General features: G+C 40.2%; 1 protein-coding gene across 9 annotated transcripts; it reads right to left on the bottom strand.

Moving 5' to 3' along the window:
- Nucleotides 1-53,491: 53,491 nt before the first annotated feature.
- Nucleotides 53,492-93,346, bottom strand: spata17 (spermatogenesis associated 17). Of its 9 annotated transcripts, none has more exons than XR_004332744.1 (12): nucleotides 93,198-93,314; nucleotides 92,753-92,836; nucleotides 92,533-92,622; nucleotides 91,270-91,351; nucleotides 89,751-89,801; nucleotides 86,858-86,961; nucleotides 79,702-79,825; nucleotides 73,845-74,087; nucleotides 70,459-70,577; nucleotides 69,614-69,721; nucleotides 61,611-61,738; nucleotides 53,492-53,621 (listed from the first exon to the last, which is right to left on the bottom strand). XR_004332744.1 is itself a non-coding variant. In XM_032521117.1 (11 exons), exons 1-10 carry the CDS (start codon nucleotides 93,263-93,265, stop codon nucleotides 69,640-69,642), a joined length of 1,047 nt encoding a protein of 348 aa, XP_032377008.1. In that variant the 5' UTR covers nucleotides 93,266-93,314; the 3' UTR covers nucleotides 53,492-53,621; nucleotides 69,614-69,639. The 9 variants fall into 9 exon arrangements, 7 of the variants coding, with proteins under 7 accessions (XP_032377008.1, XP_032376985.1, XP_032377040.1 ...); XR_004332743.1 differs by having other exon boundaries at nucleotides 70,431-70,577; nucleotides 93,198-93,313; XM_032521117.1 differs by lacking the exon at nucleotides 61,611-61,738.
- Between the last annotated feature and the right edge of the window lie 50,833 nt (nucleotides 93,347-144,179).

Genomic DNA, 144,179 nt, shown 5'->3' on the forward strand with positions numbered 1-144,179 from the left:
CCTGGACACACACACACACGCACACACGCACGCACTCACGACACACACACACACACACACGCACGCATGCATTCAAACACAGAGTGCACCTACACACAGACACACAAACACGCACACATATCCATCTCCAAAGTCATTAAAGCCCTTTGAAAAGAGGCCTCATTTGAGAGAAGCACTAAAATTTTTAATCATTTTATTACCAAAAGAGTATTTAACAAGTGGGTAATGAAACGCCAAAGGCAGGTTAGCTGAGTTTAACCTTCATAGAGGAAGCCATGTATCACATGCTGCCCCGAGGCATGGTGGGACAGAAATGTCATCCTCCATTATCCACCATACCTGAAGTGTGGTGTTGCGCGGCTGGCAGGCAGGCGTCTCGCTCTGTAAGGCGAGGCTGATGGGAAATTACGAGGAATTCAATTAATGGACGTTTTTTACGCACCAGGGAGAGGGCACAGCTGCACACACACACCTTAATGTGTGATGCACAGACATTGTAACAATTGTAACACACTGTACCTCAAAGCATATCTAACACATGTCACACTGTCAGGGGCTACTGATGGGACAGGAGGGCAAGAAGAACACAAGTTTTTTCTCCGGTTTGCAGTCAACGGTCCTACTCTTTTATTAGCTTTCTTTTGATACCTCTAATACTTAATTTTCTGACTTCCACACTCTGCTAGATGGTTGGTTCTGTTGAATCTCCTGCTCTCTGTCTCTCTCCTTGAGGTGATAGTATAGCGGGGTCACTCCACTGCTTTCCCACAGCAGGTCAATTAAGGAGAAAATGAGGCAGAGGGGGACACTTTCAGTATGTCACCATAAAAGAACCATACTGTACCAACCTACCTGACTGCCAATTGCTCATATAATATACCATTAAACTGCCCTGCAGTGTAAGGACAAGTCTGACTGTGTGTGCATGTGAGAGGAGACAGAGGGAGCACGAGTCAGGTAGAAAAGCAAAAAGGGAGGGGTTGAATCAAATACCTGTTAGGGAGTGAAAAAAGCAATTGCCATGTCCTTAAGGGAGGGAAATACGCCAGCCACCTCTGATGGCACCAAATACAGGCCCATACATTACATCCTGCAATTTCTTTGACACACAGGAATAATTTATGGCTGATAACAAAAATACTCTATTTTCAATAACAAGCTTCTGCGGTACTTAGAGGGACTGGCCCCCAAAGTTAATTGAAAAGTGTCCTGGCTCTCATTTGCATAAGAAACACATTTAAAGGTGAAAAATTATAAATAAATATGCGGCCACCTGTGAAATATGGCTTTTGGCCTACTGGTCATTTATAACTTAGCCTTTAATTATGTGACAGGCTGGGGTTCTGCAGCTGTAATGAGAATCTGGAGTGATGGAGAGGAGTGTGTGAGAGACAGAGGTCTATAGGTCATTATGAACAGACAAACATTCATGCAGACGCACACAGGTGGACAGATGCACATGGTCATACACACAAAGATGGACCAGCCAAAAACTGAATCTCTTTACCTGGATGTCCATGAGTTTATACAGAATGTTAAGGTTCTGGTTGAATTATTGATGAGCTCATTCAATCAAATAATAGAATTCGTAATTCCAATAGAGACCTCTGTAATGTGAGTGAGTGGTTAGTTGGATAACTTGGCCTTTGTATCATTTCAATCTAAGTTAGTGGACAATCGAGTAAAACCATAGTTTGGCTCAACAATTGTACATTGCTGACGATGTCCCACTCTTCTCGCTATCTCTGCTATCGAGGCTTAGTGCTGCCCAGGACGGTTGTGATTGGTTTAAAGAAATAGAAGCAAGCCACAGCAATTTTTACAGAATAGATGTGGCCAAACCATACTCCAGCACTGACATCAGACATTTGTTTCTTTTTTTTCTTGGTCAAAATTACAAATAAACACAGTAAAGCAACTGGTACTATATCTCATAATTATTCAGTAATTTACTGCATTTTGAATTTACTTTGTCCCAACAGCTAAAGGAAATATGAAACTGCTCTGGATATGTTGTGTTGCAAATTTCAAACAGACAACCAGTCATGTTACGGTAAATGACAGACATATTGGCAGTTAAAGTGTCATACAGGCAGGTTAGAACAAACGTCAGGCAGAAAGATAGACAGGTAAGCATTACACATCGGATAAATAGTTAGACAAAAGACTGTGTGGTGGATATGCAGTGTGTGGTAGGCTACTTCTATGGTACTATTGTAGTGTCTCCTCCCTCCCTCCCTCCCTCCCTCCCTTCCTCCCTCGTTCTCTTTTATGCATAAAGAAAACAGCTTGCATTGCCCTGCAGGTACTACCAGAGCACAATGCCGCCACACACCGCTTTCACTTTCACCTTCACACCTTCTCTGCGGTCACTTCCCGGTAGAGCTTGCGTCGCAGCAGCGGCACTTCCTGGGGTGTTCTCTCTCTCCTCGTCTCCTTTTTTTAACCCTCTTTCTTCATCTCTGAATAGGGAAGGAGGGAGGGAGGCAGAAGCATGCCCCGGCCCAGCTCACTAAGTCCTATTATAAGTAGAAGAAGGCGATATTTCACCATTTCACCCCCCAGAAATATGACAAGATAGACAAGCAAGCGGGTGCTAATCCCTGGGATGAAATTAGCAGCGGAGGGGTTAGCAGCAGGATGGAGGGATGATAGAAAGGGGGGTTGGGGTGGGTATCTGAGCCCAGCTAGAGGCAACTCGTCCACAGGGATAATTACAAGATGCTCCCGGGATCTGTCTGTCTGTCTGTTGGCTATGCTAGGCTGGCCTTCATTTTTGATGGCTCTATTTTCAACAAGAGGGACCTAGTTCTCTCCTATGCTGTGTGTGTGTGTGTGTGTGTGTGTGTGTATGTGTGTGTGTGTGTGTGCGTGTGCGTGTGCGTGTGCGTGTGTGTTGCCCTTTCTTTCTGTGTCTCCAGTGCTTCAGATACATAGTAAAAGCTATTAAAATTGAAATTGTTCTAGGCCTGTGAGCGGGGGAGAAGCAACGCACTCAACCCCCATGACTGTTTAATAATGGGTAGACTCTGTGTGTGTGTGTGTGTGTGTGTGTGTGTGTGTGTGTGTGTGTGTGTGTGTATGTGTGTGTGAGTGTGGGTGTGTGTGTGTGTGTGTGTGTGGGTGTCTGTGCGCACGTGTGTGTGTGTGTGTGTGTGTGTGCGTGTGCGTGTGTGGGAAGAAAGCATATGACCCAACTGGCAGGCCCTGTGTGAAGGTTTCATCTTATTTCAAACTGTACTTTTCTTTTATAAAAGTAATACAATTTGGATCTTGTCTCTGAACTTCATGATTAGTTTCACCATATTTAACATGATCTCTTTACTTTAATCCCTTAACATTAGTAATGTTGCCAAACTTCCGGGACCAGATTGTCGAAAGGGGCCCCACTGTTGAGTGTCTAGCGCAAGAGTACCTGTACTTTTTCACCCCACCATGAATATTACATATTATATACAAATCAAATTAATTAAGTGTAACAGTGAAAACAGTGAAATATCATTTTATTTCAATCTACCTACATTACAGGTACAAGTGAGTGAGTCCCCCCCCCCCCTCTCTGGTCAGTTGGGGAGGTGAGCTTGGCAGCAGAAAGCTTTGACCAGCACACTGCCCTCTAGGGAAACAATGACTTTGAGAGGGTTGGAACTCTCTCACACACACACACACACACACACACACACACACACACACACACACACACACACACACACACACAAAATGAAGAATGGAATGGGCAAACTCATTCATCACTTTAACAAATATAACAGGCTATTGTAGGAGTTCGCAAAATAGGAGACAAAAGCTAAAGCAGTTGCACTTAGGCCAATGGCTGCATTCACTCAGCCATATATGAGTAGCCTCTGTGTGCAACACACACAGACACAGCAACACACAAGCACAAAATGAAAGCAAACATGGTAAATGCATCATTTTAAAAAAAACCTGACTTGCCCTCATTGCAATTATACTTGCCAACAGTCTGTAATATAAAAATAACCCATTTAAGTCATGTAACCCAGGGAGAGTTTCCCAGCTGATGTATTCCTGTAAAGACACTTGAATGTAACATCCTCATATCAAAGTCAGTGACTTCATATTATAATTGTCTTGGTAAACATATTTCAGTTTTATTCTCCCAGGAGTCAAACTTTCTCACCACTTATTGCAAACCAGTTTTAAACTGAGTATACTTCTCTTGCATTTACTTTTTTGATAAGATCTATTTATTGCATGCATGTGTGTTGAAACTAATCAAACATCACAGTCATTACTTATTGTGTACCTCCCCATAAGCGCATTGCTGAGTCTAAAAACTATTGTCTTTTTCGAGTTAGAGATTTAAATTGCAGCCGAGGTGGTCCTCGTAGGACCTGTAGATGGTGCTCTATACCAGGAAATGACACTGGACTTTGATGGAATGTGGGCCGTAGCGCAGAATTAAAGTGTGTCTGTGTGTGTGAGAACGAGAGGGAGAAATAGAAAAATAGAGCAAGAAGGAAAGTGTGTGTGTGTGTGTTAGAGAGATACAGAAAGAGAGAAAGAGGGGGAGAGAGACAGGGGGGTGTACAGTACCTGATGTTACAGAATAGTCTAATGACCGTCCTTCTTTGTCTTTGAGCTGGCAGACAGAGTCATCCAGCACATTCAGCACCAGAATAGCTACAGAACAACCACGCATGAAGTTAAGTTATAAACAAAAAAGAGCATACTAGATCATTGCGACAGACAGAGCTAGTATGACATTTTCCTTCTGATAACTGCAACCTCTCACATAACTCACAAAATTCATCCAAATTCTTGGAAGCTCTTGTGGTTTCAATTAGTTTCAAAAGGTATTGTTTTACTCCCAGACTTCTATTAAGTATGTGCAGGTAAACAGAATGATATATATATATGCTTTACACCTTAAATTACGCAAAACAGGCCTACACAAAAATGTACATGGAGAATTTAGTGTTAAAGTTAAAGTTCAGTGTTAAACAGCGACATGGTCTGATAGTGTTTAATATTTTTTCTACAATCAGAATGACTTCTTTTTACTGAAGCCATATCAGCATGTCATTCCCATTATGTTGATCACTATTTTATCCTCTCAGTAATTATGGAGTAATTAAACATTAATTAAATATAAAATGGTGGATTGTGAATTGTTCTGTAACTACTAATATGGAGAAAACACAGGACAGGTGGTGTATTTGTCTTATAGTGTCACCACGTCCAACAGTGTGATTAGTAAATTCAGTCAAGGTCAGGTGAGTAATTGGCCTGGTGGTTGCAGGCAGCTGTGTCATGTTTTGTTACATGTAGTTACATTGTAATTACACTGTAATTATAGAAAAAAAGAAAGCAGTACGATAATTACTGTGTTACTCATTGAAAGTAAATGTGATGACTACAGTGATTTAATTCTTTGTCATGTTGAGTCACATGCATTTGATTTCATGAAAATCATTAATACATTTGTCAAGAGCAATTACACATCAAAATGGCATATCACAAGCTATTTCCTCTATATTAATGCAAACGCTGTGGATTGACATTTAAAAAAAAAAAGTCATGACCGCAAGCGTCTATTTACGTGATCCACTGAGTCACACAAATGTCATCTTGTTTTTATCCAGCTTTTGAATGAAGATGTTTTAGGGTAAAATCTGTATTGTGTAAGTGGCAATGACATTCATATGACTGGGATTCCAGTCTAAAAATAGAGTTACAGATGTGACCAATCAACATGCACAGGGCTACGATCTTGACAACAACCTGCATTTTGCAGAAGTGTTCATGCATAGCCAACATGCTGCAAAAAAAGATACAATGAAAAATCAAATAGAGATAGATAGAACAAATGTTGACTTACAGATGTTCTGCCACATTCACATTTTTATTACCAAAGTGAATATGCATAGCTAATAAAGTAAATAAAGTGAATCACTGGAAATATTATCAAGTGCAGTGTAAACAAGTATTTATTTATGTATATTTTTAGTTTTTAGCTGACACTGTCTTTAGTAAATGATGATTAAAAACATCTTACCTATAATCCAGATTGGGAGAAAACACATTCAAATGCTAGAAATTTCAATCAAACTGGCTTTTTTGAGTTTTTGAGTTTTGAATTTGAATAAAATATACATATGCAGAAATTAAAGATATTACAAACTTTGCCTTTTAAGAATTTAGTCACTGATTAAAATTGCAGGACGGTTTTGGACCATATGCTGTCTTATTGCCGACAGTACAGGGATATTTTAATAGTATAGCTGCAGATGCAAGATCGCGTATGTCCTACCCTGCACTGAATATAAAAAAGGTGCCCTTGACAATGACTCAGCCTCTGATATTGATGCTTTCTGTACTTATTTAATTAAATCTTTCTACGATGTATTTGTTGTTTTGTACCAGTTTGGTAGAAGAAACAGGTGAGGTTTTAGACATAGAGTGCAGGATGCTACAAGACAAACACACGTTTTCTCTTCCATCTTCTCATAAATTCTGTCTAAAAGTATTATAAATATTGTGCCAACAAGGGCAATATCCCCATTCTTCTTTAAATAATTGTAAAAAAAACAATTCAAACTTTGTTAATTTTTTTCATTATACTTTATTTGATATTGATAACATTACACACTGCAGCTATTATTCCTGTGATGTTGTGTGTGTCCTCTAAACCAACAACATCCATATTTAGCATTTTAATCTTTCATTCTTGTGGAGTAACTTATTTCATTTGCCGCCTCCAGGGAGGTCGAAGGGAAAGGTCAACTTTGTAATGGCCAACATGGAAACCTGCGAGGGTCCAGTCTCTTGCTCAAAGACACTACAGCAGAGTAACTGCTTGCAAAAAACATGAACCTCTGCGTAAGTGAGCAGAATCCCAACTGCCGTGACATATTTGTAGATCATACATAACAAATTCTTTTAAAAGCAATGTTGCATACACAACATTTCAAATATTTTTTTTGTGCTAAATTTAATAACAGACTTTTTGGCTGTGTATTAAAAGGGTCAAAACGCTTTTTATGTCATTAATTTTAAGTATTACATTTCATATTTATTTCCTATTAAATAACTTGTGCACTATATGTTATAATTTTAATTTTTATAGTTCAAACAAGCTTTGACTTGACCGTCATCACCTTCATACCCCCTCAAGGTGTCTCTCACTTATAAGGACGCGTATATACAAACACACACACACACACACACACACACACACACAACACACACACACACACTAACACACACACACACACACACACACAGTATCGGATCTTTAACACTCTCCATTTTACTGTTCTGCATGTCCCATTTAGCAGTATATGAAAATAAAGACAGCGCCCTTGACAAAGACAATGTTGCGAATACACTTTCTTTTTACTTTTAAGTTTCTGATAAGATTCTTTTGCTCAACGCTGCTTTAGCAAAAATATGAGGCAGTCATAGACAGCTATCCTTATGTGTGGACTTCACTCTGTCCTGAAATAAATTTAATATATTTTCAATATTACAATAACTGTATGCAATAAATTAGTATTAACTCAATCAATATACTGTCAAATTCCATTATCATTGTTATCACTATTAGTTTTTTATTATTAATATTAGTATTATTATTAGTAGGAGTAGCATTACAATTAGTATTATTTGGGGTGTGTCATGTTAAAAATGTGTTTGTTTGATGGATCATCAACAACTGATTGCAGTGTTAAACACATAGGATTTCAATATTAAGACTGAAATTAAGCAATAGAAAATTGGACATAATAGTACATAAGATATTAAACTACTTCACTGCTAATTCATTAAATAGTATTTTTAAGATGATTTGAGAGAAGAGCTCATAATATATTCATATCTATCAACTGTGCTGTTTTGAGTAGCTTTTCATTTTCTTAAAGTTGTATTTAGAACACTTTGGCAGTTATTATAATTTTAAAAATGCACAAGATTTTATTTCATGTTTATTTTACTATTATTTAAAATAATCTCTTGATATTTATGACACGTCTCAAGAACACTTAAATACAGGTGTGCCGCCACACACACTCTCTCTCTCTTCCTCTCTCAACGCTGTGACTTTGTTGTGTGCATAATAGTTCCTAACGGTTACAACTAATGAATTGACCAGCCTCAGGGAGGTATATATAAACCTATTAGCTTTAATAAAGTCTGAAGGTATAAAATTACTCTCTGAGGTATTTCACTATACACTTACTCTCGCCATCCAAATAATACCAGCTTCTTTTCCAAGTACATTGTTACACGCTTTGATTGCATTCTGGGGTCTGTCTGCACAATTATTTTCAATTTAACCACTTAGAGGACAGAGGAGAGAGAGCGCGCACGAGAGAGAGAGAGAGAGAGAGAGAGAGAAAGAGAGAGAGAGAGTGGGTAAGATTTGGTGTGTCCCAGCTTTAAGATGCACGTAACCTAAGAGTCAACTAGAAATTGGAGGCAGAATGTGGGGGAACAAGAAGAATAAACAAATAGTTAGAAATATAGAATAACGGAGAATGTAGCGGGACTGATGAAGAGAAAGCATGACAAAAAAGAGAGACAGACAGAAAAAAAAGAAACACAAGGAGATATAAATTCCCTCCAGTTAGCTGAGTATGTGTATGTGGTCTCATTTGGCTGCCTCCTAATCCCTGATTCAATTTCCAGCCTTTAAACATGACGAATTACATTTCTGTCCTCACCTAATGCTTTTAACACATCCCTATAAGAGGCCTTAATCAGGTGAGATGGGCCCAATGTACACACACACGCACACACGCACACACGCATGCACACGCACACACACACATACACATACACACACAGACATTGGCTGATTAGCCTAGCCACAATGCTAGCAACCCTGGATAAGCCACCAGGTGGATAATGTGCTGCTTTAGCGACTTAATTACGCCATAATCTCTTCAGCGCCTCAACCCCCTGCACAGAAGGACAGAGAGAGAGGGGGGTGGTAGAGGTGTGGGTTGGTGGGAGGTAAGGGGGACTGAAAGACGGGACAAGAGAAGAGTGGGGGCAGGGAGAAAGGGAGTTGGGAGAAGGAGTGGAAAAAAAGCCTGGAGGCACTCTGCTTCTCAAACCTCTTTCCCCCCTCATCTCCTCGCTAAACTATCACTGCTGTGTATAACCTGCTTGCATTGTGTCTCTCATTCCTTTCTGATTTCTCTTCATACATGCTTCCTTTGTTCCTAAATTACTTCAGACACACTTTTGAATCCATTTTGTTTCTGAACACAAGTCAACTCTCAGTCTCTGGTCAGTTTCAGCTTCTGTTTCCTGTGCGTCTTGAAGCCCTACTGTATTTCATGTCGCCCTCCCTCTCTCTTTCTTTTTATCTCTCCAATCCCCCACCTCCCCTGGCCGTTGTCCCTCTGTCCACCTCTCTCCTTTAGTTGCTGTGTGTCTCAGTATCTCGGGTCCTCCTGTACCCTGTACCTGTCACTGTGCGCAGCACTTTGACAAATCATGTGAAGGGCAGACTGAGTTTTGTAGGACGAGACAAAGCTTAAACATATGGCTGCCGTGTCCCTAGGTGCTCTGCTGTGTGCTGTAGCAAGTCCCTGGGAGTCCTTATATAAAACATTAGCTACCTGTCTGTATACCAGGCAAGCTGCCTTTCTGTTTGTCTGTTTCGGTTTGTTGGTCTGTCCAGATATTTCTGACTGTCTGTCTGTTGGAGACACACGTTCTAACAAGATCCTGACAATGCCTGTTTGGCTAGTTATCTGCCTTATGAACATTTTCATTGACCTTCAACCCTTAACTGTGGTAAATGTAGGTCTAGGTTTACATTTGTAATAAATTTGACTCCACTGACTGCATGTCAGTCAAAATGTCTGTATGCTCATTGGACAGCCCTAAATGGCAGATTAGTATATCCACAAACATAGAAATTCATTTAGGAATATTATTTATTCACACATTCGACAATGGACCTCATACACATACAAGTGACCGCAGCTTTGACATTTATAGATGATTGCAAAAGCCTCTTTCTTTGAGCTGCTTAAAGTGCTCATGTTATGCTTTTTGGCTTTTTCCCTTTCCGTTTATTGTGTTATCTTTTTTGTGCATGTTATAGGTTTACAAAGTAAAAAAGTCCAAAGTCCACCAAACAGAAAACACTGTTCACAAACTGCTCCAAACAGCTCAATTGTAGTCCAGCCTTTACTTTCGTGACAAACGTGCGTCACAATGGTAACACGTTATAATGCTCGCCTAGCTACTAGCATGGCACGTCTTCATACTCTGTTTCTGATTGGGTAGTAGTTTTTACCTAGCTACTGTGCAAGTGTGACTTACAGAAGTGAGATGCCTGCCTAGGTAGCTTTAACCAACCCGGTCTCATGCCAGTAACCGTCACACGTGGGACACGCCAACACTGTGACGGTTGTGGATAGGAAGAGAATAACGCAGAAAGGAACTGCAACACGCGGGACATGATCCCTGGTTTCCGGGGTGAAAGTCCTGTGTTGTTTAAGCCATCCACCACTCCTACCAACCTCCCTACGCAGATTTTTGGCTTTTCAATACTACTCGCTACCGCAATTGTGCTGTTATCACGTAATAGGCTTCCCATTGAAATACATTTTTTTAAATTCGTAATCAACACGCTAAAATAATGACATTAATGTGATCTGTACACAAAATCAATAGATTAAATAATGTTACAATTTTATGAACTGCCATGAGACTGTGGTGCTATAACAGACAGCATTCACCAAAGGTGTTCTGTTGAATTTATTTCTTTTCATTTGATACCTCCAAATTTGCAAGAAACACACATGTGACCCAGTAGTATTGTTTGTATCAGTGTCTGCTGGTTACTGTTCCTTTTGAGGTACACACACAAGCAAATCGCATCACTTTTCCCACTAATGAAGATGAAGTGAGATATGATTGTTTTCTCACTGCGCTCAATGCCAATAAAGTGCCCCATTTAATGCTAATTAGCCACTGCACCTCAATTTGTGTCATGTGTGTTATTTATTCTTTCTTTCTTCCCATAATCAACACAGGAGAAGAACTATATTTCCTTTGCTTAACACTTGAAATACAAAGTAGCTTTTGGCAAAAAACACAAACACACACACGTAACACATGTAGTGCAGGTTCTGGTAAATCTAAACACACTCCAATCACTTTGAAAGGTTTACCTCAACACATGCAGACTCCAGCATATGCTTTGAAGCTCCACTAATCAATTTGTTAATATTTCAGTAACAATGGATCAAATTATTTTGTGTATATGAAAAAGGAGCTACTATGTGCAATTGTGCTCTTCCCTTTAGCTCTCTGGGGGGTTTTACAGCGAAGAAGCATATTCTGCTGTAGGAGTGGTTTAAGTAGTTTCCAAGGATGCTTTCCGACTTTTGTATGCTGTTAAAAAATTGTCACTGCTTGAATTTAAAGTGAAAATACTGAGTAAACAACCAACTTTTACTGTAAAAGACATTTTTCAAGTCTACTTGGGTTGAGTAAAATAAAAATAAAAGGTTGAAGCATTGCTTTAAGACAACTAAGTACAAATGCCTCAACAAAGAGGTGATCTTTGCATTTTAGAGTTGGGAGTTTAAACTGATTTTGTTTTCATTATTAGGAATCAACAATTTGCAATGTCTAATGTTAGCTGTCATTGAGGAAAAGCCAGCAGTAGCCGAACGATTGTTCCTAAAACTTTAGACACGCGTTACGCAGCTCATAGAGTAAACATGATTGAAATAAACAGTGCAGATGCTGTGTCAGTACAAAATATTTAACACATTACGGTAACACTACTACTACATTCAGGACGTTCCACTTCTGGGATTGTTCAGGTGCCGCTGGAAATTCCCCAGATGTCTTTCAAATTGGCCGGATTGGAATTTTAAACTCCAGTCTATTTATGAGGACTATGGTTACCTGCTCCTCAGATCTCTCCAGGGGCATTATGGATCCTTCTTACGGACTCCAGACATAACACCCACTTTTGACTTGGCACGACCTTTGAATGTTCTACCTCTGGTGTATTGTGCTAAGAATAATTCTTTGATTGAATTGCTTGTTTTGTGTTAGATAATACTGAATGATTCCAGTGAGACAGGCTATCAGCACATCACAATTAAATGAAAGTAAAATAGTAACAAAATAATTAATGAACACTGGTTGTCAAACACCAATTTTCTTTACTTTACCGTCCTGTTAATGCTGACAGCTGGTACCAAATGCTGGTAAAGGTAACACTTTCAGATGTTTTAACAAGGGGAAAACATATTTAACCAAATAAAAGCCATTAATCACCTAATGTAATAGGTGATAAATGCCAAGTTTGGCTTGTATTTGGTAAAAATAATCAGTACATTTTTAGACATTGGTGGCAGGCAATGTAAACAAAAATGGAGAAGCGTCTCAACCAATTTAAGCTAAAAAGTAAAAAATATACAAAAATAAAAAAGGATAGTTACTCAGCTTAATGCAAGACTGCGTAAATTAAGTTAAAACCTTAACAATCTAAGCTCCCTTTGACCTGACCCTTTATTTAACAATTGCACATTTCTCAATCAGTGTTACAGAAATAACTGGACTGCTTCTGGAGTTTTCTTTATCTCCATCAGCTTTACCTTAAAAGCCATTTTCCATATTTCCCTGCTGGTAGGTAATGATTTTGTTTTTTATACTTCAGACAGAATCTCATGTGAAAGAATGTGTCAATGCAGAGACGAAAATAACATAAACATAATTTTCTAATGTTATTATACATGCAGGAATCCTTACTCTTCATGAGCCCCTGAGGTGAAATATCAGACAGACAGACAGATAGATAGATAGATAGATAGATAGATAGATAGATAGATAGATAGATAGATAGATAGATAGATAGATTTAAGAGTGCACGATTTAAGAGTTCAAAAATGAAAAGGTAGGCAGCAGGAGAAAGAGAGAGAAAGACCATGTTTGTCCTACAAAGTTTTGAAGTTCTTTCCTTTTTAAAACTTTACGTGTATTTGCTGTCATGCAGAATAATTTTGGGCTTTGCTCGTCTCCAGGGCAATGGCCTCAGGGGCAGGCAGATCCCCATGGGGGACAGGTGTCAGGCAGGTGTGTACGTGTGTGTGTGTGAGAGAATGTGTGTGTGTGTATGTATGTGTGTGTCAGTGAGTAATGGCGCTATCAACTGGCCTCCACGATCCATCATGCGCGTCCCTGGCCCTGCACCTCTAGGGCCGCAGCACACATGCACACACACGCACATGTAAATGCGCAAACGCACACACACACACTCCTATATACACGTAAATACATGCCTGCACAAGCAGATGTACTTAAGCATGAAAACACTGAACAAACCAATTAGATGTTGCAGCAATCATTTGCAGACACACACACTCACACACACACCACACGCACACACACACACACACGCACACACATGCATACACACACACACACACGTACACTCACACACACACACACACACACATACACTCACACACACACACACACACACACACACACACACACACTCACACACACACATACACACAGTAAACGTTACACACACTGCATAGAAAAGGTCTTTACATTACCTTAGCTCACCTCATTAAGAGAGAACATTGAGCGAAAGTTTCAAGATGGATTGTGAAAGGAAATGGTGATTTTATGCTTCTCAGTGCCACACACATAGCTCCTGCAAAATCTCCATCAGTAGAGGGAAAACATTTCAAGGGTTGGTCTAGATTTCAATCAGCCAATCCCAGACCCGTGCTGCTTTAAAGGCCATGCTACTGAAAACTTAATTATACACTAATCTTGAATGCTGTTGTATTGTTTAGTTAGTTTGAGTATGAAAAAGGGCATGCCACTTTAAATTCTCACTATACAATACATCACCCTCCACCCCATGCTGTTTTCTCTCAGTCCATTTATTTTTTGTCTCTTTTGTTTCTTGTCTTCTCTTCTCTTTTTCTCTCTTTGTCCATAGTCTTCCTTCATGTAGCAGAAAATCTTTCTGAACAAATCGCTCTGTTCAGTTATTATCTCAACGGGGGAGGGTGATATTATAATTAACAAAACAATAAAAGTTTATTAATGAACATTAAAATGCAAAATAGCAGGAAGAGAAGACGGTGGGTGCTATCAATCAAAAAGAAGTGACTCCCCTGCTTTTTGGAGTCTTAATTAGCCGTCCGTTCATTAATAGCATGAGTGTGTTTGTGTGTGTGGGTGCAGGGGAGGTTACAAAAGGACTTTAATTGATCAGTGGCCCCTAAATGGGCTATCAGCAAGTTGGAGACAAAAAAAAAATAATTTATAGAATGGTGTCAGTTTTATTTCCACACCAACTAATTATAAATTGCCGAGGAGTGCAGCTTTTACTTAGTAGAAGGCTTTGTCCAATCAGCCAAAGGCAGTGGGAACATTAACCTATATGTTAGACTCATAGACTGTAAATATTAATTAATATTTACAGTCTATGTTTAGAATGCAAGTAACCATAGCAACAATACTAATGTTACACTACAGAAATTTAGCAAACTTTCCCTTAAGTTACTAGCTCACAATAGCGGTAGCTAGCTAGCTTGGTTGGCATAGCGCTAAACAAAACATTTTAGGGCAACCAATTGTTCCTTTTAACTTAGATTAAGTGAAAACGCATAGTGTGAGGGTCAAAGTTTAAATGAGAACATGAATAAACAAAAAACATGCCATGGTTATGCACGTGCTAAACCTCTGTCCTGATTTAAAGGTTGAAGCGAAGCCACGGCCCTAAACCCCCCTCCCCGCTTTATCATCAATTTTAAAATAAATGGAACCATAATTAACAAAAGGAACTTCATGTTGTATTGAGGAAGAATTGAAAATAGAAAAAAATAGTGACTGAAGCCATTGGGAAAATGTCTACTCAGGTAATAAATCAAGTGAGAAGTAGAATATTTTTTCCACAGACTTCTATAGAAACTGACTTCTTTTTGCAGCCAGTGGAGTTGCTCCAATTTTTTGGGAAATTAGGCACTTACACATAGGCTTCACTTTTCAGGAACGGAAGATTTGTCCATTATTTTTACAGTCTATGAGTGTGACATGACACAACATTTATGAGTTGAGTGTATAATATCAAAAGCATGCAATGCACCTTAGACCAGTAAGACACCAAGCTTCTGCAAAGAAGCTATATTTAACAGTGTACTTTGAACCAATCAGAAGCCGACTTCCTTTTACCTCTGATACTTTTCATTCTTTCTCACTCTCTCTCTCCACACACACACACACACACACACACCACACACACACACACACACACACACACACACACACACACACACCACACACACACAAACACGCACAGACTCATAGAACACATATACAACCCAGCTCGATTTATAATAGTTGGCATGACCCTGTGCCTCCTCTCAGGGAGGAACTAAGAGAGTTCAAATCGTGGCCTAATTACGCTCTGCTTTGCTTCGCTCCTCCGCCCTGTGTTCTCAGAAAGTAGAGCGCATGACTACAGCACACACATAAGCACGAACACGCACACATGCTCTGCCATCAGAACAGACGGCCTGTTTCGGAATGAACTCCCCTGCTTCTATCACACACCGCACACACACACAATCACATACACTTATGCAACTGTTCCTTTGCTTCACTCCCACAAATCTCGCCTTGTGTAGCACTCTGTATCAATCGCACACGCACACCGCACAACACACACACACACACACACACACACACACACACACACACCACACACACACACACACACACACACACACACACACACATATATATTTATAGAACTGGCCTCTTTAGTACTCACCATTTTACTGTTCAGCATGTCCCACTCAGCAGTGTATGAAAATAAAGACAGCGCCCTTGACAAAGACATTCCAATGTTGCAAATCTGCTTTCTTTTTTCTTTTAAATTTTCGGATTAGGTTTCGCACAGAGAATCGAGCGAAGATAATTACCACTTCTGAAGAGTCAATCACGTTTTGTTACAGTAATCCTCCGTGTTTTCCTTGGCTACTAGCAACTGCGTAAAGGATAGGGGGGGGGCACGATCACGGCAGGCTTGCATCATATGGATGTGCCGACAGTTTGGTTGTCTTTACTTAGAATTCCTCATGGGGAGACAGAAACTACGCACTATAACTTTAAAGTTATGTAGCAGAAATACGTTATTGCATGATTGGCTAAAACAGCGCCATGCTGGATGATGAAAAAGCAAACTGAATTGCCTTCCCACTGTTGTACTTTTAAAGGTTTTAGGTTCCATTAAATGTTCTAAAAGTATTTTATTTTTGTGATTAACAATTTGTTTCTAAAGTATTTAGAATTTTTTGCTGCTGAAAGCACTAAGGCCCCAGACGTCTCCAGTGCTTCCTGACAGCTTTCTGACAAGCTTTAGTTTCTGGGAAACAAAAACAAAATCCGGGTTCTGACTAATGTTCTTAACCATCAAAATGTAGTTGAAGGAAGGAAAAAAATGCAATCACTGGAGGCGTAAAATGTTCCAGACCTCTAATGTCACAACTTTTCAGACACAAAGCTTTGGTTTTGAGCCTGACTGCGTTTGAGGATTGGCAAGCTTAAAGTTGCAAAAATCTGCCTGCAGTTTAACTTTCATTCCCTTTCAAACACACACACAGACACACACAGACACACACAGACACACACACACACGCATACACACACACACACACACACACCACACACACACACACACACACACACACACACACACACACACACACACACAGGTAATCTCTGTCGGTGTGTAAGAGGAGAGCAGACCTGATGAAAGAGAACAAGAGTAAATTGGACGCTGGGTGTTTGATAACTCCATCTCTTCTTCTCCTAGCATTCCTGCCATATGCTCACTCTTCCTTCCCTCAGGTTGTTCAGTGACATTCTGCACTTTTTCCACGTCCATGTCCCTTGGTTCTAACAAAGATTACTGTAAAATCAAATCCAAATAAAGATATAGAGTGAAACAGAGGGAGAATGAGGGAAACAGAAAGCTAAAGCAGAGACTGAGATATGCAGTAAGTAGGGTCTCGCAAGAGTTAGGGAGAGAGATTTGAATTGGCCCAGTGGAGTCACAGCAACTCGACGACTCTATTCTATTTTTGCTTTTTTCTGGGAGAGCCACGGGCCTTTCACACAGAGCTGCCACAATACATAAAGTGCTACCTCCTCTATATATATGTGTGTGTGTGTGTGTGTGTGTGTGTGTGTGTGTGTGTGTGTGGTGTGTGTGTGTGGTGTGTGTGTGTGTGTGTGTGTGTGGTGTGTGTGTGTGCGTGTGTGTCTGTGTGTGCGTGTGCGTGTGTGTGTGTGACTTTGACCTGGCCTTGAGAAGATGTGGCTTCCACTGAAACTGCCAGGAGAGAATGAAATAAAGGAAAAAGCAGAAAAGAGAAAGAAGGCGAGATAGAAACTTGATTAGCACACTTAATTTTTCCCGTATTCATTTTTTCTTACAAGTAAAGATGTGATCTCAAACATCTTAGACTTTGTGAAAACCAAAAAAGATCTATAAATAAATGAGTGAAAAAGAGAAACACAACTCTGTTCACAGCATGTACTGCAGAGTGGGAGGTGCTGGCAATGGCAAGATGAACATGTAGTCATGAGTACCAAAAGTGTTTGTGTACTCACATATATGCTTGCACACTAACACAGTCACAGCAGACTGTTTGATGAGAATATGACAGGACAGACAAATGTGATTTGATTCTGTCTACAGGCCTGTCTGTGACAACAAACACCAACACTAACTGCAAGTGAAAAAGATTGAGATTAATGAATGGAAAAGCAACAGAAGAAGGGAAGAGAGGTGACGAGGTAAGAAGAGAAAGAGCAGGGGGAATGGAGGAAAAGAGAGGAGAGAAAAACAAGAGTGGAGAAGAGAGAGATCTAAAAGAGCTGGCAAAAGTTGATACGCAATCTTAGTACAGAATGCATTTGCTTGACTGTGTGCTTATGTATGTGCGCATGCGTACTTTTGTAACTGAAAACTTACTAACTGGTCAGTTCTCCATGACAGAGCATGACAATAAATTACTGCAATACTTTCTTAGCGTACAATATTCAACTTTCTGTCACTTGGGGTAAAAAAATTGATGGTAAACACTGACTATTGATGACGTTGGGAAGTTAGGGTTGGGGACTTTTGGGAGTTGTAGTTTTTATTGTTAAACAACTTTGCTGATTAGAATGCATCTGGTCACTGACGAGTTTACCCATTCAAGGTTGTTCACATTACGTTTAGTACGATTTATTCATGTCATTCGAATAAAATAACTGCATTTTCCAGAACATAATTACATTTTTCTTGATTCAATTTTTATTGGTAGCTGACCAGTTAGCTAGTAGGCCAGCAAGCTAACATTAGCCAGCAGCTAAAACACTAACTATTTCACATGTCAATGTCATCATTTGGATGGTTTCAACACCCGGTGGACGGGGTTTGTTGTACTGCTAGCTAGCTACTCAAGGCTGAGAGACGGGATTGCTTTAAGGAAAGTTGCTGGCTGCTAGCTGACTGGGGGCTAAGGGTAACTAGCTAGCTATATGTCCCGGGGCTGATGTCAGCTGTCATCCCGACTGAGTCTCTTTGCACTGGGACAGGGCTTGAAGTATTCCGGCACCGTGCCGGTTCTCCGGCATGGGGCCAAGAGAAAAAAATTTAAAAATAAAAAAATGTTTGGGAACTTGCATGCTGTTTACATTTTTTTTCATGTGCTGGGTTTAACCAATAATCGAACTTACCAATGAAACAAGATCTAGACAATTAGATGTAAAGTAGGGCGGGTCTTTGCCAAAAAGCGAGAGTGCAGTTTGGTCTCCTGGAGACCGTCTCCAAGGCAAAGTTTATCAAACTTGGAGCATGTAGATACAGCTTTAGTTGAGAAAGGAGTTAAAAACAAATGCCGCAGGGTATGAATAAGAGGACAAGAGGAAAAGGATGGAGACGGGAAGCCGTTAGACATACAGCACTTGGTGCCTCAAATGAGGGAAGATACTCACTATACAGAAGCAACGGTTAAAAAGTGCTTGCTAGTATCAGTCCGTGCACTCTGTCATATGAGTTTGTTACCTGCAGTGATGGCTGCCTTTACTCACCGACCGTGTTTGTGATACAAACAATGCATGTGTGCACGTTAAGAGCAGAACTGTGCCACTGTGTAAAAGCTATCTGTAGCCCAAACTGCCTTGACCTTCACACCAACGCAAGCAAGACAAAGGAGATGGTGGTTGACTTTTGCAGGAGGCCGCCTATTACTACACCGGTGAACATCCAAGGTGTTGACATTGAAATGGTGGAGACAAATATCTGGGTTTTCACCTCAACAATAAACTGAACTCAAACTCAAAAAGACAGATATCCTGTACAAAAAGGGCCAAAGCTGTCTCCACCTGCTGAGGAGGCTGAGGTCCTTTGGTGTGTGCAGGACTCGGTTAAAAACATTCTGTAACTCTGTGGTTGCGTCTGCAATCTTTAATGTAGTAGCCTGCTGGGCAGCTGGGAGCACAGAGAGGGACAAGGCTAAACAGACTGGTGAAGAGGGCTTGCTCTGTTCTGGTCTGCTCTCTGGACACTATAGAGGAGGTGGGGCAGAGGAGGATGTTAGCCAGACCCAACTCTCACCACCTACATGAGATTGTGAGTTCCCAGTTCCTTCAGTTGCAGACTGCTGTACGCTCTGTGCAAAGAGGAGCGCTACCACTGGTCCTTAATTCCAGCAGCAGTCAGACTCTTTAATACAACATCATAATGTAGCACTGCAAGCTATCTCTGCAATATGAGCCATCACTTGACAATATTCTGCACTACACTTTATTATTTATTACTCTCTGTCACCTCCAATTGTGCAATATTTCATTTCTATTCATCCACACCGTACTCATCTGTACATCTGTGTTTATATACTGTCTGTTTATAGAAGGATGTCTATCCATCCATCCATCCATCTTTGATCGTTTACCCGGTATCGGGTTGCGGGGTAGCGGCTCCAGCAGGGGGACCCCAAACTTCCCTTTCCTGAGCCACATAACCAGCTCTAACTGGGGGATCCCGAGGTGTTCCCAGGCCAGGTTGGAGATATAATCTCTCCGCCTAGTCCTGGGTCTTCCTCGAGACCTTCTCCCAGCTGGACGTGCCTGGAACACCTCCCTAGGGAAGCGCCCAGGAGGCATCCTTACCAGATGCCCGAACCATCTCAACTGGCTCCTTTTGACGCGAAGGAGCAGTGGCTCTACTCCGAGCTCCCCACCGATGACTGTGCTTTGCAACCTATCTCTAAGGGGGACGCCGGCCACCCTCCTAACTGAACTCATTTTGGCCGCTTGTACCCTGGATCTCGTTCTTTCGTTCATGACCATGTGTATTGTGTAAATATGTTTGATTTATTACTATTATTATTATAACTAATTCAAATTTTTCTATTTCTATATGTAATGTATATTTCTTTCCACTTAATGTGTATTTGTGTATTCGGACGTGATTACATTTTTTCTTTTGAGCTGCTGTAGCATAGGGATTTCCCCAGTGTGGGATAAATAAAGTCTTATTTTATCTCTGCACTTTACTGGACAGACATTTGTAAATGTGGATTTATACAGTATGTAAGCACGCACACACACACACACACACACACACACACACACACACACACACACACACACACCACGCACATATTTATGTGTGTAAATGGATTCTTTTGGTAATTTGGCATCCATTATAAATGCATTGCAAATGTCTTTTTAAGCTGTTGGGGGTAATTACTGTTTGTATGAGTATGTATCAGCCCCCAATGGTAGCATGTGTGGTAAGCTTCCGTATGTGTGTGTGTTTTCCCTAAGGGAATTTTTTTTCTCCTGTTGCAAATCAACCGTCTATCTCCACAGCAGGCTGCCAATATTTCAGTCTGCAGTTTAATTAAATTATTATTATCTGGTGTGTGTGTGTGTTGTGTGTGTGTGTGTGTGTGAGTGTGTGTGTGTGTGCTTCTAGAGAAGGAAGGCCTCATCTCATTCAGGTATTGATGTGCTTCAACCTTGACGCCTTCCTTTCTCACTACACACACACACAACACACACACACACACACACACACACACACACACACACACACACACACACACACACACACACAAAACATATCTACAGTTTACCTGACTGGAGCAAAGCAAGGTGTAATGGAACTCAATTCATTGGGAAACAGTGCTGAGAATAGATCACTCATTACTTGTCCCGAGGTCACCACACAAACACATTCTCACACGTACACCAAGCTGCAGGTGACTGCTGGCATACGTCACGTCTTCCTTCATTCTGAATCATAGCAGCAGATGCTTTTCCGTTGGTGGTGTATGGCACAATAAGAACAACATGACGATAACACTGCTGGGCTGAGAGCCTAATTTCCAGTAGTGCCACCTGTGGTAAACCTGTATTATATCTTACTGACACTTTGTTTTTTGTATTTGCATTACATTATTACTGATTAGATTTGAAATGGCTCTATGCACAAAATTACCACAATAAAGTCTATCAGTGAGGTTTGAAAAATGCTGCTCATACAGTAAATAGGCCTCTTTCACAAAAGACTTGTTCACATCATGTCACAGTAAGAAAAGCACAGGTGTAACAAAATTAATAATATTATTATTATAGTAATAAAATTGATGATGGCTAAAATAAGTATTTAAAATTGAAAGAATTGCACTGATATGTTTAGGTGACTCAAGAAATGTACTTCTCGTTTTCACCAGAATCTTATCTGAAAATGAAAAAAAAAAATGTGGAGAGCCGGGCAGTTATCATAAGAAAAATGTTAAAACTAACTTGATTGCCAACCCTTCCATTTGTTTTGCCCCATATATTAAGGTGGGGACAATTGACCCCTTTATCATTCTTATTGGTCCCTGATGTTTTCATGTAATTCCAGCAGATCTCCGCCCAATGTTAACCTCAGCAGTCTAATTAGCCACAAGTGAACACACCTGTGTTGAAGATAACACACAAAGAAACAAAAACATTAATAAACCTGTTGCAGATTTAACATGTTTTCACCAACAATACTAGCCTGACGTCGTCATGCTCTAATTCTTGTCAGAATATGAGTTTGATACTGTTCCGTTGGGCTGTGATCATGTGTTTCAACCGAACCAGGAAAGAAAATGCCTCTGCACCCAATTGGGCAAACCTACAACCAATCAGAGTAACGGAGTATGTGACGTACAGTATGTTGAACTGTTACCAAATCCCGTAGGAAGTACGCCAAAAACAATCGACAAATGCCTCTGTTCCTCTTTTAAAATGAATGCGCTGTTGATATCTTCTATAACAGATGCGATGGCATAATATACACATCTCAATTCTTCTATTCTATTCTATTCTATTCTTTGTTGTACACAAATTCAACCCAAGTGTTCTTTGGTGACTTGGTAGATTAAGTTACTGTTGATAATCTGTCCATCATCATATAATTCGAGCATAGTTGCTCCACAACAGATCCAGACCGAATTTACCAACCTCAAATGTTGTGGGCGGGGCATCCAGTTTGGCTGGCATCCAGGCTACAACTCTACAATTCAATTTGACAGTTTGCTTTAGCTTATTTTCAAATTAGATAAAAGAAAAATGGATTCCTTATTTTTTTTTTTAATCATATGTCGAATGTATCATTCCTTGCAGATTATGTTTATGATTGGTCATTTGCCATGTATAATGTGAGCATGTGTGCTAAACCACCTACTGAAGTGTACCAAATAAATATTAATACATAGGGCAAACTTAGAAGAGCGTAGCAGTTTTTATGTGTGTGTGTGTGTGTGTGTGTGGTGTGTGTGTGTGTGTGTGTGTGTGTGTGTGGTGTGTGTGTGTGTGTGTATTGGGAGTCAGACGTAGCTCCATATGTGACGTCTACTAAAAAGAACATCTCTGATCTCATCTGCCACAAAAGTGACATGTGTTGATCTGTGTGTGTGTGCGCGCCCAGTACCAGTCAGGGTAAGGGGCTGCATCACATTGCTGATGACCTGTCTACTCCACTTAGATTCCAGTGTGTGTGTGTGTGTGTTGTGTGTGTGTGTGTGTGTGCGTATGTCAAAGGGGGTGGGAGGGAGTCTTAAAATGTCACTTGGCACTTCTCCCTGCAGCAGCATCTTTGACCTGACAATAACCTCAACACACACACACACACACAGACACACACGCACACACACACACACACACACACACACACGCACACGCACGCGCACACGCACACACACACACACACAAAACACATGCATACTAAAGTTTTCTTGCTCTCCCTTTTCAGAAATAAAACCTGTCAGCAGATAGAAAGTAAATATTTAGCAGCACATAGAGATTTAAAATAGATTGTTTCTGTCATGTTAATCTAATTTCACTGACAGATGAACAAGGGGAAGTGTGGGTTCGTTACCTCTGCAATCCCATAGTGAGGAGTTTGCAGCTAGTGTTGTCAGTGTTATGTGATTACTAGTGTTTTGGCAGGTAATGTTACATTATTGACAGGTTTAATGTCACAGTATTGACATTGTAAGGGTAGTAGTGGGCCAATTGATCAACCACTTGCTTAATGCTGACAACATTAAGAACATGTTGGAACTCTATTAGCAAGAGGCCCTGTACAGCGCCACACACACACACACACAAACACACGCACACAAGTATGGGCCTACCTAAGACATAAAAAAACGGCAGCATGTCTACATACAAAAAAGAAAACTGAAACATTATTAGGGATTGGTTTAGATTTACGAAACTGGTGCTAATGTGATACTTCTCATAATATGTTTTCCACAAAATAAGTATAAGAAAATATGGAAAACTTCCCAATGCATCTGTGACTACAGTAATGTAGCCTGACCACAATTAGTGGTGCAAGGGCGTGACTTTGGGTTCAACACTGGGGTGGTTGAGATCTCCATCTTTTGAGCAAAATTGAAATTTTGAGCATTTCACACACTTAATTTTCTTTATTGTGGGGAATTTATCTGCATCAATTTATGGTGCAAAAGTCTTGAATAATGTAAAGGAAAATATTAGTAGGTATTTTGGGGGAAAATACGCTGGCCAGTTTTCATTATTGGGGGGGTTGTAACCTCCACCCCCCCCCCCCCCCCCCCCCCCCCCGCAAATAACGCCTAAATGAAATAGAGTATATTTAGGAAAGGTGTGCTTTCAATCAGAAATTTTGTATCATAAAGTATTGAGGTTCTATACACACCATAAACAATACTGATGAAAGGAAAAGCAAACTTAACTTCCCTCTCTTTTTTTCTTTGCATCTCTCTGAGACGTTACATGTAATACTACTATAAAGCAACAATGTGTCTTTGTCTACAATCAATTTTCTCTCAGTTTTTCTCTCTTTTTTCTCTCTCTGTCTATCTTTCTCTCTCTCTCTCTCTCTCACTCTCTCTGTCTCTGTGTCTCTCTCTCAGATGTCAGCCATAATGGCAGTGCCAGGCAGGTGATGGTGATGCCAAGCTGGAATGACACACACTCACACACACACAAGCATACACAAACTTATCCCTACGGATGCTCTTAATTAGACTGCAACCGTCCCCCATGGTCCCTGTGGCAGGCGAGACAAAGGGAGGCTCACTCGTTTGGACGTGTGAGTGTGCCTGTGTGTGTACGTGTGTGTGCATTGTGTGTTTGTGTCTGCGGGCCTATCTTTAGCAGATGCTCATACCTCTCCCGTCTCTCTGTGTGCGGAGCAGTGGTGCTATCATTAAAGTGTCATTGAGAAGTGGCACCACTTAATTTTAGCTGCTCTCACTGGGGGCACTGAGGGAGACGCTGGAGTAGGGGGGGAGAAGAAATAGAGACAGAAAGGGACGCTAGTAGAAAGATACAAAGGTTAGATGGAAGGGATTAGGAGGGGAAAAGCATGTACGTTTTAGAGAACCTTGATAAGAAAACTTACTGCAGCCACAGGCTCAACTGTGTGTCCACAGGAGCAACAAAGGGAAAGTGGTTGATCAAATGTGATAAGGTTTGTTCAAACTGCAACATCTTGTAACACCTTGTACTCTTGCTTGTGTGTTTTGCTCCCAAACAACTCTAACAAAACTCTGTTTTCTGATCCATTCTCCCTTCATTTGTCAGGGTAGACTGTTCCCTGCATTAGCATAAAGAGCTCCATGTCCTGCATCTCGAAGAAACACAAGAAAGTGGACAAACTAATAGCCCATCAAATTGACGATACAAAGTATTATTTAGAAATATAGCTAATAATTTCCAGTCTGCAATCAAAAACAGAAATGTTTAAATCTGCAGATAAAATGTCCACTGTGTTTAATGAAGTAACACATCGGCTACCTTCATGTTTTCTACAATTTGTGTAAAAGAAGAAAAGAATGAAACATTATATGACAGAAAGAAAGTGAGAAAGTAGGAATGAAAGAGGAAAAGAGTGGAAATTACAGTGAGCATTGGAGTATATTACACCTCTCTCAGCAATTTCCCAAACAACTGATTGCCCTGAGATGAGTTACATGAGACACACACACACACATAGACACACACAGACACACGCATGCTCACACACACACACCACACACACACACACAACACAACAACACAGACAGACACATGCACACACACACACACACACACACACACACACACACACACACACACACACACACACACAACACACACACACACACACACACACAGCATCCTAGTGGCGTCGGGCTCAGTAATGAATCCATGTCTCAGGGACGTCAGGTGAGAAGCAGCACTTCCTATGGAGAACCCAAAATAACCAAGTGGTTGAGTGTTTGGAAGAGAGAAGAAAGACAGACAGACAGTTAGAGATACTGTGTACCTGTCGAGTGATAGATAGGTACAATATATAATAATATAATCAATACAAATACAATAAAAATATTGTTACTGCAGGCACAATTGATTCATAACCTTGACCTTGGCATCTACCGCTCCCTCCTTCCCATTTCTCGGTCCACTCGATGTGTCAGTAACATTTTCGCACATTGTCGTTGTCTTCAAGAGCAGGTATAGACTTGTTAATCCTGCCCCCATCCACTGTTATCTGCTATTTAGGTTTTGTCTGGAAGGCTAATGTGCTTTCATAAGGCAGTTGCCAACACATGCAGAACATTCTTCCACAGTCTCCACAAACTGTTACTTTCACTGGGGGGACTTTTAAAAGTTCTTTTTTTTGGCTCCCTATTGCCACACAATCTTCTCTTTCTCACCTCTCCAGACTGCCATCACGTTCCCCCTTCCATCTCCATTCAAGGTCTTTTCCGTTTTTAATGCTCAATTGTTTTGTGTAGTGTTACAACTTTACTCAGAAATGGCCCTGAATGAATGTGAAATTGCATTAAGTTACAGAAGACAGCGGAACAAAGGCTCCTCTGGATGTGACATCATGACTTCAGCTCTCTATACAATAAATATTGTATCTATACAATAAAGTGTGTACTATTAATTTAGAAACGTTTTCCTGCAGGAGTAATGCATTTAGAAGACACTTATTAGTTTGGGTGAAATACTGAAAGGAAGTTGACAAAACATAAAAAATGACTGTAATGAGATGGCACCTAAGAAGAAATTAGGTAGACCAAAAGCAATATCAGTACAAAAAACAACATCAGTGGTTGTGATGATCCTTTAAGATCAGAATCATCTGCACTATTATGAATACCAAGCATGCATCTTCGTCCTTTTCCCAACCAGTGTCCTTTCTCATTTTACTCTGGTACGCACTTCCCGGTCTCCTCTCTTTCACCTTTCCATGCAGCCACCCACTGCTCCCTCCACCCTTGTTCTCTCCTTGTTTGACACTTACTGTCATACAGTTTTGGCATCTGCTCCCTTTACCTCCTACCACATGTCTCCCTATCTTATCCCACCCATTACAATTTCATATAGTCTTGTACTCACTTTACATCTCTGTCCTTTTTAAAAATCTCTGTCTGCATGCTGTGTCTGCCTCATCTCATACCATGTGGTGTACTCGATAGGGCAGCTGACTCCAAAGTCCTTATATTAATTTCTGTGTGTTGTTGGCTGGAGTTTGATTGTAGCACTTGTGGTGTTGGGAAACCTAGTGTCTTTTATCCCTTTCTTCTCTCAGAAGGGGATCCTTCTTTAATTCTCTCTGTTTTCTTGCCTGTGACTGCAGGCACTATAAAGTACTATAAAATACCATGAAAGTGGATTAAACCCCAGATACAAAAAAGTAGATATTATAAATAAGTCATCAATAGCAGGAAACATTTCTTTTAGGACATAGTAATGGTGTGACCCATCAGCTTCCGATCTGAAGTTTTTCACTAGACAGTATATATAATATAATTTCAAGAGGCTTATTGTAGGAGCTGCTTTAGACCATAAAGTACAGAATGCATAAACCTATTTGCAACATAACATGTTAGCAGTTTCTGACACATCTAAATAGGTTTCTTCTTTTTTTTAGCTTTACTCGCCATTTCTACATGCTTCTTCAAATTTGGTGAGTGAGAAAGAACCTAGAACTGGGAGCCAAATCAAATTGTTAGCAAAACAACCACCAAAAATAGAGCAACATGAGTATCCCACTGGAGTCATCTATAACCACCTAACAAATGTGTCCAATAATAATTCTCAAGAGCTGGTTGACTCTTTTCTACAATCACTTGTTAACTTCGGCTTTCTGACATTTGAGCTTGTTTAAAGGTCTAATTTTCTACGATAAGGCCTCAAAGTCACAGGGCTGGTTCCAGTAGTGACCGTGCCATACCACAACAGTGATGACATAAAGGAAGTGTAATGTAATGAGTCTTCAGTTGGTGTTTGACTGCTGTGTTTGTGCATTTGGGCCATTAATTAATGGTCCAACATGTTCCCATTGAACCAGCATTTAATCACAGAGGGTGATTTGTCATGGCTGCAACATTGGTCCCTTACTGCACTCTAATGTGTGTGTGTGTGTGTGTGTCTCTCTGTGTGTGTTGTGGTGTGGTGTGTGTGTGTGTGTGTGTGTCTTGTGGTGATGAGGTTTGTTTTATGGGTGGATTACGATAGTCTGCCATTAGAACATATGCCTGAAAAGAGAAAGACATTGAGGAGAAAGAAAGAAAGAAAGAAGAAGAAAGAAAGAAAAAAGAAAGAAAGAAAGAAAGAAAGAAAGAAAAACTAAACACCAGAAAAAAGAGGAGAGACACAACTAGGTGAATAGGACTAAACAATAGGAAAAGAGAAGGAATGAGAAAGCTATTGGAAATGGGAAAGGAGGAGAGAAGTGAGGAAACGAGAACTGAGAAGTAGGCGACGAGAGGTGAAAAAGGAGTTGAGCGGGGACCTGAAGAAGGGATAAGAAAGGAGAGGATGAGGAGGAAAAAGGAGTGAGGCCCTCTTCATTTATTGCTCCAGTGGAGAAGAACGTAGAGCTCTCTAATGGCACTGCCGTGGTAATAACAATAAAAACCAGGAGAACAAGAGAAAAAGAGAACGGAGAAAGAGAGACAAAAAGAGAGAGGTTAGGACAGAGGGGGAAACATAAAGCATGATTGTTTTCTTTCCACATTTCCATATTTCCCCATCAAGTTCCCCTTCTCTCTTTCTTTCTCTGCACCGTTGGCTCAATCCACACACACACACACACACACACACACACACACACTTTCCATCTCTTCCTCCTTTCTGTCTTTCCGCTGTTGGCGCTGTGTGTCCTTGCTCTATGCTTTGTTAGGCAGGGCAGTGGCACTGCTGTAGTTGCTGTGTCAGGGCTTTCTATTGGTGGTGATTAATGTATGGAGATGGACTGATCGTCACCAGCCACCAACAATATTCTCACCGCCGGCACAGTGGAGGTGAACACGGGGGGTAGCAGACATGGAGACAGGCTGCACACGGGTGTCAGCAGAATTGAATCATAAAAGCTTGTTGTATTTAGACACATTTTGGACAAACATGTACAAGAGTAAATTTGATTCATTAAAGAAAAAAAGGAGAAACCTTTTCTGGTAAACCAGCCTTCTTTCTTACCTTCTTATTATGAGAAATTGTAGTGAAATTAAGAGAAAAATAATAATTTAGATCCATATCTAAAGATAACATGGCAAAGATCTTGTTTAATTTTCTTGTAAGTGCAAAATTATTTGAATTACAAACATGGTTCTCTCATAATTATTAAAGTGTTATTTCGTCATCAAGCAATGCCCTTGGCTTACCGATCACTCTGGTTCAGTGAGCCCTCAGTTTCGAATTGCATGGAGTACTTTAAACCTGTTATAACTTAGTTTCATTTTTGGTCATTTTTGTGTGTAGTAATCCTTTTCAAGATGCAGCGAGACACCGACTTGGATATATTTTCCAACATATCCCATCATAACAAATCTCGCCTTTGGGGATCAATAGGCAGAACATCACACCTTTTGTGTTATAAATATCAGTCCCAACTAAAGATGCGTTAAGAACAACACAATTTGACACAAAAGACATTATCAGGCCAGGGGTGGCCTCACTACATCAGTTCTTCATGAATGAATACAAAAAACTGTGTGGTGGTGCTGAAAAACAGAACTATAAAATAAGATGGAGCGCCGGAAACAGTTGGTATTTAATGATTGTAATTAACAAATAAAATTTGACCGATATTTGAGCAGCAAATGGCATGCCAGCTTGGCATTTCGGCCCACGTGTGTGTTTGTGAGAGTGTGTGTGTGTTGTGATTAGGCCACAGAGACAGTACATAAATTAGCTTAGCAAAGAAAATGAAAGTGCAAGATATACTGGATTGCCGTGTGAGAGTTCATGTAGTCCCCCCCCCCCCAAACACACTCACACACATACACACACACCACTCACACACACACACACACACACACACACACACACACACACACACCACACACACACACACACACACACACACACACACACACACACACAAACACACACACACACACACACACACACACACAAACAGACTAAACCTTCCCTCCCTTCCTTTCTATCCACCTTCCCATCCATCAGGCCATCTCCGGGAGCTGCCTGCGGTTCCACTGGCTGGTTTAATTGTTAATGCTAATTGCTATTTATTGGCTCAGATGCAAATGATAGGTTGGCCAAAGTGAAATTTTATGAGGAGTGAACTCCCCCTCTCACACAAATTGAAAAAGTGAAACAAGAGGAAGAGGGAAATGAGGCGAGAAGACAGGAGCTTAATGGCGTCTCTTTAATGGCAGAGAGCAAAAATTAAGACTGATTTAAGACACAGAGCTAAATCCCCCCCAAAATCCTTTGTGATCCCCTCTTAGGGAGACACAAGAGGAAGAAGATAAGAGGAGAGAATAAATTTGAAAGGGATTTAGTCTTAAAAGCTTGTTGTCAATATGGTATGTTAAAACGTTTCAAATTATTTGGCATTTTTTATTTGGTACCAGAGTACAATTAGCATTCAGTCCTTAACGGTAAGCCCTGAAACACCTTTAAAAAGTAAATCAATTCTAAAACTAAAAATTAGATAGAGACCCCTTCCCACCTAATAATGGCAAAGACACAGTGGAATAATTGTATTGGAGGAGAGCATATGCAGAATAACACTGGGCTGAGGTCAAACTTAGCCAGTGGCAGCCTCTCACTGGCTCCACATACACCAACCGAGTTTGCACCTCAACATCATCCACTTTGTAATACACTCTCAACGGCAAAGCAGTATTTGCACAGCACATTATCTTAATGTAAGCCTGAGAATGTGTGTATGTGTATGTGTGTGTGTGTGTGTGTGTGTCCTCTGTGACACAACAGTGTCCTCTTTTTAGGCTCGCTCATTTGTTTTCCATCCATCTATTACTCCCGTCCTCCCTCCTCTCCATCCCTCGCTCCATCACTCCGTCTGATTGAAGGATCTTCTCTCCATCGTAAAGGTGTGATCGCCCCGCCAATTAAAGACCAATCCAATCGCATCTCAGCTTCTGCGTGTTTATGTGTGGGGGACCAGTGTATGTGTGCATGTGTGTCTGCATGTATACACTTATATGTATGAGAATGCACGCTTGCACGTGTGTGTGTGTGTGTGTGTGTGTGTGTGTGAGATCTGGGAAGTTAATGCAGTTAGGGTTATTTCACAGTCCATTAAGAAGCTTATGTTGACCTCCTGACCCTAAAGCCAACAACACAGAACCCATTATCATGACTATAGGACTGCGAACACATTGTATGTGTGTGTGTGTGTGTGTGTGTGTGTGTGTGTGTGTGTGTGTGTGTGTGTGTGTGTGTGTGTGTGTGTGTGTGTGTGTGTGTGGTGTATTTGTGTGTGTGTGTGTGTGGACTATATTTGACATGGTTAACCTATATGGAAAACCCAAGTTAGCATGTATGAGAGAGATGATCAGAGCGGAAGAAAGGTAATAAGAGAGAGAAATATAGCAAGTACACTTCCTGTTGTCTCTGTCAGAATGGAAGGTTTGGCCAGTTCATTGTGGCCTGTAGAATTATTTGTGCCATTATAGTAGGGAAGGACAATCAGTGGCCATGCCATGCAAAAAGGAACGGAAGATGCTGACGCTAGACTTTTTTTTGGTAGTGGAGAATTTGATTCAATTACGTAGAGAGCAAAATCTAGTAGTCGCCGTGTGTGCTGAGTGTGGTGCGGTGTGTCTGTGTGAGTGTGTGCGTGTGTATGTGTGTGGTGTGTGTGTGTGTGTGTTGGGGGGGGGGGGGGGGGGGCAGCAGATGAAGCCATCACAGGAAAAATACGTTTGTCAGCTGTGAAGGCAACTTGAGTAACTTCAACAAAAAGGCATGACATTACAAAGAATGGTATTTCCCACCTTGCCTCAACACTATGTCTCCATGTAACACTTTGGATTGCCATACTGTTTATATTGTTTCCAAAGGTGATATGCTCATTAAAATACTTAAATAGTTTATTATTATTATTTTATATTCACAAAAGTTTTCTGCATTTTTGAGTGGGGAAGAAAAATAAAACAGAACCAGTAAGACACTGTATGTCTATAGCACTATGTTTTGCTCAGTATTTAGTGTGGGAAAACAGATACATGCAGAATTTCACCATTACCTAACTCTTCTTCATCCATAACAAAATATCACAAACATGCAACAAACATGTGATAGATGTACACAAACATTTTCAAAGTGCAAATGTTGCCACCGCTTTCACAAAAATAAAAAGAGTAATCACTTGTAAAATATGTTTCTGTATAGAGTACTAACTAGAAAAGAAAAAATGAAACAATCCATTAATTCATGTGATGCTACGTAATTCCACTTTTAGTCAATATCTTCTTGTTTCTCTTTCTCTTCTCTTTTTCTTATTTCCCTAACACTGTGCGGCTAACCCTGACCCTCACCTTGCCCCTCACTATCCACACCTCTAGGATAGTTATTGATCCCCATGTTCACACACAATCACACACACACACACACACACACCACACACACACACACACACACACACACACACACATACAGAGGCCTGGCTGCTGTGTCCATGGCTAATGTGACAAACAGGGCCAGTCTGGGTCTGGGTTGCAGTTTGGAGGCCTATAAATAAAGTTACCCAAGGGATGGCAAGATTAAATTTGTTACATTTTTGGTCACAACTTGAAAGTTTTTATTTGTAAAGAACAAGATTCTGACTACAGAATTGAGGGCTAGACAAACGTCCTTACGCTATATGGAAACGAAAGTGAGGATCATTGTAAAAAGAAATAATACCTGAAAATGAACAATGATTGAACAACACACAGATAATTGATACGGTTTCTACTTAATCAATCTTTTCTTTTGTGTTAACATTAGCTGTCTTTTTGCGGAAAGCAACTCAACAACATGTGCCACAAGAGAAACTTACATGGTGCACGTATGGAAAATAAAAACAACAAAAACCCTTTAACAACCTACTCTGCTCACCCCACTGCCTTCCCGCACGCGTGTGCACACACAACACACACACACACACACACACACACACACACACACACACACACACCACACATAAAAAAATTAGTCTCTTACCGTATGTGTTACACCCTGTGTGGTTGACTACTATGTGTATCTGACAGTATGTAGTTATGTTAGTGACACACTAACATACCTGACAGCACATACAGACAGTTGAAATTGATATCCCTGGCTGTGTCTTTGCGTCCCAGGCAATATGTTGCCCGTCCAGGGACTTATCAAACTGATGGATGGGAGGGATGCAAAGCCCTGGAGAACCCTGTCTTAATCAACCACACACAATGTATCCACGCACTGCAACTATTTGAGCACTAACAACTTAAGACAGTATGGCGTGCCTGTGTCTAGAATCAAAAACATTGAATAATTGTCATAAAAACATGGGTTCACTCTAAAAAAGAACCCTTGACTACTGCGCAATCACATCGTTTGGCAGCCAGATATGCACAAGAATATCTTACAAACTATATATAGTATAGTATTTTTTTTGTAAATGCTAAACATTTTGTATTTGAAAATGAAAATAAAATTCAGAAATGAGTTTTAATTAAATGTTTATTATTTTGGTTAAGACAGACACTATTCCTCATCTTTAAGTTTTGCAAATGTATGTATTTATGTATTCATGTTTAAATCATCCATCAGCATTGCCATTTAAATATTTGTTTGTTTATATAGTACAAAAACATTGTGTGTGTACCTAATGCATTATGTAAGGTGCAAGGAGTAGATAACTAGTTCTCAACTAGTTTTTATGAGCATATTTGTCTAGTGTGTAGTGCTTTAGATATCCATCTTCTTGTCTAAATACAATAATATCCATTTATTCCTTCATCATTCCGCAATCTGAATAAGTTCATTCCTTATTTTAACTTGATGTATTAAATTAATTTGCAGCTGTGGATGAGCTGTGATTAAATTAATTTCTATTTGATACATTTGTCTTTGTCTCATGTAGTTTCACCTCTCTGCACCTGAGTGTGTGTGTGTGTGTGTGTGTGTGTGTGTGTGTGTGTGTGTGTGGTGTGTGTGTGTGTGTGTGTGTGAACACTAACTCTATTTTAATGACTCTGGAAGCTGTTTATCAGTGAAGGGTATACAATGCTCTGTTGTCAGTCCTGTCCAAAAAACACTGAGACAAAGAACACACACACACACGCGCACGCACACACACACACACACACACACACACATAGATGATATAAATGGCGACGCTCACTAAATTGTCCTTCAGATGGCTCTCCCTGTATATTGACTGTGTCTTTTTTTCCCAAGCTGACGTTATTGTCAAATTGTTTCTCAAACGGGACACAATTGAAAAGGCAGACAGTTGTTCAATGGCTCGAGTTTGACCATTGATTACCAATAGGGCCGTCTATTTGTCGGGCAGGACAAACAGAGAGAAACTCTGCTTAACACTCATCCCATGGTTGCTCTTTTTTTATTTCAACATATTCACACGCACACACACACACACACACACACACACACACACACAGGTAGATATTTGTGTCCATGCATGTCCACACTTATCACCTTCATTTAAATATTGCCCCTGTCCCAAAGTATTCTATTGCTTGATACAGAATGATATCCACAGATCAATTGAAGCCAAGGAGAAACCACACACACACACACATACACAGACAGACACACACACACACACCAGACTGTGTGTAGCCCGCAGGCAGATGGTATCTGCAGTAGACGCTTGTTATTCTCAACAACTCTGATATGGAGATCATTAGCACAAGGAAAACACTAAAATACATGGAAACACCTGAAGCGTATACACAAGATAAAACTTTTTACTTTAGAAATCACCATATTAAAGCAGCAATGTGTGTGGTTTTTCTCTGAAATATGTTGCTGTTAAATCATTGAACACACATGCCTCAACCAAAAAACAACAGATATGGAGATATTTAGTATGTGAGGAACATTTTAAAATTGTTGGAAAAACAGACATACAGTACCTGTAAAATGTTATTCAAAATGTAAATTCTTAACATAAATATAAAGAGAAAATGTCCAAGAATATCTCCCATAATGTTCCCCTTGAGACACATACTGTCAAACATCAAACATATTGCTCTGTCCACAAACGTGTAGATCATGTTGCTGTATTATATTTTAGTGACACTTTTCAGAATGTGCTAGAAAATGTGTGGTACAAAAAAATACCAAATACTTAATAAATGTGTTAGGATTTCCTTGGAGTATGTTGGTAAATTAATAGAAAAATATATCGGTAACTCATATTCAACAGTGTGCAATATACCTTTCAAAGAGCAGGTCAGTAAGGATTAGGTACCATACCAGAAGAAGGCAAGGGTTCAGTGACTTTGCAACAGTAGAGGATGTTTTATATCAAAGATGTGTATCAATTTTAAAAGAAGTCTACAAAAATATTTTGTGCTTAACTTTCATGACAGCAACGATGTGTAATAAGTAAACAGTAAAGTTAGCATCATTTTGTTCAAACAGGGCAGAAAGTGGCAGATTTAGACGTATTGTAGAAAAAAACATCTTTCACCACAAAGCCGCCCTAATCCGCTATTCTTTTCACTAATTTAAAATAATTTACAAAGATTATTTATTGTGCAATGTGTTATATGCACATGAACATTTACTGTATGATTGCACTTACTCTACATGAACTAATCAATCAGTGACACTCAGAAGTTGTATCAAAGCAAATAAAGAAAAGAGAAAATGACAAGTGCAGAAAAGAAGATGAACACTATTGTTCTCCTTCTCTGTCCCTTTCTCCTTGGTGGCACTTTCCAACAGTAAATAAATTAGACAAAGGAAGTGTGTGTGTGTGTGTGTGTGTGTGTGTGTGTGTGTGTGTTGTGAGTGTGTGTGTTTGTATGTGTTTGAAAGAAAGACAGAGCGAGGGAGATAGCGCCAGATACATTACAAGGCCCAAGGAGTGTGTGTGTGCATGTGTATACAGCATATGTTTGTACAAAACCCTCACTCACTCTCCTGTGTTGCTTTTCCTCTCTCTGTGTTTGTGAGTGTGTGTGTGAAAGGGACAGTATCTGAGGGAGCGTGCAGTGCTAGATTGATGTGTACCGCCGGCGTGGCCGTTTCTGCTGAGAATGGCCACACTCCTCTGCCTAATGATGCCACATCCATCCTGGAGCGCCAAGCGCTACGCAGGTAGGTCTGTGTGTGTGTGTGTTTGTGTGTGTGTGTGTGTGTGTGTGTTGCGTGTGTGTTCACAAGGCGTCTATCCTGGGGGCTACAACGCAGCACCTTACACAGCCTCTGATCACTCTTTATTTGGCACCAAGCATGTGTGTTTCCATATGTGTGTGTGAGTGTGAAAGTGAAGGTTCCTATGCGCCCATTAATATTAAATATAGATACCCTTGTCAGTGAATTACATCCTCTGATCCCATATCCTCCTCTCAGGGAGGAGAGGTGAGGAGGGAGGAGACACAGGAGGTAAAGGAAGGGAGAGATAAAGTGTAGAGTGGAGAAGAGGAGGACAGGAGGTGAACCGGGGGGAGAGAGAGAGAGAGAGGACAGTATAAAGGGATGAGGAATGCTTAGCATGGGACGAGAGAGGGAGCAAGGAGAAGAAAAGAGATTGAGGAGGTAGATGGAAGAAAGGGCATGGTGAGGAGTTTAAATGGGAGGAGAGGATATGGAAAGCAGGGAAAGGAAAGGAAGAGGAGGAAGAGAGGTCATGGAGAGGATTAAGCAAGACTTGTCTTGTTAAAAGTGGTTCATAAATGTTTAACTTGACCAGAGAAATGGAGAGAAAGACCAAGAAAGGGAGGGAGAAATCAGTGTAGAAGAAGAGAAAAGGGAGGAAAAGAAGTGATTACAAGGAGTTGAATGATACAGAGGGAGTGTAGCAAGCTACAGATAAGAAGAGAATGAAGGGAATGCAAAAGTAGAGAGGAATAAGGGAGGGGGAAGACTGGATGAAAATCTGGGGAAAGAGGGACTACAGAGGGGACTAAGGGGTTTAGGGATGGATGGAGGGAGGGAGGAAGGGCTAACTGATTGATTGTGCAGAGTGTTGGAGACTTGAGGAAAGAGGGATGAGGATAGGGGGAAAGGGAAAAGAAAACAGAGGACTGAATCCATCACTTCGAGGGAGGAAGAGAAAGGAAGGCATTGACATGCAAAGACAGAAGAGAGGTAGAGAATATCAGTAAAAGAGGAAAAAGAGAAAAAGAGGAAACAGAAGCAGCTGGAGGTACAGAGTGAAAATTGAGATTAGACAGATAGAGATGAAGACACAAAGATTTGTTGGATGAAGATGTAAGAGAGCAAGAAGTGATTGAGTGATGACGGATGGAGGAAAAACAACAAAGTGAACGGCAGCAGCTTTGACCTGTCATCTGTCTGTAATGAAGGAGAGAAGGGAGGAAGAGAGGAAGGGAGGAGTGACAGTTTGATTTTCCTAGCCAGTTGTTCATTCCCATATTCCCTGGCAAGCTCTCACCTGATGGAAAGATGGCAGAAAATCAATAGTCCATGTGCGTAATGGAGTAATGACTCTGAGTATATGTGTATGTGTGTGTGTGGATAATGATAAGTGTGTGTGTATCTGCCCGATCCCTAAGCAATCACACACAGCTTAAGCCAGTCCCAAGGGGTGGGGGCCACTTTAACTAACAACTTCATTACTGCAGCGACACACACACACACACACACACACACACACACACACACACACACACCAAAACATGCCCTAACACAAACCCTGTTGATCATTGACTATAGACTTTTTTTAAAATTACCATTCAGTCAAAAGTTTTATGTGTGACTTTACTAATTCCAGTTATGTTTTGAAATATATCCGCAAGCAATTTTACATTTAAATATGTCATTTCAATGCCCATATACAGAGTTAACTCCCCCCTAGTGTCATCATTGATTCACATTTTGATGTTGTGATGTAGAAATACCCAAATACTTGGTGATAAGAAAACAATTTAATTTTCTTTAAAGGGCTACACATACAGTCCAGGTGTATCAGCGTGGCGCCCTTCATGTGTGTGTGTGTGTGTGTGTGTGTGGTGTGTGTGTGTGTGTGTGGTGTGTGTGTGTGTGTGTGTGTGTGTGTGTGTGTGTGTGTGCGTGTTTGTGTGTGTGTGGGTGTGTGTGTGTGTGTGGTGTGTGGTGTGTGGTGTGTGGTGTGTGGTGTGTATGTGTGTGTGTGTGTTATTATCCAAACAGCTCTCAATGTGTTTCCAGTCTCTGCCAAGTTGTTCTGAGGCTGTGAAAACATTCCCAGTTCGGGAATGTGAGGCCCTGGCACACACGCACACACACACACACACACACACGCAGAGATGCACCTCAATCAACCAATTAGGTCATCAAGGGGATCTCTCATCACAAAAACAGGCTCACTGCCATGACCAAATGATGGGGTGCTGACGTACAAACACACACACACACACACACACACACACACACACACACACACACACACACACACACACACACACACTTACGCACACAAACACAGCCCTGATCCTCGTCTGGCTCCAAACCCAAGAGACGCTGATCCACAGCACAGTATGCTCATACATGTGCACGCAGTTACATACACACTGCAACGATGGAAACACACACACACACACATACACACACACACACACACACACACACACACACACAAACACACACACACACACACACACACACAAACACACACACAATTCAAACAGACATGTGGCCCCCAACTCATTATGGGCCCACTGATCAAAAAGAATGATGCTCCCTGTAACTATCTACCAGAGGAGGATGGAGAGAAAAGAGGAATTTGGACAAAAGGCGGCCCGTTGCGGCTCGGCGGCAGCACAGACCGGCAGCTCATGGCGGCAGCCCCCTCTGTTTACTAGAGGCTAATTAATTCGCCACATATGCTGAGAACATCTGTCGCTAGTGACCTGCCGGGAGAGCAGAGGACGCACTGCTGCGACGGCCCGCTCCCCCCCCATTCTCATTAGCGCACACACACATACAGTTTTACATACGCACAAAGAGGGACACACACATACACATAGACATGGATGAATGTATGCACTTGTGTGTTCAGACACATAGCTTCACACACCAAGATGTAGCTATGTTGAGACACATACACAAACTTTGATCTGTTAGAACTTGTCTTAGTTGTTGTACCTGCAAGATTAGTGGAGGTTCAAAGCATTGAACAATTCAAAACCAATTACACTCACACACACAGGAATCTGTGATCATTTGCAACACTGTGGTGCAATTATCTACCATATCAATGTTGATTTATTTTACAGGGAATGACTTAATTATTTATATACTTTATCAAAGATTTGGGGGAAGAGCTCAACAAGCTGGTCATTGTTTTCTGGATATTTACCTTGAAGGCATAATGGTGCTGGTCAAAAAATATGAAGCATAAACATCTTCCAAAAATGTTATTCACTGTTGACCAAACAATGTAATATTGGTATTCTGCATAGGTGCTCGTCAAGGTGTAGTCAGTTGAAGGGCGGCCAACTTTCAAAGTTGACACAAAATCTATCCGATGCGGGCAGATAATAATGTAACGACAGCATGAGGTACTTTCATGATGCCTATAATTTTCACTGGTTTTATCTAAAAAATAGAAATACATTTTTAGTTTTTTTTAATTGTATTACTGCATGTGAGTTTATGTCCATTAGTATCCACATAACTGTATGTTTTTGCATCTGTAATTCAACACCTCTGCAGTGTTGATTCAAATTGCTGGCCTATTCCACACCTTTAGTAACATTTACCACACTTTTTGTCTGCCACTCTGTCCTTCATGCTGCGCTGTGTTGAAGCCAAACTTAGCAAAATAAAAAAGTGAAGACCTGAGAGTGTGCAAACCGCAGCACCAGCAGAAAAACTCCCACCAGCCAATCAGATTCATTAACCTCTACTATCCCACAATCCCCCCAGGGGGACCTACAGAGACAAAGACAAACTCTCTTCCCCTTGTGTCCTGCGTGTCCCCCCTCTTTCTACCTCCCACACTCCATAACACACACCCAGTTTCCCCACCCTCCCTCACATGCCCCACGACCGGGTTTCAACAGAGGACTAACTAACAGGAACATAATTAACAAAAGTGCAGATCTAACTTATTTCTACAAAATAGACTAAGAAGTAAAAATTATGATTATGGTCCTCTTTTTGAGGAGTTTCCCTACTATGAAAGTACGGTCAGTGTTCTCATAATTAGATGTCAGGGTGCATCATTAGTTATAGCATGCTTCAGCTGAGCTAAATGGAACTGGTTTAGCATTTAGATTGAAGCTACCGATAGACTATATTAACAATGTTTAATTTCCAGGTGCTGCCGGAAATTCCGCTAGATGTACCTAATTTTGGACCGGATGTCCGTCACCTTCCGCTTTCTTTGTGTTGGCAAAGAGAACTATGGTTAACTGCTCCTCAGATTTCTTCAGGGTGAATCCAGACATCTAGCTAGACTACCTGTCCAATCTGAGTTTCTGCTGCACACAGGGCCAAAGTGGGTCTCATTTTCAGCCCTGGAGATTCATGCCCTACATCGGCCCCCTTCTCTTCATGACTGACTATATTAAACAAATTGAATTAAAACCTTAGTACTTAAGTCTGCAATAGTGCCCCTTTCTCTACAGCCTTGTAATTCAGTGATTTTTTGTAAAATATGTAGATGTAGATTTAAAATAAAAGGTAACATCTTTACAACAACCCAATGATGTTCAACAATATCAGAATCTATATTCTGTGCACATAAGTAATAACAGATATCCAAAACTTGAAATTAAATAAAGAATTTGATAAAGTGTTTTGCACTTTTACTTTTACACCATAATCTATTTTTTCCTGTGTATCATATTTCACATCCTTTTCTATTCTCTTTCAGTCGTGGGCTTTGTTTATTTACTATCCTGGTTTCGAGGAGAAAGGCATAATGGGTCACACGTAATATTAGGGATTAAAAAGGGATAATATTATAACTAATCTGATCATGTCTGCTTGTTCACTTGAACTACAAGAGTTTGCAGTAGATGTGCCTTCCACACTGTCAGCTGCTATTCCTCGCACACTACCGGCTCTGCTTCTGACAACAAATCACCTTTTAGAAATTGTCATAATCATCAACACAAATCTCCCCTTTTTTACAAAGCTTTCATGAACGTCAAGTCAGTTTCTTTAAGGTGCTGAATCATCTGGCATCATTCATTATCCCAGGGCATTTTTCTACACCACACTCTTATTAATTCTTGTTAACTCTCAATGAGCAACCTTACCTGCCTACTAGTTCTGGGTTTAATGGCTGGTGCTTGGTAATATTATTGGATCTTCATTGTCCCTGTTAGCTGCAAACTGTACTAGTGGCTGCTGCTGCGGATCTACAAGAAACACTTTGATTCATAAACATAAACGCTGGTTTGCAGGCAACGTTGTATTGTTTTGCAAGAAGCATTTGCAAAACAATTGTGATTGTTTAAAAAAAAAAATGCCAATAAACCAGCGCACATTTGTTTTTCGTCCCGGAATGCTGCGTGGACTCGCCAAACCCTCCTCTGCAGCGTTGTGGAGGAAGGACTGGCAATACAAGACTGAGCTACTGATTGCTGACACTTGCTGCCAGTACTAGTTCCATTTAAAGATATTTGAACGTAATGATATTTATGTAAAATTAATTATATAAAATATATATAAATATATAAAAACCCATCCGAAAATCCCCCTGTCAGTCAGTCAGACAGTCAGCAGGTCATTAAAGTTGTCACCTCACCTGTCCCTGCTAATCTGCTGAGGAATCAATTAAAGCATTAATGTGTTTTTAGAGTTCTCCTCACCTTCAGCTCCACTGAAGACGTCTAATGCAGCTGGCCAGTCAGTCAGTAAACCAATCAGTCAATCAACTACTCTTGCCGTAACTCAGTCAACCAACCACTGAACAAGTCAACAAGTCAGTCACTCGGCGAAGCGGACGACCAAGCATCCAGTCATTCAAGCAGCCACCCAGCCAGTGAGCCCCCCACCTGTCCCTGCTAATTTGGTGAGGAATCAATTAAGGCTGTGTTTGCTGAGTTCTCCTTGCCTTCAGCTCATCTGCTCCTCTCTAATGCAATTGTCCTGTGTGCTGCGTGCAGAGCGGCATAATAAAGTGATAAGGCTAATCAGGTTGGCTGCTCCTCTCCTCTCCCCATACGCACACTACACTTATTCTATTAGATGTGTAATGAGATTCTGCACTCCATCAACACGATGCCGCTATGCGTGTGTGTGCATGAGAAAAGGTGTGTCTTCATCTGTGTGTGTAAGTCTAAACGTGTGTGTGTTTGTGTGTGTGTGTGTGTGTGTGGTGTGTGTTTATGTGTGTGTGTGTGTGTGTGTGTGTGTGTGTGTCTGTGTGTGTCTGTGTGTGTGTTTGAGCGAGAGAGCTTCTGTTCTTGCAGAGGAAATTTGCTCCATTTACATTCTATCATTAGCTTGAAACAAATGTGCCCTTGAGCTTAGCGCCCCTGTCTCTCTCGGCTGCAAACACTTTACTTTGGCAGGCGATCATAGTAACATGCACGTGCACGCACAGATGCCCACAGACACACACTGAAGTAAGACACATCAGCATATATTTGAATAGAGAAATGCACAAATACACACTTAAATGAAACTAACTGCACAAAGTATTACTTAGATGAACGCGCACTGGTACATGTGCGGGTGCGAGATTATTAGTTTAGAATCATCTTACTTTTTTAATCAAGTAAACATGCACGTAATCAACACACACACATTTTCACTTCTATCCATCCACTCATCCCTTCATTTATCCATCCATGTAACAACCGCATCTTACCTATCACATACTCAAAAACAGGTGCATTCAACCAACCACCAACTGACTCACACACACACACACACACACACACACACACACACACACACACACACACACACGTGCTGCCCCCCCATCCAGACAAGTAGAGAGAGTGATGGTCGAATAGATGTAGAGGACACAGGGCTCCATGATGTGTAGAACAGTTCTGGTCAATGGGCCAGATAATGAGTTGCCATAAACAGCAGCAGTCTTCCACTGTCCAGCTCAGCTCATTACTATCGCTAGCATATGTAATCAGTGTGTTGCTGGGGCGTGTCTTAATGTACTCTACTCTGCTGTTTCTCAAAGACAGGGTTGGGCCCACAGGGTGGGTCACGAGAAGGTAAGAATGGATCAGTGGTTCATCCTCGGGAAACATTGGTGATTGGTATTCAAAGCTGTGAATACTGGCCAAGTGATGAGGCCCAAGTCTTTCTGATGAATGTAATTTAGGCTAAATAAGGTAGTAAAGAGCACATTTTGTGGTGCCAAATACTCCATTATTTGTAGCCCAAAATGTGTTATTTATATTAAATAAAAAATTGCAAACCGTGTTGAAGCATGAAGTCAAAATGGCTGCAAGCAATATATAAAGCACAAGCTTATATATTCCTTCTTTTGTGACTTACTTAATATCATAAATCAGTGGGAAGACAAAACAACAGAGGGTATACAGTATATGGCCACTTTGGAGGCCAGAAAACTGTCACAGAGACATAATTAGAAAACACGCACACACCCTCACACACATACAAACACAATATCAAGCTGTGCACATCCTCATTAACTCCTTGAGTATGATAAAACACGATTCTCTCTCATCCCACCCAAGATTTCATGAAGAGGAGATAGTATTTCAAGCTGCCGACACTAAATCTCTAATTATAACTTTATTTGAAGAAAACAAGGGAGCACTTAATAAGCAAATGAGAGTGATAATAACTTGGAATATGGATTGGACCTAACAGACTAGATTATAGGGGTGAACCCCTGCTGAGAGAGAGCGAGAGAGCGAGAGAGCGAGAGAGAGAGAGAGGAGAGAGAGAGAGAGCTGTAAATAATGTGACAGAACGAGTAAATCATGAGGCTAAATACTCAAAGCTGTAATTATGGCTTTCTTTGAATAGACAGAGATGAGTGGGTATGAGGATGATCGGATAAAAAAAAGTTAACTGGCTTCCTCATTTGCTCTCATTCACACACAACGGACACTCAGTCTGCATCTCTATTTTGCCTCTTACTTTTTCTGTCTTGGTGGGAGTTTTCCATTGTGTTTTTGTTCTCCCAGATTTCAAAAAGAGACAGTAGAGTTAATTTAAATGAGTAAATGAAGATGCTTGCCTTGCCTCCAGTTCATACAGATTTCCAGCCGACCCGGCCCTGGCCATGCCACACACCACCGTGAGAATAAACCTATCTTAGTAACATGGGGGGCTTTTCAGGCAGTTTCTGGGGAAAAAAAAACATTTTGGATAAGTACAACACTTCACACCATCACAGCTCTGTACGTTATAGTGTTTACATTTCTCCGTCACTCAGTGCTACATCGCATGTTTTGTTGCTCTCATTGACGTACGTAGGTCTATGTGATTGCATCCAGAGGCATTTTGGTTTTTAATTATGTCCCTTGGAGAGAAAAAGATTAACTGAGAGGGTCCAAACTAACTCACATTTGCATTTGGTCTGGCGATGTCAGGCTATGAAAGCGCAGAAGTTTATCCTGGTTTATTTAAACTTTTTTAAGGGGCCCTTTAATGATTTTACAAATAAAGATCTGCTTATTTATCATGAGGAGCCTGTAATACTTGGAAGCCCTTTGTCAAGTCTTAGAAAATCCCATGACTGTCATTAGAGATGTATTGACTTGGGCTTATACCAGAAAGCCTGCAGTAAAGTCTGTGGCTGTGGAGTTAAAAAAAAAAAAATCTCTGGAGACTGGAAATACATTCATTCATACATGCATCCTTTACTAAACTGGGGTTAGATCTGCACATTTTTTGCAGGGTCTTTTTACCCATCGCTAAAAGACACAATGGCCATTTAAAAGAAAATTGTTATTCATTTTGACAGCCTGACAAAAAGATCTCAAATCCACAACATCAATAAATGATGTAATGTGTCTTAACCCACTGAGCTGTCTGAAAGAATAGCAATCCTGTCTAATCTTGGGGTACAAGTCAGTGTAGTTGTAGTTACGAATTGTTGGCACTGTGATGACTTTTCAACCCCAATTTAACACACGATCCCAGCTCCCACCAATGTCTCACTCTTTTTTTGTGTATCACACCCTCTTTCATTTTTTCTCTGTAACCCCTTTTAGTCGTCCGTCTGTTCCCAAATCTCTTTAGATTTGTCTTGAGCTACAGGATATGAAATTGACTTGTAAAGAGGAGACAAGTAGTCACAGAGGGTTTTGCCATTCAAGGTTGATTTCATTTTATTCGCTATCAGGGCTGTCTGTCCGTTTGCATGTTAAATATATGAGCAGGGAGTGGATGTGTGTGTGTGTGTGCGTGTGTGTGCATGCGTGCGTGTGTTACTCTGCGCTTTGTGTCTCTGCCATTCAGCCAGCTGTACATATGTCACACAATCTCACTTTCTACACATGGTTATATTTGACATATGCTTAACGGGGCCTTGGGGGATCGCTCGCAGCATTGTGTCTGCGTATGTAGGTGTGTGTACGTGTGTGTGTGTATGTCCCTTTCTTTCCCTATGTGTTCCCGTACCAATCCAATGAAGTTGTCTAAGAATGACAGCTTCATTATTTTGTATAAAAGTGGGACAAATAGAAGCTTGTCTTTCTATCACTCTGAGTGTAAATATGGATATCTGAGAAAACAAAAAACCTTAAAACAAACACACACACACACAGCTATAATTCCTTTTACTTTATTTTCTTTGTTCCCCAACTTGTCTCAGGCTTGTGGTTCAATCTCTCCAATCAACCATCTCCCTCACACTTTCTACTGATGAGTGTGTGGTGTGTGCGAGTTGGCAGCTGGGACCAGTAAATGATGACTGTGTCTAAATGTTGATCACTGGGAGATGCTCTGTTGTTCTGAAATTAGGTGGTAGGGGAGATGTGTGTATGTGTTTGTGTGTGTGTGTTTTGGAGAGTAGCTGGCAGATGTCAAACAGTTGAAGCCTCACACAGACGTGCTGACAACTCTCTTAGTAACTGGGCACCTTAGGGGGGCAAGACAGGTGTGTGTGTGTGTGACGGAGGGAAACAGACGTGACCTACCCCCCTCCATCCCATCCCATCTGCATCGTGACATCTGACAGGGGCATCACACCAGGCCAAGCCACCAATCCATGTGACTGTGTGTGTACGTGTGTGGGGGTGTGTGCGTGGTGCCTCATATCCAATATAAAGGTAATAGTATGTAAATGACCCCACATATGTCATCCATGAGAAGATGGGGATGGACACACACACACACGTTACCCCCCTCTCTATTACACACACCCACACTTTATGCCCTCAGGGTTGTGGGGTCTCGGCCCCTGTCTGATTTCTTAGGGTCAGTTTCTCACACTTCTGACAGGGTCACAAACCTCTCCTCTGATTATTAACCTGCGGTAAAACCCCACACATCCAAATATTGAGCGCATTGGTGTGTGTGAGTGATTAAGAGAGAGGGAAAGATTGTATGAAGAAAGGAAAATGACAAACTGTTCATGTGTACATGGAAAAGAGATTGAGACAGAGAGAGACAGAGAAACTGAGGTGTGTATAGACAGATAGATAGATAGAGTCACTCCGTTGTGTGTGTGTGTGTGTGTGTGTGTCCTTGGGGCATTACCTATCACATTAACAATATGACAGACTGCCCAGCCTCCTCTCTCATTTCCTGTCAATCAAGCACAGTACATAACATTCAGCCAACAATACCTCACATTAAAGAGAGAAGCCACCCCATTACAGTTTTAACATGGTGCACCTGTACTTTAGGACAGTTTATGTATGAACATTCAGCACCATTTAGCTGTTACCCTCACGGCTCCCATCTGCAGCCATATCCCCACAGACATTTCCAGTCCCACAGCTTTTACTATAATTTGGTTATATTATGCAAAATTGGCATGAGGGAGATAAGAATCATAAATTATTTGTGAAAAATAATGGATGCAGTGAATATATAAGCCGTCACCTGTTATTTAGGTTTTTCTACAGACTGCAACATAGGAAGAACTGAGGCAAGGGGATCATATTCACATGAAAAAAATATAGCAGAAAGAATAAAAAATAGAAGTGTGTGTATACATGAGAGTCCAGAACCTTACTGTTTGCTCACATGAATCACAGTAGGCCTATGCTGTTTGATTTATAAAAAAATGAAATCCCCTGTAAATTCCATCACAGTTACTGACAGGATTATAGTGTGTGTGTGTGTGTGTGTGTGTGTGTGTGTGTGTGTGTGTGGTGACAGGTGATGAGAGAGTCTTATGGTACTGTGGTCACTGCTGATACACAATAGGATTATGACCAACACCTAGTACCTGTGTGTGCATGTGTGTGTCTGTGAGACTCCTGAATGATAAGAATGATAAAACAATGACCACATTTGTCTTTGTTCCCTCTTTCTTTGACTTTATCCATCACTCCATCTATCTCTCCAACCATCTGGACCCTCTGTCCAATCCCCCCATTCATCAGCCCCTCATCGCTCACACACACACAAAACACACACACACACACACACACACACACACACATACACACAGAGTACTTAACATGTGTGATTTTGGCACAAATCTTTGGAAAATGTGGCAGTAGAGGCTAAGTCCAAGCTTTAGCCCTGAGGTGCCTTTCCACAGGTAGAGTAACTGATGCACTTTTGACCTTTTTTGATCAACAAAAGTCCAAGTCATATGGTCAATTAACACCATTGGTTCAATTTATTTCCATGAGATATAAATTAATAGTCCTGACAAATTACTGCTTTTATGAATGCTTATGTGGTGTTGCTGTGCGTGTCCGGGTGTGTGTGTGTCTTCGTGTGGTCAAAAACTGTATCTGCTTCCGGGTTGCACCTGAGGAACCAAAGATTGGTTCCTATTTCTACTAAGGGCCCTAATTGGCTCTTAGAGTGGCTTATACACATTGTTTGTGTATCTGGAGAATATAAATAATCTAAATATACTACTAATTTGTTACATTTTGAAAGAAATGTATTGCTCTATGAAATATGTTCAGTGTTAATGTGGTAATTTTTTTCCAGAGCAGGACTTTGACACTGCAGACTGGGGTTCACACCCTCAGTCTTGTGATTATGGCAAAAAAAGTATCATGTATCATGTTTCAAGTTCCTTTTGACCCAATATAACCATACAAAGTTCTATCAAACTTTAGTTCTTATGAGTGGATGTTAATTAATAGTGTATCCTCATTTTGTTGATAAAACATTTCAAACAATTCCAGCAGCATTACCAAATGTTTTTGTTTCAACCAAACTATTTGCTAATTGGTACTTGCAGAGCTAACTGCTGTTGCAAACTAATCATATACCTAGTTTTATAATCTAACCTAAGTAATTCCCCGTCTCTCTCTTTCCCCTCAGTTACTGACTGCTCTATGCTACAAACTATCTACCCAACAAAAGCCTTGGGTTATTTGTATGTTAAGTGTGCATAGTCATTAAAACCTGAAATCTCCTGTGTGTCTATGCGCACACATACAATAAAGTTCAGTTTGAGTTACTGAAGTATTGTTATGAAGACGATGCCTTCACACGTGTGAAAGTGTAGTAATGAGTGTGTGTGTGTGTGTGGTGTGGTGTGTGTGTGTGTTGTGTGTTTGTGTGTGTCAGTGGCCCCCCAGGCTCACTCCATCAACCTCCCCTCACCACCAGCTGTCTCCCCTCATTTACATACTCTCTCCTCCCACTAATGGAATTAGCCACAAGTTTCCTGAGGTGAGGCAAAAACACACACACACACACACACACACACAAAAACGTGTGTGTACTGTACGTGAGAGTATATAAGATATTGTGGTGTGTGTGCATTGGTGATGGGCTAAGAAGGTCAATCAGGAGACACAAAGATCACAGTTAAGTCCAAGAATACCTTTCAACAACAACAGGAAACCAGAAAACATAATTATCCTTTTACCTTTCCTCCTTTACCGAGCCATGACACCTTTCAGTTTAGAGGCTTTTGAGATTAAAGCCTAAAAAACCAAGCAAGCCAAAAACAAACTTTAATAAGACTAAGATTAGTTTCTGTACCTTTTATGTTAAATGCCTGATTTTGTACTTGTAAAAAAAATGTTAAAGGTGTACAGTACATTAATTAGAAGATTATATATATTATATATTATATGTATATATGTAATTATATATATATATATATAATATATATTATATATATAATATATATATGTGAATGTCAAACACTAATACTGAAACACCTCTCCCTTCTCATTAGGTTGTAACCCAAAATACTGCCAAACTGCAGCAACTGTCACGTGATGACAACCACACATAAGCATTTTTAGGCATTAAATAAATGGTATATTTAATATTTAATCCTTGTCTCCTATATAAGTGCATTGCATTTTTTTAATGATGTATTGAGACTGATACGTTGCTATTATTAATATATATATATATATATATATATATATATATATATATATATATATATATATATATATATAGTGTCACATCACTCTCTTGCAGTCTCTGATGCTACTGCCCATCTTCTGCAGCAGGCTAAAATGGACCCTTTCAGACTACACCTTAACATGCTATCCTAGCCCTTGCTAGCATATCATTACCTAAAAACAACAAAAACTGAAAAAAACACTTTTACCACTTTAGCAAGTCAAAATATCTGCTGTGAAAAAGACCTGTAAATCTCTTTGGACAAAAGTGCCAAATGAATGTAATGTAATATAGTGGGACAATAAATAAATATGTGTCATGAGTTTTACTGCAATCATATTGGTATAGTTTCTGTGTTTGGTGTCAAAGTCTCTGATACAGTGAAAAAACAAACATTCAATAAAAGAATCAAGTGCTTCTTAGAAAATAAACTATTTTCATAGCTAGACTTTCAAAGAAAATGGACTTGTGATACATAAGAGATCTAAGTTTGGACTGATCCAGACACAGGTTAGAAACTTTCCCTCCCACTCAACTTCCCCTTTCCCCTTACCCATGACATTGAGAAAGTTTAGTGGTCCCAGTCAGCGCACTCCCCCGGCCTTATTCCTTCTTCTCTTTGCCGCCTCCTCTGCCCCCCTCCGCCAATGGTGCTCTGTTTCCTTTTGTTTTGTCCTCCATCTCTCTGTCAGCAGGTCCCGTCCATCAATACAGAAGTGTCAGTCATCAGAGTGACAATTGGCAGCTGCCGATAGTGTAGAGGGCCGCCAGTCAGTATATAGGATTCAACTACGAAAATGCCATCAGCTGCCAATACATGAACACACACACGCACAACCCATAATGCACGGAAGCACAAAAACACACACTTACTTTATTCTCTTTGGATCCTCATCACACTTGATCATCGCTGACGCAGGAAAAGGTGGTTTGATAGGAACAAGATCAGATCAGATGAGGAAACAAAGAATCACCTTCTGACTATTCAATCTTTGGCAGCAGCATGCGCAACACACACACACACACACACACACACACACACACGGTACTGATGAAGGGCTTTGACACAGACTGGAGTCCCTGACACATGGCTCCCCCTACTGGAGACCTATGAGACCTTTGACAATGACATTCCAGACCCTGGTCACACTGTAGCACATTAACATTCATTAATTGATTTGATCATCCATCTATTCATTTAATCACTACACCCTATCTCTCACACCCTTTCCCCCTCACTTTATCAGACTATTACTTTTCTCCTTCCTGCAGCGTTCTCTTATATACTTAGTTGCTAAACGCGTATCATGTTCTTTTCCTTTTGATTTTGTTTCCTCCCTTTTCCTCCTCTCCATTATTTTTTTCTTTTCTTGTTTTACCCCTTCTTTTTTCATTACCTTAAGTCCATTTGTGATTCTCTGGAACAGATCTGACCAGGCTAGAATAGAGCACTGTGAGCCTGTGATACACACAACTTAATGAACATGAGCACAGGTAAAACATTCAAAATTTGCATACAACTAAATGCTCATGCAGGAGAAGACTGGGGAGGTAGAAGGAATTACAGCTCTGAAAGCAGGCAGAGGTGTAGCAGTCAGTATATAGCAGCGAGTATGTAGAGCTCAGCAATGTTGTATGTTGACTGAATGAGCGCTAAATGTTTGAATGAACCATCTATTGTGGGAAGTACACTACCGGTCAAAAGTTTGGGTTCACATACAAATTTTTATTCCTCTCCATTATAGACAGGATACCGCTGATCTGAGTGGGGGGCTGATCTTTAATGCAATATCTACATTGCCCATTATCAGCAACCATTCACCCAATGTTCCAAAGGCACATTCCGTTTACTAATCTGATATCATTTTAAAAAACTAACTAGAAAAACATTGGCGAACTCTTTTGCAATTATGTCAGCACATAATGTAATCTGAAAACTGCTGCCCTGGTTAAAAAAACAATGCAACTGATTTCAGCTGGTATTCTGTCTACAATGGAGTGTAATGGAAATTTGTGAGTGACCCCAAACTTTTGACCGGTAGTGTAGGTTGTACAAATACATGATGGGAAGGTGAATGCAACATACAACTATAACATTTCTTCCGTGAGTGAACTACTGTGGCTCTAATTGACCGTGGGTGTGTTTAAAACCTGTGTGATACCATGAATGCCTGTGTTTCTAGCTCCGTCTTACTTCTTTTTTAGTATAATTGCCGTAAGTGGAGAGTACAAAGTTATCGCAGTGTTGATGACCTAAAATTTTTGTTTAAGTTGCATTCACTGACTATCAATTAGTTTGTGTTTTATCATACCACTACACCCTTGTAAAAAACCTCAAAGCTGTTTTGTTGCAGCCTACAACTGTGAATTAGAAGAACCGGGTGCAGCAGAGCAAGATAGAAACAAACAGAACAGAGCAGATTAAAAGAATATACTGACAGGAATTGGAAGACTACATGTCTGTCTGTTTTTTCTTTTATGCACATGGCGTCCATCCGTATGAGAAATGTGATTACAAATGAGAGTGTGAGTGAGAGAGTGGAGCGCCACAGCTGGCATGGCATCTGGCTTGGCATATCGTTGCCCGGCCTCGCCCGCTGCCTGTGCGCTCTAATGTGGCTGTCGACAAGCCCATTAAGAAGCCATTACTAAATGCTCTGTCTCCGCTCCTCTTCCACGCCTTATAGCACAGGCTCGGGGGAATGCCAGCAACATGGAGGAGAGGAAAAGAAGAAGAGTGAAGACAGGCAGAAAGGAAAAAAGAAGAAATAGCATGGGAAGTAAAGAATAAAGACGGGGAAGTTTGAGAAAATTAACAAGTACCTTTAATAAAATATAAAATAAAACTTCTGTGTCCTGTGTCTGTGACAGAGACAGACAGTGATGGAGAGTAGAGACAATGAAACCACTTTATACTTCATCATCAAAACAGCTATGCAACTATGTGATGAAGTCCTGCCTTAGGGCCTAGCAGGAGAAGGTGTCATGTGAAGTCTTCACTTCAAGACAAAGATCAGTGCTGGTCTAAATAATGTAGAATCACATTTTAAATAAAGTATTTCAAATGGTTTCATAATAAAGGAAGTTGATACATCTGAGGAAGATATTGATTCAAGTATTTTTTTTTAGCTGAAAAAATTACTTGATTATTGTTTCTTTTTGGTTTTTAACCAATAAATGCTAAAGTAAATCCCTGGTTTCAACTTATCAAATGTGAATATTTTATGGTTTTCTTTCTCTTCTGTGATTTGGGTTTTGGATAGTTGGCCGGAAGAAAACAAGAAATGTGATATGCAAAGTTCTCATTTTCTGATAACTAAAGGTCAGTTAACAGGAAGCAAGTCTAGTATACATATAGTCTAGTATACAATTCAAAAACTGTGTAATTCAGTCACTATTATATGTTGAATTATCCAACATGATCAGCCATTGTTCAAAATGTTGAACCTTATTGAAATCCATTTTGGTCCTGAATGACTTCCAGCAAGCCATGCTCTTAATCTAGCATGTTGCTCCAATCCTAAAAGGACATTAGTAATAATATGATTAGCATCATCATTTTAGCCATGATGTGATCTCAAATCCATGTGACAAATATATCAACTCAAAACATGGCATCTTGTATCATTTTATAAAAATACTACACTTCCTTATCAGGACTGTCCAAATTGTGTTGTGTTCACAATCATTTAATGGTTGTGAAATCACCAAATGTAAGTACCAAAGTTGCTTTTGGCCTTTTATTGCTACAAAGGAAAGTGAACTTCAGCTACTGAAAATTATTAATGTGATGGCTGTTTCTCACCTGACACAAAATGGATTTGCGATAGAAATAGTTTGCGATACGTATAGAATGCTGGCACTATCGTTGCCTATAGGCATACATGCTGTCTCTTAGAATGGGTTACCAGATTAGACCTGCTATATTTGCACATTCATATTCAGTGACGCTGAACTTAAAGACTCAAAGAAAGAAAATGTTCATGTGAACACATCAAACACTAAAATAAAGACAATATAGTAAATACATTAAGCAATCTTTATTTGTACTTCTCTCAATTTTCTCAGGCCAGAAGGAGGTGTGTCACACAATGTTGCCTGCCTGGGAGTACACAGGAGCCCACTTATCAAAGATGTTGTTGGTGGCAAACAGTCTTGACCGGATGGAGGGAGGAGAGGCACCAGGAGGATGGACGGAGAGGAATGGGGGGAAAAATGGAAAAAAATAGAAAACAAAGGATATTCAATCTTGTTTTGCCTACATCAAGTACAAATATTAGAGTTTAAACATAAGGCTAATAGAACGTTAAAACAAAACAAACACCAGTGGTCACGCACTTCAAACATGTCCAAAAAGTAATTTTTCATCCATTTCAAGAACTTTAAAAACCAATCAAAGGCCCAAGATGATTAGGAGATGACCTGTGCAACAGGGAACACAGACTGTGTCTTATATTCATCTGTATTCAATGGCTGTGCATCGCTCTCTTAGTCTCTGGAAACATACTGAATCATTTCTGCAATCTGACAAGTCAAATGGAAGTACAGTTGGAAGGATGCAATTGTGTAGTGTTTTTATAATGAGCATGTGATTATGGGCATAGAGGCAAAAGTGGTTTAAAGTTGATTTTCTTTGCATACTGTACTTCTGAACAAAAATACCCTTTTTCAATTAAGATGACTGAATGGCACTAAGGCTGCCATGAGAGTTTTCTGGCTTTCATAAATGGGGAAGAAGGTGTACTTCCAACCATTATGATTCACAAACACACTCACCATGTACAACTTTCCTGCTGTGTGTGTGTGTGTGTGTGTGTGTGTAGTGAGTGAGTGAGTGAGTGAGTGAGTGAGTGAGTGAGTGAGTGAGTGAGTGAGTGAGTGAGTGAGTGAGTGTGTGGTGTGTGTTTGTGAGTGTGTGTGTGTGTGTGCGCGTGTGTTTAGCAGTGAATTGCTCTTTTCATGAGTGTCTGTGACAGGTTTCTCATCAGGCCCTGAAGCCGCCTCGCAGTTAGAGACCATGTACAGCTCAGCCCCCAAAACAACAAACACACACACTAACATGAACACATGAACTAAACTGGGTGTAAAAGAAATAGTTTAATGTAAAACTACAGAGCACCTGAAACGTACAGTAGTTGGTACCACACATGTAAGTGTTTGTTTGTGCGTCTGCACCGGCTGCTGGAACTAAGCGGGGCTCTTAATCACGGCTGTAACAGGCAACATTACCGACAGCGGCAGCAGGCTAATGATAAATGCCTGAGTCTCCATGCAAACCCTGACCTCCTTTTCTGCTGTGATACACAAAAAGCTCTAGCTCTGTCACCAAAACACACTCATAAACATGCATTTGGGTATATGCACACACAGGCAGAAGTTTGCATCAAGTTTGCATATACATCTTGACAAATAAAAACTGCTGAGGAAAATGCACATGGATAAATATGCATTACACACACACACATACATACGTGTGTTCCATAGGTGTTTCCACTTTAATAACCAGCTTGGGTGGTCGGGGAATGCATTGTGCTTATAACGTGCAGTTTGTTTTCCAGACAAAAAAAAAAGGTGTTAAGCTTGGCACTGAAAGAAGATTTTTTTTAAAAGAAATTGAGAAGTAAATGAAAGAAAGAGAAAGAGACAGGGAGAGAAAGAGGAGTGGCGATATAAGAGTATTAAATGAAATGTAAATGAGAGAGAAAGAACCAAAGAAAGATAAATAAAAGGGAGAAAGAGAGATCAGTACATGAGAGAGACAGATGGTAAAAAAAGAAATAAATAGAGATTTTGCAACAGAGGGAGCGAGTAGTTATAAACGAGTGTAAAGTTTTGATGAAGGACAAACTAATGTCAGGGACTGGGGCGGTGCGGGCTTCCTGCTCCCCGGCTACCACATGTGATCCCGCCTGTCACTCACACTCCATCGCCATGACAATCATCGTAATGCAGACGCCTGGGGGCGGGGACAAGCCTGTCCTTGTAACAAACAGAAGCCCCGTGCAATCTGACGCCAACAACTGCGGAGAAGATCTCACACACATGTTTTACGCACACAAACGACCAGCAAACTGTGATGCCACACAAAGAGAAAATCTTGTACACAAAACTAAATTCAGCTTTTCAACAGTTTTCATTAACAATGATGTGATGTGATGTGGTACTGTCACGGTTTTTAGAGCATGCTGCGTGTTTTGGGAAACACATTCATTGTGTAATATGAACCATGTGGTTGCCTGTGCATCTATTTGTGTGTGTGAATGTGTTTTTGTGTGCTTATTAATCTATACATTGTATATATTTATACAGTGCATATGTGTTTGGGATCGGTGTAATCACATATGTGTGTGTGAGAGAGAGACAGAGAGATGGTGTGTGTGTGTGTGTGTCTGTGTGTGTGTGTGTTGTGTGTGTGTGTGTGTGTGTGTGTGTGTGTGTGTGTGTGGTGTGTGTGTGTGTGTGTGTGTGTGTGTGTAGCCATGGGGTAGGGAGCAGGGACTTGTCAAGCTGAAGAAGAGATGGCAAACTGGATGGTGATGCCAGCCCTGTATGACAGCTCCTTCACACACATATGCACACGCTCGCACGCACACACATACACACATGCTTAAACCCCCCAAACCTACCCTAGCCCACACTCTAGAGCTGTGAAAGCTGGGATGCAGAAAGAAAACGAGACTGGTGGACCTCCTTTTAACTGGAGGCTGATTGGTGTGTGTTTGCGGGAGGTACTGGGCTGGTGGGGGGAGGGGGGGGGGGGGCATGGGGGGTTCAAAGTGTCACATCAATTTGTGGCTGTGCTGTTTCTGAAAGAGGCTAACCCCACTGCCACTTAAGCTTAGCACAACAGTGAACAGCATACTGTCAGACAGGACACATACATATGACACACACACACACACACACACACACATACTTGCAGAAATGCAGGCACACAGTTATAGTTTTTACTTTAGTCAAATTCCAAACCCTTCCAAACATACACCACAAAATCTACGTGTTCCTTCAGCACCATGTGGCTTATTACAAGATGACAACACATAGTGACAGTATTTCTGGTAATTTTACAGGATGACATTGGTGCAGCAAGGCTTGAGAAACGCAACACCATGGAAACAATTGCAGATCTTGATGCATTTTAAGACTGATCCTATCTACACACACCCACACACACACACACACAGAGAAACACACACACACACACACACACACACACACACACAGTTGAGCTACATGTCATTTTCTGCAAATCAAAGCGTTTGCCTGAAATTATATTTTGGTAGGATGTTCCATTGTGCCCCTGAGTCCAGAGCACAAGCAGCCAACTGAGGGGAGGTTGCTGGTTAGAAGCCCCCAGGGGTGACCTGGCTCGGGCCCCAGACCACTTTAACCACTCGTCTCCATTAACAGGCTCCCAGATATCATTATGCTCCCAGGGGACCAGGCGTGCTCTAACCAACCATTTACCCTCTCTCCTCTATTTCTCTCTCTCTCTGCCATAATGTTACTCAATGAAAAAAGACAGCAGGGAGAAAAAATATGAGATTGATTTATTTGCTTCAGTGTTCTTTGGGATGGAGTCCTCTCCCTCGCTTTCTCTCCTGTTTCTCTCTCTATTTCTCTGCAAACTGAAACCAATTAGTGAGCAGAGCACTTGTAGCGGGGAATGTAGGGCAAGCGAGGAGTAATAAAAAAGTATTGACTTTTCTGTGACTGTACGCGCCGTGAAAGGGGTGCCGCGGCCTTGTCCGACATGAAAGGAGCTCCATTAATTTCACTTATTTCACCCAGGCCCCTGTCAGGAGGCCCTAATGCATCCCAGGCGCACTTCTCACATGCAGACACTCAGACAGCCCAACGCAGCTCGTGCCTAGTTACCAAATGAGTTTACATTATATATCTGAGTGAGAGAGAGGAGTGCAAGAGAAAGGAGTAATTTCTAATTCCCTGGTTGAGACACAAAGCGAAGCCTTTCATACGTAGCTAATTTTGCCCCAGCCTCACCTCCTCATGCTCCTCTCGCTACACTTTCTCTCGCCCGTTCTGCATCATGTAAAAGCCAAAGTTCCAGAAAAATTACCTACAGTACCAACACAGGACCACAACAACGCCTGAGAATAAAATATACTTTGGTTACAATTTCCTAGTGAACATTAAAAAAAAGGTAAAGCAAAGTGGACATACATGTTGGCTTACAAAGGTGTAAAATACCTATTGTAAACTAAATGTTTTTACTTTTTAGAAAAAAACTTATTTTAAGATACAGAAGAATGGTATTTGTATTGTGGATTATTGTGTTTCTTACAAAGAGAATAGAACATTTGCAAGAATGTGGTTTTCACATAACTGCATAAGGTAAAACAAAAGAAAAAAGTAGCCTTTTATAAATCTTATTTGATGCTGTTTTACACAACGGTGTGGTGGCACAGCAGACCTTGAGTCAACTTGTAGAAAGAGCCTTGAACCAGCAACCTACCATATTTTGTTTATCTTTTGCCCACATAGAGGTCATTTGTGCCATTCAGACACCAAAGTGTTTGGTGCATTTTAAGGATACCCTGATTGATTGCATTCTGATCATTATTGGTCGATATTTACCAAAAACACACAAGTGGGTGATTGGCAATAATCTCTTAGTCTGCAATAAACTACACACATATGGTTACACATGCGGCCAAGAGCAACAACCACGTGCCTATGTCTAGGGCTGGGGTACCGAATTCAATACTTTTTAGACACCGACAAATTGCCTCTAAAGTATAGGGTATCAAAAAATGCCTCACCATTCAATACCCAATTTCAATACCTAAGGAGTAAATCTCATCAGCGTCAGTGAACCAATGAGCATGCTTCTACCAAGATCTAATAATTTGTGTGATTGACTGTCTAATGCTACACATCGCAGAGGCAGGCAGGAAAAACTATGTTACGCACAGAGACGGGGCTCACGTAGTAGGAGCTGAAAAATACACAAAAAGATTTGTGCCATAATATGATATGTTGTAATTTCTTTTAGTTTCATTAAATTGGTATCGAAAAAAGTATTGTTTAGGAACCAGTATCAAAGTCACGTTATTGGTGATCAAAAATATTTGAACAAGACCCAGCTGTGCTTGACTGCCTGCTCATTTGTAATGAAGTCCCCCAGGTGCCTCCCACCCACCTCATTGGCCATTGCTCAGGCGCATGTATGCTACTACAAACAAAACAAAACATAACAGTGGTGTGGAACTTCTACAAAGTGTGTGAAACTGATATTCAGTCACTCCAGGATTTTGCGATGTCGCGATTGAGCCAATTCATACAAATTCAACCAATCACTGTGATTTTGGTGTGACTCGCAATTTTGACCAATCACCGCAACTCTTTCAAATGTGTATGTTTAACGAGACGTGTGTGACTCGAACGTCTCACATTTACCAACAAAACGTACAGTGACAGACCGTGCAAAACATGTCAGACCGTCTTGCCAACCTGTACATTTTAACATTAATGTACGCTGTAAGGTTTGTTCACTCTGATGTCGCTGAAGCTACTGCTGTTTCAATCCTGTCATCTCTCTGCAGCGGGCGGGGCTGCTCGGTTCCCTCTGGGACTGATATGCGCACACACACAAGGTGGATGCAGGAAAAACTGGAGATAAGACGTAGAATGACCTAAATTGAGGAAAGCTGCGCTTGTTATTGTGCAATGATTGTTAAAGTGCTAAGTTAAATAAGTTAAAGTCTATGATAAGTTAAAGTCCAATAAGTACTTTATCAAACCGTTCCAGCCCAGGCCAGGATTGGAAATGAACTAACAATGTAAAGCTCAACAAGCCACTGACACATATGTTCAAATTTGATTAATTCAATAAATTATTATTTTTTGTCTTAAATCCACCAGCCATTTTCATGGTATACCAACATTTGCAGCACCCTCAGCCTATTTTGGTAAGGTCCTAGGAAAACTAAGCCCAGGGTGGTTTTATTCTCCCCAAAACAAGGTCTTTTTTATTTTACAAAACTATACAAAAATAAATCCTAATTTTTTTTGCAACTTTCTCCCTCAACTTCATTGCAACAAACAATAAAAAAACATTGCATCTTTTAACGCAATTTTTTAGAAAAACTCCCACAACATCAAGCATTTTGGGTTGCAACAATCTCAATAAACGTAGGTGAAATCCTGGAGGGACTGGATATTATCTGTAATGTTGGGGAAGCAAGATAAACTAATTTAACACAACAAATTTAATTCTGTACCCAAACGCCAGGAAAAACAAACAAGAAAAGACACCACCCACCGGTACGACTGTGACAGTCAGAAGGCTATTAGGGGTGTGGGGGGGGGGAAATCGATGCAGCATAGTATCGCAATATTTTCCGTGGAAATACTGTATTGATACACAGACGCCAAGCATCAATCTTATATTAAATATGTGTTGGTCAGTTTGTCTTCTGCTTAACAATCCAATTTTGCAAGTGAGATGAACAAACAGAGAAATTTATCTTTTTAGATAATTTGATAAGTTGGAAAAAAAGGTAATAAATTGCAATATACCAAATATTCACTATCACAAGAAAAGTCATGAAATTTATAGTGCTATATACGACCTGCGTCACATGTTTGTTAGACCTGACAAAAAACTAAAAAAAGGCATGCTCGTCTTCTGGCAATGGGAAAGGATCTATCATTAGCTGATTTTCCTGTTTAAAAAACCTGCATATATGCGCTAAATTTTAAGTGAAAAGGATATAAGAAACAAACAAGACTGACTTGTGATTCTCATTCATACTATAGAGTCATAAACCATTTATAGCTACAGTATGTCAGCTTCCACCTGGTGAAGATCCCAGTACACTACAAACAGGCAAACCGGCCTACAGCTATATCAGCTGCAATAACTAACAAAACAATACAAAAATGATCGGTATCAGGCATTTATCTAACAATTTTGCTCTTTGATGGTCGACAATCAGTATTGGACGCTAAAATCGAGATTGGGGTATCTCTAGTGCATTTTTCATGGTTTTACCAAAGTTCTCTTGAAGATTATTCGGACTCCTGATTAAGTAAAACCAGTTAGCAATGAGAGGTTCTGGGAACCTTTCTCATCTGGCTCTTGAGGTTGACCTACTGTCGACAGGTAAATTCCATTTACCTGGAAATTTTGCATCAGCGTGTGTGTGTGTACATTTCCATGTGCACACACGCATGCATGTGTATGCCAGTGTGTCTGTGTAGGTGTGTGTTTGTGAAAAAGAGCGAAGAGTGAAAGGCTATCTGTAGACAGAAACTAATCAGTGTGTGTGAGATAAGAAAGCAGCCTTTATGGTGTATGGTAATCAGCCCCCCCTCGGCCTGCCACCGCCATGCATAATCACCACGACTTATTCACATGATTGATGAAATATGCATCTGTGAAATCCGAGCTGCTTTGTTATCATCCTGTTTTTTCCCTCTCTACCCCCTCTCTTTCCTTTTTTCTCAATCTTTTTTTGTGTTGTTCAACCTCTCTGTCTCTCTAAACATATCTCCCCTGCTCTGTAGTGGCCAAAGATGTTTGGGACCATGTACAAACAAGAAATTACACACACAGCATGGGGTCCCTCTTGGAACTATGTACCATACATGCACACGCAGCCATCTACACATACTTTCCTCTAATAAGGTAGTAATGTGATGCATGAGAGATGCATGAGGAAATTGTCTGAAGGGGAATTTGAAGAAAAGGAAGAGGGAAAAAAAGAAAAGATAAGGGTAAGAGGAACAAGAAGACACATTAATTGTTCTGTCCTGCAGAGAAGTGTTGGCTGGATTAGTGGGGGATGAGAGGATAGAGAGAAAGAGATGGAGTGATAGATGGAATTAGATGGATAGATGCTTCAGAGAGCTCTTGTCATTGACACGCAAGCGCATTAATCAAGGAATGGTTGCAGAATCCCCAACTAATGCAACATGAAGAACCAAAGAAACCATTTAAACAAAAAGCAGCAGCAAGTCCATACACGGACACAACTACTGAAGTAATGAGCGGCTACAGCTGACATGTGTCTGTACACGGTGAAAAAAGTAATACATTATAGTAATACTCAGGACATCAGTCCCATACATGAATCTCCACCATTCAGAAATGTAGCCTGGGCATCTGGGTAGCTCACCTGGTAGAGCGTATGTCCATATATAGAGGTCTACTCCTAGACGCAACAGACACGGGTCCAACTACGACCTGCGGCCCTTTGCTGTATGTCATTCTCCTTCTCTCTCCCCCTTCATGTCTTCAGCTGTCCTATAAAAATAATGTCCAAAAAATAATCTTTAAAAAAAGAAATATAGCCTTAACCAGAATTACTTGAAACACATAACAATACTAACTGACCCCACTGATGTGAGGCGTCCCATTTAGTGCTTTTACCAGCTGAGAAACACTCCCATGTTCATTTCACAGCACCATAAGTGAGTTGGCTCTGAATACTACTGCTGTGTTCTACCTACCAAACCCCATTGTTGCCTGCTTGCATTTTAACTGCCTTCCTTCTATGTAAGTCAGTTTAAAACAAAATTGGCATTGCAAAAGTTCAAAAGTTGGAAGAGTGTGATTATTTTTAAAATAAATAAATAAATATAAAGTAAAAATATGTACCGGTCTATACAGTTTCAGCACTCCAGCCTGAATACAATATGTTTGACTGCATATTTAGTTTTGGTTTTCTTCCTTTGAGCAGATGTACTCCATTTCAGTGCACAGTATACTACTCTGCCACTCAGCCATGAATTTTCAGTTTAGGTTCAGCTTTACCTCCTAGAGAGTCTTTTAGGGTAAACAGCGCATCAGAACTCAAAGATGGTTTGGCAAGAAGACTGGGCTAAATAAAGTTGAGCATCAAAAACTTTTGCTGATGCAATGCAGCATCATCTGACAAGGTGCTGTGCTGTCTAATGTAATGTATTTTTTTTTGTTTACCTGGTGACCACTGTGACAAAATATAAAGTAACTGCAGTCTTAATAGCTTTCCAGAGATGTAGAATCCGGCCTGACAGTATAAACCTTTGTGCAGTGTTTTGTCTTCTGATAAGCCTTTAAATTAATTGTTGTACTCAAAACAGGGCTCCCCCCAACAGCACAGCCCCTTGCATTGTTTTAACAACGGGTTGCTTTCTGTATGAGCTTTGTCCTAGGACTTGCAGGGCTTAAGCTAATGCACAATGTATAGGACTAGGAAAGACAATTCTTGGGAAGACATATGGGACTAGGACTGATTTGAGTTGAGAGTAGGCCATGGGGGAAGGTGTGCGCTGAGATTGAGGGTAAGATTAAGACTGGGACTGGTGAATTAAGGCCCCCGGCCTCAGGGTGATATTATACATCTATAATGAGAAACAGAGAAGATGGGGGGGGGGCTTGTCTTTGCACCTCGGCACACCTTAGATTAAATATGCACAATTCCCATGCAAAATGGGCCAGAAAAAGCCGGGACCAGCGTTGCTGTCTAATCCCCTGTACTGGAGTTGTTTCAGCCAGGGTTAACAGGCTCATCAGTCAGCACAGACTGCTTAGCACAGGACATCAAGGCCATTTGCAGATTTAAGTGTTTGTGATTGCCTCCCTTTCCAGATCCCATCCCCCCTCTCCCTACATGTTCCCTGTGCTGGCTAGGGAGCATATGAGCCTGCAATAAGACACACACAGGCCTGCACATATATCAGCCATCTAATAGCATAGGTATAGCTGTGGTGTGGCCTTTCACATAAACATCAGGCTGCTTACCAAGTCTACAAAACAAAATAAACTAATCACAATTCCACAGTGACACATGCTTGTATCACCAAAAGACACTTTTGGCTGTGAGACGTTAGATAGATGGACGACTGACAGACAGGAAGCAGCAGGAAGTTGGCAACATAGAAAATCAAAACACATCTTCCACCTTCTATTAGAAAATGTATTCTTTCAATTTTTAAATGCAAAACACACATGTAAGTCTATGTTTCCTGTCTGCTGCACCCACTGTGTCCATCTACACTATAGCTTCATCCTTATTCATTTCCATTTCACAGCCAGAGTTGACTTCTATCACCAACCCACTGCTGTCATGTTCCTCAAATATATGTGTGTGTGTGTGTGTGTGTGTGTGTGTGTGTGTGTGTGTGTGTGTGTGTGTGTGTGTGTGTGTGTGTATTGTGCACTCAGCTATTAGCACAGACACACACACACACACACACACACAACACAGTTTGCGAGAAAAGGGGTTGGTGGGTGGAAAACAGTTGCAGCTAGGTACTGTAGATGAGGAGGATAGAGAAAAAGAGAACAAGTGTAAAAATAAACAAGACAGCAAAGGAAAGAAAGAGTGATGGCAGACGATAGAGATGGAGAAAGGCAGTGATTATATCACACTACATACAGTATGGTTCAGTGGAGCATATCTGCACAGGGACAGGCGGTCCATTAAAAAGCACAGACATCCTTATCCTGCTTGTCTGTCTGCTTTCTCTTATATCCATGTATACATGGAGAGGAAACTATCTAAATAAACTTGAAAGCAATCTCCCATCTCAACTTTGCCTTAGAATAACCATGATGACAATGAATTTTATACAGAAGATATCATTTATTTTTTTTATTTTTTTCTCTGGCTGAAACTATAGGTTATTGATCTCATTTTAATTGGCCGTATTGTTGTGTTTCCCGAAATAATGCTTTTCTATATATGCTAACTAGGGTTTAGGCTAGATTTTTTTTTAACATACATAATATAGCAGTTATTATTCAAAATATTCCGTCCATGTCAAACAACTACCGGACATATGTTTTGAATAACCATAGATCATGTGAAAATTGAGATGACACCACGCTAGGCTCCATTTCTGGCACGATAATGGTGCCGCTCCATGCCAGCATCCCCCCCCCTCCTGTGCCAATGGCGTAAACACCAACAACCTGTTCCCCAAGCTACCAGTCCTGGCAGCACGGCTGAGTTAACCAGCTGACGGCAGCTAACGTTGTAGTTGAAAGCAGTTAGCTGTTACCATTACTTTAGCAAGTACCTAGTAAAGCTAGGTTTATGGTCGCCATGGTGTTCCCGCAGAAATTGACATCATCTGATTTCTTTTTTGGCGCCTGGTCGTGCATCTTTGAACTTTTGAAACTCAGCATGCACTGTGTGTTCCATTTCGACATGGTCAGCTGGGAAAACCTACATGTATGGGTCGTCATGTACAGACCAAAAGGCCTTACATTTCTGGGAGGAGAAAGCCATCACACTGGAAAATGAAGAGGCATTTTGTCGGTGTGAAAAAACATGAGATCACTTTGTCAAAGCTAACAAATTGTCTAATGGATAGAGTGTAATATCGTGAAGCAGACAACAACTTAGAGTTAAGTGACAGTAACGTTAATAATAAGTTTACAAATGCAATTTTTGGCGGTATGTCTGTGTTGTACCATGGATGTGTTTACTACTGTCGCTGCAAAAAATGTGAAAGATGGATATGACAAAAAATGTCATTCTTTTTACTCTGTTATGGTCCATCTAAACTAATAATTTCCTGCTGAATTGTAGTACTTCTTGCATACCTCATATATAATATAATTTGAGGATTGTAAACTTTCTCTCAATGTGCGACTTTACTTGACCAGCACTACCACTTAGCTGTGTTCTATTAATTTTAACAAAAACACTAATGCCAATTAGTTCCTTAAAAATTATTAAAATAAAAGCACCAGACTTTTAAAGTTGATGTGTAATTGTGTCTTTTTTATCAGACTTTGTGTGAAAAGGCCTTGATTTACAGTAGGCCTTAATGTTGCATTCAGGCCTAAATAAAGAAATCTACTGAATTCTACTTAAATTGTCAACACCATATTCATTTATTTTTTTCAAAGAGAAGATAGACATAAAAGTATTCTATTAACTTAAAATATGGTCCTAAAGTGACCCGCATGGGTCCAACAGCTTTATCCATAAATAATAAAGTTTAATGTCATTCTTTCTCTGAAGTTACACCAAAATATGATTGCTAATCACTTAATTAAGACTGTCCATTTAATATCCTTGTTGTATGCGCTCGGCCCTCAGTGTCCATCTGTATGCAGGCCTCGCCTCGCAGTGCAAAATGCCACCGTAATGGAAGCAAAGTGTTGGGTTAATTGATAAATCTGAGGTCCTGAGTAGGAAGGAGTGTGGCAGGGGAGATGTTTTATGGCTGTGCAAATGAAGGGGCTGCAGAGTTTTACACATGCCGTAAAATGGTTATGGAGAATTAGCGTTCTTTCTTTCTCACCGCAGTAACCTGGACAGTAATGAAGCAGAGCCGGAGAGATGGATGGGCGTGATAATGTAGGAAATACATATACAGACAGACACACATAAAAGGTGGACACATATCAGTTCACACATTTTCAGCTCCTTCCCCACCTAATCCCTTTGTCTCTACTTGTGACCTATTTCAGTTTAGGTATTAATTGCCAATGAACACTATTCCCATTAAAAATATCCCTCAGACATCAGTTGTATGCATCATGGTAATACATTGTGGCTGAGGCCATTAAGAGGGAGCCAGTACGTGTCTGTATGTGTGTAGACACACTTTCCCTGTCTCTACTGCTTTGGACCCACAATACAATGATAATAATAAAGCCACACCAGAGGCGGAGAGTGTGTGTTGTGGCGAGAGGAGGTTACAAGGATGCTGCTGTTGCAACATTAAGATGTATGTGTGGGTAGGCTATCGGCAACCATCTGTTTGTACGCATGTATTGATGTGCATGCATGTGATTGTATATGTCTACTGTATGTGCATGTGTTCAGAATAGCAGGGATGCCTGTGCAAATGTGTGTTCTGTTGAGTACCCGTGTGTGTTGGTTCTGATCAGGCACTAGCTTTGGAAAGTTGTGATGGGTGTCAGTCTAATGCGAGGGGAAGGAAAGGCTTGGAGCACAGACAGACACAGACGTGACCACTCACTGTAGTGTACTTGATTATCACGTAGCCTCCTAATTAGCTATCCTCTTTGGTTACAGGCAGTACTGCTGGTGACATGGCTAATAACAACTACAGAATTAGCATGGACAGAGAAGGTTTTCCCAAATCTGCATTTGAAATTAGTCATTGCTGGTGCATTTTGCTGGTGCAGAAGCTAAAACCACTTACAATGAATATTACAGTGCTGGCTGCATTAAGGCTTCCAACTTTAAGAGGTTTAGGCACTCCCCCACAAAACCTAGCCTTTCCTCATCACAAACAATTCACAAAGTAATTCACATTATTGCTTTCTTTGAGTGACACATGAGCATCTTAATACAACACTGTTCTTTTAGCAATTGATTCAGTATGATTTAAAACACGTTTTGTGTGAGATTCACATTCTACCCAGGTCTAGAGAAGGGTTGCAAAGTCCGGTTAGATGATGCATGTTGACCTATGTAGGTCAACATGGCTATTAGACAAAAACAGTTAAGTCTAAGCTACAAGTATCAAAAATAAAAAATTGAAATATGGTGCTTTAAGAGAACCTTGGAAGTCAAGGCAGGGGCACGTAGGAGATGGAGAATGGGTAACCATTACACAGCCCCCGTGGCCTAGGTTGGGGCCCATTAAGTTCCTGGAGAGGTGGGGACTGACATCTATGTGATTATGTGTGTATGTGTGTGTTCTGAAAGGCTGGGCCATATTTGCATTGATAGATTTCCTTGCTGTGACAAAGATGGCTAAGGTAAATAAAGGTAGTCATCGGCTATTTGTAGGGCTTGGTTTGGATTGGGGATGCTGTGTACATAATGCCAAGAGCTGGGATGATCCGGCCAGAGAGCCGTGGTCTGGAACCAGGAAAGAACTGGGCTATGTTAATGATGAGGCTTCAGGCTGTGCAGAGGGCTGAAGCAAGGCTTAGGGTGATGATTACAAGCAGGGATAGGTAATGTGGCAGAGTCTGGATGAGAGGGCCGAGGCTAGTGTTTGAAAATAATTAGGAGCATGGCTGGATAACATAGCTAGATAATTTGGCTGTGGGGAAGCTGACTGGGCACGGTATGAAGATGATGAGTACCAGGGTTGAGCTGTCCACTCCATTGGCCCTCTGAGCTGTGACAAGAAGCTCTGCTGGCTGCTGCTGTAGCTGGGGGTGATGCCAACGATAGGACTAATGCACTAATTACCACAAAGCAAGAGAAGAAAAAGAGAGAGTAAATAGAGGTAGAGAGAGATACAGAAAGATGGAGCGTCAGACTGAGAGACGAAAGGGGGGAAACCTGAAGTGAACTGATGAGCACTGAGTGACAGCAGAATGACATGACTGGGCTGAGAGCAGGCACCGCTATCTTCATCATCTTCTTCAATAACACCCTACACAGCAGCAGCAGTGTTATCACAGAGAAAATGGAGGTCAAGTTTAGCCAGCATGTAAAAATGTGTGTCTGGATGTAATATTTATTCATGTGTATGGCTGTCTGCATGCATGTATTTGTGTGTGCATGTGCTAGTGTGCATGTGTTACATATTGTTTAAGCTAGTGGCTAGTAGGAAGCTGTTGCAGCCAAATTGCAGCATCCATGTAGATTTTCTAATTTAAATTGTGAGGTAAATTATCCCTGATGGCTTTAATTGTATAGTAAATGGCATCAGTGAAAACCCTCTTTTACCACACATGCTCAAACACAAAGACCCTACAAGCTTTCCATCAATACTGTATTTTACAAACATAGCATAGGTGCACCGAGCAAAACCTCACTCCCCCGGCCCCTGTTGTCAGCTGCAGGAGACCCCATTCACCCGCCCACTCACTCCCCATACTTATTTATCTCCACTTCCTGGGGCCATGTTAGTTCATTCCCCTGTCGCTTCGCCCTCCTTCTTTCCTCTTTCTCTCTCTCTCTCTCTCTTCTCTCTCTCTCTCTCCCCCCTTATTTCACTCCTTGTTCCGGGCAATTGGGTCTGGGTGCTGGGGGTGGGGGGGTAAGAGGTTGGGGTGGAGCTGCTGGGAACTTTGTGTGTGTGTGTTGGTGTGTGTGTGTGTGTGTGTGTGTGTTGTGGTTGTGTGTTTGTGGGGTGTGTTGTGGCTGGAAAGTGAGCTAAAAAAGGACGGTGATCCATGAAAGCCTTGAGCAAAGACACAGTCAATTACCTAATGCCTGGACCAGACCGCGGGGCCCACGCACACACTTCTCTCTCTCAAATAGTCACCAACACACACACCCCACACACACACACACCACACACACACACACACACACCCATGCATACACCTAATTTACGTATACATGGAGAGGGGCAGAGGAGGGCATAACTGGGAACTTTGTGAATGTGTGTGGGTGGGTGTGCATATGCGTGTGATGGAGAGTGGCGATTTATTAAATTGCTGTCACTTTTGACAAATTTGTGCAACTCAAGTTGAAAGGGTTAGGCTGCACAGCGTCTCTGTTTTTCTCTGTTCTCTTAGAGGAGAATAATACCTTTGAGACCAAAACCCAGGCAACCCCAGGATAAACCTGTGACTGCCATCAGTCTGAACTGGTTGACAAGTCTCGTCGGACCTGGCTTCATGTCCTAGCTCTAGAATCGGGTTTAACATGGATCTGACACTTTCTTGATAACTGTATGATCACTATTAACTTAGTATAGGATTACTATAAATCCTCAGCAGATATTAGGCAAGCCTTCAGTTTCAACCATACATTTTAATTTCGCACAGTTTAGGTTGTTGTATTTACATAAAGTGACATATAAAAGATAAACAATCCTGCACAGTCATGTTGAATATTGCAACAACCTCTCTAAATTAAGTGAAACACAATAGCTATGTTAGGCAGAAAGATACATTTATACATTGCCTACATAGTCTTGCGTAATTATGTGTTTAAGTCGTGTTTAATCTAAGTCTTTGGTGAACAACGTCGACCATGTTTGGCAGCAGTCTAAAATAAATGGGTCATATGCACGTTCACCACATCTTCATTATCCTGTGTAATACACAGGGCTTTAAGTGTTTTCCACCTTGATGGAAAGGTGGAACGCCAAGATCTTCAGTGTGTGTGTGTGGTTGCATGCACAAGTGTGTGTATTGAGTCCAGGAAAGTTGGATACATAGTATTATACCAGATAACTAAATGTTAATAATAATAATTCCAATAATTCCTTATATTTGTGTTTGTAGTTTTTAACCTACCTCTCTTGTAGTGAGTGTGTAGTCTACTATCTAAAGCTCTTGGCGTAGGCTGGCTGAGTAAAGGAATTGCTGCTGTGCCTCAGATGGTGGAGCATACTTCCTGTTCCTCTGGTTAGTGAAAGAAACAACAACAAAAAAAGTTATATTTCATAAAGTTTGCAGTTCAGCTCAGGTTAGTCTTAGTAAAATATCAAACAGTGATTAGTTTGAGCATGAATCCATAATGCAGAAAATTTAGACAAAAAACAACCGAACACCAGTGAAAAGACATGCGGAAAAACTTAAATATACAAGTTCCTTTAAGACGTGTCTGTTTTGTTATTTGATTGCAGTGGGACAAAGAAGAAGCTTGGAGTGGCAAGAAAATTGGATGATCTTTTATACTGTAGCCAGGGGAATTATTGTGCGATACAGATCAAACAGAGGGTTAATAACAGTACTTCACAAACGCACACACACACACGCACACACGATTCCTAATTACAACTAATACACGTCTTGAAATAAATCACGGTGAGTCTTTTTATAATAAACCCAGTCTGAAGCAGGCTTAAAATAATCTTCTGGCACACACCCATTAGTTTTCATAATAAGGATGTGTCCATTTGCTACTTAATGTTGCATGAATTTGCTTGTGACTGTGTTGAGTGCATACAATACACATGCTGTATGTCCAATTGTATGTTTTCACAAGCATGTATGGTTATATGGAAGAAAAAAGACATAATTAAAAAACTAAACACTTGGTTTGTGTCTGTGTGATTGCATGTGAGAATGCTGTTGTTGCATGTATTATGCATCTGCATAGGGTTCTCACAATATTGCCAGTGGGGAGTCTTATATACTTGTGTTGAAGCTGATTCTGGGCCTCCTCCAGGTGTGTGTAAGAGGTCTGTAGACGTAATGTCAGGTCAGGACAAAGCATGCGCTGCTCCCACACTTCCCCTGGCTTTCGGAACAGACCCTGGAATAATCACAACCACCAACACACAGTCAAGAATAAGATAACAATCACTGTATCTTTTTGTTTCAGACAACCGCCTCTTTCTTTCTCTGGTTCCTTTCCCACAGGTAGTGATGGCTTATAGCTAAAACCAGAGGCCAATCCCCTTCATCTTACCTCCTGCGACACAGAGACCAAGAGAGAAGCAGAGAGGGGAAGAAAAAAAGAGAGTGAAGAAAATTACAGTATATCAGGTGACAGAAAGAGAAGACTAGGAGACCAAGCATGCCAGAGTAAAATTGAGGGACACAGGGATGGGAGAGGAGTGCCAAAGAGTGAAAAATATGGTGAAAACACAGGAAAACATAGTACATCTACTACATATTTTAGTCTCATTAGCCTGAGAGACACAGTTTTTTCCACATGTAATTCTTTCCTTTCATTTATTGTGTCTTCATCATCACCACAACTTTAAAGCTTAAGAAAAAACACATAGAAAAATAATTTTACTGTGAGAGACATCTAACTTTGTGATCAATGTGTGAAACTAATATAATGGGACAAATAAAAAGTTTTTAGTGAATGAAATGAAAAGGGAAAAAATAGATTTCTCAAGCCTTAAGTAAGAAGACAAAACATGCTACAAGTTCTTTATAATTGAGGCATATGCTATATCAGAATGTGGCTCCACAGAAATGTTTTTTCTATGCAGGTTAAATTCATTGTTGGTTTTGGGCTTTTCTGGGCATTTATTTATTTAAAAAAACATAAAGGAATGCCATCATTATCTTTAATTTCTTCTTAAACTGCTTGGAATGAAGTTGCATGAAATATATATACTGTTATCTCTCTCACAACTTCCACACTGATTTTTGGGACTAAATCTTACAAATAAATCAGTTATATTAAGATCTCTGTCAATTTTATTCCATGTGCATCTTCTTGACACTGTGGCTCCTACCATGGAGTGCTGGGATTCTGATATGTACTGACAAATTAAAGATGCAAAGACAAAGGTTGTTTTTATACCATTCCAATTCATTCTGTACCATTCTCTGAATAACCATAGTTCCTACCCTTACAACACATCATGCTCATTACACTTTTGCACTAAAGGCATTGAAAACACTTAAACATAGTCAAAAGTCTGGTAACTGCCTTTACAAGTAAATGCAAAAGTAATATCACTTGTTTACATGTCAGCTTTTGTTATTTTTAAAAGCCTAAGCAGTATTTTATTTTTAAATAAGTCAGTGAGAGCTGAGGATGTTGCATTTATTAATTTACAAAAATGTAATTTTCAAATCTCAACACTCAGTGGTGTTCATTCATTCTAGTGTCAATGATAGATACATATATATATATATATATATATACAATATACTCATATAATACACAAATACATATATATATACACATATACATATATATATACACATATATATATATATATATATATATATATATATAATATACATACATACATACATACATACATACATACATTATATATATACATACATACATATACACACACACACACACACAAAATTAAAAAGTACATTACAAAAATACAAAGGGAAAATGCGTAGTTTGTAATGACAAAAAGCATGGGATGCTGTTTTCACTATCCATAGTAGTTTTAGTGTAAAATGTGACAATTCTACATACAAGGACATTTTTCAGTAAAACATACTGAACAAATATTAAAACGTGTATGTGTCTGGATAATGGGAACAACTAAATGCAACCTTTAAACAATCATTGCTATGTTACTTATTATATGCTCTTTTGTGAGAGTGATGTGTAAACTTTGGGCTGTGCAGATTAACTTAAATGTTGTTGCTTTGTTTGAAGTGACCTTCAGTTGTTGTTTGCTGTTAAAAAAGGAGGGAGGATAACGGAGGAGAGAAAGAGGGAGGGACGGGGACCCTGTCCTTGCTCCTATCGCCACGGGATCAGTGGCCTGGTCTGACCACTTCCACAGCCAGCACCTCAACCTTATCCATCACCACTAGATATTTATCACACCAGGGAGGGAGGGTGTGTGGGGTGTAGGGGTAAGTGCAAAAAAAAGAAAGGGGAACTTCCTGCACACTCAAAACAGAAAAACACAGGGAAGCAGAGACAGGGAAAGACAGAGACATCTATAAATATAGACGGATAATGTATTCTTATCCATGTCAGCACCAAGAAACTTTCCTGACATCATTAATGAACTTACCCTAACTACAGCCAACTGGAGACATGACTGAGTGGTGAGTGAGTAAGTGGGTGAGTGAGTGACTGAGTGACTGAGTGAGTGAGTGGGTGTCTTATAAAATGACACAGATCCACACCTTACTTCTGCTCACCTATGTTTTACATTACTAGAAAGTAATAACATGGAAAGCGTTTTTAAAGAGCTACAGAGTGTAAATAACACAAATGGTGAAATGGCTACTCAACAAATAATCAACATGCACACACATATGCATTTATGCATGCATGCACACAGTCACATTTGTACATAGACACATGTACAACACAGACACAAAAGCCGAGCTGGACTATGCTACGACACATTTTAAGACTCTCAAGAAATACAACTTCAATGGGACGTCCATGTTAATGTGCTCCTGAATGTGTAACAAGTCATGGTTTTATATCACTTGATAACTTGACAGTATGCTGTGTTCTTGTGAGTTTTAAAAAAAAATGACTGTGGCCAAAAGTTAATATGCAGCTTTAATATTATAGCATGAAGGTCCCTAAAGATACAAAATTACCATAGTAGATATCCAAATATATCCTCGTATGGCTGACACAGTGACAGCACATATTCATACTGGTTTGGACAAGCCACATTGAATGGATGAGGAAAACAAATGAGAGCTGCGCATGGGACTCACTGGTACACAAACATTTGATAGTTACACACAGTCACACAGTAGTACTCACTGAAATACAGACACTAAACGGCTCTCTGCAGTAGCCCCCAAGAGAGCTGTCTGCCATGTTTTAATGATGTCATTCTTCTTTAAAAGGAGTTTTAAAGGATCTCAGCTTTCATCAAGAGCCATATCCAATGGGACAAGAAGGGAATGTTGGTTGTCTTTAATAATTAGTATGACACTTTGTAAAATTATTACTTTCTTTCTCCTCTTGTGCATGCTATATTGCTTTTCTTTTTTGTCATTCTTCCCCCTTATAGCCTATGTCTCTTTAATATTCTCTTTTATATTGTTGCGTTCTGTCTCTGCCTCCACCTGTTCCTGTCTGTCATGATCCTAGCTTATACCATCTCACCTGCTGTTTCTTGCTGGAAATAGGGGGTAGTATGGGCTTGGAGGAGCAGCAGGTTCCAGTGGTTTTAATCCATGGGGATCCAAGAGTCCCAGGGAAACTGGGGGCTGTTGGGCCAAGCATGCCCATGAGACAAGCCCTGCCCCTGGGGTCCAGCCTGGTGGGGGCCTGGTACTTGACCTGCCTCAGCAGTATTTCCATCTCATGGGGGGCTGGCCTAAATGGAGAGTTGAAGACCCCTGGACACTGAAAAAAAAAGAGAGAGAGAGAGAGAGAGAGAAGCACTATGAGCATTAGATATATTTCTGACTGGCTAAGAGGATATTAGTCTTACTCAATGCTCTTTTTTTCTTTGTGCTACACTGCCAAGACACTATAATGTATTAAAGTCCATTTAGAGTTTGGTGAAATTACCGGTAAAAAAGCCGTTTGTTTATCAGGGGGACCATCAAATAATAGAATGGCCATCTCCTGGGACAACATGAAATAAAACCAACAACTGTTAGTAATTTAAACTATTATGGGCAATATTCTGAAGTAACTTAAATCATAAGTTTTGTTAACAACATTTTCATACTGTTTTTCATCAAAGTGTTGCCTTTTACTGCCCTTCATATTATCCATATTAACCTAAACTTTGTGAAATTCATCATTCTGTGTCCCAGCTGACAACAGTTGTTGATCTTCACTGCCTCAAATGTATACACCATTGGCTCTTGGCCAACCAAATGCTTTTGCCAGGTTAAATATTTGGCTAGAGAAGTTGTGTGTGCATTTCACACAGATAGATAGATAAAAACAAATTACTACAGGGACAACCAAGCTGCATCTGTGACAAATGTGGCATTGTACAATACTTGAATCTAGTTGTTCACTAGAACACACGCGCAAATACACACATACAAAACTTTGCCTCTCCTGTTCTGAAGTGGGGTAGAGGTTTGCCACAGACGGCCTCAGTAATAATTATTCAAATCACAGTGATCCTTTTGCCTGTGTGTTAATTACCAGACCAAAGCTTTGAGTTGGAGGACTCTGTAATCTACTCTATATGCTAATAGCACCACTTGCTATTTAGGCCACTCTAAAAGACTGGGACAATGGAGAGAGAGCGAGAGAGAGAGAGAGAGAGAGAGAGGAGAGAGAGAGAGAGAGAGAGAGAGAGAGAGGGGAGAGGAAGAGAGAGGAAAAAGGGCATAAGCTGGAAATTGCTCCAACTAGACCCAAACCTCACTCTTTTTAAAATAACATATTAATAGACTAGTTAATTAGTAAATATTTCATTATTGTATGATGAATACTTTTGATTGTAAATGTCAAGTGTTTCAGAATGAGTTGAAATTAATTTAACTCCACTGACCCTAATTTCTTTATGAGTTGTAGACATAACTAGATAACAGCAGATTTTTAACTTATGGGTCCCTGTCTTGGTGCAGTTTTTTGTGCCAGCACAAAGCTGAGGGATGAGCTAATGCCTTATTAACATTTAGTCAAAAGGGGTGGACCACCTCTTACAACAAGAGAAATTTTCATTAATCTAGCAAGCGGAGGCACACACGCATCAAAACACAATTTTAATGTGATTTAAGCCAGGGTCACAACCGGATGAAATTCACAGGTGTTTCTTTCCAATGATGACATCAACAGCTACTTGCCGAAGGAATAGGGTCTTTCCCTTTCAGGTGGTAAAAGAGAGGAACCTTAGGCGTTATATACAGTACCAGTTATAGAAGTTCTCAGTTTATGTGAGCAACCAGACCATGGTTCAATGCTATTCAATATTTACAGTTGCAGGGCATGTATACCCAAATGACTAATGCAATGCAACCTTTTAAATCCCTACAGTAAATAAAATAAATATTGGCAAGAGACAGTTATTAATATATAATAATAAAAAAGTTCATTGTTACAACTAATTGTATTTGCATTCTTGTAATCTAAAATAACTTTTGACTCAGTGTTTACTCCAGCATAATTTCTACTTGCAAAATGGCACTTAGTATGTCCTTGAATATTATGAGTGCTATATATTTGTGCATTGCCACTCTGTGCCTCCAGAGAAGCAATACTGAAGCTAGCACTAACTCCACGTGCTGATCCTCCTACGAATGTATTAATGCACTACTACAACAGGACTGCACTTGTACTTTTGCGTTCACACTCTCTTTTAAGAGCTTCTAATAAAAGGTCCTGACCCTTTTCATATAACACACTAATATCACAATGACAAAATAGCAAACAAGAAAACATTTGACTACAATTGAGCATTTCAGAAAGTGTTGACGGAATACAATGTACCCTCAAAGTTGTTCATACAATTGACCATTCAGCAACATCTTATGAAGTGGCACAGAAAAAGCTCATCGTCAGGTATTTCATGACATTTCTTAAGTGTTCAGTATCAGTCTATAAAATGCATTAGGGATGAGTGTACACACCTTACTCACACAAGAAGGTACAGAAGGCTGGGGACACACAAACACACACAAACACACACACACACACACACACAAACACAACGTAAATCTCTCCACTCCTAAAGACACACACAAATACGCACATGCAAGCCCAAAAGTACCAACCTAGCTACGTGAAGAGCAATGATGTTGACCCCAGGAACACACCATCTCTGTCTCTGTCATGGGGACTTGGGGCCTTTTGGTAAGCTGTGTGTGTGAGTATATGTGTGTATGTGTGTGTGGGCTGGGGTCCGAGAAGTGAGGAAGGATGAACTGTGTGGGAGAGCCATCTATTCACTGCTGACAAGGTCAGAGCTACGAAGGGAAAGAATCCCCTGCCATATGCGGAGAAAGAGAGCAAGAGATATATAAAGAGAAAAAGATGGACAGAGGACAGGACATTTTCTCTTCCTTTCTTTACTTTTTTTTTATTCATAAATAAATATAGTTATTTATTAAATGATTGATAAAAGCAATGAACACATGGGTATACAGTCCATCCAAATCAATTGGAGAGCCAACAATAATCTGACAATATGCAAACTCTAAACTGCAAATGATTTGGTTATTACCAAGGAAAAAAAAACTTGGATTTAAAGTGTTAGATAATTTATCTTGTTTTAAAAGTGAATTTCTTATTTTAAGTGTTCAACTTTACACTATAATCTTAAATCAAGCAAGCTTATCAAGCAAAATTTTCTTGCTGCATGGACAGATAATTTCACTTGTTTTGAGTACCTTTCCTTCAGATTTTTGTTTTTATCTTGTTTTAGACACCCCTTTTTGCAGTGTACTGCACTCCATCTTACACAAAGTTCATAATAAAATGTTTGTAAGTGAGTATTAGTTGTGTGTTAACATTTTAGGTGAATATGTGATACCTGCAGGAAGTAAGTAGTAAGCCAGATGATGACGATGCGGTCGCACATGCATGAAGGAGAGAGAGTAGTGGCAGAGAGAGAGTGAGAGAGAGAAGTAGTGGTGCTGAATCAACAGTGACCAGTGTGCTTTGTCTTCATTATGATCCCAGTGGGGAGTTACAGAGAAGTGTGGATGCCACGCGCACACATGCGCACACACACACGCACACACCCCACACACACAACACACAACACACACACAACACACACCCCACACACACACACACACACCCACACACACACACACACACACACACACACACAAACACACACAAAACACACACACACACAACACACACACCACACACACAACACACCACACACACACACCACCCCACACACCTGTGCCAGGGAAGCACTAAAAACTCCACTCAGCACATCAGAAGTGCCATGAGGACACATCCTTACTTACTCACACACACACATCAAGGCCACACAGCCTGTCTGTGTTAAGGAAAGAAGTAAAGAAGTAGACTCTTCCTTTTCCCTCTCTGCAGCCTTTTTCGGAACGAGCTCCCTATCTTTAACTCTTACCCCATTGGCTATGTGAGTCTCTGGTTGTTTAGCTGTGCATGTGCATATGTGGGTATGGCTATGAGTGTGCTTCTTAGAACAAAGTTTCTAGTGAGTTGCTGATGTTGCCTGTATATTCTCTTTGACATACATTTTAGACAGCCACAACAACCCCCAAATAACCACACATTTGCTTTAAGTGTAAATAGGTTAACAGCTTTTTTTCTGGTTTGGCTTCACATTCATGCCTGAAATCTTAGTTAAGGTCACTATGGTTGTTTAGCTACATTATTACAATACCAAAATTAATTTTAATACAATATAATTTCTACCCTTATTTGAATTTTTACTAAATAATTACTTATTATAAGTACAGTTATAATTTGATGCATAACAACCTATTGTAGATATATGCTAAGTCTAACCAATAACTACTACTAAGTCAACCATTAATGTGATATTTTCAAACTTTTCTGTCTCAAAGATACTGTACATGCATGACTTTAGAGTGTAGGTGTTGTATCAACCTTTCATGTGATCAAAATAAAATGATGCAACACTATCCCTGTGCTATTTCCCATGTGAAATCTAAAGTTTTAAACATAAAAATATATTTTACAAATACAATATATATTCTGGGTGTAAATATTGTGTAGAGTACATTTGGAGACACAGATCTTTATTTAAAAGTAGTGATAAAGAATTAACCTAAAATTAAATAATTCCCTGAAAAGCAAGGGCACTTTAAAGTGACATTAAAGAACTTTTTTTCACAAAATGTATATATAATTATGTAGACACAGTTCAATCCAATGCATGACGTCATCTGCACCACTGACTTTAAAGGATCATTAGCTGAACCAGTTTCACTAACCACTCCTTCACAAAACAGACCACATTCATTTAACTGCTATCACTACTGCTTTTAATGTAGACTAGCCAGCTTTGCTAAATGGGAAGCGAAACACATGAAAACAGTAACTGCGCTGTCAAGCAAATATTTTCTTGTTGCTCTTGTGCTATTTACAAGTATTTCAATTATGTAATATGTATACATTTGGCGTAAAAATGCTAGATCTAATATTAACTTTGGGTGTCGGCAAGAATATATGAAATTACTTTACATTTGCCCACCACTTCCACCTGCCGTTAAATGGTGTGCCGGTGGAACTACAATGACCAGCACATTAGTAGCACATGTTGCTGTAGTGAGCGGCCAGTGCCACCAGGTGATCAGCTTATTCCTCACAGTACCACAGTAGCACACCATCAGACAATTTTCGATCTCGGCGTCACTCGAAAATTTGTCCCTTTCTATGCAAATGAGCCTCATTCAAGTTTAAATTAATGTTCACATATATCAGTATTTAATTATAGAATATGAATGACACATTTCTCTTGGACTGTACTAAAGCGTTTGTAACAACAATAAATCTGAAATTTGCTTTAAAATCCTTTTTTGTATCTGTGCATGTAGTTTAATAATTTACTTGAAAAATAAAAAGTTGAAACAAAAAAAATGTATTCCTGAAATTCCAGGGCTGCAATAATAATTACAAAAAACATCAACATTTATGGTAGAATAACTCATACTGTACAATACTGGGGGTTCTAGTTCTCCCTCTCTTCTGCATTTGGTCACAAGTTGTCATCATCTTATGTCTTATCTTTCAGCTAAAATCAGCTATGTATGTATGCATGTATTTTTTTACGATTTGAAAACCACGTGTTAGCATTTGAACAATGTGCTGCAGATACACAGTGTATTGCAGGTGGTGGAGTATGAATGAGAAAAAAGTTCATGGATTTTGGCGAATGTGGTTATTGAATGTTTTTTGTGTAAAAGCAATATAAATAATATTTCTGACTGAACCTTTGTTTTGTAGCTGCAGTTAAGAAGGAATCACAATATATCAGCCTCTGGTCAAATATTAGTTTGAACATGTATTTGTGCTACTGTAGACCAACCTGCTTGGTGCTGAGGAGGTGGTGTAACCGGTGTGCTTGGTAGACCTTGGCTGTCTGTTCTTTTACCATCTCCACACAGTGTCTCTCTCTCTTCTGTAGTTCCTCAAGTTCTGCCAGCTCCATCCTACAGGGCACACACAGCATTTACAAATACTTTTGCAATTCGAATTCTAAACTTATATTTCCAATCCAATCCACATTATTTATATAGCACAATTTTAACAAATACAAGGTTTCCAAAGTGCTGTCCAAAACGATAATGCAGAATAAATAGATAACACAGTAAAAGCACAATAAAAATATGAGGTACCAAATATAAAGATAAAAGCAATTAAATAAAAATAATTAAAAAAAATGTTTAAATCAATTTACTTGACAGGGCTAGCAGTCAAATAGTATAATACATACATTGTACAACACATTAAAAAAGATGAACCAACTTTAATCTTCGTTTTACACTAACATCTTGGATTTAAATGTGTGGCTCTATAAATGGTCTAAATTAATCTTAATCATACAGGACCAATAGTTAATCATACTCGCACACGTTTGCTAATTGACAATGACTGGCTGGATACTGCTCCTACATTTTATTTAACTTAACACTATTTGCAATAACAATTAAAAGAGACTGATGTTTTATTGATACCTTTTGTTTTGATACCTTACCTCTTACATTACACATTATCTGGAGATCAAGCTGACCTTATAGTTTTTGTGTTGTAAAGCTGACAATTCCCTGAAGTGTCCTTCAGATTAGTAAAAAAACTGCCTAATGATACGAGAGAGACTGGGACAGACATGGAAAGACAGAGAAGCTAGGGGAGAAAAACAGGCGAATAAGACAGCTTGAAAGGAAAACAGCAAAGTAAGAGCACAAGAGACTATAAGTGGGAGATGATGGATATATTTCATCAACGCAGCCAGGACAGGTCTGTCTGTAACATCTGTTAAGCGAAGCTGGCTAAATGGGATACATTAAAAGCCCATACACAGCAATTTCATTTTGCAATCACACAGCCATATTGTTACAAGGGGGTGATAACTTAAAAAGGGAATTGGAAACAATTACTAAAACACACATGCATACACACAGTCACAAAGCACAAAGCTAAAAGTAAAGCCAATCTAATTCCACTAGTGCAATACCAATAACTTTAGCCATAGCTCATCAACAATCCTTCATCTCTTATTCTATCCCTCCTTTTTTCTCTCCTTCTTCTCTATCATTTGTTTCTCTGCATAGCTTCTGTTTTCAATTACAAGCCTTGACAGAGGGATCAGAATATTCATAGTGTGTCTGTGGCTACTGACATTTAAAAAGAAATCACAACATCGTTCCCGTTGCCTTTGCATTCTCAGTCCTTCCTCAGCACCAGATTAAATTACAAAATAAATGAAATATGCAGAGCACTGTGTGTGTGTGTGTGTGTGTGTGTGTGTGTGTCTGTGTGTGTCTGTGAGTGTAAGCGTGAGTGTGTGTGTATATAGAGGTTGCTTGGCCTCTATTTGTCCACCTGGCTAACAGGGATTTTACTTATTAATGTAAAATATAAAGTTTGGGTTTATTGTTGGACAGTCTGGTTCACAACCCAATTGGTGCATGTTTATGTTTATAGTATATGTGTGTATTTCTGTTCGTTCATGCATTTTTAAAACTTAAAAACAGGCCGGCAATGTTTTCGGGGGTCAGGACCTGTTGTCATGTGTCTGCTTGTGTCTGAGCTGAGAGTATTTAACTGAGTCTACATCATGTATGGTGTACCATGCTCATATTATGTGTTCACATACTTCTGTGTCCTGGTGTGTGTGTGTGTGTGTTGTGTGTGTGTGTGTGTGTGTGTGTGTGTGTGTGTGTGTGTGTGTGTGTGTGTCAGAGGTGAATGGGTGACCTTTGCTTCCCTGCCCCCAGCCCCAGTGTTATTAATTGCTGTGTAGTGGACAAAAGCCAAACAGATTTGTAACGGCTGAAGGCACCTCGATCTGTGTCGACCCAACCAGCCGCCACAACATACAACCCTCATTAGCCTTGTTCGGCACGCAGCACATGCCCTGAGAGTGTGTATGTGTATTTGACTGAGTGAAAGGAAAGAAAGAAAGAACAGAAGAAAGAAAGAAAGAAAGAAAGAAAGAAAGAAAGAAAGAAAGAAAAGAAAGAAAGAAGGAAAGAAAGAAAAAAGAAATGACAATATTGTGTTTAATGCAGATAAAGTCATAATTGTATCTCTCTTGAGTGAGAAGGTTGAAAAGCAAAACATAAATGTACTAGGGATGTCAATCAATTAAGATATAAAAAGGATTGTCCATAGTTAACTTGCAATTAATTGCAAATTAATTACATTTTTTTCTGTTCTGTAAGTACTTAAAAAAAAGAGATTTTTAGATTTTTAATGCTCAAGTTGTATTTGAGTCACTCTAGTGGTAACTTAACTCACATTGGCAGTACAAGCAAATACCTATAGTCTTGTCAAGAGAACCATCTGAAAGGGATTTGACATTGAATTCGCCATAATTGTATTTCAAGGACAATCATTGCTATTTTACCCACTTTTGGAGTTTTAAGTTTATCTGACCCAATATGAGGCTTCAGCATTCTAAGTTCTCTTCCAAAGTTAGTCTTTTTGTATAAAGGAAAAGGAAATACAAAGTGGGTGCTCTTTTTGTTTCTGTGGACAGTGTTACATTATTGCAAGGAAGGAGGACTGTAGATTTTGTCATCTCTTCCATTGAAAGCACTTTAGTGATAGTGCAAGCCACACCTGTTTCACTGTACATATGGGCGCATGATTAATGTTTTAAGATAATTAAGAAAAACCTATGCCTTAATGTGATCTGGTTACTGGAAACTATTTTTATTGTTGATAAGAGATAAGAACTGTTGGACAAGCTAGTTAAGTATACTTGAACTACTTTCAAATAACTTAAACTGACATTTTCACCCTGGACCGTTAACTTATTTAGATGGCTAATATAGTAAAACTAAATTCTTCACGTCATCCTCAATTATTTACTACCTGGTTCATAACGGGGTGTAAAGGGCTGATGGGATATCAAAGAGTGAGGCATTGTAGGATAGCAGGCCACATCTGCAGTCGCCCAGGGCAGCACCAGAGTAGCTAATTGGCCAGGTTCTTAATATTTAATGAAAGGCTTGACCTGATTGGCTGTTTTAATTGCTCCAATTAAATGATTCAATAGTTAGCAACTAGGGGGTAGCCAGCCAGTCAATTTAGACAGTGACCGGCTCAATGTATTGAGTCTTCAACACCATCATAGCACAGCGTTTCCATTTAAGTGACTGACTGATTGATTAACTAATTCACTGAAGTAGTATAACCAATGTATGGGGGCAAACAATGATTCCAGCATTGAAATGATCTCCAATCAATATTCAAAAAGAAAAAAAAAAAACATTTACAATTTCATACATTATACTTTTCTCCATTTTTTACGCTCCAAAGTAATTTTCTAAAGAGGCAGTAAGAGCACAACGCCCATATTTTGCACACACGCACACCACACGCACACGCACACGCACCCACACACCACAAAACACCCCACACACACACACACCACACACACACACAAAATTCCAATCAGACTGAAGGAATGAACTTGTCTCCACCCAAACTGGATCAGAAAGAAAGAGCAGCAAAAGAAAGACTGACGCATAGAAGTAGAGAGTGATCGTAGGGCTGGCATGCAGGCAGGCCCGCACTCTCTCCACCATAGCAGCTCTCCTTTCATGAATGTCCTTGAGAGGGACACAAGAGAGGGAGGAATGAAGAAGGCTAGAGTAAAGAGAGACAGGAAAAAGTAGAGAGAAAAAGGGAGACAGCATCGCACCAGAAGAGAAGAATAAAAACAATTTAAATAAAAGCAAACACTGGTGCTGCTCAGCCTAGCAACAGCAAGTCCATAAATTCTACCTTGTTCTCTTCAGGATAAGTTAAAAGATTTTGCCATGTTGCTGCAACATCGCAGGAAGAATTATTTATCTGATTATGGCAGTAATAATTACCCAGCTGTTTATTGCAGATAGAGGAATAATTCATGCAGTCAACAGGCCGTGTTGGTGGCAACAGCGATGACACCAGCACATTTAGTAAATATGCAAAGCGGGTTTGCTCCGCTTTCCTAATTGCCCCCAACGTCCCACTGGATGCCCTTATTAAAGCCCAGGAACTTTAAGTGTCTCCCTGACAAAGTGATAAATTGTTGGGGTATCACGGAAAACTGTGGCAGAGTGGGGACCGCGCCGGGGTCCTGACTTCATTAGGCTATGCAGAAGGAGAGGGAGGATGAATGAGGATGGACACTAAAGCACAGCGTACCGGTGGTAGAGAAAAGGAGAGAACAAAATAGATTGAGGAAGAGAATACGCAAGGAAGCGGCAAAGATTGAGGGAGGGAGGCAGAGTGAGGGCAGGGGATAGGAGACGGTAGTGTAAGAAGCGTGTATTAGTTGGATGCTGTACCTCATGAAATGACACAGATGGGTTTGTGCAGGAGAGATCTGTCTTGAGAGAGAAAGAGGGGCTAAAACAGAGTCAGAAAGAAAAGAGAGAGGTTTGGCAGTCTATGTATTACTCCTATATCATTACCATGCGCAGCCGATCAGCCTGCGCTAAATGGGGACCATTAGACCAACTTTGAATAATTTATGCAGCGGACTGGACAGACAGACAGACTTACAAGAGGGAGGGAGTATGCTGGTGGATTAAAAAACAGACCTTTGCAGGGTGAGTGATCAGGCAGCGAGCGATCCGAGGGCTCAGCGGCTAACACAGAAAGGATATTTTAAATAAATTCCAGCACGGCGTTAATTGATCGTGAACCCGGCAGCACAAAATAAACATGTGATTAACTGGAGAGAAAATGACCTCAACACCCCAAACCACTGTGGAGGAGGGGCTGTGTGTGTGAGAGTGTGTGTATGAGGAGACTGGGAATGTCACACAGTTGATAATGAAACAGTCAGACCAGTCCAAAAGTAAAATTACATAATACCTCATGCTCTTTGAATTCTTTACTAACACATTTCTCTAATCTAGTCCAATTTAATCTCTAAATACATACCCTTTGTATTTCATCGTTTCTAAAATATACCATTTAGGGATTGGAAAAATGTGTGTGACAACATAGCAATATTTAAAAGACTTGTTTTTCTAGGCAGGGTCCAACAATTGCAAAATAAAAATGTTACTGTTGTAAACTGCAATATGCAAACTGATCTGATCCAGCCTCAGATTAGTTGCTTAGTTTACCAGTTTTCATATTACAAGTTATGACAAGCTGTGTAATCTTTGGTCTTTACACATTACAAATATATTTTCTCTATGATTTCTGTAAATGCTCATTTTAAGTATATGATTGTTTCCTGCAAGGCATAGTGAAAAGGCCATAGTGAAAAGGCTAAACTATTGAGCATAGTTTTACCAGTTCTCCATCTTTCGTCATTGATATAGTGTTAAAACACCTGACAAAGTTGTCTGTGTGTGTTTCTCTTTGCGTGGTATAATACTAAAGTGGCAAAACTCTTAATGGACAGCGTTGTTCCCTCTTACCTCTAAAAAGGGGCAGGGAGTGTGGGGGAAAGGTGGAATGCTGGTGGGGACGTGAGGGGGAAAGTCAGTGATCCAAAGAGCACTTTAACAAATTTACATTTAATTTTAGCAGAAGCCTAAAGATATTTTCCGGTAAAATATATTAGCAACATTAAAAATGTGACTATTAGCTAAACGTGATGGATTTTTTTTTTGTCAAAAATAAAAGATGGCGTATCTCTAGCAGTAAGCCCTAGAGCACAGGATGTTTTATTAATGCACAAGCTTGGGTTCAAGTCAGAGGCTAATTTTTAATTTCTTCGTTCACTTCTCTCTCTCTCTCTCTCTCGCTTAGCCTCGAGCACTCTAGAGGACTTCTCTCTCTCTCTCTTCTTCCCTCTGTATCTCTTTGTCTCTTCTTTCATCCATTCACTTTTCCTTTCCTCTCCCCCAGTTCTCTTTCTCTAAGGTAACAACCGCGCAAGTACAGATCTTATGAAAAACCTTTAGCTTTCACACACACGCACACGCACGCGCGCGCACGCACGCACGCGCGCACACACACACACACACACACACACACACACACACACACACACACACACCACACACAACACACACACGCACACACACGCACACACCACCACACACACCACGCACACGCAACCACACAGTTTATGGTAGTCTCGCTTTGCCAGACCCTTCTCCAAAGCGCGCTGAAAGACAGTCTGGCTACTTCACATAGCAGTCGAGGATGGGAGGGAAACATGTTCTGGATTAATGGTATTTCTTTAAACCAATCAGAATCATCATGGGCAGTGCTAAACTCCGCACAGAGCTGCTACAAAATAGTTGTGCGAGAGGAAATTAAGATTGGACAGCTGGTATAGCTAGCGGTCTCAATTTACCCTGCAGAGATTTAAGGAGCATTCAATAATAGTCCTCATTAAGGAAAAGTAGTGAAGTAAGGTATATAACAATTTCCTTCCCTTTCAAAATAGTAAAAAAAAAAAAGTACACCTTGCTTACTTTACTGTCGTATTGTGCAATGTGATGGAATTTCCTGCTTACTAACTCATGCTATGCAAGTTGAGGCAGTTTTACCCAGGTGTTATTCAGATCAGTGTCGAACATAAACTCATAACCTTTCCAGGCAGAGAAGTAGGCTACAGCTGTATGATAAGGCAATGCTGCCTCAAGCGTTCTCATCCTGACAAGACCATAGAGAAAGTAAACACATAACACATTTTGACTGTGCTGAGATATTTGGGAGCCAGCAAAATCTTTGTTTATCTTGAAGTTTCAGCTAAACTTAATTCCTCCAACATGAGTTTAAAAACACCTTCAGGAAGACAAGAACTTCAGAGAGTTGGGACGGCACGACACAATAACACATAGTGGTTAAACTGTACTTCCTTCTCAATTGAGTGTTCATTAAATGCTTTTATGTAATTCATCAAGGTCTCCCAAATCTTCTTCACGTATGTGAAATGAGTTGTGCTGCTCCTAAATTTTTCCTTAACATGCAGTATGTGTACTATTCATTCAATTGCAATGATTTTAAACTGTCTGCTTTCTTGAGTCTCATTTACAGCACTTTTCTTTTTTTACCTGACAAGTTCATTTTTCTTGGAAAGTCCTTCCAGATAGCTCTTGCGTGCGTAGTAGTTATGAATATGTTTCCTCACAAAGAATCCTCTCCATCTCTGCTGGATCTGTGAGGGATTCAAGAATGACATAAGTGTTCTTCAAATGTTTTCCAACAACATGGGGTATGTAAAATCTAATAGTGTGGCATACCTTATGCTTTATTATTAAGAAGATGAAAGAAATCATTTTGTTTCACATAGCAATTGTTGCAATGACTAACACTGATTAGTGTTGCTCTTAACAGACAGAATCATGGCATGTTATGTCATGCCAATATAACTGTTGTAATTTTGCTCTTCCAACAGACATTGTTATGTGTCTTCTCATTGTATATGCTGTCTACTGTAAATTCAGTCTTGTCAATGCTTCTTCTCATTGCACAAACTTGCAGAGGACAAATACAATATATATATATATATATATATATATATATATATATATATATATATATATATATTATATATTAAAATATATATATATATATACTCTAGATGTTGGTATTAACATATATGGGAGAACACTATTAAACCATGTATAACATGCATGCAGTTTTTTTCCTCTGCAGTGATGGAGGGACAATCAAAGGGAGGACAGCTGTCACAGCTCCAAACATTTAACTGTATCAGTCTACATTGATTGTGGAGGCTGCAGATTAGCTAGCACACACACAGACACACACACACAGACACACACACACACACACACAAATCAGTGGACCGTTTTAAAGCAAGGGGGCGGATGTCCTTCAGACTAATTAGGAGATTAAAACAATGGCAGGTAAAAGAATAATCACACTATGAGAAGTGGGGAGAGGAGAGAAGAGGTTGAGTGGAGGATGGGGAAAAAACAACAAAGAGCAAAATGAGAATTAGCATTGATCTGCCAGTCAATAGATAATTTTAAATAAAGTAATTGCCGCCTCCCGAGTTCTTGCTGACCTTTGTTGACTAGTGAAATCAATGCTGTTGAATCTAATACAAATCCGAGGTGTGGCATGTAAACACTGGTTTCTATTATGGCCCTAATACATTATCCTCTGTTAGCTACCACGCCGTGATAAAGACAACAGGAGGGGAGAGAGAAAATAAAAGAATCAAAATTGATTCAAAGAAAGTGTCACAAGGGGATTCTGAGATGATTGTTTCTCCCTTTGTGTCTCCCTTTTTCTTTTCCCCTTTATTTACACTTTTAATACTTATTTGGTAAAAGATCGTATTTGAGTAGATATGTCCTTCGCTCATTGTCTTTTGCAGAAGGTAGCTCCCTCTCGCTCTCTATTCCAGATTCATACACATGAACAAAGAAAGATTGCTTAATTCTGTCAAAACATATAATGTATCAGACGAGTTTCTGATGGTATAGCTAAGCACTCACAGTCCTGACAGTACTTTGCATGATATAAGCAATCTAAAAAATTACTAACATACATTCTCTTTAAGTCTGGCATACATAGCAACAGGTGGCATAATGAATAAGAACAGGTGCAGGTGCTACATATACATTTGCAATAGCCTTTTATTATAATGTAGTTATAATGATTTTTTACTTTCTTAAGTATTAACTTACACATTAGCCATGACCTATCTTTAGGAGTACACAGTGCGGTGCTCAGGGACCAACTTTACTGCTGAGGCCAAAGCCTTAGTCAAGGGTAGTGGCAGGCGTGTTCCTAATACCTTCAAGTATGTCTTTTATAGTGGGAGAAAAGTGGAGCACCCAGAGAAAACCCGGACAGACACACACACACAAGGAAATGGACCGTGTGGGGTGCAAACCCAATACCTACTTGAAAAACTAACCACTGAGCCACTTTGCTGCCTTATTCACATATATTTTATTCTCCATTAAAATTCCTATTGCTTCCTTTAGGAAACAATGGTTATTTTATATGGGTAATAAAGGCCTAGTTTCTCTAACTTCAGAAGCTCCTGCTCAGCTCTACATGGTAACATCAACTCTTACCTTTTGCCCTGTGACGTAAAACAGCTGGGTCAAACACTACTCCTGGATCTATGTCTCTCCTATTATGTGACATTTATAGAAACGACGGGGTGGTCAGCTTTATTTGTTTGGATTTCTACTAGGTGTAAAACATAATGCCTTCAATTTCCAGGCTTTTCCACCAATATTAAAATACTGCAACCATCTCAGTCCAGCTGGACGGCGACACACCCTCTTCAATAAACACTAGTGGATTTTTTTGTTGGCCTATAAAACCTTTTAATGGTTTAGGCAGAATAAAACAGTTAGCCAAACGAGTAGGCTATATGGAATTGTAAACATATAAGGTTTCTGTACAATATCCTTGTGTAAAAGTGCCAAAGCGTCAGTCACAGACACGGTTTTATGATTTATGATTTATAACAGTAGTATCTGCTGGGGGAACATGTGGATGGTCATGGGCACAGAGAAAAAAATTAAATAAAAACAGTATCGCTAAAACTGAAATAGAAGCCAGATGTAATTGTGGAAAATGATGTGGACAATGTTGTCAGTGTACATGGACTAATGTCTAATGAGTCAAGACATAAATTACGATAAAACATTTTTGAAATAGCATCATTTGGATTTACTTTTCTGTGTATTATATCTGATTCTAAGGCTTGAATGATGTATAAAACTAAATTGAACAAGAACGTCAACACGATGCCAGATGTTAAAAAGTAAGAAAAAAAACTACATGGAAGATTTAAAAAGTTGCTATGGAGGACTATTTTTGTAATTAAGAGGTGTGATGAAGTGCTTACAGGCTGCTTTTCATGGGCCTCCCATTCACAGCACACACAAAGAAACAGAGTGTCCCCCCCACCCGGACACTCCATTTGCTAAAACAAGACACTGTGGTGATATTTACCCTGACCGCCATCGCCTCGTAGAAATTCATCTTCATGATAAAATATGCCGCCTGTGAACACAAAGGAAAAGATGGTGTTACATCTTGTCTCCCAGCCCTCTGATCTGTCAACAGCAGGCGTCAAAGATAAAGAGCTCTTTATACATAATACATTGCACAAAGGCAGCCCAGATAGGGCCAATGTAATGGGGAGGGAGGAGGGAAGGGGGCAGAAAAGGAGAAAGGGAAAGCAAAAGAGACAAGAGGAACAAGAGAAAAAGTCGGGGGAATGAAGTGAGAGAGAGAGAGAGAAAGAGAAAAAGAGAGAGAGAGAGAGGGAGAGAGAGGGGGGAGGTTAGCAGGACTTTGTATCAAGGGGAGGACGGTACTCTCTTAATACACTAACGCAGACAAGGGCCAAGAAAATCTATGGTAGTCAAGCAGCGAGCTAATGGAGATGTATGACGGCCAAACGCTCTCCTCTGGATTTCATAATCAATGACAACACTGCCAGAAGTGACAAACAAAAGGCCAGAGAATATTCAGCGGCGTTCTCAATGAGCTGTCGCACACCAAACCTGCAGGCCAACCACTGGGGGCACATTTCAGGAGCAAACGGGAGAGTCGGCCATAAAAGGGATTCATATCTCAACACGTCTTTTTTAATAATGACAGGGAAGAGAGGGAGGAGAGGAAGGGGAAGGATGACAAAGACTTGAAAAGAGGTTGTAAATTCAGCTTGATGTTTTGAGATGAGGCTTTGTGCATGACACATTACACATGATAAGGTCCGCAGTAGTGAGAGAGGAAAAAGACAGACAGTGAGAGAGAGAGCAAGAGAGAGAGATAGAGAGAGAAGAGGAAGAATAGAATCTCTCAGGGCTAATTCAAAATAGTGCGCTGTGGCAATTTTGAGTGATTCAAATTAGTGCTTGTCTGTTTCTAAATGAGACCAAACAGCCTCTTTTTAGCTCATATGTGTGTTGTGACACATCCTTCATCGTTTATTTTAACACTCCTCAACCCCACCCCTACCATCCAACCCCCCTTTTCCATTTCTTGAACGCCTCCCAAACGGCGGCTGGCAGTTATGCTTTAGCAAACAGTCAATTTACAGGCATGATAAATAGCTTGTTGTGATACGTTTACAAAACTCAATCCAGGAGAAAATTATACGTGAGAGCGCTGGGTATTGGATCCGGTATCAACAATCTGTTCAATTAAGAAGCAGTTGGAGGCAATATGCTGAAAATGAGGCCTTGTTTTACTAAAGCACACACATACACACACAAACTCCTCTACTCTTTCATTCCCTCTATTCCTCTCCACACTTTTTCTATATACATCCCAGGATGCGATATAGATGGAATTCCTTATCATATTGCATCATATTTCCTAAGTGCTAATTTCCCAATGTGTAATGAGTGAATTATATTTCTTAAGGTCAGACGCAGGGACTTAGGAATATAGCAATTGAATTCTAATGCATGCTATCATAACATAATCAATATATCTATAGCCATACCAGACGCTGGCTTACCTTCACCATTTGTCTGAAACGTGCCCTTGCTGTGAAGCCCCGCCATATCCTCTGTATAATGATTGCCTTCTTGTGCAGATGGCTGTAAAAAAAAAAGTCAATTTGAGGAGGGGATTGGACATGTAGTTTTCAGTAGTTGAAATGAAGGAAAACACTAAAAAAAGTTCAGATACACATGGAAAAAATTATGGATTTCTTAGTTTGATATTTAATTAGTCTATTTTACGCTTAGAAAGAGTACAAAAAAACATCTACTTAGAAAAGAGGGAGCTGCAACAAAATAATTAATAAAAGCTACAAACATTCACATTCCTGTATATAATACAATTTGATTAAATAAATAAAAAAATACCCTAAAATCACTGCTGCTTTAATAAACTGGGATCTAGTTTTCTAGAATTCTATTTTTTTTCCTGAAAAACAATAAGGAAAATAGCGCTTTTGTTTTCTGCATACAAATGTTAGGGTGTAAAGGTCTTCAATTAAAAGGTCAGGGCAACATTACACTTACAAACACACACTTTCACACAATTTCACACACACGCACACGCAACATTTCTACTCCTCCAGGCTTTTCGATCATGCCTGATGAGCCTTTCACCCCCTTTAGTCGGCGGCACACATTTGTATTCATCTTCAAACATACTCTAAATGCAAGTCCACTACGATTCTCTGCCTCCAATGAGGCCATCAATTTCCAAAAGGCCATTCATATGCCCAGAAAATCAATGCTTATAGCGGGGATAGCACAACCCCGGAGTTGCACTTAGGCAGCTAAAATTGTTGCTAATTATCCACTTAATGCATTGATCAATTAACTAAAGTAATCTGAATTAACCTACTGTCTGGAAGTTTGTCTGCTGACCCTGCAGAATAGCGCTGGGGTCACAGTATAGGAACAAGCACAGATATAGGGACATTCATTTTTCTGTGTGCGAAAGGAGCATGGAGTGCAAGCGACATTTATTTCTCCAGGCCATTTGCAAAGCTCTAGAAGTGGGATAATTATGAGAGTAATCTACTATTAGAGTTTCCCTTAAAATTAACTCTTAGAGCCCTGTCTGAATGTTTTTCAACCCTTGAGGGGTAAAGCAAACCTTAAATTGGTATATCAAATATTAAAGCTTATATTCTTTTTTTGCCCATGGCACATGAAAGAGTAGCCAACCAAAAATCTCTGGTTTAAAGATTCAAATTGGACTAACACACTCACATATAGTACACATACACACCATGCTTGAGGTAAGGCCGCACACACCATACCTGAGGTAAGCCCGCACCTTGGAGGCTCTGAACCAGCTCTGAATCCGGTTGGCGGCCTGGTAGTCCCTCTGTCTGTTCTCCTCAGCTTGGCTACGGCACACACAGAGACACATAAAAAATAACTCCGTGGTGTAACCTTAGCTAGCTAGCTAAATTATCCCATATGTGTACGCCCATTAATATGCCACACAAGCAATAGAAGTACAATATCTGCACTTACAAGTACGTAGCCTTTGTTGTGGGTTCTATGTGTCGTAAGTTCAGCTGTGCTTCAGATATTTTAATTGCTTTTGTCATGGCACCACTGACAATGCATAAAAGAGACAATATAACGTTATATATTTTTAAACCGCAATGAATTGGCTACCGTTAAAGAATCGTCTTTGCTATCTAAAATACCACAGAAATATCAGTTGTCTCCGTTTTTCAACAACAAACTGCTGTTTCCTGGTTAGTGTAGCGTCAAAACAATGACAGTTAGCTAGCTAGCTAACGCTTTGTACAAACATGACATCCTAGGGAAAAAAGCATGACGATAGCGCTTGTTGACATTTTGGGTTCTACGCTAATTGGTGTAATGGTTTGGCTTCAACTGCTAAACTTTTAACAACAGCCACAATGGTCTTTCATATCTTAATATAGATACCTATTCATGTGAAAAGTACCTGTTTCTGTAGAAGTATTCCTTTTTGAATTCTTCAACTTCACTTTTTATTTTCAGCTGCTCCGCCATGTTTCCTTAGGCGACAGTTTACCCGTTGTCTTGACAACACTGCAGTTGCCAATGTGGGTGGAGATCAAATCTTCTTCAAAGCTTCTAAAAAGTAGGATTTTAATCATAGACTGTATATTAATATTAAGGTTCTATGATTTTAATGAAAAGTGATTACTTTACTGACCTTTTGTAAAAAACCCAAGCCCCTGCCTTCTGCTGATATAAGCGTCCATATCTGTATATAATACTTTTATATTGGGATTTTCTGTGAGCATATGTTTAGCTTACCCAGTCAGGATGAAGTCCTAATTTGAAACATCAGCCTTTTTGTTTTTGTTTGATTGTATTTAAATAAGAAATAATGTTAATGTTTGCATTTTATTGTGAGAAAAAATCCCAGAAACGAAAATTCTTCCAAGCCTTCTCTTTTAATGCAGATTGTGGATCTGAGTATTGATCTGCAGGCTGCCTTTCTTCCATTCATCCCAACATTTCCTCCCTTTCCTGACGTTATCACCCTTCATCATACAGTTATCAGTTTGTTTTTCCCCTCTCTTCCTTTCTTATTTCCCCTCCTTGTCATTCACCCATTCCTCTTCAGCCATTTTCACCTGTCAAAATGATCACCTCAGCAGGGTGTGTGTGCACTTGTGTATCTGTGCAAGAAAAGACATCTGTCTGGCCAATGGTCAGTGGAAAAGATTGTCTGTATTACAAATTACTCCTTAGAGACAGGCAAACGGCAAATAGTGAAAGTGAATGAGCATGTGAGTATTTGTCTCCATGCTCTTTCATGTCTGTGTACTGGCTTTCCTGCTTCTCTGTGAGCCAGGCAGTGGGCTTGTTTAAGTATCTTTTTCTGTCTCTCTGTCTTTCTCTCAGACTAATTTGCTGTCTGAGGGCCACCACAGTGGTGAAGAGCAGTAGGCAGGCGTCCTAGGTAGAGTTATGGCTGGAGGGGCAAACCCATGGTGGCTCAGCCCATCCATCGAGGGGCAGCAGGAGGGCGGCCACCCTGGTAATTACTGGAGAAATGTTGTTGTGACAAGGCGGTATGAACAGCGAATGTGACTGAGAGAGATTCTGAGGGAAGTGTTGTTTTTGACAAGACTGTAAGGACAGCTGGAAGCTATTCGTCCTGCCACAAAAACCCGAAGTTTCACCCTTTGTGTTTTGCAGAAGAAACGCACAAAAAAACGTGAGACACTTATAAAAAACATCTGGTTTAAAACCCCTATCTAATGACCCCACTTCCCGACCCCGCCAGACCATCATCCTCTCCCCGGGCCCCCTACTCTTGTAAAACACCTTCCATCAAGTACCTCCCCTTTTTTTCTCTCCTTTTAATGTAGTTGCCCCCTCTCCCCCTTTTCCCTTTCCCTTTTTTTCTTTTACCCTCCTCTGTCTCGTCTCCCTCAAAAAAGGGTTTTTTTGTCAGGGTAGGGAATGATTCCGGGATCCGGATTACCTGGGGCCCCTTTTTCCCCTTGGCCCCTCCCTCCATTTTCCATACGGGGGATTTCCTTTTCATGCCTCCTCCCCCACAGTCAGAACTCTCCAACCCCCCATTCCCAGCCTTTTTCCTAATGAGGGGCCCTAGGGGGCCACTCGGTCTAAAGCCCCCACGCCCTACCAAGCGTGGAATCCTTGTGCGTGTGGTGTGTGTGGGGTGGTTGTGTGGGAAGAGAGAGACAGAAAGAGAGAGAAAAGAGACGTCCCCGCTCTACAAGCGCATTGATGAACATTATTGGTGTCGTAATATGATTATTGTGGTGCGTGTATGGGGCCGTCTGTTCGTGTCGTCGGCTGTGGTTCCTACCCGACCAGTTGGTGCGCGGATGGAAAGGGTTTCCCGGGAGCCATTCGGCCATTATTTAAAAAATCTTCCGCAGCCATTATTCCCCATCGGACGCATCCTCTCTGCCCCGGGGCACTTAAATTTAAATCCATAATGCTCTTTTTTTTTCTCTCTCCCACATGGCAGGGGAACTGGAAAAAACTTTTAGACAAAAATTTTTGGTTTTTATTTTTATCAAATCATTTCATCTGTTGTTCATTTTTTTGCGCATTTTTTTAAAGGGACATACAAATTTTTGTTTTTGTGTAAAAAAAGAAAAAATGATGACTGCATTTTCCCGAACTTTTACTATAAACCAGTTAAGAAGTGTGGTTTGTTTGTTATTTTCATAAAATAAGGAAATTTAAAAAGAAAAAAGACAAGCAAAAAAAAAAGTAAGGTTTTGATAAAAAAAAAGGGGCAAAAGTTCAAAGTTTTTAAAAATTTTTTCTTTAAACATAAATGAACCAACACAAAAAAAATTTTTCCAGTTTAGGCGTATTTTTAAAAGTTGTAAGTCTTTCGTCTAAACAGGCATCGCAAAAAAGGGAAAAAATGGGGCTGATCCCCCTTTTTTTTTGTTTTTTGGAGTCTACTTTCTGTTGGACCTGGTCAAAAACAGATCAACATTTAAAAATGTCCTGACCACGTTTTTTTTACAAACGCACAAAACAAAAAAGATCTAAACTTTTTTTGGGGGGATGTCCAATTTTTTCCACTTTGTATTTCCATCCCAAAAACTAAAATTTTTTTGCGTGCTTGAACATTTTGATTTTTTTATAGGGAGAAAATGTTAGTTAAAAAAATAAAAAAGAATACAAAAGGACTTATCTGTTACGTATTTTCCCTTTATTCCCAAAATTTTTACGTTTTTTGGAAGGGCCATGGTACCTCTTTCCCAAAACCCTTCCACTCAAGGCAACATGTAAGAAAACTAGTAACGAATTTAAAAAAATAAATGTCCCTTTTAAACTTTAAGACAAGGGTGAATACAAAAGAGGGTAGCACAATGTTTGGTAAGTGAGTTTATGTTAATAAAAAGATTCTGTCATCATCAATTTCTTTTATAGCAGAATTTATTATATTTTAGGCGTTATTTTCCCAGTTTTGTCAAATACGGTTAAAGAGAATTAAAATTCCCCATCACACGCACAGGGTCAACTCGAGAAAGTGATTAAAAGACTTTGAGTTTGAGCTGATGTCATCTATGTGACACTAAAATGTTATTGAAAAATATAGAGGGATCCTCGACACCAGAAGCCAAGGGCCTGAAAAGGCCCAACGCTACACCTGGTCTTCTCTATGCAAATTGCTCTTCAATATTTTCTATCGGGAGCTACTGTTACTTTTTACAGTGGCAAGGCTTTTAAACCAATTTGAAGCCATCTCTTTTCCCTCTCCATCCCATCTCCTCCCTCCCACCTTTCCTCATTTTCCATCCTAATATCCTACTAATGGATAAAAACTATGATTGTGCTGGTAGAGGAGAAATATCATACCTTTATTAGCTCACCTATACCCACAGAGAGGCCGGGAGAGAGAGAGAGAGAGAGAGAGAGAGAGAGAGAGAGAGAGAGAGAGAGAGAGAGAGATAATGAATTGAGCATTGTGTAAAATAGTTTAATGCAGGGGTGGTTCATCATTATTTGTGGCGGATTGCGAGCAGACAGGGGTGATCCATTAGTGTGGTCGTTTCCATCTGTGTATGCGTGTCTCATTGTGCGTATGCGTGTATGTGTGTGTGTGTGTGTGTGTGTGTCTGGATGTCCCACCCAGAAGGACATTTGCTGCTGCCGGCCCCACTGTCACAATGAGAGATACATCACCACATACACACACACAGACACACACACACACACACGCACACACACATAGGCAGTATACATGTAGCATTATTGTTCCATCATTACTTATCTCATTCTTCTTTTCAACAATTTGTCATTTTGCTGTCTGTGTTGACACACATATTCATATGGCACCATGTTTTCTATAGAGACGGTCAAGGCCAGAATTACCAACTGTTACAAACAAACAAAATGTAATTGGTTTCATCAGATCCAAATGTTGTGATGCCAAAATAGAAATAATTATTGAATTACAAAGTAAAATAATATTGTTACTGTAGTTGGGTTGCAACTGAACTCTGACTGGCTAACTTAATAATATGTCTAGCCCTCTGATACAATTTTTCTGATATAACTTAACTGCAAGGTAAGAGTGACTTATTAAAACAATGTTTAAGGAAATTAGTTAGAGTAACAATGAGAAATGGTTTAAAAAAAGATAACATCTGTAGATCAGTATCTCAGATCAAAGTTTCATTTAAAACATTTGTTTGACAAAAGTTAAATCTCTTAATCCACAGTTTGACACTATAAAGTTCAATATATGTTGTCTTTCTGACCACAATCTTGCTTTTTGCTGAATTTTTCAAATCTACAAACCTCACAAATTGTGTAACCCACAATTGTGTAACCTTCAGTTAGTCACACTTATGATATCTTCTTGTGTGTTGGATGCTCTTCCCCCAAATGTATGCAAAATTAAGAAAAGTGCACTCCTAAAATTCTGAGTGCATTTCAAATGGCAGACAAACTGCTCTTCTACAGTAGGGTGATGTGCAAATCTGCAAGATAACATAACACGTGCAGTATGTGTCAGAAACAAAGACTTTGTGAATGTGGCTGAAAGAATTTTTTTCACAATATAGTACATTACCCACTTTACAGAAAGGAGAGAAAAGAGAGCACAGCAACCAAAGATAATAGAAATACAATAAAGATAAGAATTTTTATTTGCGTGATTGCCGCATATTATGGCCATTCCTTTACCCCCACACATCCACATCCATACCTAAAATCACATCCCCATAATCCTTTCAAAATAAAACCCTCAGTGGTTTAATGGAATGTAGATTCTTTTTTCCAATTACTCAATATTGGAGAGGGAAAATAAATCATCCAGTGCATACTCTGATCATGGCAGGGTGTAGGCATGCATCTAAGGATTCCCCTTCTTCTCCCTCTTTGTAGCACTTTACCACTTACACTTCACTTGTTTTCTTTATCTGCCCCTACCCGTCCGCTATTATGCTCATGTCTTGCTCTGTTGTTCTGATTCACATCGATCTTTTGCTTGCTCGGTCTGGTTTGCATTGCTTAGTACTTGCTTTATCGTTGCTTGTATTTTGTTTTTGTTAAACTTTTTGCACAACTGTCTTGCTCTTTCCCACTATTTCTCTCTTTCTTAGTTTATTTTTCTTTCTCTCTCTCTTTTTCCCCACGGTTATTTTTTTCTTCTGCAATTATGCCAGTCTGAACACACATATACTCTGTTAGGTCTTTGTGCAGTATAACAAACCTTTAGCATGCGTGTGTATGTCCCGTCACCACAGGAACTAGTCTGTTTCTCTTTGCTCCGAGCCAATTGGTTTGACCGTGAGAGAGACAGGCTGGAGAGGTGGCCAGATCTGACAGTGAGAGTGAGTGTGTGTGTGTGTGTGTGCGTGCGTGCGTGCGTGCGTGCGTGCGTGCGTGCGTGCGTGCATGTGTGTGTGTGTGTGCGTGTGTGTGTCAGATGTCCTCTGGCATGCCTCAGAGAGCTAATCATAACCACACTGCAGAGATTAATGAAGTCAAGAGCAATCAGCCCTGACACACAAACAGGGACACACACATGCACACACACTCACATACCTGCACGCACACAGGAATGTATAGTAGTTCTGGCTCAGATGCATTGGACCTTGTTTAGCTGAGGCACTGACATGTGGAGTGACTTAATGATTAATTGAATCTCTTCTTGTGTGAACATCTACATGTGTTGCGATTGTCAAAGTTCCTCTTTGCATGCTCACTTAACTTGTGCTCAACCCCTCTGGAGAAGTTTTTTTTTATTACTGTGGAATTAATGCATGTTACACTGTATGGGGAAATGTAGAAGATCTTTACTATACAGTACAGAGTATAATGCTGGACGGATGCTAAATTGTGATGTAATATAAAAGCTGGACAGATTGATGTCTATGTTTGCTATTGTTATCCATCTCATCTAATATAATGCCTTCCCTGATTCATGATACAGTAGGTGGAGAATGGGGTTCATCTATAGAATGGATTACACATCAGTGTAGCTGTTTAACCTTCAATTCCAGATTAGTTGAATAAATGAATAAAATCTTTCGAACGAATTCAGCACCAGGTTGGATCACTTTTGAAGCAAGCTTGAGCAAGGAATTGAGTGGTTGATTTACCAATAACTCTGACTTTGTTATTGTTTCCTAGGAGTTAGTGGGAAGTTGCGCCAAAGCCAATTTTACCATGGTGGCCAAATGGTAGAATTCCACTTCCATGGTTGTAATGTGATGCCCAATGGCACAAAAAAACGTTTTCCCATAGACTTACAAGAAAGAAAGAGACATCAGTAAATATTTTTTGAGCATAAAAAAATCCCAGCAAAATGACTCACACGATGACTCGTTGCATATCAATAAATCATCTGATCCCTGATCAAGTTAACCAGAACGCTAAACCGGAAGTAGCCAGCTTAGCCGGTGGAGGTCTGGGAGTCTGTAGCGCTGATCATCCAGGTAATTTTAATTCCTTATGGAACACTGTATCCAATTCTTTTTATGCATCCATGCTCCCAACCCTCTGTCTTTCTCGTGTTAGTAGACAAAGCAGGAGAGAAAATATAGCAGTAGTTTACCAGTGGGACATTTCAATTTTCTGAAATGCCTGCTGGCTCTGCTATGTCTATCAAGCAAGATCAGACAAGACTCTGGTCAATAACAACATGTTGAGAATCTAGCATCAACTACCAGAAGCTATCGAAGACATGTTAAGCCTGTGCCTCAGGCAGGTGGTAATGGCAGTGAACTTATTTAGCTGGGGGCCACCTGCCTTTGAGTCAGGAGGGTCAAGAGGTCCCCCCTTTTTTAAGTTATGCTCCATTGAGAGGACCATCTCCTTTGGTGGACAGGCTTGGCTCTCTAGAGCTTGCCCCAGTGCAGTCTGCCAGTGTATCTTCTATTTGTATCAGTTTGCATGCTGAGATAGAGCCAGCTTCAGTTGTGTGGGTTAAGTGCTCCACATGGCCAAGACCAAAAAAATTAAGCTCAGCGCAAATTTTTTCAGGAATACTTCTAAATAACTTCAATCACCACTATCTCTTCCTAAAACTATTCATTTGTTAAGAGGCGTTCACTTTTCAGTAAACCAACTAAAATTGGCCACAAAATTCATGATCCAATCACAGCATGTCATCCTGCTTTAAACGTCTTCTCTCTTGCTATCAGCTGTCTTTTCAGGCAAACATGCAACCCTCCTCCTCCCCTTCCACCTCTGGTCATCATCAACCACGGCAACCGGAGTCCCTTTCCGGCAGACAGCTCCTTCATTCGGTTTCTGGGTTCCTTCTCCACCTTCACCAGTGTCCCGGCTCCATTGGGGGAAATATGTCTGGCTTCTCTACCCATTTAGAATACGATGGAGTCTAATCCCTAAAGACTCTGTACATTTCATATTATGCTTATGTACAATACATCTTTGCACATCTGCAACAAAGTTTCTCCTTATCGTAATATACTCGCCCAGTGTCCTGAACTCAAAGCTAACAGTAGCATACTTTTCATACTACACATAAAGATCAAACATACTTTTAATCCATGAGGAGGGATAAACTTGAAGAGCATCAAAAATGGTGTAATCCTTGGATGTTGGATGTGTCAAATACCTGTACACAATGTCATGTAAGTGTGCCTGGTCATTACAGTTAGTTTGATTTAGGATTTTTTTCATTGTGTTTATTATATGAGACAGTACATAGTGAGCTTTGGTGGTCACATGATGCTGGATTTTACATAGTCTGCACTTGACTCAGGCCATGCTTTAAATGGGAAGAACTTATTGCTAGTGACCACACTATAACACGCATCAACACACTTGCATTTGTGGTTTGCTGTGTGTGTACAAAGAACTTTGACTGGGTTTGGCCTTTGTCCATTACTGATAGATTTGTTTTTCCACTCTCATTTACCATAAAGTATTTTATAAATGTAAAGGTAGACTACTAGATTGCTCCAAATAAAACAACTAAATCATTACTTATTGTAATGTGCCTTTTAAATTTGGTTTGCAGGTAAAAAAGTCATGAAATGAAAACAAGCTGTTCCCCACAAATTGACTTCACAGTAATTTTATTGACACCACAACTTCAACTTTTAAATTGTGTTCCCCATCTTTTCTTTACGTAACTACAGAAAACTAATAGTGAACTTAGTGTTTTCAGATAACTGTAATAGAGTTATATAGTCCATTACACTCTCACTCTGCTCACTCACCTACAAAAGACTCATTCATCACAGAAGCAATCTAACTTTCAAATCAACAGAAATCAGCCCTGGCCACAGGTGACTGGCCTGGCCAAATAGCCTTTTTTGTGTGTGTGTGTGTGTGTGTGTGTGTGTGTGTGTGTGTGTGTGTGTGTGTGTGTGTGTGTGTGTGTGTGTGTGTGTGTGTGTGTGTGTACATGTGTGTACATGTGTGTGTATGCGTGTGTGTGTGTGTGTGTGTGTGTGTGTGTGTGTGCGCGTGTGTGTTTGTTTTGTTGTGGATTAGACAATTTAGATAGAGGGCATGGGTGTCCAACACAAAAGGTCCCATGATTGCACTTTGCAAAGTAGCCTACTTGTGTTGCTTTTCTTCCCATATTATATATTACTATTTTTTTATATTTGTCACATATAATGTGTTGTATTTCTTAATAATTATTTTTATTTCACAGTACAGATGAAGACCATAACAAATTAACTATATCAACCAGTATTGGTAATTAATGGATTTTTGTGATGAAATTACTGTAAGTAAATGAAGATACGTTAAAATTGTAAAATGTTGAAAATGGGACTGAAACGGACATTGCCCCTTACAGCAGCAGCAGATCATGAAAAACGTGTAGACAGTAAACAAAACAAAGGGATGCAAACCAATCAAGTCACAAAGAATGAAAGAGACAAAAACACATCGAGAGACCAAGACAAAAATAGTTTAACCATGACCTAGACAGAGCAGAAACCAAAGCAGTTGGTACTAAGGCAAACAGTACATCATTTACAGGCATTACAATACCAACTAATTGGTACCAGAGTGAATGTATAAACCTGATGATGATGGGCTTGTCTCTTCACATGTCGGAGGCAGCAGCAAAGGTCATTGAGCGCTGAGGAAGTATGAGGCTTTTAGGGAGGAGGAAAACACTAAATACTCCTAATCCCCCGTTTATTTGCCGCATGGATGGTTAAAAGCTACTCTCAGCCTCATAAAATTAAAACCAAGTGTGCACCGAACTGTAGAGAAGAGGCAGGGATATAGAACGATAGCAAGAAAAGAAGGGAAAATGACTTAGATGAGGAGGCAAGAAAAATAGTGAGATGGAGAGAGAAAGAGAGAGGGAGGCGAAGAAACTGTGAAGAAGAAAAGGGAATTGAGAAGCGGTGATGTGCAGCTCCAAAACATTCTTTAGCAAAATGAGCTGTCACCTGTACCTCCTTTTCCTGGCGATCTATGGTTCACACCGGCTGCCTTTGATTAATACATCCGACCTAAATCATCGAAAGTTCCCCTTTCCTTCTTCCCCATAAAATGCAATACACAACACAAATCAGCCCCTTAAACAGTGAAGCCGGATAACAATTGGAAAATAATGCATCTTACCTGGACCATCTCGATAAATTGTTCCTTATAACACCCTCCCTTAAACCAAAATCAATTCATGAGCCTCCCATTTTTATTAAAATCCCTAGTAATAAATCTTTCCCCAATGTTTGTTCATCTGTTTTTTGATACATTTATATCACTTTCAGTTCTGCTCCAGTGTTTCTCCTGCCTCTACAGCGTAAAATGGGAAAATCTATTTGGGGCCAATAGAATAGTTAAAGGGTTGTTATGGGTGCCTGTTCTTGTGGCGAAAATGGTTGTCAATTTGTGTGTGTATGTGTGTGTGTGTGTGTGTGTGTGTGTGTATGTGTGTGTGTGGTGTGTGTGTGTGTGTGTGTGTGTGTGTGTGTGTGTAAATTGAATCGATAAATGTGACAGTGTGGTGAGTAGATAGCACCCTTCCTCCTGGCTTTCTGATTAACCCACACCACTGAAAACCTAACAGCAATATAATAATATTAGAGGTGTGTTTGTGTGTCTGTGTGTGTGCGTGCGCGCAAGCGTACGTGCGTGTGTGTTAGTTACACGATTTCAAACTCCCTTTCAATACAAAACAAAAATAGAAGAAGGAAAAAGACAAGGATTTATTTGTAGGGTTAGTAATTTAATTAGGATAACAGAACAAGTCCATGAAGAATCAGCATTTTCTTTCCCTTTCCCTTATATTTGACTTACCCAAAATGTATCAGTATATTTTGGCTTCCATAAATTACATATGCAACCAACATCATTTTCTTAATATTAACATCATCGTCATACTCATGCAAGGTCAGAACTTCAGGTAAAGCAATACTGCTGAGTTCCTAAAGTGTAAAGTATACACTTTGCACATAGTAGGGGCTTTTCACATCAGATTATTTTCTCACTAATGTCATTGTTTTACCCTAGTTTCCATTAAAGTATATAATCAAAAGCAGGAGTTACCTAGCAGGAGATTAAGACATTTGCTTATAAAAATCCCAAACTTCAAACTTGTTGTGCTGTTGCTGTGTAATGACAGCTACATTTCATGCGCACATTTCCAATTTGAACAGTCTTAACCTGCAGTCACAAATTAGTTAATTCCGGTGAGTGAACATCGCCTGCCAAGGCAGTATTTGTGCCATGTCATCAACGGTCAAAGTTCACCAAAGTTAAAATCAGCCTGTTCTCACAGAATTCTGTGAAATTATCACAAACTGTTAACACCGCAGTACGTGGTGGTGTCACGGAATGTGTGATAAGTCCAAGTGGCCATCACGGAAAACAATGCCAATGTAAAGTCAATGAGAAGATGACGTATGGGAGATGGTAGCGAGAAGTATGAAAGCCAGAAAATCCACGTAAGGAGGTTGGTTGGGGTGGTGGATGGGTAAAACTTTGTTGTCGATTCCGTGAAACTGCCACAGAGTTTGAGTTGAGGGGCCGTTTTCCATTCATGGAATTCTGTGTGAACAGGTTGGTTAAAATCCACACAATTAGTTTTTCCTCTTGGCTTGCACAACAGGAAACAGAAGATAATTGCTAATGACATTTTTGCGTGTGTGTGAACGCAGCATGCCAGAGACTAAAAAATATGGTGACACCTGCCGTTGGCCCTGGATTGTGACATTGTGTTTCCTATACCGCAAACCTGACCCTCATTCCCTTGTTACACTCAACTTGCATGAGCAGTTGCAACACATACTCCATACAGTATAAGTAAACCCTAATATCAACCATACAAATTAACTTATGAATGGGAAACAATGAAGAATTAAACAGTTATGTGATTTCTGAAAATTTGCAAACCAACCACAGCTGCTGAGCAATACTCCTCCATTACAATAGGAAACATTTCACCATTGTGTAAATTTATGCACAAAGAAGAAAGGTGAAAAATGAAATGATGCAAGAAATGGTGAACAGGATAGAAGATTGTATGCAAGTTGTTGTACTCAGATGCTTTCCACCACTGTCTGCTGCAAGTCTTTTGGTTGTTTCAGAGGTCAATCTAAAGTTGGTGAAGCAGCTTTTAGCGCTCATTGTACTTGCTACTGGAATACTTTATATTTAAAAGATTCCATTTGATGTGTCACATTGTTAACATAATTTCAAGGCATATTGAGAGCATTCTTTTGTTTTCTATGATGTTTGATTTGCTTTTTATTTATTTATTTTCTTTTTATTTATTATTGTTAGCACATTTTCATGTCTCTGTATATGTTCTTTGCTTTTCTTCGGAGCACATTCTCCTTCCATAAAATAGAAAATGATAGATAAACTTTAAGTTTTAAGTTTTTCCTCCTTTCTCACTGTCCGGCTATTTATGAACTTTGTCTGTATTTATTTTACAACGTCTCTAATACCAATCTATCTGTTTGTGGCAGGGTAATGATGGATGATGTAAGAATTCAGACAGCAGAATACAATAGGAATACAATACAATAAGCCTCATCACCCCGCATTGTCTCATTTGTTGGGTGATCAATGAATGCTTTGCAGAGTGCTGGATCAGTCAGTGCTGAGAAATGAGAGATGTGCCGTGATTTATTCTAGGTGTTAAAAAATAATTTGTTTGGATTGATTAACGTTAATTAATTATGCTAATTGAGCAGGATGAAAACAGATGTCGAAAGTGCCCTCCTACTCATCCCTCGGTAAAACTGGTCCTTTAATTACAGATGCTATTGGTCTATCTAAAAATAACTCATAATACATGCAAATGTTTGCACACAAGTACACACGGACACAGACAGACACATGCACCCTCACCAGCATGCATGACCAACACAGAGTGCAGGACACATGGGAGATTTAGATTTAATTTGATAAACTTTTTTCAGCATTTCATTTGATGTTTTCACGACAAAAAGTACCGTACAAAGTATCACTGGTAAGACATTTGTAGTTGTCTGACCACTGCAACAAAAGAAATTTGTTTTTATTTGTTTGTTTTCATGATGTTGTTTCTTGTACCTGTGCACTGAACTTTTTACGATATACTGTACCTCTTGACTTTCCATCATCCTTCAAGCCTTCATCCAACTCTTTGTGTGTGTACTGTACCCATCTGAAACTGTGACAGGGAGGCTCATATTGTACTCATGATGCAAATTGTTAAAATTAATGTATGTTAAAGTTAATTAAGGTTAAAATTTGAGTTGAAGATTTGAGGGGAGTTGAAGAAATTATTATAATCATTGTGTGTGTTTTTGTGTGTGTGTGTGTGTGTGTGTGTGTGTGTGTGTGTGTGTGTGTGTGTGTGTGTGTGTGTGTGTGTGTGTGTGTGTGTGTGTGTGTGTGTGTGCGTGTGTGTGTGTGTGTTTGCTTGCTGTGATCAACCAGATTGAGTTGCTATCTTTCTCAACCAAACACTGTGTGTGTGTGTGTGTGTGTGTGTGTTTGTGTGTGTGTGTATTTGTGTGTGCACATGTAAGTGTGAGAGTATGTGTAAGTATCTGTGTGCTCGGATGGGGCAAGAGGCTGCGCTGAGCCGCATGGATTTGCTGCTAAAGTTTGAACAGTTTTAAATTAAAATGTATTGCCCATTCTCAATGTATTGATCTCAGGCCCAGCTGTGTCAATACGCCGCCCCAGCTATTTTTCCAATAACTTATAAAGATCTGCCAGCCAGGCATAAATTCATTACAGTTTATATTCTCTCTCTCTTTCTCCCTGTCTCTTCCATCTCTTTTCCCTCCCCTACTCTTTCTTCCGTCTCTCTTTTCCCCATCTCTCTCTTTTTCTCCTTTTACCTTTTCTTCGCTGTGTTCATTTTATTTTTCTCGTTGTCACAACCCTTATACCTCTGCTTAAGTGTGAACTCAGGAGGCTGTTTTTTGCAGCTGGTTCAGATGTGATGGTTATCGACCACCAGCACTCCCTGATGGGATTATGTTTTTGTTATGTAGCCCAAAAAGAATCCACCCAACACTTGATGAAACCCAAGGTGAAAACAGACAGTGATCATTGCTAAACAGTGATCAAAGATGGATTGTCCCATCGGTCTTTAGTGTGTCAGAATCACCTTGATTTGCTTCTTTATTCAGTAGTTGCTTTAGTTTTACTTGACTTTTTAAAATTCTATTTATTTTTCAATATCCTTTTTGATACTTTTGGCATGTAAAGAAATAATAAAGTGAGTCAATGTTACTTTTTGAATAAGCTGAAAGATTACGTTTTTATCATATTGTATAAAAGGGATATGAAAAAGTCTAAGAATTGACCTCAATTCACTGTAGAAACTGAAATTAATTTCGAAAAGTTTGCATTGTTTTACACAGTAATCCCTCCCCTAACATTTTTAGCATTTCGTTACTCCTGCCACTCTACTTTAGCCAAGATTACACTTCCTGTCGCAACACTCTTCTCTTCCTTTCCTGCAGTTCTTATCTTATCTCATGCACTTCCTCTCCCCTTTCTGTCCTTTTCTTGCAAATCTTTCCTATTCCTTTTTTCCACTTCTCTTCTCTCTTCCCACCTTCTCTTCTTCTTTCCTCCGCTCTCCTCCCTCCTCCCTCCTCCTTCCTCTACTCTTTCCATCTTCCTTCCTAATCTTCCTCCACCTCCTCTCATTGTCAATACCTATCTAATTCCACTTTAGCACCAGTAATTGGCTGATGGATAGACGCTATGGATTGGCCTCTTCCTGATGACTGCATGACATTTTTCCCCCTCCCCTACAGCTGGTAATACTAATAGAATTCCAAATCCGTGGCACTGGGATCCTGTCATGAGTAGGTCAACCGCTATGTCAAGGTCCTATTGGAAAGCCGGCATCTAACATCTTAATTTAGACTTAGCCTTTTTTCTATCTCTCTCTCTCTCTCGCTCTCTCTCTCTGTCTCTCTCTCTGCCTTGCTGGATGATCACTGTGTATTCCCATGTCCCTGTTTCTCTTGTTGTCACTTGCTATGCTATGCACCTCTGTTATGCTCTCTGCTTTGTTGATCTTCTACTGGATCATTAACTGGTCATGCACATATTTTGGCTAATTGCTTAATTTTGGACAGTTAGGACCCCTATCATTGTGCTTCAGTTAGCTGATCGTTTTGATTATTTTATTTTTTTAAAGATTTATAATGTTTAAAAAGTTTACATAAAGTTTGCTTGATATTTGGATAGAAACATAGCATATATTTTTGACGTAACAAAAATAAATCGTGTGCAGAACTTGTTTTGTAGATTTCATTCAGTTTAATGTGCAAAATCAATTTCATCCAACTGCCATATCTCCACCAGGTTTCTAAATTTAGTCACCCACCAACTCTTCATACATTTTACCAGCAAAAAATAATTACAACCAAATCATCATGCACCTCTCCTTGTCTGTTACATCGACACATCACTGATATTGAGTTCACAACAATATAGCTTTTTGGCTGCAATGTCTCTTGCACAACACAAACTATTTTATTATTTCTGGTCTAACATGCCAATGCTTTTGTCTTGTACTTTGACACCCATAAGCTGTGTCCCAAATTCATACTACAGTACATACTACTTTTGTACAGTATGTAGGCTACTGTACCACATACTAATCATCATAGTATGCCGTTTTAGCTTGAACTGTAGCGTCTAATGTAACTTCTATTCAGAGTAGACAAGTTACAAAATGTACCTCATACATAGACATTTATTGATCCTTTTGGAAATTCATCTTGCACCATACAGCTCATCAGATAGAAAGACAGACAACCGACCATAGACAACAGACCACCAACACTCCCCCCCACCCCCCACAACAACAAAAAACAAAAACAAATACCTCTACAATATTAACATGAAACGTCAAGGATATAAGTCAGAGGTAAGACTTAATTTAGACCAAGAAACTGTGGATAAAGACAAACGGATTGAGATGATGTGCCTAGATGAATTAATGATTTGGGGTTTAACTTGGAAAATTAGCATTGGTAACTTGGCTTGGTAACGCTAACCTGCTCAGCAAGAACACTTTAGTTTTAGCTGCCATGTTGTATGAGTATAAAAAAAAGCTGGAACTTCTTGGCTGTGTTGTTGACTGAGGTGGTTTGGAGTTTGTCACTCACTGTAATAAGTGAAGTCCGTCTTGGTAAAAGGAGAAGCAATGTTACATGATTAGACCTCATCCAAGAACACAGACATGTAGTGGACATAAATGGATGAGAAGTTAGGCTAAAGACAAACATTACACAATGTCAGGTATCCTGTTGAGTTCTCTTGTAAACAAAGCTTTTTTTGAGAAATGTTAAACTTGCCTTGCCAAGTCAAATTCAAAATTACTGCACGTACTGCTCTGAAGATATTGATATCTCAATTTCTAGAAAAGTTGTCCAATGGATAGGGTGTGTGTTTGGCAATTGAAAGATTAGTTGATGTTTTGTTTTGTTCAAACACATACAGGCATCTTTGTAAATGCAAAGTCTTCTGAATTTTACAGTTCACATAAAGGCATACACACTACAACTTATTTACGTATATCTGTCTATGAACTTTGAATTGAATTTCAATCAGGAGGACATATCTCCCCCCCTCCTTTCTCTATGTAAACTTCAGCAGCTGCCAACAAAAAGAAAGTTTATTGAATTAAATATCTCTGGACATGATGTGCACTTGTACTATCTATCTATCTATCCATCTATCTATTTATCTTTATCTTACAATTCTAGTTCCAATTACAATTACGTGTGTGCACTATTGCAGCCTTGTGTGTGCATGTGTGCGTGCATGTGTTATTGTGATGAATTGGGGGAAAAGAGGTTGGCTAAATCGGGTTGTCATGCTAATTCAGTCAGCTGACTGCATAATGCAATGCATGAGGGAGAACGACTGAACTTGACCCTGTTTAACCTGACCTTGGCCTTCCTCTTTCTTCTCCCCCTCTCTTTCACATATGTGGGTGCAGGGGCCGGCAAATTAAGCCAATAAATCAGTTTTGTGCGTTTGAAGCTTCTAGGGTAACACGGTAAGTTTCACAGTATAACAAAGGTATAGAAAATCCCTATATCACTGTCACCCGTAGAGAAACATTTTGATAAGACTGAATGTTAAATGCTAAAGTGCACTCTTGCTGTTTTCCTTATTAAGTGTTATAGTTTTTCTTTATTTTGTTCCCCAAATCCCAAAAGTATGCAGTTGTTAATAACTTTCTTCCTGAAGCACTTTTTTCTAGTTGAACAAAACCTTCTTTATACAGTGAGTAAGCGGGTTTAGTTTGATGAATGGTTGACTAATTTTGTTGACTTGGCATTTTGTTTAGCATGTCTTCAGCTGCTCCTTTGGCTGATGTGTTAAATGAAGCATGTCAATGGACTGCCATTTAGTCATCAGTAATGTCAGTATTTGCCGTGCAGGAATTTATTCTGTTAACTCACTGAAAAAAAGAACACAATTTTGTGTTTGATTTGGCCGAAGGTCTCTTCAATCTCTTTAGTGCAGGTTTAAAAGAGATTTGCTGAGATTTATAAGATGATTTCTAAATTTGGTTTCAATGTACATTTTATTTCATTGCTTCACATGAAATGGCAGGTCCTTATACTGAATACACAAGCTCCCTCCGTGGTCCTACTCCTCTGCCTTTGACCTTCAAGTCTGAAAAAAAAACTGTGATTGGAGAACAAATTAACCTGTTGAATATCTTAAGATAAAAACTCCTTCATGTATGAAAAAAAACCAAATGAAATAATAAATAACTTAAAATATAATAAAACTTGAAAACAACAAGCAACAAATGGTTTGAATCAGCCATTCACCTGCAGTCAAGAGTAACAATTGTTTATTTTAGCTTGGTGTTGGAAGGTGGGGTTACAAGTCTGTGTGGAATGTCCCATTAAATTATTCAAAGCCCAATCAGGTGTCTTTTTCTCCTCTGATCTAAAGATGGGTATCAGAGGTCATTCATTCTTCCTTCCAGGGTCACCTTTCCCACTTTCCCTTTTAGCACTGACAATCTCACGCACTTCCACTCCCTATCTCTTTCACTAATGTTATCTAGGACGTCGTCATGGTCACATGCTGGTTCAATGTGCATGCACATAGACATTGAGAAACAAAGCAGCTGTGTGCATATACAGTACACACATACATAGACACTCTCACCCACAGTGGTGATGTACACATGGCATGAACACACCTGCACACACACACACACACACACACACACACACACACACACAGACGTTGAGAGGGCCATCCCGGCTCCCCTGCAATGAGCTCTATTGTGTGTCAGGACATTGTTCATTCTCCTCCTATGTTTCCATGCTTCTGAATATCACCTGACCTTCTCGTACACTGCAAGGATGTGAAGCATTATTGCTCTTCATGCAACTTGCTTTTGTGCAGTACCAACAGTATGTGACAAAGGTGGATTGCAGAGTGTGGAGTGACAGGAGACAGGGAGGAAGTAAGGAGACTTTTAAAGGTCCAATGTGTAATCTATTTACTGTAATAAATAAAAGAAATGACCACCCTAAGTTGAAAACTATTTTCTCTGACAACAATGCTAAAGGTATTTTCTCCTTTGAAATTTACATTCCGTGAGTTTTCATTCACCCTAATCTCATTTATTCAAAAAGCTACAAAAAGTTATGCACTGTAATTCCTATTCCACATTTTTTGCTGCATGCACCACATTGACTGACTATGCATGAGAGGTGGACAGGGAGGATGTGGCGTTGTTACAACACGGAACTTCAAAGCCAGGGAACGGAGATCGCTTCCTGGGGGTAGCTAAAGAATTTCACCCAGGAAATGTGTTTTCCTTGGGGGTGTTTAAATCAAAACCACATTTTTTTTCCTAATCTTAACTAGATGTTTTTTGTGCCTAGTCATAATTTTTGTCACGGCAAAATGCTCCTATTTTGTAGACTAAATTTAACCATGAGTAATAAGCGGCAGCTTGTGGTGCTCTGTACCTGGCTCAAAGTCACCCATTGTTGGGGAAACACATCTACTTACGGCGGCTGATACGACCAAGTTGTGACGGAGGTCCGTCAACAACTAGCAACTCCCACTCGGCGGCATGGAGCTCGTAGCTGGCTGGCGTCATGTGACCACCCGGCAGTCACGTCTCCTAATCAGAATCAGAATCAGAATCAGCTTTATTTGCCAGGTATGAGGACACATACGAGGAATCTTTCTTTGGAACATCTTTGCTCACAATGCACTTACACATACAAAACAACCAAACAATATATACACACTTAGATATACATACTCTAAACAGAAACAATATAGAGGCAAAGTGCTATAAGTGCAATGATGACTGCAAAGTAGGCAGGAGTGGATTGTGATTATTATTTTAAATGTGGAGCATAGTGCAAAATCTGTTGGAAAAAATAGTATTATGTTATTATATTAAAACATGAACAGTATGAACAATATGAACAACTCTGGAATATTGAATGAGAATAAAGAATAAATAATTAGTAATAAGTGAGATATGAGAATGAGAATGATGAGTAAATGAGTAAATTTCGTAGGATATCATACATTTTGGTATGCATACATTTTGGTACAATATCATACGGACCCATTCAAGAGAATGCGTTGTTTGATTTTGGCATGTGTGTTGTTGTCAACAGCATAGGCGCCAATACTGGAAAATACTGAGCACGCACTGAGAACCGATGTGTGCCAGACTGCCAGTAGGCTACATTCATTTAAAATTTAACATTGCATATGGTGAGTGGAGCGTCTGTCATAGTGTGATTTGTTGTCGCTGTCAGTCTACTGCTCCATTGATTCTTGATTCTTAATCCATGGAGGTCTCATGGGAGCAATACACTGCTGAAAACAATAATTATATTCTTTAGCATTATTGCCATACTGTTTAGTTCAAAAAAATCCAAAAGCACCAGTCCGAAGACATTAGTGGATTTGACGCAAGCTTTTATTTTGAAAAGACAAAGCTCGGGAACAGCACCAGTCGGGAGGAAAACATAAATTGGCGACTAAGTCAACGGCCAATTATGTTTAGTTGCCAGACATGAAACGCAAACTTGCAAAACCAACGTGACGGCTGCAGCCATGGTGACAGCAACCAAATGAAATGCAAGTGAGAGAGATTCATGTTACCCAAGCTAAAAAAACAATGCATCTTTCTAAACAATTGAAAAACACGGGTAAGTATCAGCGACGTATGTAATTGATGGAGACAGCTTGGAGACCAAAAGTGTCCTCCTAAATAGGTAAGCATTGAGCTTTATGCCAATAAATGCTAATAGGGATGAGCATTTTCAGGCATGTCAACATTCATGTGCTCACATTAAATTATATAGAGTTCTAAAGTTAGTTTCTCGCAACAAATTGAGACACAGACGATGAATTTATCCCGACTGGTGCAGGCTAACGCCGCCATGCTAACACGCTAACTGCTAATGTTACCAAAGAACCCAGGAAAGCGTGCCACAGCTTTTTACAACCACCGTGACATATGACAGAAACTGCAAGTTTGACTTTGTCTTAGTGTTATGTACTGGAATATTATTGTGGCTAACATTAAATTGCCAGCTTCATGGTTATGATATGTTGGACATTAAGATGATTCCCACTTTGTTAGAAATGAATTGCAACCATAAAGTGTAATATACAGTGTATAGACAAGTTGCGTAAATTATTTGAAATATTTGTATTCATCTTCACATGAACGTACTGTAGACAAAGTTACAATCATAAGTAAGAAAAGCCACATGTATATTTAATTTATTATATATGGGGGTCCGGGAAGTTGTAGAAACAAAGTAGTAGAATTACATTTCCCCCCTGCCAAAATCTTTTCCTGCCAATAAATGGTGATTGTGCCCTGGGTCCAGACAACCACGAGCTTACGGTCTTTTAACCCGTTGTTGCAGTTATTTAAGCCGAGAAAAGGTGGTCGTCAGTTATATCGCAAGCTCGTGGCCTTTTAAGCGGTTGTTGTTATGTTATTTACAGAACTTCGTGAGAGCAACCCTCATAAATTTCGAGTCTGGAGAGAAGGGGCAGTATTTTAAATTTGGACTGCAGTAACCAAGCTGTAAGTATTACATTTTGCACCTTTAAGATTTATCTTGGTCTTTTGACTTTGCATCTTTCTTCCATTTCATGATAATGTTGAATAAATCAGCAACAAATGCACCACACAGTATGCTGTGTTGAGTTTGAGGTGTGAGTTTTAGGCTAAAAGAAGGGTATTTTCTTCTAAAAATGTAGCTTTGTATTGAAAAAATTATAACTTTATGTTTGCATCAATGTTCACATACACATTCATGATTGCCCTCTTGTCCATATGCATAAGCATGTACAGTTTATTGATGTAATGTGTGGAGACTTTTTACATGATACAAGAACTTGTATGTGTAAGAGCCTACACACAGTATATCTGTGCATGCTCACCGCTGGGGCTTGTCGTCAGAGCTTCTCTCGACTGGCCAATTAATTATGATGGCCTACTTATGATGTGTAATGGGATGATTTATTAGTAAACACACAAATAGAGAGAGCAGGGACACAGACAGTCAGGTAGCAGCACTGTATTCTGTGGTCTGGGATCATATACTAGGGCAAGATCACAAGCCACCCCTGGCTGTGTCCTACTGGATCAGAGTGAAGATTACAGTACTCTGGAGAAGCCTGGAGAATCTTCAAAAAGTCTCTAACTGGTCTATGAGCTGTTCTAGTATGACTAGTTGCTCGACATATACACTTTTTCTCTTTACTTTTTCAATCTGGGAAAGCCATGTTAGTATGTTGCTCTTATTAAGAAAGTTCACGCTTTACAAACTTGCATACAGGAAAAAAAGGTTATTCAGAGGAATTAGGTTACAAAAGTAATTTGAGAACATGTTTATGTACCTTTTTACTGTAAATCCAAGTATAATGATTTCATCCCTACTTTGACTGTATGTTGTAATCGTTGGTTGCCAATTTGAAATGCATTTCCGTACTTATAGTGTGTTTTAGGGATACAAGAAGACTGAAGTTTGAGTGTCTCTGTGTCAGGTCAATAAGAGGACAGGCATTATACTTTCTAGAGGGCTCCTAAAAAGCTTTGTACTGGGGAGAGACTTGTATGCTGGGCCTGTGGTGTTGTCATTTACACATACGTTTATTTGGTTTGTGTTTATTTTGTTACTATTTTGTTGGATGGTCTGGAATATTGTAATTACTGTGCTGGTTTGTGCAGCCTACACATACAGTGGCGTGAAAAAGTGTTTGCCCCCTTCCTCATTTCCTGTTCCTTTGCATGTTTGTCACACTTAAGTGTTTCGGAACATCAAACCAATTTAAACAATAGTCAAGGACAACACAAGTAAACACAAAATGCAATTTGTAAATGAAGGTGTTTATTATTAAAGGTGAAAAAAAATCCAAACCATCATGGCCCTGTGTGAAAAAGTGATTGCCCCCCTTGTTAAAACATACTACAACTGTGGTTGTCCACGCCTGAGTTCAATTTCTCTAGCCACACCCAGGCCTGATTATTGCCACACCTGTTCACAATCAAGGCATCACTTAAATAGGAGCTGCTTGACACAGTAAGGTCCACCAGAAGATCCTTAAAAGCTACACATCATGCCGAGACCCAAAGAAATTCAGGAATTATTGAGAAAGAAAGTAATTGAGATCTATCAGTCTGGAAAGGGTTATAAAGCCATTTCCAAAGCTTTGGGAATCCAGCGAACCACAGTGAGAGCCATTATCCACAAATGGCAAAGACATGGAACAGTGGTGAACCTTCCTATTTAAGTGATGCCTTGATTGTGAACAGGTGTGGCAATAATCAGGCCTGGGTGTGGCTAGAGAAATTGAACTCAGGTGTGGACAACCACAGTTGTAGTATGTTTTAACAAGGGGGGCAATCACTTTTTCACACAGGGCCATGATGGTTTGGATTTTTTTTCACCTTTAATAATAAACACCTTCATTTACAAATTGCATTTTGTGTTTACTTGTGTTGTCCTTGACTATTGTTTAAATTGGTTTGATGTTCCGAAACACTTAAGTGTGACAAACATGCAAAGGAACAGGAAATGAGGAAGGGGGCAAACACTTTTTTCACACCACTGTACATGTTTCAGAGTGTGTGTGTGTGTGTGTCTGTGTGTGGGCAACATTATGCTTGGCTTGTATAGGTGCAGCAGGTCTGGCCCGGTAGTGAGAAAAGCTATTTTCTTTCTTTGACTAGCTGGGTGGGTGTCCTATTTCTGGATGACACACACACACACACAGATACGTGCCCCCTCTACTATACGTTGTAGGACATAATTTATGATGGCTTGGTAACATATGGACTTTTCATCACTCATTGGCAAAAAAGTCTCTCCACTCAGTGTTACAGCAAATTGTCTCTCTCCTTCCTCTGTCTCGTTTTATTTTCCCTCATCTCTGTCTCTCTTTTAAATTTCACTTTTTGTCTTCGTTGTTTTTATTTTTTCCCTTTTTCTCTGTCAGAAGGCTTGGTCTCATTTCACAACTTGTTCTGTGTCTGAGATGGAAGCCAATTCCTTAGTTCAGAATTCCATTACACCTTGAATTTAAATTGAGATATTTGAGATAAACAGCTTCTTGCTTAATTAAGGTTGTGTAATATTTCAACTGCTGTAGTTTTAAAATGTTAACAATTAATTTAATTATTTAACCGGAATAGAAAGACATAATAGGAAAAAGATAAAAAACATGAAATTAGTCATGTTTTAATTTTAAAATGTGGAACTACCTGAAAACTCATCTCTTCTACAATAACCTGTCATCACTCAATCAATATTTTTCTACCCCTACTTTAATTTGCTCTTACTGTAAGTGGCGAAATATACTTCCTCCCCTCTGTCTCTTCTTTGTTTGTTTACTAAGACTGCTTTTCTACATTTGATTTACTTCCAGTGACCCCGACCTTTATGCCTGCTGTTTTGGTTGCCTGTTATTTTGATGACTTAGGAATTGAGGCATTGTCTGTGTGTGTGTGTGTGTGTATGTGTGTTAGAATGAGAAAGAAGCATGTCTGCTGTAAATTTGCAATGATTATATAGTATATATAATATAATATAGTATATAGTATTATATAGTTGTGATAGTGTGTTCAGACTGCCTAATAATATAATGCAGTCCAGTGTGTGTTTTTGTTTGTGTGTGTGTGTGTGAGGGCATGTTGACACCTCATCGCCATGCAATGACCATGGTGATTATAATAAAACACTTGCTAAGTGCATAAAGGCTGAAATCGTTACAGTTTTATTAGAAAAAGCACACGTGCACAACCACATCATGAAATGTGTGTTACGCATTATAACGTAACACACACACACACACACACACACACACACACAGTGCAAATGTCCCCATTTTAAATTTATCATGCAGTCCTCTAGAAATTGCAGTGAAGGCCGTCTTTTATATTACCATTTGAACATATGATTATGTACAGGTGCAACATATACATTTTAACCATTATATGTTATATATTTAAGATATATATTTCTTTATTTACAGACTCAAGGTCCAGATGATTAAAAACAAAAAACACATTACAAAAGGGGTTCAGATCAGAGGCAAACATAAATACATATAGACAAACTGATCCCCAACAATATCACAAAAGAAACACACATACATACAAATTTACCAATTGCAATGCTCAATGATTAAAACAAGTACAGGTGCATGTTCCAGTGATTCCATAGTTTTGACGAATATCTGGTTCACTAAGTGCAGGATTGATTATAGCATTTGAAATTGTATTATTTGACTCAGTTAATTGGCATATAAATCTGTACATAAACTTCCTCAGCACAGCGTGGAAGGTGGGGACATTACAGGTCACACACAGATGGCTAGCACTGGTCCATCTTGGACGCTTCATCAAAATTCTAAATGCATCATTGTATGCCACCTTCATCTTGTTTATTTTTGCTTTACTGTAGCTGCACCATAGATGAGCTGTATACAGTGGAGTACAATATGCTCTGAAAAGAGATATTTTAACTTCTTCAGAACACATATGAAATTTGCGTGCCAGAATATTTGCTTGAAAATATAGTTCACGGCACTGCCGCTGTATATCATCATCATCATCACAAAGATCGTCCCTGATAATGTGTCCCAAGTATTTTACTTTAGTAACCACATTAAAGTCTTGCCCTGACAAGTAAAAAGAGGGAAAACATAGCTTCCTGTCCTCCTTAGTTTTGACAATCATTGCAACACTCTTTTTAGCATTGAATTTGATGTCATGCTGTGGCCCATAGTCTGAGCAGACTCTGAGCAGTTGCTGTAGGCCAGCACTATATGGTGACATAACAATTAAATCATCTGCATACATCAGATGATTAATACAGCTATCCCCCACCATACAGCCAGTTTTACACACTTCCAATGTCCTAGAGAGATCATCCATATATAAATTAAAAAGAACAGGTGACAATATTCCCCCTTGTCTAACCCCATTGGTCACTGGGAAAGGAGCCGACGTTGTCCTCCCCCATCTAGCTTGCATTGTTTGGTGGGAATACCAATAATGCAAGATACGTACCAGGTATAGGGGGACCCCTCGCTCTTGTAATTTTCTAAATAATTTACCGTGATCAACACGGTCGAACGCGTTGGATGCATCAAGGAAACATAAAAACGTTGTTGAACCTTGTCTTTTATACTTGTTAACAAGTTCTTTCAGTGCATACATACATATATCTGTGCCATGTTTCTTTTTAAAACCAAATTGATTGTCAGTGGTTATAATATATTCTTGTAACCTATCAAATAGAATTTTTTCTATACTGTATGTTGACTCTGAGCATTGCCAAATGCAATGTATTGTTGGAATCATATTACATTAAAGTATGATAAATGCTACCTTTGTGAACCTTTTTACATTCAGTTTTTCACAGAGGTTTTTTTAATAAAGTTTGTGGCCTTTTTTGAGGCTTTATTTTGTGCTGGTGAAGTTGTCATATATTACAGTTATATTAAAAAAAAATGAAGTGGACAAAATATTACAAATTGCATTTCTAATGCAATCGAATACATCAACATCACAAAGTGCAGCCTCAAAGAAATGAGTCAACGCACAATGAAACATCACTAAAGTAAAGTTGTCATATGACACAAAGTATTTATCTACTCTTTACCATGTACTTTACTTTTTCTTGCTTTCCGTTCTTAACCAACATGTTGGGACTCTCTCTGTAACTATTGATGACACTTTGTCCTAGTGATGAAGCAAGGAGGCCGTTGTTGGGTCGATGTGTGTCATTGTTATATTGATGTGAGGACAGACCCCTGGGGCCTGCAGCCTTCTACTCCCCTGAAAGCAATAAATCTATGGTCTGTTCCCTGTACTGTACCCAGCATACCTTCTCTGTCTCTGACTTACATTCAGTATAATGCATACATACAAAAGGAGACATACTGTATATAAAAGGTAACTTTGTGGCCTTCTCTTCTATACTTGAAGAAGCATGATTTCAAATGCTGGATTTTTGCTTGATTCCTTTTTGCCTTATGTGGGTGTTTCTGGTTAAGCTGCCCTGTCTTCAGTTTCTATGAATCATTTTAATTCCCTTTAGTCAGCCAGTAGAGGCCACTCACAGCATTCAGTACAGACAGACATCACACACACACTCTCTCACTCACTCACTCACTTACTCACTCACACACACACACAAACACACACACACACACACACACACAAACACATTAAACACAGACAACAGCTGTCCATTACAAAGCAAGGGAGAGGTTGGACAAGTGAAAGCGCAGAAGACGGCAGCAGAAAGAGCGGACGAGATGTAGAGAATGGTAGAAAGAATGGAGTCGACAACAATATAACAAAGAAAAAGGAAGAAGGTTAAATTGAAAAGAGTGGAAATCATAGGCATAGAGAGAGAATTGTAGAGGCAGTGCTGATGATGACGTGTCTTATTTAGTTTTTTCCTGTTTAGTCCTATCAACTCAGATTTACTCACAATCGCAGTTTTTGACTGAGGCAGAGAGAGAAATGGGTGAGAAATTGGAATTGACACTCATCCAGTTTTCCCTGTGAGGAGTGTACAGGGGAGTTTAGTTTCCTGCCATCACTGTAATAATACACAACGCTGTTGCTGCTGTTGTTGTTGTTGTTGCTGCTATTGTTGCTGTTTTTGTGCAATAACACTGCTGTAAGTTTTATATATACATATGTATATGTGTATATATATATATACTGTATATAATGGATATTTCTCCTTTTCTTTATGGCTGTTTCTATGTCCACTACTGACTGCAGGAAAAGAAGAAAAGAGATTAATAAACAGTAGAGGAAAATGACCTGGAAAGACCAAAGACAAAACATTAAAAGAGTAACTAGAAAAGAACTGAATGGACAATTACTGTAATGTGTTTGTGTGGGATGAATATATACAAACTCTCAAAATATATTCAAAAATATTTTCAGTTATGTGTATATGCTAGGAACGATCTCAGTGTTTTAAACTAAATGTAATAACTACATTTTCTTGCTATGCCTCTTGCTTCTTTTCTGTTTCTATTTTTTAAGAAGCAATCTCCATAAACACTATATATAAAAGGTCATAATTATTCATTTAGTCTTTTAGCATGGTTTTATTTACAGTAAAAATATGTAAACTGCATTTTTCATTAAAAAATTATTTAGACATGTCATCAACAGAATTGAATATTTTAATCTACAATGGAATAGTACTGAACGTTTAAAGTAGAACATTCAGTATCATCATCACTTATGAAAGAATGAAAATACACTTTCATTAACTCATCTGTTTGAAGTATGTAATTAAGTGTTCAAAGATAACTTGTTCAATGTCTCACATTTATTTTTTTGGTGAGATGACACGTTTGCCTGCACTATGTCACAACCAATGGTGTGTGTGTGTGTGTGTGTGTGTGTGTGTGTGTGTGTGTGTGTGTGTGTGTGTGTGTGTGTGTGTGTGTGTAATCTGGGGGTTTAAGGGTGAAGTCACAGAGGATAGTTAATGAAATCATCTTAATCCTACTAACCGCTTACTTCTCTCCCAACAGAGAATTCTTTATTTCTGTGTCCTCTAACCTTTTCTTTCTTTCTTTCTTTCTTTCTTTCTTTCCTTTAATTTTCTCTCTCCACAGTCATCTCCCCCTCTCTTCCTTTCCTCCACAGTCACTAATTTTTTCATCTTGAGCATGGAAAGGAGACGCCAAATCAATAAGTCTCCTCTGTGGAAGCTGAGGGGAGAAGGGCTGGGGGAGAAGGAGAAGTTAAAGGGGAGGGCTGCCAAAAGAGACAGACGAAGTGCTAGAATTGCTTTTTTTCACATGTGTATTGTTTTGATATTTACAATATGGACAAAACCCTCCAGTATTTAATTCATTTTACAGCTTTACAGTTGAAGACTTCAAAAAGCATCATTTAATTGATTTCATGGTAAACAGACGTTACTTGCAATTATGAATATTAATATAAGCCGCGACAGTGACACTGGTATTGTTTTGGTATTGTGTGTGTGTTTGTGTGTGTGTGTGTGTGTGTGTGTTACTGCAACGGAACTTACACAGAATTGAATTTGAGTACTTTGCCAGGTGTACATGTATAAAATAAGGTTAAAAGTAGGGAAGGGGCCTTGGTACTCTGACATCATGATGACCGTGCAAGACACAAGTCACAAAACAGTACAGGTGTGTTTGTGAAGACCGAGATTAAAAATTAGTGTGATCCGAGCAATTGCGTCAGTAGTAGAGGATTAGAAGGTGCAATTGGCCCCCCTACTTTACACCCCTGGCCCAATTTGACGTCTTGGTTTGTGTGATCCCATCGGAAGACGGCCTCTAGTATCTATTTCTATATTCTTTTTCTAGCATCATGACAGTAGTAGTTCTGCTGCTGTTGACTCTCCAAGAAACATGACTCTGATTGAGCTCAAAGAGCTACAAATGACAAATAAATTGTTACATATTCTGTAGGATCTCTGTTGGAAGAAGCAGTCAATATTTTCCACATGATCCCTTTTGTTTTAGCTGTGATTAGAGAAGATAATTGTGTAGAGTAGTAACCAACATTTTAGGGCAGAATGCACCGGTGTCCGACTGGGGGTAAAAGGTGCCTAGGACCTCGTGTGAGGCGGGCCCAAAAAGATGCTAGAATGAATAGCTGTGGCTTTGGGTCAGGTGGCCTGGCAGTGAAGACATTAAAAGAACAAGAATACAATGGGTAGAAGGGCAGAAGCAAAAAATGCACAGGAATGTTTAAACTGCATCATGACCTTCATGAGGCAGAAGGGACAGTTTGGCGGATTACAGCTTCAATATTCTTTTGGTTATATATCTTTGTGGGTGGGGGAGTGAGTGGAGATTCCTCGCTGTGACTAATGTGATGTTTGTCAAATCCAAACTTCTCTTGCTGCCCCCCACCTGCCACCAGCCCTCATATGGGGTTTTTCTCCCTTTTCTTGATTCACTCTTTTTATTGTTTGTTTTGTTTGTCTGTTTTCTCCTGACCAGCCCACCTGCAGGTAAACAGGCAATTGTATTCTTGTGACCAGCCTCTGTGTGTGTGTGTGTGTGTGTGTGTGTGTGTGTGTGTGTGTGTGTGTGTGTGTGTGTGTGTGTGTGTGTGTGTGTGTGTGTGTGTACACCTGTGGAGGTGCTATCTGTGCTCAGATAAGACTGTAAACCAGATTAATCTGGCGTGGAAGAGCTTGTCAGCAGGACCACTGCGTGCATGTGTGTGTGTGTGTGTGTGTGTGTGTGTGTATGTGTCTGTTTGTGTATCCATGTTGGTCTCCTCCCTCCATCTCAGCCAGCCCATCATGTGAGCCATTGGTTCCTATGTTGTCTGTGTGTGCACGTTTGTGTGTGTGTGAGGGAAATAAACAGAGAATGCTGTATAAGTGAATGAGTGTGTAGGGTCCAGCGCTGGATAATGTGATCATGGCTCCATGTAACACAGCATGACAACCACTTGTGTGTTTGAGTGTGACTCTGTGTTTGTGTGTGGGTGAAACATGCCATGACAACAGTGTCTCTCCATACCACTGTGGAGAGAATGGATTACTCTGCTCTCCGACTCGAAACGCCAACACACACCCTCCAAAACACACATTTCTCATCTCACCACTACAACACACCTACATATGCCTGTGTGTACTGTACACAAACTTTACCGAGGGCATCCATTCAGAACAAAAAAACACATTGAGGATTTTATAAACTATCCACGAGTATAATTTAAAATCAGAAAATGTCAACATAAATAGTATCAGTACTTTTAGAAAGTCATTGTTGTGTGCTGTTGCTCAACAGTCATGTTCTGCATTGTATTTCATTGAGTTAGGCGTTGTAAAAAGACAGAGATAGAATGTTTTTTGAAAAATGAAAGTGATTCTTCTCACCTTTGTTCTCTCCACCTACACGTGAAGTACAAATAGCTGGACTAGAGGCAGGAAAAACTGAAGTAAAAAGATACATTTAAAGCATGGGTCTCAAACTCGCGGCCCGGGGGCCAATTGCGGCCCGCGGGATGATATTTTGTGGCCCCCTACTTGACATCAAAGTTAAGTGTTAGTGCGGCCCGCGCGTTCTGAAACTTTTTGTCATTGCGCTTGTCACTTATGGGCTACCGTAGTAGTCTCCTGACAGCGGCGTAACGGTTGTCAAGCTAGCTAAGTACTCGTTGCGGCAAATGCCTGAGGTTTGACAATGTGATGTCTGTTGTTGTGAAATTCACCAACCATATCAGATCTAGGGGCTTAAAGCACCGGCAGTTCCGCGCCCTGTTTGGAGGAAATAGTTGTTGTTTTTTTGGATACTTGATGCGGCCCAGCCAAACCCAGACTCTACTTTCAGCGGCCCCCAAGTAAGTTGAGTTTGAGACCCCTGATTTAAAGCAACATGTCATTTTTTACAATCTTACCATTGCAACAAATTCAACAACAAAAAACGTTTAGATGACAAGAAATCATCCAGGTTTCTCTGTAGAAAAATATATGTTACATTACAAAGCCTGAAGTTATGAAAGATTATCTGGCCTAGTGAGGCTGTTCTCCCAAAGAAAATTAATATTTTAGCAAGGGGCCAAACATGGCTTACGTTTACATTCAAGGGACAAAGCCCCCAAGTGCCTGTAGTAAATATGACTCTTGTCCCTAATAATAAAGTAAGTAAAGGAGAGAGTCGGAAGACGCTATCATAGAGCCACAAAGTGTGCATAAGGAGAAGTTCAGGATGGATGGTAGGGGACACTGGAGAGTTTGTTTAATATTTCCCTTAACAGTCAATGCCGGTGTCTTTTAACCTGAACTACGCAAACCAAGAACCAACAAACAAAGTGTTTTTTTGTAAACCAACTACACCAAACCTTAACCATAGCAGTGTCAGATTTGAGAAAAACACTGATAAAGGATATTGTCCTGCCGATCAGATTAGAAAACATCTATATTGTCCTTCAATTTGAAGGGCTTTTTGGGGTCAGAGTGTAAACTAAAGATATGTGGATCTGAACAATGTTTGGCCAATCAACATGCCTTTGTAATATTGACTTTCCACTTAAACAAGTGCAGTTGAAGAACTTATTGAAAAATGTATCTTAATTTGCTGTAAACCACCTAACGGAAAGAGTTCTCCGCATTCCCTCCTATCACATTCACAGCTCTCTATACATTTGCATTTCATCAGAGATGCCAGAGGCCACCCGCAGTGCAGCGTGGGACTCTGTGTTTTATTCAAGGGCATTGCTGGTGAGAACTTTAGAAGTTGTACCAACATCCTCCAGCTGCCAGCTCACAGCCAGAGAAAACCCCTGTCTGTGGCGGGGATCAACCCAACAACCTTTAGGTTATTAGTCAGCCTCTACATCCAGGCCATCCTAGGGAGAGGTAGTGGGTGGGCGGGTGTGGGATGGATGCCAAATATGTGTGTGTGTGTGTGTGTGTGTGTGTGTGTGTGGTTGAGTGGGTGGGGGTGTTGCTTCCCCAGTGTAAGGAGCACACTGCATCTTCCCCGACCACTCTATGACAGGCCTACATACATCACCACCCCCAACACCTCTGTTTCTCTCTCCTCTCCCTCTTCATCATCCCTATTCCCTCTCTCCCTCCCTCCATCCATCCACCTCTCCTCCCACCCTCCCTCTCACCTGCTCCCATCTCTCATGAGTGCTGGTGTCTCTCTCAGCTGCCCACATCTCTCTCTTTTTCTCTCTTTCACCTGCTCGCAGCCCCCCTACACTTCTCGCCAGGCCTCCCTGAGTATCATTTACATCGATGATGCCTCATCATTACCCCTGCCCTACTTTATCTATCACCCAGCAGCTCTGCCATAGGACCTATTTCTGCGCCGTAGGCTTTCTTCCTATAGTCTATCACAGTAGATCTCAACCACTGAGGCAGGGCATGAGAACAACTTTCTGCAAATGCAATTTGTTTATCAAAACCTAGACCGGACTCTTCACAAAGGGGAGTTAATAGGAGAAGAGAAGTGGCCAATGCAACTTCACAATGACACACATATATTAACTCTTTAAATGTATTTAGATTTCATATTACTTCTCTACACATCAGTAGTAAACTATTGTATAACAAAAAAGACTCAAGTGACAGATACCTTTAGTTGATGAGGGTTAGAGTTGACATTTGGGCAACGAATGAAGGTAAACTGTATGAGCATTAAAGCATCAGTCATGATTCAACTACAGAACATGTGGCAGGCAGAGACTGTCAGGCACCTGAGCCTGAACCTTTGATGCTCCAATGCACATATTCCATATGTAACAATTGCTTTTAAGAAGCCTGAAAGAGCAGAGCAGAGCTAAAGTCATTTCAACTTGGCAACATTTCCACAGTGATGAGTAAATCCTCTGGATTAATTTATAATGAATGAATATAAGTCTGTGATTATGAAGGAGTAAAATTTTCCCTGCCAATGTATACTTGGACCAAATCATTAAAGCATATACTCCATACAGAGACAGGTTTACAACATGTTGTGCATTTAGTGAGAGTAGTTATGTTATTTAGAATATGAATACATGCCTTTATTTATCCCACAAGGGAAATTCACCTTTTGCACTCTGTTAGTACAGTTGTACTCACATTACACACAGGACTGAAATGTACAAACACACACACGCCTTGCTCAAGGGCTCCATGGCATTGAACTGGTACACTCCGTATGCATATTGAACCAGCAACCCACCAGTTCCCAACCCAGCTCCCTGCAGACTGAGCTACTGCAACTCCGTATATTGGCAACATATACAAATAAATACAAATTTCATCACTTAGAAACATTATATTAATTTTAAAATATCTACAGTCTATGTTTGTGTGTTAAATAAACTGTTATGAGTGAAAGTCGGTGTATTCATGTACACATGCAGTATGTGTAGGTAAAAAAACACATATTATGAGTAGAATACATCAGAGTAAAATTAATGGGGTTTTGGTACAATTTAAAATACATTGCAATGCTGGACTTTAGTCAGCAAGAGAACAGTTTCCCCATTTATCTTAAACACTCTTATAAGACTCTAGCTTTAGTTCAATTACACAAATACGTAATACTTCATTTGCAAGTCTGTAAACTCCTAATAATTTCCTTGTAATTTGAAGGACGTTTCCTGGAAAGAACTGTATCATTTGGCACAATTTGCTAGTTGTATCTGCAAGAGGCTTGAAGGAATAACGCACTGCATCAGTCAGGGAAGAACCATCATACCTCAAGCTGCTTAAATAACTGCACGCGCTCACTGACGAATATTGACATACAAATTTCTCCTGGTGAAATTAGTATCATTACCTTGACCTTGGTATATTGATTTTTGCATCTTCTGCTCTTATTAAAAGAGGAATGGGATGTCCAGCTTGTATCACTCAACATCACACAGCAAAGTGTACTCAGGGAAAGTTGCGTAGGTTCAGCAGGCTAAGGACCTCACCACAAAATGTGTCATGGGTTTTGTGTCTGGCTCATGACCTCTGCATGTCATTTATTCACTTTCCCTTTAAGTTCAACAGTCTATCATTGCAGCAATAAAATAAAAGGATAATATGCCTTGAAAAAGCATCCTCACGGTGCAAGCTACTGTACATGCTGTACTCACATGTACAGCAATGGCTTAAATGTCAGCTTATGATTTGCATCAGGTCATGTTTTGCACACATTTCCTGTTGTTCTCCACTGTAGTGAACTGATAAACCCATGACCAGAATTGCAGAAAGTCTGGAATGATTGTAACAAACGTAAATTAAAACAAAATTGAAAAGATTAAAAAAAGTAAGTGAAAACTGTGAGAAAAGTTAAAAGAGTACCTCGGGTGAAATTGTCATGAATGTTTGTAGCTTAAAGTGTTGGAAAAGTGGCAAACTCACTCCACCTCCCAAATTTTTCTTTTTCTTTTCTCTTCCATCTGATTCACTTTCTGCTCTTACCTCTGCCCTCATATCTGCTTAAGCCATGAGAGATATCAGATCAGCCTGTGTGTGGATGGAGTGCGCAGGGCTCTCAGGGTTAAGTCCCTCACTGTTGCTTCGAAGCGCTAAACCAAAGGAATCACGCATGCAAGTGCAGTAGAGGAGGACTTAATAATATGAAAGAAAATTGATTTTCTGGAACGAGATTTCTCCTTTGATAAGGTATTAGCTGGGAGGGGAAAATGTTGTGAATCTTCATTAAGAGCCTCTGATATGCACTTGGATAATCGCAGGGAGAGGAGTACGAATGAAAAATGAACACAAAAGGAAAAGGAAGAGAGTCATACATTAGGGACAGAAAGAGGGAAAGAAAGACACCAAGAGTGAGAGAAAGAGCAGAGAGAGAGAACAATCCACTCACCCACACATATGCACACACTCGAATCAGAGACTTAAGCAGGAGTAGGCCTCCCTTAATAAGAGTGAAAATTGATTTATTTCCACTTCCATAAGACGAGATCTAAAGATGATGAAGGTGAGGATTGTGCTGCAGTTCATTATAGAAAATTAGACTACATTCAAGTTAGCCGCATATCCCTAATACATCTACCCCGGCTTTATCCAACACTTCTTTATACACACTGAACAAACAGAGGGAGAAGTTGAGAGAGGGGGAGTAGACAGAACAGGAGCGATGAGGAAAAGGAGGATGTGGTATATATCTGAGTAAAGCTGAGATAATGAGACAGGAAGACAGAAAAAGCGAGAATGTGGAAATCAGGGAAAGGAATACATACGGACAATAAAAGTAAAGAAGCGAGTAAAGGTAAGGGAGATGAGAGTAGGAAGAGAGAACAGTTTGTCTACAGGCTCTCTCCCACAGCAGTGAGTATTAGTCAGAGCTGAGGTAAGGATGAGAACAGAGTTAGAGGGGATAACAGGCAGATGGACTGACTGCAGAGAGGAGAATTGAATGCAGCCTAACCTCAGCTAATACCACTGACAGAAATTTATGACAGACCAGCAGAAAACTATAGATCAAATGCAGTAAGGGATCCTTTTATTGAGTCAGAAAAATTGCACCCACAAGACTAAATACAGAGCTGGACTGACAGAACAGAAGTAATAGTTTAGAGCTGAGATTGAAGTGAAATGTGACTTTCTTAAAGTTCAGTTGAGAATACAAAAAACACACCCTTATTACAGTAACTGTAACAAGTGAGCAGCTTTTGGTTTCTCTTGACTGCGTAAATCATTTGTGTGTTTTACTCTATGAGTACTTGAACCTATTGCTGTGTATGGCTGTGTACGTACATGCCTGTCATCATTAGGAACTCTCTGAACACAGCGTTCAGACTGTGATGTCTCTGTTTCTCTCTGTTTGTGTGTCTCACTCTCTGTTTCAGCCTGTAGGCTGTCTGTTAATGTGTGAAAGCAGAAGGTGGAAAAGATCAAACCCAACTGACCTGAGAATAGTACTGACACCTTCTCACTCTCTACCACACACGTCTGTCTGCATGTTTGTGTGCTCTTCTGCGTGTGTGTGTGTGTGTACACATAAGTGAAAGAGAGAGAGAGAGAGTAGATTACAGAAAGTAACCAGAAAGAAAATATCATGAAAAGAATAAAAAGGTAACAATGAGAAAATAACTTTGAAAAAACCCTTTATAAAAACAGACTGAAAACAGAGAGCGTGACAGAGGAAGACGGACAGCAAAATAGTGTGTGTGTGTGTGTGTGTGGTGTGTGTGTGTGTGTGTGTGTGTGTGTGTGTGTGTGTGTGTGTGTGTGGTGTGTGTGTGGTGTGTGTGTGTGTGTGTGTGTGTGTTAAGAGGAGGACAGAAAGAGAGGCTCAGGGAGTGATGGGGGAAGGTGAGAGGTAGAGAACATTATTATGCCGATGCTTCATCTACAGATACAAATCACAGGCTGTTATCACACTGAAGCAAACCCTGCTAGGACCCTACACTTGGATCTATCTCCAACGTAACACACAGACACAACACACACACACACACTCACACACAAACAAACACACACACTCACACACATACAAATACCTGCACCTGAACACACACGGATGTCCGAGGTGGGTGCACCCTAGTGATAGGATTATAAATAGAGCCATGGACAGACTCTGTGAAAGGTGAGAACATCCAGTGGGCATTATCAGGAACAGACCAGCAAATTTCTGTGTGTGTGTGTGTGTGTGTGTGTGTGTGTTACAGTATTTGCCTGTGTTTTGTTTGAATAAATTAGTAAGACAGATGAAAGGGGAAACACACCTGTATGAATTTCATTTTGGCACAATAAGAGATGTCACTTCTGGCTTTGAGTCAAGTTCTTTATTTTCAAATTCCTTTTCTTACAACTGAAGTGAACTGAAACTCTGACTGTACATAATAGTTTGCAGTGTTCTTTACAAATGTATAAAAAATGTTTTTGTTGTGGTTCGCTTATATTATATTATATTATATATTTAGATCAGTTTATTTATAGCGCTTCTAACATTAGGTTAAAGTACTGTCAGTTCAGTTTGCCAACTTTTCAGCACCATGGACAGTGAACATGGCGTCACACTAAAGACAGCCATTCCTTCACAGGCAGTTACAAGTCAGGTTCAGGATAGACTCGACTCAAAATGTTACACTAATGACTACACGGCTGCTTTAATCAGCGTTTTAAAGTTCACAAGTGTAATATTAGATATGGTAAATCAAATCAAAGACAAAACAATAAATTGCAGCAACATGATCAAATGGACATGATGGGAATCCTTTACAGAAAATCAATCACATCAGCAGAAAACTTTATCTTTAAATGCTAGTTTAATGGTGTATTATGTTTATTTTTATGTGTGTTTGAGCATGGTGTACTAGCAGCAATACCTGTTATGTGCACTGTTGTTGAATTTCATGTTTTGGACAAGTAGATGTTTTACAGTTGATGGCTCAAACAATTGCCTCGCCACCTATAAGAAGTTCCACAGTGTTACAGCTATTGATGAGTTTGTGCTATGCACAATTACAAGTGATGGAACGTTCTGATAATGTCTGTTGAAAAAGCCAACATTTTCTTTTTAAGGGTTATCAAATGTGTTATCAAAGTTGCAATAAAAACAAAGCTGTGGATCAATGACCATACCTGATCAGGGACATTTGAGCAGGAGGACTCTTTTCTTTTTAGGATTTCCTATAACATACAGAACAAAAGGTGTTGAAATGAAAAGTTGATCTATTCACATAGCCAAGCTCTCTGAGTTACAGTCAAATGCATTATACATCGACTGTTTAAAATGACTGCTGCTGAACCACCCACATGCTCGCTTCCCATTGCTAATGCCTTCATTTGTACTGCATATTATATGTCCTGTGTTAAAATACTGTGACATTGAAAATGCATTTAAAAGGCACAGGCTCAAGGTGATTCATCCAATCACTTACCATGTTCTTGGGCAAGTGTTGGGCAACCACACACACACACACACACACACACACACACACACACACACACACACACACACAAAGTCATACAATAACACAAAAGTATTAACAGAGGGACATGTGCATAGGAGACCAACATGGATGCATACATACGATTCCACTCACACTCACTACCGCACACCTAACACAAGCTCACACTCCCTTGGAGTGCCCAGTAGAATAAAAGAAGACCTTTACCCGTTTATTCAGTGTATTTATTATGAAAAATTGGCCTTCAGTTTTGAAAACCAAAACAGCTTGACCTCTCCTCTCCACCCCCTACCACCTTACCTTCCCTCCCTCTTAAATAACTTCCTATAGTATGGGGTTCTTTTCCCGCCCACCTCCAACACCACCACTGCCGGCCCTCCCACTCTGGGTGAGAGCGTATAATTCAGTGTTTAATAAGGGTGGCTATGCGACTCCTTTCTTGGGGGAGAGGGGATAAGGAGAAAGGAGAAGGATGAGGAGGGGGGCAGGACTTCACTCTGTCTGCATTCAAAGAGGTGATGTACACCAACCCTGCCTCCCACACACACCACTATTTTACTCCTTTTGCTGTAGTCGTTGACAGGCCACCCGCCACACTTTCCTGCCCTCGACCCCAGGCAAGTGTAAGGTTAAACACCTGAATTAAACTCTCTGAGACAGCGTGGGGGACGGGGAGTGGTCTTTTGCATTTAAACACAATTTTTACATTTTGTCATTAAGATGTGCTGGTAGAAAGAAACAATATAAGCTTGAAATTAGGTTTTTTTTTATTTTATTTTTTTAACCAATACATGATAAAGGAAACAAACAAAATGAAAACAGATAACAAATAAAAATCAACGTATTAAGAAATCTAGAATGGGAAAAAAAGTTTAAAATGATTAAAAGAAGTTAAACAACCAATAAAGTTGAGAAGACTAAATGATTGGTGTCCTAACACAAAAAAGAGGAGTTTTTCATGGGATTTTGTTAAAGAAAACAAGTTTACTAGCTGTCCCAATAAAAGAAGGTGCTCTGACATTATTTCTGTTTTTCATTAGGTCCTTTGTTGTTCAGAGTGCAGAAAACAGTTTTGTTGATACTCCATTGGAGTAGAAGAGGTCAGGAGTACATTAGCTGAAATATATCCACTGTCAGAAAGAGAGAGAAAGAGAGAGATATGGAGAAGGAAAGAGAAACCCTGGCAGCAGTGCTGTCTTTTCACCCCTAATTCTTTCCACCTTGTTAGGCACTCTGCCGTGGGCCGGGCAAATATAAACACCCTGGCAGGGGAGACAGGGATAGAGGGAAAGAGATAGAGGGGGAGAGGCAGTCATAAGGGTGTATAGGAATGGTACAAGAGAGGGTGGGGAGACGAGACAATATTATTTAAATAAAGGTATGGCGGGGCATAAAATGAAGGGAAGAGAAGCAACTAACCTTTTGTGAAAATGTAGGTAAAGAGCTCATAACAGCTAATGAGATAAGCATCAGGCAGAGAAGAAGCAGACAGAAATGTTTCTACAGAAGGAAGCATTGGGAGAAAGATGCTTTGCTTTGTTTCCCATCATCTTACATTCGTCAAAATAACTGTTTAACTGAACATGTAAAAATGTAAGTACACGTCCAATAAATTAAAAAGCAGCAATATCCTGGAAATCATCTGATTTTGAAGTGTCTCTTCTTAAAAACTTCCCAATAGTATCAATACACATGTGCTTACAGAGTCACCATGTTTTTGATGCCATCAAAACATACTTGATAAGCTGTGCAGTTTTTACTCTGCATCATGTTAATTATTGATGACTTTTCCATGCAATCAACCAAAACCAGGTTTCTCTGTAACATCAAAAGAGACCTTTACATGAACTCTAAGTGTGTTTAACATTTTGTTCTGTAACTGACTCTTTCTCTCTCGCGCTCTCTCTCTCTCTCTCTCTCTCTCTCCCTCTCTCTGTCTCTCTCTCTTTCTCCCTCCCTCCCTCTCTTATTCTCTTTCTGGGCCACCCGTTGTTGCCCCCTGGTTGTGTGCTGGTTGTCGTGCAGACTTTGGCAGTATCGCCGTGGCGACAGAGACAGGAGCAGATGTGACTCTGGTTGCCGGGCGTTTGGCAGGAGCACTCATCGTCACAGTGATGGAAATGCAGCTGGACGGCACATCATCTGTAGCTTTGCGAAGAGAGGGGTGTGCATATTGGTGTGTGTGTGCGTGTGAGGATGGTTGAGGGGGGGATTGGCATTGGGTGAACTCCCCTCACCCACCAGCGCACACACACACACACACACACACACACACAAAGAGTCACCCCACGTGCCCTAGAGGCACTGCAAGTGCACAGCCAGTAACCAGACAAGACGTGGGGTGATGAATGTGTGTGTGCTTTAACCAGGCAGCAAAAAGTGCCGTCAAACATACAAGATGTCTTTTCCTTCCTCTCACCCTGTCTCTCTTCTTCATTTCTTGGGGTATTTTCTTCTATTATGGTCTCTGTCTGCTAAGTTGGAGACAAATGGCTGTTTGGGGGCTAAATGTTTGAACTTGAGCAAGGAGACCCAAAATGACACACTTAAGGAAAACTGAGTCCTGAGGATAGCAGAGAGAGAGAGTGAGAAGAGAGATTACAGATGGAGGCATTACTGAAGACATCTGTAATGTGTACACACCACCAAAGAAAACAAACATAAGAACTGGCCAGCGGACATGAACTGCTGCCATTTTCCCCTACAAACTTATTTTTTCTGTCTCTGGCTGTCTTTCCACTGTCATCCAAGTGTTTACCTCAAACTTTTAAGAACGTCAATAAATACACACTGATGAAATTATGAAATGATACTTTCATGAAATTGCAGTAGATTGATATTTAATTGTAAGATCAGCAACAGAATGCACGCTAAAGCCTTACAGGGAGGGTATGAATGTTTCCTTATGACTTACTTTGTTATTTTGTCTTTGTGCATGTGAGAATGCAAGATATAAAACCATGCTTGTGTGCAAAAGTATACTGTTGTGTGTGTGTGTGTGTGTGTGGTGTGTGTGTGTGTGTGTGTGTGCGTGGTGTGTGTGTGTGTGTGTGTGTGTGTGTGTGTGTGTGTGTGTGCGCGTGCCTGTCAGGGGTGTGTACTACAGCGGTTTGGCAGTGGTCTGACATTTCCTGCTCTGACATCTTGTCTCAGTTCATCTCCCCTGCCAGTGGACGGACGGAAGCCCTGGAGGGACACACTAGCACCAGCGACGCAAACTTGTCTTTTCGTAAGCACCAGTGAAGAGCTCTCCAGTACATTAGTCACAGACACACACACACACACACACACACACACACAGAAATGCACATATACATACACTTTTTTCTCCATACTCCTCTATTTTGATGTAAAATGACACAGTGACTGTGAAGTGCAGACTGTCGGCTTTAATTTATGGCTGTTAAATGATAAATTTCATGAACAGCTAAAGAACTACAGCAGTTTCTTCCCACTAAAGTATGCTCATTTAATATTTAAATAATTAAATAGTCATGTTTTAATGTCCTCCCTTCACTAATTTACATACATGAAATTATCAGAAACACCTCTTGATATGACATCCATTAACGACAGCCTTGGAAATCCCCGTAAAGTTCAATTAACACTTAATTCAACTGAAACTGAATGTGATAAACTTCACAAACCACAATAGTGGATTATAATGGACTGTATAGTTGCACTTGATTCCCTACATATTATTTATTGTCTTATGGAGGACATTGTGGTTTAAACACTTAATTAAGAGTGCATGGAGAAATTATTTAAAAAAAACAAGGAACCATATTAACCAATTTATAGTAACTGCTTTATAAGTGTTCAAATGTAAGAACTATTACAGCAAGAGTCTACAGCCAACTTTATGGCTCTAATGCTTTGAGCTAAATGCGTTTCAATAATGCTCATGGTAACAGGGCTAACATGCCGGTGTTTAAAAGGTTTAATGTTTACCATGTTCACTAACTTTGTGTATAGCGTGTTAGCATGTCAACATTTGCTAATTAGCACTAAGTGCAGCTCAGGTATTTTGGTAATAAACCAAATTTTTTAAATTAAAGATTGATGTGATTAAGGCACTAGATGAAAAGTCAGGCAATAATCAATATTTTTACAATTATTGCTTTTTCACAGCAACCTCATGATGAAAAGTCAGGGGATCACCAGAGTCATTAGGATACATCATCTAGGGCAGTGGTTCTCAAAAAGGGGGGGGGGGGTCCCAACAAAAAGGTGAATAATTTATTTTCACTGCAATTTCATCCATAACTACAAAATGACAGATTGTATGACCATTTGGTTTATGGGTTTCATTCACTTTCTGTAACAAAACATCTAAAAGCTAAAATTCTATCAGGTAGGGTCCCTGGGACAAAGTCTTATCAGATGGGGGTCCGTGCTGATAGCTGTTTAGACCTTTCAGTCTGGTGTGGTGGACCAACTGACCGATCAACTGACAGTGCCAGTAGTGTTGTTAACATTAAGCAGTTCTAGACTGATGATGAAACAGGACATCATTTTTTCTTAATTACTATTTTATTCAAATGGATTTCATAATAGATTTCCTTCCAGGAGGGAAGGAGGCCTTGGGGAAGACCCAGGACTAGGTGGAGGGATCACATCTCCACCCTGGCCTGGGAACACCTCAGGATCCCCAGGTTGGAGCTGGTTAATGTGACTCTGTAAAGGGAAGTTTGGGGTCTCCTGCTGGAGCTGCTGCTGGATGGATGGATTTTCCTTGAATTCATTGTGCCCAGTAAAATGACTTGACACAGGAGTAAAGTGACAACACTACAAGTTGTCGGTAAGTTCAATGCAGAATCTAAATCATGTGTTTTGACACCCATGTTGGCTAAAACGACTCTCAGACTCCTGCCGTTTCTACTAGGCATGCCATCTTCAGTTATCCCCCTCCTCTTCCAGGCTCTGCCATCTCTACCTCTGTTTCCCCATCTCCCGAGTCTCCCACAATCTTTACGAGGCTCAGGAGAGCTTTGACATTCCTAAATGAAAAGGTTCTCTTTGCGCCACGGCAACAGCTGACAATTTATGACAACGAGGCCTCGCTGGAATCTTAGCTGCTGTCAGCCAGCATAATGATGTTTTGATATAAAGATGATTGGTGGGGCTGCATGCGGCGCACTGTGCATCAGGCCTGCTTGTGTGTGTGTATGTGCGTGTGTGTGTGTGTGTGTGTGTGTGTGTGTGTGTGTGTGTGTGTGTGTGTGTGTGTGTGTGTGTGTGTGTGTGTGTGTGTGTGTGTGTGATTGGGTGATTTAAGGTTGACGCTCATGCGTCGTTTACTTGTTGTTGTCTATTGTTAGCTGTTTACTCCTTTGGTTGCTGTTTTTTTTTTATTAGATTTTCTTTTTCAAGTTGACATTTAGAGTCCCCTTCAACCAGGCTCCCCTCTCTCTCTCTTGGTATTTTCCCACTTTTGCTTCTCTGTCTCTCTACTGTGTCTTTTTAGCTTCTGCTTCCTCATTGTTTTTTCTCTCCATCTCTCTGTAGCTCTGTTTCATTTTGGTTCATCCACATCTATCTCTGCTGTCATGCTCTTGTGGTGATTTTTTTAAACTTCTATTTCCATCTTTTTTCTTTCTACTTTCCTCCTCACCACCAAAACAGACATGCTCACACACACTCCCCCATCCCCCATCATATGTGACAGGCGTATAGTTTGCTATAGTTTCTATTAGAAGACCATTGCATGCTTGAGGGCCCCCACAGATTGGTTACATTTTGTTCGGTGGGGCATTAGTGGGCCCCGTCGAAGGGCCCCATCATCATCAGTGTGTCTGCCATCTTCCGGCGGTGATCTATGATTCGCCCATCAGACGTACATAAATCAGAGTGCTAAAAGGATTTCTACTCTACCCCACAATCCCCCTCCTGTTAAATTTATGCTGCCGTAAAAGAAAGGAAAATTAGTCATTGAGGAGCCCCCTCTCTGTCTTTCTCTATCTCCTTCTCCCTCTCTCCACAAGACAGGCTGAACAATCGCATGCAGCGCCCATCATCCTCTCCTCTCCTTCCTACTCCCCCTCCTCTTCCCTCTAATATCATCATTATCAGAATCGTAAAGCGAAAAATAACACGCTGCAGAAAAAAAAAGAGTTGAGGAGAGAAGGTTTTGAGAGGGGTGAGTGTATTCTCTCCAACCTCTAACCCTTTTTTTTCTCCTTCCTCTCTCCAATCATCTCTCACTCACACACACAAACACACACACACCACACACACACTCACACACACACACACACACACACATTTAGACTACTTGAACATGAGAGGGGTTAAAACTTAGTCCACAATATCCAAGTGTGGGGGCTCAGACATGGCTGTTGTGTGTGCTTGCTTACAAACATGTTGCAATGTGCATGTGCTTTGCAACTGTGCTTGCTGGAGTATGTGTTCGTGTGTCTCCACTGTTGAATGCAAATCAGTGAGTTGCCCATGCAGAACGCCTTTTAAATCCCATCGCCGCTCCGCTCTGCCCTTCCACTCCCAGAATGCAGTGCAGCAAGGCAGGCAGGTAAGGAGTACGGGCAGTGCGTTGTTGTGGGTGACTGGTTATGTTATTGGCCCACAATCTCCTCATTAACTTCCTGCTTTCCTCTCTGTCTATCAAACCTCTCTCTCGATGAGAGGTGTTTCTGTCTGTCACTATCTTTTCTTGTGTATGTAAAAATGTCTGCCCGTCCATCAGTTCATCCAGGGCTGGTCTTTTTATGTGATTCTATGGCTTCTCCCCCTATTTCATTTTCCCGTGTTCTGTTTCCAGTTTTGTATTAGTAATCTTTGCTTCTCTGCTGAGGCATAAGCCTATGCATATTCCTCTGAGCTCTGTGTTTCATTACTAGTGTCACAGTTGCTCTGTCACACAGTTGTTGGACCTATGTCCAAGAGGAAAAAAGTATAGAGAGTTAGATGAGAATTCAGTTTTGTTTCAGCTTTACAACAACACGCTCTACATATTTCTAATGTTTAAATACTTATTGCAAGTTTTTGACTTAAATAAAACATGTAGGTCTAGTTAAGGAATGTAACTGGCTAAATAAATATTCAGTGTGTCTTGTGTGTGGTGTGTGTGTGTGTGTGTGTGTGTGTGTGTGTGTGTGTGTGTGTGTGGTGTGTGTGTGTGTGTGTTTGTGTGTGCATGTGCGTGAGCGTGTGTGTGTGCGTGTGTGTCTGTGTGTGTGCTACAAGCTCCCAATTAGGCCTGCTGAGCTGGCTGGATCAACACACACAAACACCAATTGTCATTTCTTGACCCAATTATATGAATTACTCTACTACAGACTGTGTGTGTGATTCTGTGTTTGCACATGAACTTCCCTCTACAGTAAAAACGAGAGAAAGAAAAAGTGACAGAGGCACGCGACTTTTACAAGCTGCGAACAAAACTCCATCTAAACAAGTCATTGATTCATTGTCTTTGCAGTCAGGAGAAGTAATAGCTCCACCAAGGAGGTCATGTTTGGACTCGGTCTGATGTTGGCTTGTTTTTCTGTCAACAGGATTATGGAAAAAACTACTGGCCAGATTTTAGTGACACTTGATGGAAGCCAAGGAACAACCCATTCAATTTTGGAGAAGATACGTATCACGGGGGGGAGGTCTGCGCTCTTTGTGTGCCCTTCTAGTTCTAGTCTGTTGAGGCTACTGTCACTCATTTTTAATCTGCACTGGTAACAAGTTGAATAATCTTGCCGAAGTGGCTTTTTTGTTACTATTCATTATTTTTAAGACGTACAGTAAATGTGGAATATGTGACAGAATGAGATGTTAAGAGTGACATGTATGGTGTTTACAATATTAAGGTACAGCAATAACACAGAATACAGTATGAACATCTGACTACAGGCCAGTAGGTATTAATTATTTTGAACCAAAAGAAAACTGTAATTCTCTCAAAAGAAGGTGGATTTTGCTGCCACATGCATCCCTTTAACCTGCCAAGTTAAATAAACTGAATACAATACTGAAAATCAATGGATAATAGGAAAATAATGGGTGACATTTTCATGCAGTCAATAATTTCCTCTGCATCATTTTGGGTAATCAATGATAATTTAGAGTGGCAAGGTGTCTTGTTGTGTACAAAATGACAGTTTGTCCTCTTTTATCCTCGCTCATATTTACTGCAACCCTTCACTGCATAACATCCAATCAGAAGGCCATCTACTAAAAATGCCATTAAATAATCAATAATCTTTCTAATCATATAACGTGCTTTTGGATCTTAATGTGTCACTAAAGATTGCCAGAACACAGAAAAGGACCACATTTGACATGGACTCCTTAATATATTTGACAGTTGACATAACAAGAAAGGGATATATTATGGGCACATTGATTATACAGTAATTTATATCTGCTTACAGAAAGAGATTAAGTGATATGAAATGGTTCCCTACACCCTACAGTTAAGAGCATATAGCAGAAGAGAAATGAAACAGACAGGGAGAAGAAGAGAAAAAAATGATTTCTATGGAGAGCTTTCTCCTGACTGTTCAGGTTGAGCCATTTGTCGTTGGACCTCCTTTCCTTTCTACATATTGTTATTGTTATTATTATCATGTCTGCTTTAGTACGAAGGTACAGACTGGAAGATGTTGTCACTGTGGCTGTACCTTTTAGGTGAGAGTGAGGGAGAAAGCAGCGTTAACTTATGTCAAGGCTCTTTGAATCAAGACAAGGAGAATGAGACAGGCAGAGGGAAAAGGCTTCCTCTCGACTACTTGTAGTAATCCTGTCTTTGTATGACGCTAATCATATGTAAATCCGCGTTGTAAAGTGATTTGGTTTTCCTCATGTTTGAAATAATTATACAGGCTGCGCTTATGGAGAAAAACCTCTTCAGTTTCAATTGGTACATGGCTTTTCTGTTGTCACTGCAGAGGAGTATACTGGCTGGTGTCTTAATCTACCAGACCTGCTTGTTTACCAACAACAAGAGAATATTATCATTGTCACAGTCAGACACACTTATTGTTTATTAGACTCAATCCAGTTTGGGAAGGTTACTTTGAAGATGTAGTTCATTGCAGAATACTGATTACCTGCTTAATGCCATCTTATTGCCCACTCTGATTATTTTTCCGCTTACTTTAGTACTGCTCTTTAAATTGCACAATAGATGGACATGACCTACTTATTCCACAGTGAAACATTAAATAAATCAAACCATGCATGAATACTTATGGAGTTTACATTTTATATGAGATATTTTCTGACCAAAGAAGCATCAACATCAGCGGTTGATGAGTCCAATAAATCTATAAGTTTTGTTTTATTCCAGAAACCATTAGACTTGGGAACCGCCACAGTACAAGACGTTATCAGTTCATCTTGTGAATAGATTGATGCGCTTGCACTTGGCATTACATGCTGTTGTGGTGTTGGATTGGCCACTGCCTATAATTATTGTGCATTTCAACTCATTCACAAATGCTCATTCAGACTTGTTTGTATGTATTTGTGTTTGCAACCAGCGAATAATGCCGCTTGTTCATTTACCCTTAGCATCCGATACCAATCCACATGGCACCCTCTAGCGTCTGCAGCTCAACCGCGGCACTGTAAAATGACTTAGGCAGAATCTAATTTCTCTATCTTACCCCTACTACGTACCCCTTCCCCTAGGTTTTGCGCGTTCACGCGAGGGTAAGTGCTGTCCCACTACTAATTTTGACCTATTGCTAGGGGTAGACAAAGGGGTACATGGCCCTTGGAACCGAGTGAGGATGCGAGCTTACTTGAAACAGTGGGTTTATTGCGCAACAAGTGCTGATGTGGTGCCAGATCAACCAGAGAGACCCATGAATGCAAGTATTTTGGGCTTAAATAATTGATTTAAAAATTACGACGTTGTTTTGTGCTCTATACAGTCCTGCACACATATAATTGCAACCATGTCCTTAACTGAAACTTAAAAAAAAATGCCAGCTTGCTATGCTAACACTAATTGCTAACTGCTAACATTACGTTACATTGATGATTTGCACAACAGTCTCGCATTTTTCTGCCTTGAAGGGACTGTATACATGTCTACAGTTTTAACCATTGGCAGAGAATTTTGTTTGATATCAGTGCACAACACTACTTGCTTTGGAGACATTGCTACGTGCTATTACATGTACCGTCCTGAATCACACAGCGACGTAGGAGGACACACAGCAGCTGATCCACTTTTGGGCTGAAAACAAGCAGTAGTTTCTTAAATCATGTGTTCATGTTGTACCTACTCATTATTGAATTGGAACGTTATTACTGTAATAATTTGTAATTAATTCCTTTTCATGCACTTGTATAGTGTTGTTGGTTATGATACGGGACACTGATGAAAGAAATGTGAGGGGAGGGTTTCTGGCCAACAGGCATCAGACTGATCTGAAATATTGGAATAGCTGTAGTTTATTTGTTTGTTGTCTTGTGTGTTTTTTTTAGTTTACACATTTGAGTGCCTTTTTATGTGTGTGACATGTAAGTTATGATGATAATGGTTCTGTAATATAATACATTTTATAAAATATGAAAATAAAACGTTTTTCTGAACATCAATGACATTCAAAACAGTGATAACTGAAACAGATATATAACACACCGTGTGTGAATACACATATGTGTTGCAAACAGACGTAAGTACTACACAGATAAGAATATCTGCCTCTGCACCACCAAACATAGCATAAAAGAACTATAAAATGTATAAATATATAAATGCATATGACACTGTTGTCAAAACCCATGCAATTGACACAGACACACTTGCAGACGGCATCTTAGAAGTTTGTGATCAATACTGTACGGGGATGTAACCAAGTGGTGTCCCATTTCATACAGGCGTGTTTTCACCCCTAGCCCTTACCACTTGGTTTTAAGGACCAGGTGCTAGGGGTAAGATGGAGGAATGGGGTTAAGCCTTAGAATGAAGAGCGACAACAGCAACGAGTAGTATGAAAAACTGAAAATTTGAATAAGCTTGGGTTGTTGGATGGGTCAAACAACACAGGACTTTCACCCAGGAGACAGGTTCTTGCCCTATGGGTCAGTTAAACATACATTTTAATGGAGTTAATTTGTTAACTAAGGTTCGGGAGCAGGGCCACGCCTAAACCACACCTCTAATCACCAGACAAACCTACATATACCGTGCTGCGTAGCCAGACTTGCGTCTCTGATTGCTTGACGCAAGACGGTCGGCGTTTCACGCTCCCGGTCGTAGATCCGGAGCTGCAGCTACGCTCACCTGGAGTCCAGGACGATCTGTACGACGATCTATTCGACGCAAGACATGTTTCAGTCACGCCGCAGCGGTCGGATCCCGTCGTTTGTCTCAACGGCGCCGATTGCGGATTACGGTTTGCGGTCGTCATGCCTCGGCTTCGCCCGGATCTACTCTCCTCCGCCGACCGGTCCCCTGCTTCCTCGCTTCGGCTTCTGCTTCCAGCGGCTCTCGGTCTCCTTCCCCTCATTCCGTCGGGTCGGGATGTCGGTACCGCGGGGATCGGCATTTACCCTCTCCTCGTCATCGGCCTTCCTCCCGGGGGCGCATCGTGGCGGCTCTTCCTAGTCTCCGTTGCCAGCAGCCCCCGGGCCTCCGCCCCTCCGGGTTCGTAGCAGGCGTCGGCTTCGGCCGGCATTGTCGCGCATGACTCACGGTCCTCGTCGGCCGCGGAACGCGTCTCCGGCTCCCCCTGGCGGTGGTCAGGTCGTATTTCCCCATGTGCCTGCTCCCACTGTCTGTCATGTCTCGGGCGTTCTCTGCCTTTCATCCCTGTGTTCGCAGGCTTCACGAGACCCTGCGCACATGCATCCCTTCATCCCTTCATCCCTTCCTCTACCCTCCCTTCTGCTGTCCTGGCCGATGGGCTTCTGCTCCTCCCTTTCTCTGCTGGCCGCACTGCAGTGCCACATCCAGCCGCTCAGGGGACCTTCCTACTATCGTGCTTGACGATTCTTAGCCTTCTTCTTTGCTTCTGGTCTTTCCTTCCCCCTCCCCGTCCCCGCATCCCCCTCCCCCCCCCCCCCCCCCCTTCCCAACTCCCAATGCATTTTGCTCCTTGTGTTGACCACTTTTTCTCCTGCCAGGCTGCTCCGGTCGCTCGGCCGGCTTCGTCGGTGCGTTAGCCTTCACCGGTCTCCCCTGCTCTGCTCCGGCTTGTTCTCTGGCACTAGGTTTGAGTATTGTTGTTGCCGATTTCCCCTCTAGCCCTTTGAGGTTTCCTTGTGTAACGTTAGAGGCTTTATACGTAAGATGTTTTGTTATTTATTATTATTCCGTGATTGGGCACGGGTCCGGATCTCCTTCGTCGTTCCGTGACCTATGGGCTTACCCCATCGTTGGCTTCCTTTCTTTTGGGGGCACAATGGTCTTGAGTCTTACTCATTTAAAACATACTAGCCAGCCATCAAATACATCGGCTCCAGGCCGCCAAGGCACCTTCACAACACCCACTTTTCACTATTCCAAAATGGCCACTTGACTTTGTTTCAGAAACAGCATTCTCTGCATTTCAGCCATATCACCCAACATTTCCACATCGTCGCAGCATCCACAGTCGCTAGATCAGGCATCTGCCATCAAACCATTCAGTTCCAGGCCGCAGGTCATTCCAAGCACAGGGTCTTACATTCACAAACGATGTCAACATTTCAGTCAAGCCCACGCACAATCAGTTTTACACAATCTGACACTTTTGGGGGTCTGTAACTATTCGGGCGAAAACTGCTTCTGAGACAGAACCCCATCCTGAGTCTCTTTCCACCCGACATCACACATCCCCCAGACCAGCCATCAGACGACATCCACATCAATTTCGCACATTCATAATGTTCATTTGCACATCATAATGTTCATTAAATCTTTAACTAACCCCATGGTTGTGGCGTGGTCCATGTTAGTAAATGGAGTTAATTTGTTAACTAAGGTTCGGGAGCAGGGCCACGCCTAAACCACACCTCTAATCACCAGACAAACCTACATATACCGTGCTGCGTAGCCAGACTTGCGTCTCTGATTGCTTGACCCACCCTCCATTACCCTCTCCTTTCGTCCATCTTCCATTCCTGTTGCACTTCTCTCTCTTGTCTCTTCTAGGTACCGTCTGGGGGGTCTGTAAACTATTCGGGCGAAAACTGCTTCTGAGACAGAACCCCCATCCTGAGTCTCTCCACCCGGACATCACACACATCTCCCAGACCAGCCATCAGACGACATCCACATCAATTTCGCACATTCATAATGTTCATTTGCACATTCATAATGTTCATTAATCTTTAACTACACATGGTTGTGGCGTGGTCCATGCTAGTGAACATACACATCAAAAAGGGACGCCAACAGGTCCTGAACAAGTGCATCAAAAATCCCTACGGATGGGATTACATTGGAATTAGTTAAGATTCCCATCTGAATTACTAAAGTAGACTTTTTGTTTCAGTTACTAACGCCAAAGACCCCCAAGTGCAGTTTTGACACACTGGTGTTAGGAGTGAGACCGTGTTGGTGTTTGCATACTTACCTACCTAAAATTGCCCTTTAAAGGATGATTTTATAAATGATTAATGGAAATATACAATACAATATATAAGGCAAGG

The sequence above is a fragment of the Etheostoma spectabile genome, chromosome 1 (assembly GCF_008692095.1).
Source record: "Etheostoma spectabile isolate EspeVRDwgs_2016 chromosome 1, UIUC_Espe_1.0, whole genome shotgun sequence".
Lineage (NCBI taxonomy): Eukaryota > Metazoa > Chordata > Actinopteri > Perciformes > Percidae > Etheostoma > Etheostoma spectabile.

Bases quoted from the DNA above. Each gene is read 5' to 3' on its own strand.
- spata17 (XM_032521094.1), bottom strand. From the start codon at position 93,265: ATGGCGGAGCAGCTGAAAATAAAAAGTGAAGTTGAAGAATTCAAAAAG. The intron at 91,352-92,532 runs GTATGGTGTGTG...TTTTTTTTACAG, and splicing joins AAGGTGCGGGCTTACCTCAG to CCATCTGCACAAGAAGGCAA. The intron at 89,802-91,269 runs GTAAGCCAGCGT...TTGTGTTCACAG, and splicing joins GTTTCAGACAAATGGTGAAG to GCGGCATATTTTATCATGAA.